This window comes from Anopheles moucheti, chromosome 2 (genome assembly GCF_943734755.1).
Source record: "Anopheles moucheti chromosome 2, idAnoMoucSN_F20_07, whole genome shotgun sequence".
Taxonomy (NCBI): Eukaryota; Metazoa; Arthropoda; class Insecta; order Diptera; family Culicidae; genus Anopheles; species Anopheles moucheti.
In genome coordinates, this window is record NC_069140.1 from 48,585,960 (window position 1) to 48,727,590 (window position 141,631).

General features: G+C 42.6%; 6 protein-coding genes across 7 annotated transcripts; 2 read left to right on the forward strand and 4 right to left on the reverse strand.

Annotated features, from left to right (window-relative positions):
* Positions 1-5,552: 5,552 nt before the first annotated feature.
* LOC128309406 (D(2) dopamine receptor A) lies at positions 5,553-28,916 on the forward strand. Of its 2 annotated transcripts, XM_053045781.1 has the most exons (8): positions 5,553-5,600; positions 15,834-17,183; positions 20,791-21,015; positions 21,134-21,332; positions 21,436-21,669; positions 25,419-25,707; positions 28,078-28,301; positions 28,372-28,916. In XM_053045781.1, the coding sequence occupies exons 2-8, from the start codon at positions 16,082-16,084 to the stop codon at positions 28,556-28,558; spliced, it is 2,460 nt and encodes an 819-aa protein (XP_052901741.1). In that variant the 5' UTR covers positions 5,553-5,600; positions 15,834-16,081; the 3' UTR covers positions 28,559-28,916. The 2 variants fall into 2 exon arrangements, with proteins under 2 accessions (XP_052901741.1, XP_052901742.1); XM_053045782.1 differs by lacking the exon at positions 5,553-5,600 and having other exon boundaries at positions 15,510-17,183.
* Positions 28,917-48,249: 19,333 nt separating this feature from the next.
* LOC128298075 (histone acetyltransferase KAT6B-like) lies at positions 48,250-50,961 on the reverse strand. The gene has a single exon (XM_053033807.1). It carries the CDS (start codon positions 50,959-50,961, stop codon positions 48,250-48,252), a length of 2,712 nt encoding a protein of 903 aa, XP_052889767.1.
* Positions 50,962-61,028: 10,067 nt separating this feature from the next.
* Positions 61,029-83,111, reverse strand: LOC128310398 (muscarinic acetylcholine receptor DM1). Its single transcript, XM_053047027.1, has 5 exons — positions 82,586-83,111; positions 68,908-69,140; positions 68,476-68,828; positions 68,092-68,259; positions 61,029-62,720 (listed from the first exon to the last, which is right to left on the reverse strand). Exons 1-5 carry the CDS (start codon positions 83,109-83,111, stop codon positions 61,331-61,333), a joined length of 2,670 nt encoding a protein of 889 aa, XP_052902987.1. The 3' UTR covers positions 61,029-61,330.
* Positions 83,112-90,921: 7,810 nt separating this feature from the next.
* On the reverse strand, positions 90,922-93,972 carry LOC128297845 (arrestin domain-containing protein 2-like). The gene is made up of 4 exons (XM_053033550.1): positions 93,517-93,972; positions 93,267-93,446; positions 91,546-91,731; positions 90,922-91,269 (listed from the first exon to the last, which is right to left on the reverse strand). Exons 1-4 carry the CDS (start codon positions 93,970-93,972, stop codon positions 91,093-91,095), a joined length of 999 nt encoding a protein of 332 aa, XP_052889510.1. The 3' UTR covers positions 90,922-91,092.
* Positions 93,973-95,729: 1,757 nt separating this feature from the next.
* On the forward strand, positions 95,730-97,564 carry LOC128299662 (pyridoxine-5'-phosphate oxidase-like). Its single transcript, XM_053035683.1, has 3 exons — positions 95,730-95,819; positions 95,889-96,045; positions 96,145-97,564. Exons 1-3 carry the CDS (start codon positions 95,774-95,776, stop codon positions 96,665-96,667), a joined length of 726 nt encoding a protein of 241 aa, XP_052891643.1. The 5' UTR covers positions 95,730-95,773; the 3' UTR covers positions 96,668-97,564.
* Positions 97,565-97,624: 60 nt separating this feature from the next.
* On the reverse strand, positions 97,625-119,622 carry LOC128299661 (diacylglycerol kinase eta). The gene is made up of 14 exons (XM_053035681.1): positions 119,542-119,622; positions 113,056-113,207; positions 112,796-112,991; positions 112,211-112,708; positions 108,300-108,445; positions 107,686-107,952; positions 107,482-107,607; positions 107,189-107,391; positions 106,295-107,127; positions 106,086-106,229; positions 104,785-106,024; positions 104,133-104,693; positions 103,622-104,055; positions 97,625-102,804 (listed from the first exon to the last, which is right to left on the reverse strand). Exons 2-14 carry the CDS (start codon positions 113,154-113,156, stop codon positions 102,274-102,276), a joined length of 5,280 nt encoding a protein of 1,759 aa, XP_052891641.1. The 5' UTR covers positions 113,157-113,207; positions 119,542-119,622; the 3' UTR covers positions 97,625-102,273.
* Positions 119,623-141,631: the final 22,009 nt, after the last annotated feature.

Here is a 141,631-nt window from a genome sequence, read left to right on the forward strand (position 1 = left end):
ATGCTCCTATTCCATGACATGCAAAAGAAAGCCTCTTCACCTTTAGCTTCGGCTTACACTCAATCATACGCGTTTGATTTGTAACGATTTCAAACGGATGCTGCGAGCTCGGTGAGGGTGGCGCCCGGGTCCTGGCGGTAAAATGCTATCACAGCGGAATCGTCCTTCGAACTTTAAGCCAACTTCCATTATCCTTATTCTTGTCCGCGTGCTGTTCCTGCTTTTAGAATGTATTCTTCTTCCTTTGCTCCTTTGCGTGCCCCGTTTCTCCTGCCAATAAGCTGCGTGCTAAGAGTAATGCGATTTTCTCACAGTCCCGGGGAAAACTTGCTCCGCAAAAGTCTTACGCCGAATGCACTGAAACGGTGGGTGGCACTTCGCTGTTGCTACAGCAAAAGCACGTTTAAGAGATTTGCGCCCGAGGGTGAACACATAAATCAAATGCCAACAATGGCCAGTCAGCCAGTGCGCGCGGCACAGCGACCATTTTGTGGATTTGGATAAACGGTTTCCAGTTCCACTGCCGTCGTGCTCGAGTTGAGGCGATTTTAGCCAACACAGCCGGGCGGGTTAGGCCGGCAAAACGCATTAAGCATTGGTTTAATTGAATTTCCGGCACGGATCAGGCCGAAAACGCGGGATAGCTGTGCTGGGGGAACGTCCGGGGGATTCCGGTCGCCACCCAACTTTGGCATGTTGGAACAAAACAATCGGCAAACTGCCAAAACCATCGATCGACACCAAATTTCTCATCAACTTTAGATGCTCGCTACAGTGTGGAATTTGTTATGGTAGCCATCTTTACGGTTCATGATGCTCCTTCATCTCCGGGCATCCGCTCAGCAGCATACTGGTAGTATATGCCGGTTTGCCGGATTTTGCAAGCGTCGCTCCCTGGTTGTAACACGACGGATTGCGGGGAAAACAGCAAGACTTTGGTTCACCGTAATGATTCGCTCGTTTGCTCTTACATTTCGCTACAGCAGCTCCCGGACCTCTCATTATGCGACCATGCGACCATTTGCAATAAGATATGGACGGAAGCATAATAACAAATAGCAGGCTCGGTTTGCAAAACTTAACGAGCCATTATCGATTGATAATCTCGACAACGGTTGAACGGGGATGAACAGACGGTAGGAAAATGATCTCGGCCTGAACTAGAGCCGGGGTGAATGCGTAGCAAATTCCTCATTAACTCGACTGAGTCATTAACACTATAGTGTTTACATTTACAACTACCACTGGCATATTGTGGTTGTGTTACACTACCTTTCCCAAACACCACAACACCCGAACATACTTGAAACTGTAATCAACGATCGTTTAATTAAATAGTCATAAAGATGAATCAAGGGTGTGAAATTGTAATGGTGATTGATAACAGCTGATTGATCAACCGATTACCACCTGCTATATTATGCTTGGGAAGTCAACAGAGCATATTAATTGAATGCAAATAATCATATCGTATCGCTTTTGTGGTTTTAGATCCAATTTTCCACGAGGATTCAGATCAAATGGTCAAGTACGCGAGTGAAAAAAGCGCTTTTAAAAAGCTTCCCCATTGTGATAGCGCCTCATCAATCATGCACGAGAGCACAACAAAATGTTTCATATCGATTCGGAAAATGTACTACCACACAGTGGACGAAACTAGCGCCCGGAATATGCAGCGCAATGTGCCCGGATCATCATTAAGCTGGTATGAAATAATGGTTATTTGAATCGGTGTAATGAATTATTTCATTTTGCACCAAAACCATTCCGTCACATTCGCGACCCCGTGTGCCGAAGCCAGCTGATAGATAGTGCAAATACCCATCCATACCCGACGTACCGACCGTGGCGGTAAGTCGACGTTACGGTGCCGGCGAGGGGAATACTTTGTACTAAATGATCCGACACCAGCGAAGCGGCAGCGTAAGCTGGATACATTTTAAAGCAATTAATCAACTCCGCGCGGCGAGGAACCGTTCGTGAGCCTTGCATGGTCGGTACGGCATCCCAGTACGGTGCAAAACTATCGACCCAGCGTTTAAGGGAAGTATAATTTTCTTTCTCTCCAATCTGCGCCGATAATGTCCACCCTGTGTCCCGGTTTCCGGCGATGCCTTTGGCCAAACCGTGCACTGAATATGCGAGTACCGATCGGAATGAATAATCACATATGTCATTGTAAATTACAACGAACGCCCCCTCCAATCGGAGGAATCTCGTGCTGCCCCGGGATTATTGGAAGCGGGTGGATGAAAAAGAAGACAACAAACACATACACACGTTTGAAGTCATCTGCCCATTTGCAATGGTTGCACACGCGGGTGGATTTTTCTTTGAATTCCAGCGCCGGTAGAAGCTGCGTGGAATGTGATCATCTTTTTCCGTGCATGCATACAACGGTGTGCGCGTGCGCTCTTTTCGCGCGAGGGCGAGATATGATGTGGTCGCAATCGAACGTTCTATGAACGCGATCACGAGCAGAAGACGAGACACAGTAAATGCATTGGTGCACGGTGGAAAAAGTAATCGGGCGTGCCGTGCCGTACGGCAATCGAACAACCGACCGGAATCGATTGAACTAAGCTAAACGAGAAAATGAAGACCACTGGCAAGATCGATACAAAACAAAAAAAGTCTTATATTCATTTTACACAAAAAGCCTCCTTCGACCCATTTATCTTTGTCAGCCGCGCGAAAAGCGCGCGCGTTTTTCGCCCATTCGCCTACCGCAAGCCGGTTTCACGGTTGTTCTGCTCAAATGGATCAGTACCATCATCATTGGGAAGCTTACGACCGGTTGGCAAGCGTTATCCCATGCTCCGTTGACCGGTCGCTTCGAGAAAAGCTACAAATCAAACGGCTAAGGCTTTACCGGCAAATAGCGCTCGTAGCGATGAAGAAAATGGCACAATGAGAATGAGAACAGACGAGCGGCTGGCACTCACATATGTTCCTCCACACGGTAGCAGCCAAAATTGATCTTGATTTAGGCACTGACCTAGACACAGCCTCCAACATATTGTAAGGGGTTTTTCTTCACTCGCAAGGGGTAGTTTTAATACGGGGCTATACGAGGCACTCTCCACAAAAACTTGGTCCACAAATCCGGCAGAAAAAAACCCCGACGATAAAACACCTTCGAAACAATAAATCGTAGTTTAAACTTTTATTACTACATACTGCTGCTGCCAGCAGACATCTGCTGTTCCGGTGGACCGTTCGTTCCGGCTTCCTGTGCAAAACTGCCCACCCCAATCGTGTGGGAAGTACTAAATCGATCAACCGAACCAAACGAATTAGTATCGTTCTTCGACGCGCTGTGGGGCATTGGATATGTGTCCCTTTCCGTCCCGACCCCCGTTACGATGCTAGACATTCGGAAGGATAATTAACTTCCAATGAGACTGCAAACACCACTCGTCTTGATTCAATTTGCCACCTGTATGGTGATTCACTCTCACTGGATTTGTAGTCCAATCCGATTGATTACTGCCGGACCGCTACTAGCACGGTCGAAAGGCAGCTCGATGACACTTCTGAACACACCGTGGTTTTTCTTCGTGCATGTGCACCATAGGACAAAGACGAAATAGAAATCGTTCGCCTGTGTTCGGGGTGGTCTAGGGATCGGATGAACGGATACGTAAACCGGCAATCAGTTCGAGTATGTTTACGATGCTGTTGACACCGCGCACTGTGCTCCTAGCGCATCTCGTGGTCCGTGCGTGTCCGAGTGCGTTGGGTGAATCAACAAAGTCCAACACCCCGTTGGGTTTTCGGGCGGATGTGTCGTTACCCTTCGCCACGTGAGAAGTCATTAGAAGTCATTACTGCACGAAGAGGCACAATCAAGGTTTTGATCGACGAGGAAGCTTATTTGGTCGAGTGGTGGTTTCTGGCGTTTTTTCTTCTTCTTCTTTTTCGTTCACCTTTTAAGATGCGTTCAGGTGTGTAAGTGTGTTTGTTCATTGCGTAGCACATTTTCTGATTTTCTTTTGGTGATTTTTTTCCCCCCTTCATGTTGATGTTGTCGGCGATGATTTAGAAGTGTGTGGTGTGTTTTTTTTATAATATTGTTTTGGTTTGTTTCTAACCAGTATACATTCGTTTTTTTTTTTGGCAACTACTTCTTTCTATGCTCATTACACGAACACGGACAGAATGGTTTTTTTTTTTGCGTAGAAAACAATCATCTTGCTGTGTTCTCCGGACCTACGGAACGATATGAAATGCGCTTTACCGCACGTATATTACCATTAGAATAGAATATTATTTTTTCCTAATTTGCCACAACAATTGTTGACGAGGATCTACAGCGCACTCACTACTAACGGACATGATTGGACATAATTTGATGGACACTTAGGAAGCCGGCTAAAAATTGTGACCAAACTCCGCTGCGTACGATCGCCATGTGGCAACGCCATTTTTGCTGCTTCTTTTTGGGTAATCGATAAGGGAATTACATTTGGGTGAACTTTTTCCTCTTGGCACGAAACTAACCCGCTGTTTGAATTTCAATTTCTTAAAAATAATTCCATAAACACCACCAAGCATAACAAATGTTATTAAAAATACACATAAAAGTCTTTTTGAACAGTTTAATGAATCGCATAGTTTGTTAAAAATAATACATGACGATGTCTTTTTCGTATCTCAAAATATTAAATATTTTAATCATAATTAATCGTAATTAATGCTCTTTTTGGAATAGTTACAATGTTTAATTTTAAATACTTAAAACCTTTATAATTTTGTTTTATACAGAAAAGGTCTGTTATTAATTAAAAATTAAAAATTAATAATTCATTTAATTAATTAGGTAAGTAGTAGTAATTAAAAATTAAGTTAGTAAGGTGGAGGAACATACATTTTGTGGAAATAAACCGCAGTTGCCGTCAGTTTCTAAATGGACGAGAACGTTTCGTACACATCAATCGCTCAAATTACCACCCGAACCGATTCTACCCGCTCGTGTGAGTTACCATGAGTGACTACTCACTGCTAGAGATGGGTGTTGTGGTTTAAAAATATTTTGTCTCGTTTTGAGTTAATTAAATTGTTATATTTCTTTCATGTTTTTGAATCATTGGTTGTAAATATGTTACACTTCTTTACACTTGTTTCAATTAATTATATGTTTCCAACAAACTTTAATGGAACAGATAAAGTAAGTATTGGATTTCATTGTGCGCGCTCATCATGAATAGGCTGCAACAATTTGCTACTCACGCAACATGATTTCCTCGAGGTTTTTTTTTTTTGCACATGAAGTCACCCATCGTATGCGCCACCCATTTTGACCATCTCTAGTGCAAAGGCAACCGCTCGGAAAGCGCCCCGACCGTGCGATGTGAGTGCGCAACACTCATTCCGACCGTGAACGCCGAACGGTTCGGTCGTGGCGTGCAGAGTTCAAGCGTAGATCGAATAGCGTATAGACCCGAAACCGCAAAACGTGCCGTGTCAGCTTCCCGTTTCACCGTGTGGTAACGACGCCGCGGTGTACCACTCTCGTCAAATTTTTTGTGCAACACAGCGAAAGAAGGCCAACGCACAAGTGCACAACGCGTCGGAGGACGCGAAAGGTGTTTGCCGAGGTAACAGCGCACCACGTGGTTTCATTGCCGCACGTTTGCCTCCTTCGGCTGCATACCAGTCCGCTTCCTGCATAGTTCCGCCGTTAACCGATGCAACCTAATGCAACGGTTCGTTAATGCAGATCTCGTCCCAACTAGTGGCGGTTGCTGTACTAGCATCAGCAGAGCATGTTTACCCGCTTTATCCGAAACATCCGGCCTGCCTATACCTATCGGTGGTGGATTTATCACACGTGTATGGTGTGTGTGTGTGTGTGTGTGTACGTGTGTGTGTGCATGGTCGTGTGCGTGTTTGTGTATGATTGCGAATCGTAAGAGAGTCGGTTTCGGTTTTTTTTTGCTCTACCGGGTGCAACCTTTCAATTTCGCAACATTCTCAAAAGTGCAGCTCTAGCATGATTCGTCACAACCGCCGGGAAGTCAGTGAATCGGAAACAGTGCTGCACTAGTGGAAACATCTTTTGCTTTTATACCACCCTGGGCGGGGGGGGGGGGGGGGGGGGGGTTTTGGAGGGTACGGCAAGGTGGTGGGCAAAGTCAAAAGGTGTCCCAAAAAAAAAAAAACCTGTCAGCACTGCTCTCAATCCTCCGGTGGTGGTTAATCCATTGAAGATGGTGATGCATGCTTAGGAGGGCATGTGAGTGTACGTACGTATATGATGCCAGTGCATAGCAATAAGGTTGCGCCGTACCGGAAGAAGCTGAAATGCAAAATCACTCAATGTCATTATTTGCACGGTGGTCCCGTTTTCTGCTGCGTACCGTCGTGTGAATAATCAGGTGCTTGCTGTGCGCTTCGCTACAGATTGAACCACTGCGCTCGGGGTGCATCCTGCACGTAGTGATCATCGTTACCGGTCGATGCAGTTTGCCACGTGGAGAGTGTAAATTGGTTTCACAAATTCTCAGGTTCAACGTAATCCGTTGAATAAGGGTCCACTCTATCGAGGCGAGAGCCATTACTAATAACACAGAACTGTGCATTACAGTGGCACCTCGTTGATTTACCTGCAGCTACGCCGAAGAAGTGCAGCTACCATCGAAAAGGTGCTTCCCGTGTCGACGAACATGTGGTTTGTTAGCTCTCAGCAGTGCGATTATCTGCTCTTGTTGAAGTGATTAATGGTGAAAGAGACGCTCCACACATTATGCTCCAGCGTATGCGAAAGTACACCTTGAAGGATACCAGAATGTGCCAGTGTCTACGTAACCTAACACCGGTAATAAATCGCATTAGAAGCATGTGAATGAATCCTAAAGAACGCCAGAGAAGTGTTTGTGTTTTCGGCCGTCAGTAATTGTGTAAGTGAATTTTACAGCATACGTGCCAGTGCATTTGCGCTGAAACCGGTGTTCGTTTTATTTTTCCGCTGTACTGAATTCACTCGTCAAAAAACGCAAGATGACACAAGTGCATCAACGCTGCAGTTGCACCCACAACAGCCAACCTGTCTCGTGCGTACCGTTCGTAGCTTATCGTCGATCGTATCAATACTGACACCGGTGGGGTTATTGTTTGCCGCATCCGACCGATTGTGGATTCAGCTTGTTTGTACGGGCAGTTGCCCAACCTAACGCTCGAGTGAGTCGATTAGCACCAGCTGTCGTGGAAAGTGTTGATTAATGCATCTGGAACACAGCGTGCGCCGGATATCTGTACACAGCTCCCTTTGCCGGGTTAAACGTGTGGTAGAGTTTTCGTATTGTACGCACCGAAGGGCACTTAAACTTCAAGTGCTTTGACATGTGGCGTACATGTTTTGGGTAGCGATGTTGATAAGCTGTGCTTCCCGATGATGTTTACATATCAATTTTCGTTAGTTAATTTCTTCCACTAAACCTTGCAGTGATGTATGGAACATGGAACGCTTGATTCTGCAAAAAATCAATGTTAGTTAACGCTTCTTGGTACATTATTTATATAAGAGGGAAGAAAAGGAACGTAAATCCTAGCTAGAAATTACAAAAACATAATTAAAACAAACAAAAACTGAAAAAAGGAAACAAAACCAAAGTTCTATGAACATTTAAGGACTTAAGCAATATCCAGAACGGTTTCGTTAACAAACAAAAGGAAGGGTTATGATTCGCTTAGTATTACTAATATTCATTTGTGCCGGTAAGCGGAGTGATTGGAAAGAAGGAACCAGGGCGCAGTCGATGTTTTGAAGAGGAGTACTCCATGGCGAAGATTTGTTGAAACACAAACCACATTTTGTATCCACCCGGGAGGATTCTGGTGCAAGTTAATGAGCCCCGATTCATCTTGGTATCCCGGTGATGATGAAAGCTTCGGTGAGCTGGATGTTGGTACGTTAGTTCAATGTTCAACCGAACCAATCGTCAGTTAAATGTCTGATATGCCTGTTCTAGGTTTGCGTTATGAAACCTCTCAACTAGTTGTTAATCGATTTTTTTTTTCCAGAATGTATGCTACCTTCATAACAACTTTTCTGTGGCATGGGTACGTCGTCGTAACAAAGCGAATGTTCGGGATTTCCAGCATACACGATATCTGCTGGCCTCGACTCATGGACAATATTTTTCGGCGACATACCTGCTAAGCAACAGTGCCTCTGTTGGGATAGCTGGCATTTGCGGATGAAATCCTCCATGCTGGCGGGGAAAGACTTGGTGACAGAGAGTATATCTTCAGATCCCTGCCAAAGGAATAGACCAAACGTCAGCGAGTCCTTTGCTGTACATATGGAGCATAGATGATATGGTTTTGGAGTGTGCTTTACGCTCTGGTGCCACATGCATAAACCACGTAAAAAACGTTCAGCCAAAGAGAACCATTCCAAAGGGCTCCCTTCTGCATGAGGTTGAGATCTCTGTCATTTGATGAAGACAGACCAGATGCCGGAATTGTTTGATAACGATATCCCATTTGTATCCCATCGCTTTGCGAGTATGATGGCCAATAATTTGCATCCTTTCCACGATTCTAAACCAAAGAATAGTGATGATATTGACTAGCGTGATATGTCCAACATTAACAGCTTCGATTTTATTTAGCGTTTGGTTTAGCACCATAGCATAATATGACTTGCTCTGATAATATGATCTGCTCCATTTTTTTTTGCAGGAAAGGTAACAATATTTACTAATTGTATCCAATTTGTTGCTAATATAGGAACAGTTGGAGGTAAATTTTTATGCAAATTAGCTATGGTAGAAGTATTAACAAAGCATGAAAAATTGATAATTTCACTGCTAATTGAAATTCCAATTGATGACAATCAATTTGATTTATGCATTTCAACTATGGATGACCGAACTTGATCGGTAATGAAACACGACTTCACTAATAAATTTTAACCTCACGCTTACCTTTTTCCCCAGGGGGTGTATGCTCTCTGTTTACCATCGTGTGGATCACCCAGTGGATACTATTACATACGTTGCGCCAAGGTTCGCTCTTACCCTTTTACATTCGCATTCACTTTTTGGCAGATGGGAAACCCTATTTTCTACGCAATTAACTCTGATTATTGCTCCCGATAATAGCCGACAATGATTTTTCTGTCTGCCGTCCCCGGGATGTCTCCCTGCGTTCGCATTGTTTCCTATCGATTTCCACCCATGCCTTGAGCCGTATGGTGTGTTTTCGGTAATACCCGCATAAGCTTAAATCACGGTGAATCCCTCTTGATCTTATCCTTGCCTGATAGTACCTTTTTGTAGGGCTGCCAGATACAGATATGAGCCAGATATGAGCGTGTTTGTGTGTCGGTGAGTGAGCTGCTGTTGTGGCTGTTTGTGCAGAAATGAGCAGAACCAATACGCTGCGAAACCTTGCCGAACACGTAAATAACATCTGGTCAAGGATCAGTTGCGGAACAGCAGGGCAAAGGGATGCTATGCCATCGCAAATGAACCACTAAAACACTCTGCCGAAACCCCTGGGCCCCTTTTGCAAAGCAATCTTGGCGAATTAATAAGATGTACTTGTTTCATCGCCTACCAAACAACCCCGATCGACCAGTTGGTGGCTAACGAGAGCTGGCAGTTTTTTAACGAAAAAGCCATCACAACCCTACCCATGTCGATGGATATTTTGTTATTGTTTGGTATTGGCGAATGTTCACCCCCGAAACTGCCCGACAGGGCTGCCCGTTGGGCTCTCCAGCGCTAAGAAGATGGTGTACTTTGATCGTTGCACCCGACCCACTTCTTGGCAAATCTTCGCCAAACTAATCGCCCCCTTTGCACGGTGCGTAGCTGTCTAACGGTTGACTTTGATCGGTGAAAACGGTGGCTGCCGTACTAGGCATGTTCTCGGAACACTCCTTCCGTAGCGAAGGGTTTGATGAGATTTTAATCAAGAGACAAGGGTTCTACTAACACCGGATACTGTCGGATGAAAAGTGTTTGCTCCCCGTCGAACATCGGAGGGTGGATACATTCCCGAGGAACTGATGTCTATTGCAAAACGTTTCCACTTTGGGCTGCGTGAAAGGAACGTGAGTCAAAGGGGGGAAGAAAATGTAATCCATTCAATCGATAGTAAGTTTCTGACATTGTATTGGATTTTTTGTTGTTGTGCAGAGTACGCTTAAAAATGACCAATTAAGTTTAGCGGTTTGATCTATTGGGAGGATAAAAACGTACGATACAAATTGTTTAGAATAAGATTGTAAATTCATAGAACGGTGAAATAGAGCTGATTAATTTAACTCATGTTGTTCATGTTGTTTAATGTTTATTTCTTCAATACGTCCACGAAGAACAGGTTAACGGTTGATAACATCAAAGGAATTCAGTGGTTTAGTTCTAACTTTTGTCGAAGCTTCGAAGTCGAAATGAAAAGAATTTTTAAATTGGAACACAAACCTCACGACATCGAACTGAGAGAAACATTGCCTGAATAGCCCAATTGTGGCTATGAGTTGGGCGTTAGTACCGCACAATGTGTTAGGTCGAGCTTCGGGCAAAGTTTTAACGGCCTCTAGTTGCTGTGCGTGGAACAGAAAAAGGGAATCTCCCAACTAGGGATGGATTATCGGTTGTTACAGGTAGTGTCCTTGCTAACAAAAATTATCTGGGCCCTGTTGCGCTTTTATTCTAACAATTTGAGACCCACACCACGTTGGTTATAGGTTACCGACATGAATTTGCATGCCCAACCTAACATTCTAATGTCGTATTGCGAAAACTTTTCCTGCATCTTTTTAGATTGGTATAGAGAAAAGAATGTATATTAAAATCAATAATTCAGAAATTTAGAATCCAGTCAAAGCAAAAATGTTCTCGGAACAATAAAATGCCAAAATTAAAGATTGCAATGACCCACTTCCGAGTATTCATAAAAATTGGGTAAAACTTTATCGTTCACCGCGTCTAACCATTATTGCACTGAATACTTTCACATTTGATGCTGTTGCTGTACCAATGAACCAGAATCGATATTTTCTCCCCTTTTCCATTCTCAAATCATCGCTTTGGTAAATTGCAATAACTCTAAGCAGTCACCATTGTGCCGTGATTGGCCGAACACTTTGTGGTCTGTATTTTTTGTTTCTTTTTTTTTATCAAAAAAATACTCCCCGATCCTTTTGGCAACAACCACGTCCTATTCTAAACAATTGCTCTGACAACAATGCGCACGGGAAGAATCTTCTCGAGCACTTTTGCGAAGAGTGCTTTTTTTTCATTTCCATTCCACGTTCCATGCTAAGAGCTTTCCAGCGAACCGATTGTGAGTGAATGAACCGTGTTATTTACAAAAATAGTAGTCCATCTCATACCTTAGTTCTTGCCCGAAGTTAGGTTTTTTGTCATCGAGATTTTTGAATGACAATAAAAAAAACTGCAAAGGAAGCAATTTATTCGATTCTCAAGGTCCCAAATCTAGGAAAGTCCGCTACCATTAGCCGTACTTTATCGGGACGACAATATCAAACAAATCCCTCACAGCTAGTTCGTTAGCATTCCTACACGTTTGGCAAATCAAACTACCCCGAGCGATATTGTCAATCAATATGCAACCGAGTGTTGTATTCGCCTAGAAGAGTTCTTCAGACATTTGTGCGGGGACTGCTTGCTTCATTCGGCAGTAGACATGTAGTTGGAGAAATTTAAATATTTTGAAAGGCAATACTCCAATTTGATGGCGGAAGTGCTTCTAGTGAATAGACGCTGCTTGATAAAACTGTGCACCGTTCTGAACTGTTGGCAGTGGCCAGAAAGTACGAACCATTACACCGTTTTACTAGATCCCTGATTTATTTTACCTCAGGCCAATGGTTTGTAAATATGTTCACATTATTTTACTACTTTCCAACATCGCCCCCTTTGGGCCACTCTACTGTGCAGTGGTCTTAAAGTTTGTACACATATTTGCATTTGTACAAACAGTTCCCTTGGCTAATGTTGTCGAACGGCTCATATTTCCCATCGTTCGTTAATGTTTGGCATCGTTTGGATAATGCTGCGTAGTACCTATTTATAGACTTCTCTCTCCTTAACGCTGAATCACGAGCAAAAATTATCGTTTCCTTTCTTTCCTTTATTTTCTATTTGGCCACAATGATCACATCGACCGTTCGGACCAATACCGGTGGCACGACACCTTTCCTAAAAGGGAACATTGCCGGAACGTAGCTTATTGAGTTTATTGCACTTCTAAAGCCTTCCATTTGCAGTTATGTCGTCTTCACTGGTAAGGGCTTAAGATTATACCGATACGGGGTACAGACAGCAAATATTGGTTCTCGTCAAGGGTACATTTCATTAAAACCAATACTAGAAACGTTAACTTTTACATCAAGAGACTCTCAAAGCAGCTCAAAGGTATAACTTTTTACAGAAATTTTTTTACTTTTACCTTGTGTTCAAGTTATTGTTCAACACAACAACTTCAAACATTCTGCACAACGAAGCGTTGAAATGGAAATTAAGTTTCAGGAAAGGATCGATATTAATTGTTGTTTACTTTGCTTTCAGATAATTATGATGCAATGTTTTGCATCATTTTAAGCTAGACTCGAGGCTTAAATATTTGAAATTTTTAGTGGATTTTTTTGTTTCCTAAAGTAAGCAATACTGTATTATAAATACAAGTTATATTTTCGCAACAGACATCGGTGTAATTTGAAAAGAGCTGTGTTTATGATTCTGCTTCGGGTTGTTTAGAGAACTAGTTGAATTATAATTAATGTTTGTACTTGAAATTCGCTTTGCAGTATTCACAATTATTTTTCGCTTATCATACCTAAACAAGGAGGTTGGATTGCATAGAAGTGAGGCTCATGAACGAACGTCATATACTCATGCAGTAAATGATGTCAATCGTTAAAAAAATTATAACATAAAATTCATTAAAACATGATTAAAGTTATACAGCAAACGGACACCGCTATAACAAGAAGTTGAAAAAAATATTATCAAAACAATAATTGTAATGAGTCAGGATGTTGACAAACGTACGAAAAGCTAATTGGAAATCTTTATTTTTTTCCAATAATTGGCTTTCACATACGGAAATGCATGTGTAAATCCCAATAATGTATGCTTTTGGTTACATACTAAGAGAAACAACCTGAAACATGAACATGGAACATGATTTGCCCCGCTGACACGTGTGGTACAATCACAAAGTGAACGTTTTCGAAAAATATTGCACAATTTTCCGTTGTATATACCTTCGGACACCTCGATTAATCGATAGATGTATCGACTTCGGGATGAAGCGCACGCTACGTACAAACGTATAACCTACGGAAAGCAACGCCAAACACCACGCAACGCGTACAGCAGACGACAGCGATAGATTTGTCGCGATGATGTACTGCATCGACCGTGAAGCTTTAGACCACAGCTTGAAATCTAAACGCCGCATTACACAACCCACAACGATAAACCTCACCGTTCGGGTCTATGGTCATGCGGGGCCCTACAACAAAACTGCAACTGGTTGAAAGCCACCCAGCGGTGTAATTGCCGATGCAGCCTGCCTGTCATCGCCAACACCGGTGCCACTCGCCACCACGGCAAGCCTTCCGTTACCCGAGCCTCGCGCTAATGTCAGTGTCGGAGATAATCTGCGGTTATGTTACCACTTTGTACTCGTTGAAAGTATAGATTTTAGGGCGAGCGCACACACGATCCTCGCACAATGCCGTTCGCCGTTTCGGCTTACATACTGGGCTAGCTCCCGGTGTAAGACGGAAAGGCAGCCTCGGTGGTAATGTTAACCAGCGGTTTTATTCCAGTCCATATAGAATGCACACCACAATCGACGCATGGTAGGAAGCCGAAAGTTCGGGCACCGAAGGATGCTCAAAACGGTACGGAACTGAGCGTTAATCATGGTGATTATGATCGGCACCACTAACATTCGCTACCGGTCGTTCGAAATTCGACCGGGAACCGAGGGACTGGGTGTATTTGTGTGAGTACACGGGAAAAGGTGTACGGTTTGTGGAATTTGCGTGTTACACAAACATTTGCACTTCTGTGGAGGTGTGAAGCTCTAAAAGATGAAAATCACATGTCATTATTTGATTGGCATCAGATCAAACAGAAGCTGTTAGAAATCAAATTTCAATGTGGAAAGTGTGATACGAATAGTGTGTCTAGTTATGAGTTATACACGAATTGTTTGGCCTAACACATAGATCGCGCTAGTACATTTAAATCCAACCCATTTTTAGTTACTACCAACCTTCAAACGAGTTCTGTGGAAATTTGACAGCACTTGGACAATAACCTAGTAGGCTAATCCATTTTGTGTGACGCAACTTTTGTGTTTTGAGTAATTTTGGAAAAGAAGGAATTTCGCGTGACACAGGGTATCCCGCAATTATTTGACAGTTTTCCATCAATTTTTGAATCCGTCCCGAGATTTTTTGACTGCGTCCCATCAATTTTTGAATTCGTTCCGAGGTTTTTTGACGGTTTCCCATATATTTTTGAATTCGATTTTCTCTAAACTTTTTTCACCACAAAGATGACATATGGAGGCCAATGGCCAACGGATTGCATCTGAAGCTGTGACCTTCTCTCCCTTATCTGTGGTGCATTACAATTGCAGGATACTGTGGTTAAGCAAAAGATATTTTATTTAAAGTAGCACTTAAAACTATTTGGCAAAACGTCAAAAATCTCTGAACGAATTCAAAAATATATGGGAATCTGTCAAAAAACCTCGAGACGAATTCAAAAATATGTGGGACGCAGTTAAAAAAATTGTAGGACGCATTCAAAAATTGATGGGACACAGTCAAAAATCTCGGGACGGATTTTAAAATACCGAAAAACTGCAAAAAAATTGTGGGATACCCTGTAATAAAGTATTGCATTTTAAAAGGGAACAAGAAAATCGAAGTCAAAAATATTTCATTTTCATATGGTTTGGAATCTTAATCTGCTAAAGTTAACCTGTAAACTTACTTTAAAATTATAGGCGCATCAGTGAAAATTACTTCCATTACACCAAAAATGTGTGAGCCTTGAAGGGTTGGATAAAAAAATCACCTTAAATTACAGTAATCAATGCACAATAAGCTTTATATGCTGTTGCAAAGCGAACGAAAATAACATTCAACGAATTTATAACCTCTACAAGTAAATTTACAGTTCATACTGATGAGATACTGGATTTTTCCCCCGGTTTAAAATTCCAAAACAATAACAGAGTTCTAAGGTTATTTAACTTTACGTAGTTTTTTATATTACATTTTTATAAAAACTTACATTGTATAATACTGTCCAATAGTTACACAAATCTTACAATTAGACAAGCTTGTGTATTTGGAAGAAATGTTTCAACGTTCTAGAAATGTTACTCATGTTTAATTCGAAAAATCAACAAAACGTTTCTATACCGCCACAACGACGTTACCCAACCGGGCACTTTTGAATATTTTAAGCGTGCTAAAAGGCCTACTTCTCGAAAAAAAAAACTAAAAGCTAAATCTACAAAGCACCCGTCAAACGAAATCCATCCAAAAGCATCTCGTCTCATCAACTTGGTCGACAGAAAGGACAGCGCTAAAATGGTGTACGATAGCGAACAGTGGTTCATCGGTGGTTTCACATAATGCTTGTAGATGTGGCGTAATTTCTTACCCAAACGTACTGCATAATACGGGTTGGGCTCGGATCCGTTACTCTCAAAACCATCTCCATGTGCAATTTCAATTTAAATATTTATTAGGCTTGTGCAGAGCTGGCGTGCTAATATGTATTATTTTCATCCTCCACTGCTCTCTCCCGCTCGGTACACAGGCATTTGACTTCATTGCATCGGTTCAGCTACTCCCCGGACACTTTCATAACTGTTTGACGAATGCGTTAGGATGGACCGTTGGCAGCATTGCAGCCGGGCTTTGGCAGTGATCAGTCACCGCACCGGTACGCGCACCACGCTGAGCTGAGCTCGTAGCGAGAGGAATTCTGTCTCGCGCGCGCTGAGAGTGTTTCTTCGTCTGTGTAACGCATTTAATCGAAGACGACAGTGTAGTGAAAATTCCACCATGGACGATGGAGACATCTTCGGTTGGTGGTGTGACAATTGGAAAGCGTGGCGTTACATGGTGTCCTGTGCCAGCTATAGCAACAGTTCGTCTTCGCTCCTTTGGGGCCCCGACGTGCTGTGCCGGTTTGACGACGGAAGTGTACGGACAAGCACAGCCACCGGCACCGGTGACGGTGCCGTCGAGCTACGGACAGGAAATAGTACGGCACCGATCAGCCTTTACCAGGCAGCTACACAGTGCTATCAATCGTTTAAGTGTGCCCTGCATTCCTTGCTTTCCGGCAGTGATCGACACACCGAGGAAGTGCGGTGGAACGATGCGCTGTACGAGTGTGCCCCCGAACCGGTATCGCCGGCCAGCTGGCAGCTACCGGGTACGGGCTGCAGTGTGGCCGCCTCACACAACATAACGCTGATCGTGCGCCAAGTGTTCCAGCCAGTGTCGGAACTGATCCTGAAGCTACCGAAGCTCTTACTCCAGCTGACCGAGGTCAGCTACGGTAGCTTAGAGCCGATCGATACCGATCGTATGATAGCTGGAGGTTGCTGGAACGCTTCGCAAGCTCTCTTTTACGGTGACTCTAGTCGGTTGCTACAGCAACCGGACCCTGTTCCACAATCATCGCAGCCATCGCGCCCCACCCCCACAGTGCAGTCCCATCGACTGGTCTGCGGCAATGCAACCGGTGCCGAGAGTTCGTTCTTCGAAAGTGATGCGTTCGAGCTGGTGAGTGTGTCGTTGCTCGAGCCGATCCAGTGCTGGATGAATATTGAACTGCAGAATGCACTGGTGAGCCACTCGTGGCTGAACGGTGTGGAGCATTCGGTAGCGGCGCTGGCGAGCTGGAACCAAACACAGTTCATCGATGAGATGCCAGTCGGTGGTGGTCATTCGTCCCAGGACCGTTACGAGTGGAGTTTCCTGTTTGTGATTTTGTTCATATTCGCCGGCGGACTGGGGAACATTCTCGTCTGCCTGGCAGTGGCGCTCGATCGCAAATTGCAGAATGTCACCAACTACTTTCTGCTGTCGCTTGCCATTGCGGATCTGCTCGTCAGCCTGTTTGTGATGCCACTCGGCGCCATTCCTGGATTTTTAGGTAAGTTGTGCAAGATAAAGTAATATGTAGAATTTACGTTTTTTAATTGTGCCACATTAATTGATCATTAGAACGGATCGGTTGCCAAAACATCGTTCTAACACTCGGGATGTAAACAGTTCCTTTTATTGCTTTTATCCTTCGCATTTCTACGGCAAAAAACCGGGGTTCAAACATTCTAGATTAGGGACCACCACGCAGCAAAGAACTGCCGGCGATAAAGCACTAAAACGCCAATATTATTACCGCCCGATACAGATACAAATCATCATTAGTGACGGTGCTTTGCCGTGCGCCGAGCAATTCGTACTCCATGTGGAGTTTGAGCGCCGGTAAATCATTGCCTCCTGCGGGTGCCTTAGACCCATTTGTCGGCATCATTTTCGGTCGGTCCGCAGCTAACCGTATCGATAGAGCGAGGGCTGTTGCCGAATTTCTATTCATGGACCATTTAGAGCGAATATCAATCAATCGTACCGTTCGCTATTCTCTCGAGATATCGCTACGAGACCGTCGCCCTTTACGAGGGTGTCGAACGTTCGTTATTCAAAGGGTGACAGTTCGCTTATAGCGTGTGTACCAGCGGTTCAATTTCGGCTTCTCCCACTGGATGGCGTACGCTTTTTGTAGCCAAAACCGCACTAGGGAGCGAACGGTTATCGCCCCAAAAACAAGCTAACGCCACATTTCCCACGGTTTGTTTTGCCAGTTGCCGGCGCTCATTCATTTTTGCATCTATTGGATGAAAGGAATTGTGCGCTTTTTGTTTGCTATCCCTCATGTGGTTTGGCAAGAAATGTTGCCGAATTGTTTTTTGTCATTTTCGTGGTCGGGATGGGCTTTGTACCGACACTAGCTGTTTGCAGCTCGGACCCCAGCTTTTCGGTGCCATTTTCGGGGCACTACGGGTGAGGGTGGGTTTACATTCGTTACAAAAACTATGTCCTACATTGCACGGTGGAATGCGCATCGTGAAAACGTGAAAACAAACCACTGAATCTGGACACAAGGCGGAGTAATGGCGAGATGGCAAAACATTGACACAATAACACAGTGAAGCGAGCTTTCTAGCGCAAAAAAGCAAACAACTCTTGCGCTGGGAATGTATGTGTGTGTGTTTTTCGGCATGTGACTATATAATGAGGAAAAAATGTGAATTGAATTGTAAATCCAACCATTCGGAATGTGGGTTCACGGTCGCCACGTCCACCGTTGCAAGCAAAGAAGCTGCTTGGTGGAGGCGCCTGGTACCGCACGTATAAGACGAAAGCGAAAGCTTCCATTTGTTGCGAACATCCAAAATGACGGTAACCGGAGCGCTAGCCGAGATCTTTTCCCAACATAGGCTTACGACTGCCGGCATCCGGATGATGGAGGTCGCGTGAGGCGTGAGTGGCAATCGTGGTCGCTACATCTGCGCACGAAAGATTTATGGCGACCAGTGGCATTTTCTCCTATGCGCCATTATTTATATCACGTTTTGTTGGGATTGTGGAATCCGCTCGCTTTCACTTGTACTCGTGGCTACACTGTTGCAACCGTAGCTGCAACCTCCGTGCTCTACATCCAGTCTAGCTCCGCTTCGGTTCGTTTGTGCCAAGCATATTTTGTTTTGCGCTTGGGATGGCACGCACCACAGCCCAACGGTGGCTTTTGAAAGAATTCATTCCAAACCCGGTAACACCGTTACTACTCACTTTCGGTAGTGTGTCGAATAAATCTGGCACTGGTTGTAACCGGTGATGTATGTGCTGGGTTGTGGGCAAATCATCTGCTGCTGAAAAGAGCAAACATGAAGCGAAACAGCCATTCGGTGCCATTATAGACTTTTTTTTAGTTTTTCCTCTTACGACCAACACCGCTAGATGGTTGCGTTAGGGCAACAGGACTGCTAACACAAACCAACCTGCTTTGGATGCGGGGTGTGCCAGAAGCTCATCTCCCGATGGTACAATTTACTATTTCAAAATTTCAACCCTATGCGTGTGACGAATCCAGTAGGTAATACGGTTTTGACAAACTAGTGAGAGAGAAAAAAAATATCAGGAAATGGCATGTATCATAAGGCACCAAACTCCCAGCTACAAGTTTACCATTCTCATTCTCATGCAACGTATGAGCAGGAGCTTGGTAGAAAGTTATGTCGTTGAAGCAGATTATGGGCCACATTAATCAACTTTCGCACGTTGCTGGGATGTGTGTGGGTTCGCACCATTGTTACGAGTTGCCGTACATACTATGGACGGTTGCTACAGCTGGGGACAATAGACAAAGTAGCACACCTGGTGTACTTGTAGATGCAGGAAGGAGTGTGTGATAAATTTGTGAATGTGCTCCAATCTGGCCCTTTCAAAGATTTGGCGGTATTTATGTGGGTCAGTGCATATAAATGAATCCGATCTGTCACACAAAACAGCAAGTTAAACGATAGATCTATGAACTGGCCAACGGTCAATTAAAAAACGAATAGCAAAGTCTTTTTTTGAGTAAAAATAGTGTACATTAACTCAGAAGTGTATGAATGCGAAGGAGCTGAAATTCGAATTGTTGGATTGCTGTCAACAGTAATAATATATTATTAATTACTCTTTTATACCTACAGGAAATATGTTATATGTATGACACTATACGTATATGTATATTATATGTATATGTTATATGGTTATATGTTATAATATGACGTGTGGCATAAAAAAACCATGACTGATTGTTTTAATTGTAGCTTAGTTACTCTCCCCAAAATCAGTTACACACCGCTCAAACAATTGAATACGCTTCATGTATCGTCAAACTCACAAGTGTTCCACTTGTGAATCCATCCACTTTGTCTCTCGCTCTATGGTGTACATAATTGATGCGTTCGAGTATAATATTATGGAATAACAAATGTTTTTAGTTCTAACCACGATATTACCGATACTTTCAACCAGAATAAACCAAATAAATGGCGATATCAATAGAAACCGTAAAGGTGTTATAAACCACATTGCAAAAAATGAATATGTGGCAGTAAGATTGCTTCACTACACTTATACATTTCAAATTTCGTTTATAACTTTTTCGTTGTTTTTTGTTTCTAATGAAAAACTTAAAGTTGTTGAAAAATTTGTAACCTATACTCTCCTTTACCAATGTGTCACTTCATACATATTGTAGGTGAAGTAGTCTATGATACCAGTTTATAATTATAATTAAAAAATGTGCAATCTTTAACTTGATGTAATTTACTTCAAAACTTTTTTTTGTCAACGAAAAAATTGTCTTAATTGTAGGTTGGGCTTTCAAAAATTTTGATAGCTTTCATTTAATGTTAGTTACAAATGGACAATGGTTTTAATGAGAATGACTAACCCAATTTCAAAAATTATGTAATCACGTTTCGAGAAAAAGAGTGGTTTATCTTCTTGAAGTCTTATGTTCATAAATAAGCACAAAAGGTTAATGAATGCTGAAAGCTGTAACTATTTTATACCGTTCAATTATGGATTCTGTTTTAAATGAAATAGTTCTTTTCTAGGATTTTGTTCTCAAACTCTGACGTATTTCACTGTCTTCACAACGGTTGTCTTCACTGTTTTTCAATAACCAACCAACACTTTTATTCCAGGTTATTGGCCATTCGGAGTCACGTGGTGCAACATCTACGTTACATGTGATGTGCTGGCCTGTTCGGCGAGCATCCTGCACATGTGCTTCATTAGTCTCGGCCGTTACCTGGGGATACGGAATCCGCTCGGCAGTCGCCATCATTCGACAAAGCGCTTGACGGGAATAAAGATTGCATTAGTATGGCTGTTGGCAATGCTAGTTTCCAGCTCCATAACCGTTCTAGGTGAGTCGTCTGCTAACGAAAATGGACGTTCATAATTTGTCTTTTCCACGCAACAATCGTACCTCCGCCATTAGCACCAATCAACACTGACGTTAGCATCCGTTGTTTTTACACGCAGGCATGATCAACCAAAACAACATCATGCCCGGCCCAAACGAATGTGTCATCAATAATCGAGCCTTCTTCGTGTTTGGCTCGCTGGTAGCATTTTACATCCCCATGGTGATGATGGTCGTAACGTACGCACTGACCGTGCAGCTCCTACGCAAAAAGGCGCGGTTTCTCGAACAGCATCCGGAGGGCGAACTATTCCGAAGGTAAATACACAAGGGGCCAACCATCTTCAAACTCATTTCCCCCCTACACCCCTTAACCCATTCGTGCACTCCGTTCCACCGCTTACTTTTCCATCGTTTCCAGACTGGGAGGACGCTTGGCATCTTCCAAACACTCCAATAACTCTCAAAGTGATGGCTCCTCCACTTCTAATAAAGCGGTCGAGATGAAGAAATTCACCGTCAATAACAATAAGCAGCCGGCATACTCGCAGCACGACTCGTCGCCACCGTCTTCGTTGCCGTCGGTGGCAGCCGCACATAGTGCGCTTCCTTGGCGATGGCATGGCGCCACCACCGGCACCAGTAAATTAGACAGGTACGTACAGTGAGTTATTTGAAGAAATTTTATTGTTGCAGGGCAAGAATTGAAAAACAAACAGATCATATTGTATCAACAGAAACAATCGTTAATTTTGTCGTCGGAAACATCACACAGATCAAACAACCACAGATCTAGCGATTCTACATTCAAATGATATGAAACTTTCTAGTCCTTCAAGAAATATCCCAATACTAGCGGTATAGCAAATCCTTCAAAAGGTTCCAATTGCATTCAAAATTTAATAGACACTTTGGGACAGTACGGCAGTAGGCAGTCCTTGATGCTATAAAACATTGTTAAAAGTTATACGAATAATGTCCTTCGTTTGTTACTCTTTGCTGCTCAGCAACTCAATAGTATCGAGTAAATTGAAATTTCGTAGTGCTTTCGAAGTGTTGTTGTGCTATTTCGTTATCAGAAGATAGTCTTCCTTTAGGTCGCATGATATGAAGTTATTCAAGCTAACCAGTGCATGAATACTCAATTTGTCAAACCCAACATTACTATACTGGAAGCGCAACCTCTACCACAGATGCAACTCGCCTGCACAAAACAGTTTTGTCCCATTCGTTTTATGAGACTTTGACAAAGTACGCACAGAGGGCAGAGCGTTCGGATGGTTCGATAATTTCACCGTATCCACCCGAGCTAGTGTGAAAGGTCGCAGATGGCAGACCGCGTCCACCACGTGGCGCCATCTCAAGGAGAACCATCATCCATCCCTTTGACACTTTCGCATCATCCTGCTACCGAAGTATAGTGGACATTCGTTTTTATTTTTTCAATGCGTTGTCCACCGCCAGAATGGTGGTAGCATTTCGTGCATCGCATGCTGAGACTGTACGGGTAGATCTTTCCATCGTCTGTCGCTTAACTATTTGATTTAACATTCTATCGGATGGATGGATTTCTGTTTCGTTCTTCCCATCTTACCGTGTGACTACTGTTGATTCTTGATTTTTCACATAAAAATACATACCTAAAAGACGGACAATGTAGACATCTAGCCATTTCCTTTATCCCGATCGTTTGTTTAAGAGTCTTATTTTCTTTGCCATAGGATGGAATCAAAATGGAATCGTACAAAATTCCCTTTCAATAGTATAATCGCGTTTTGGAGTAGCTGTGCTATTGGCAGCGGCAGATCAAACGGTAGGCGGAGTAGGCGGTCGCCTAGGGCCTCGCCGTGTTGGAGACCCCAACAAATTTGTGCCGATTGTGCGATTTTTTAAAATTTTACAGCAGAGTTAATTTATAGCAAAAAAATTAATTTAAAAGGTAAAAAATTGATGAAAAATATCTTGCTTGATTATACAAAACATTTGTTTCTATGTGATAAATTAAATGTAGAGAAGAATATCGACTTTGTGACTTTCAAGTATAAACGGAATTGAAGGATTTCCGAATGTATAGTACCAGGAGAGCATCCACGGAAGAGGTAGCACCTAGTACAGCAATTTTGGTCGAAAACCGCCGAAAGGTATGCAATATTTAAACACTAACGTTCCCGTTGGCGGAGAAAAATTTCTTCGAAAACTACCAGTTTCCGAATGTATAGTACCAGGAGAGCATCCACGGAAGAGGTAGCTCCTGGTATTGCGCCGTAAGGTATGCAATGTTTATACACTAACTTTGCAACCAACTTGCAATGCAATGCGCCTCAAGGTATACAATATTTAAACACTAACTTTGGCGCCAAACTTCGTATGCGATGTTGAGAAACACTGCATACAACAAACTTGCATGCAACAAATTTGCATTGCAAGTTGGGTGCAAAGTTAGTCCCAGTGGGCAAAATTGTATGCAATCCCATACAAAAACAACAGGGTCAATTAAGGGTCTACTTGGGGACAATTATAAGAGTTTTAAATGACCCACTTGCGTCCAAGCGCTGTCATAGTGTGCGTGTGTTGCGCCGCTGCTGCCGTGCTTCTCACTACTACATGCGCATTACCCTAGCCGTGCTTTCGGATGGATTGAAAAGTGACTCGTGGAAAAATATCGATTTAATGCGTAATTGATCACACATTTTATTGATTATTTTTGACATGATTGCTCTTAAAAATTTTAACTATTATTACCTTTAATAATGCTGCATGTTGCATAGGTGAATTGATCACCGGACCGTCGCAAACTGAAGATGAATGTTGTTCCCATACTGCTTCACAAGGAACTTTTCAATCCTCTCGTCTGGTTTGATGACAACGACCGATCCTTCCGCGCACTCGTTAACTTCATTACCGCTGTACACTTTAATAATGAACCGATGATACCGCTGCTCATTTCACTGATGGTGAATGATGACTGTTATCACCATCTTGCTTACACTATGAATTTACAATCTTCTCGGTTGTTGTGATGGCAAACAAAACTGCACAATTGGTGAATCATTCCAACGCCAGCGTTTACACGGTCCGATGATTTGCTGTTGAATTAAAAGATGAAGATTCCTTGAAACATATTTGCCCGAGATATATTTGCGGGAGTGAAACCAGGGGAAACGACGGGATCGCGTACAAGTTTGCCCACTGGGGTGTATAAACATTGCATACTTTTAGGCGCAATACCAGGAGCTACCTCTTCCGTGGATGCTCTCCTGGTACTATACATTCGAAAACTGGTAGTTTTCGAAGAAATTTTTCTCCACCAACGGAAACGTTTGTGTTTAAATATTGCATACCTTTCGACGGTTTTCGAGCAAAATTGCTGTACTAGGTGCTACCTCTTCCGTGGATGCTCTCCTGGTATCGGCAATCTGAAAACAGCTGGTTTTGTATGGAATTTAGTAGCAGCCGACGGGAAGTTTGAGCGAGATGAAGGATGCTTTCCGTTTCATCCATCGTCGTTACACTAGTGATCGCTCTCACGGGTTTGATAGTATGCAATGCAATAGTGATGGGCAAATTTATTCCACACTGCAGGTGTCACCTCTTGAAAAACATGTTTTCCTGGTATCGCAAATCTGTAAACAATTGTGTTGTTCATCGCCTAAAACATCAACATGAGCGAAACAGGTTTCTAAGAAATTTCTCTGGTTGTTACCGTAAAGTAAACCGATTGAAAACTGTACCTTAGGCGAAAAATCGTAGAAGGCGTTGGACTAATCAGGAATCGTAAATATACGTAAATCGTAAAAAATGTGATCCAAGTAGTGGCGTTATGGTTCTCCTTAGCGCATACAAACGTTCATATATAGACCAGCTTACTAAGCCCGTATACAGAACTCTCTGGTGTACGCAAGGAAGCTTTCTTTCCGAAATTTTTCTGGTTTTGTTAAATCATGTTTGAAGTACACCTCGCTAACACCGATAATGCCGTAGCAAAATTATAGACCCCCCTTTAAAAATTCCGCCTTAGGCCACCAAGGGGATTGATCCTCCACTGGCTATAGGTTCATCTGTTTGACAAAGTTGCAATTCGTTTAAATCCGTTCACTTACGGAAAAAGTTTTCGTTTGTAAAAAAATCCCATTCATTCCGCTCACTTCGTTCTGTTGTTTTATCGTAACACGTAAAAGGTAAAAACTTTTACCTCAAACACTGAAAATCTCATTTCTGGTTCATAAGTCTACCATTGCTGTCAGGAAGGACTTTACTGGCCCTTGTAAAATTTACGACCTTTTTCTTCCCATTTACCACCTTTTGTAGTCCGTTAATTACGTCAACTCTCACTCAATTATGCATTTTTCTTGCTCATTTTTCCGTTCTTGCTGTTTTCCATACTGGCTTCCGGTCTGCTGATAGAATGAGCTCAATCAAAGGCAGCATGTCGCATCCGCACCTTGGCTACAGTAACGGCGGAAACCGCACGATCATCGGCGGTGGCAAACGCTCCCGAACCGTCTGTGACCAGGGCACCCAAACGCCGGACAGCATCGAGCGTGAAACGAGGCGCCAAAAATTCTGCTCCTTCCGGATACACCTCAACAGCGTCCCGACGCCAGCGATAAATTTCAATTTGAAGTTTCTTGGCAGCAAAAAGCGCACCAACTTATCGGCGAACGCGGTCGCTACGGAGCAGAAGGCCACCAAGGTACGGTACGGTATGCGGCTGTGGGACGATGGAGTGGGCACGAAAGCACGGGAAGGTGGAGGGAGAGGTGGGACAGACCGTGGGAAACAAAACACCTTTGCATTAGTGCTTCCGCCGAGTAGGACGAACGATGTTCTAGGTGCTAAATGAATTTAACTCTACTGTGCATAGTTGGTTGATTGTAACTCGCTCGGGACGAACAGATTTTTATAAAGCAAAGTAAAGCGCACGGGCATCATTTTGGTCCTCCTTCTTGCCAATTTGGGAAAATTCCATTACAACTTCATGCACCACTGCTAAGTGATCATCATGGATTCAATCACGTACTTTTTTGATTCACTCTGCATTTTCCAACACGATCGTAGTTTGATCGATGTCATAAATGTTGCACGCTGCGCTGGACAAATTTGTACGAAGAATATTAAATTAGTTGTGGCCAAAGTAGGTAAGCGAGGAATCCTCTGTCAAAGCAACCAGTGCACAAAATGGTTTATTTATGTAGTGCTAGCGAGATTCCATTTTCACTGACATTTGAAACTGGAAACTGTGCCACTCATGGGATTGAATATTTAATGCATGCGACATTAACTCTGTGGCAAGTGTTCAGCAACGAATTATCTTTCCAAACATAGCCACAAGTTGCGAAGGAGCACGATCGTTGTGAGTCGTTTTCATTTGCTTATCCAGTGACTTCACGACAAGTCCTCGGGGCCAGTTGATACAAGGTGTGAAAAGAAAATGCCGAAGAAGAAAAGTAAGGAATCTCTCCCGCCGGACATTGGTGTCAACATTGGAAGGGCGAAGAAACACGTAATGAAAGTGGACAGTTGAGCGTCGACATTTACGCTTACTCGTAGAAAGTTCGAAATGGAAGAAGAAAATCGCTTCCCCTAATGCGCTGTACGCCTTCATTTCCGGTTCGCAGCGGTCAAATCTAGTTTGTGCCATAAATTTGAGCACTGGTAAACTTGTAATTTTCTTTATTTAGTTGCTAAATCGGCAATTGTAGGAAAATCAAAAAGATTTGATGTAGTCTTAAAAGTATATATATATATAATTTTTTATTTTCCGTAGCGTTAACCAAAAACCCGTGGAGATATTATAGTGCAGGGTGAATTTGAATCATTAATCTAAATCTCTATTCCAAAGATTCAGTAATTTCTATGGTTCAATGATTTTAGGAATACTTTATTATTTTTATTTATGAGATAAGAATTGTTACAAACATTAGATAATAATACAATTATTCATTAATTTTAAAAGTACTACAATTTTTTAATTTTGGGCCAGCAAGCATTAAGAAGCAAGCGAAAAGTCATCCATTTGCGATGGCACTGTTCCAAATACTTCCTGCCGGGCTAGGGAAAAATAATTTGATTTGCGACATTTGATATTCTGAACAGTATTTAGCGCTATGCACCAACGCAAAAGAAACTTTTCTCTGTGCCAATGAGACGGTGAGCGCATAACATTAGTCAAATGGGTAGTGGATTGTGTGTTTTATGCAACATCCAGCATTTGTACGTAGCGTATAGAGTATGGTACGATGCAAACAAAACTCATTCTAGCTTAGATGAGTCAAGTTTCGTAATTGTCAATATTTTGCTCTGTTGATGCAGCATGCCCAGCACGGCGAATGGCTTTGATCTTTACACTGTGACCCCTCTGAGGTTGGTACAATGATCCAAGTTTATTCCTGTACCTACACACTGTTCAAACAATTAACTCAACTGTGTAAGAATACCACGTATACGCTCGATCGCATCAAAATGGAAGGTTTTTTGCCCTTCGTTGAAATTTTCCTCCCTTGACAACACACGATATGACAGGGTGGAAAGCACCGGCAGCTCGTGTGAAAATTAGGAAGTAATTTAAAAGTTTCACATTACACACAAAGCGAACTCCAATCACGGGCTATGATTCGGTTGAGCTAAGTGAGGAAGTGAGATGCAGGGAAGTTTCCTAAAGAGCAATAAAAAGCGCGTTACAAAACTTCACGCTGCTAAAGTGGGGGAGGAAAACAAAGTCCTGCGGCGGATATATTATGCCAACCTTACGATGTCGTCGCTTATCTAGCACGATAAATTGCACACAATGGACTGTTGGGTTACATCATGGGGGTTGTACCATTCAGTTTAATACGACACCGATTTTAATGCCTTACGTTCCAATCGACGTAATGTGTGCCTAATTAACGACGTTTATTGCGACGTTTCTTTTCTAAGCTTAGAGTGGCAAAAGTATTATATTTGAAATTATATAAATTAACATTATTATCAATTCACTGTGTGATTTACACTTGGGTTGCTTTCGGAAATGCACATATAAAGCGGATCATTTGCACTAATTCATTTTCCTTTTCTGTTTCAGGTGTTGGGTTTAGTGTTTTTCACATTCGTGTTTTGTTGGGCCCCGTTCTTTATTCTAAACATTATATTTGCCGCGTGTCCGGAGGCAAAGGTTCCGGAGAGGATTGTCAGCATATGTCTCTGGTTAGGTTATGTTTCGTCGACGATAAATCCTATCATTTACACGATCTTCAACAAAACGTTCCGGGCCGCGTTCATTCGCCTGCTGCGCTGCAGATGCGAACGGTGCATATGGATGTCCATGACTGCGTGAATGGTGTTTAATTAACTTGGCATTTTTTGTTTTGTATTGCAGCTCTGGACGACCACCAAGATATCGATCGGTTACGGATAGCCGCGGTGCGATTAGTCTCTGCACACCGTCAGCCTTACCGTTAGCCATATCACTGCAAGGGTCATCACTACTCACGCCTTCCACTACGCAGGCCACTCCTCTAAGCGACTTTCGCGGAAGTTACGAAATCACGGACGACGATTGTTGAACAAGATCGAGTTGATCCGTAGGGTCCGTATTAAATTTGTTCCAAATGTTTGGAAGCAACGGCTTCCTGCTCGAACACATGTAGCCTGTAGTTCAGTATGTAACCGAATGTACAAACTACCACACCTGTCAGTCGGCAGTTTCACTCCTCCCTACCACCCCCTTCCATAAATACCCGTCCCAGAACGTACAAATAAGTTCACTGATCCTACCGATGGCAGTTGAATAGCAATCATTTTAAATACTTAAAAATGTACTAGCACATAACTGTTACGGAACTCCACCAAATAAGGCTTATAGGCAAGAGAAATAAGAAAATGACAGTATTTTGTAAGGCAATTAGCGTTGTTTGAACTGTGCACAACCCTAAATGTGATTTTATATATAAATGACGTAAACATTAGTTTAGCCGTTGGGTACCAACCTTTAATACAACGTATCCGAACATTAACGAAATAGACAAATAAAAAACTTCATCAGTCCGACATGATCAGAGCTTCCCATCGATGATGCTCATGGATATCTCACATGGAAGTTTCGGGCTAAAAAAAATTGAAGAGCCTTGATTCCTTATCGCGTTTGGGAAGAGGTACGAGCATGGAGCATATTCATATATTGGGGAAGTAAACTAGCGCAAGCCAGCTGTCAAATAGATTCGTGATCAGGTGAAGCACTCGATGCTTGTAGAGGATACTAACTATTCTATTAAACCTCAGGATTTTCAAATTTATTGCATGTCCGAGAGCATACCGGACGTTTACTGGTGCTTAACATCAGAATTCTCCGAACGATCAACAATAAAATGCGTTTTCTTCAAACGTGATAAGCCAGCACCTAGTATAGCCAAGTTAAATTTTCCTCGAATTATTTACCTAATGGCCACTAGCATTCATTTGAATACAACAATGATCAAGATTTGCCCAACTGTGATTTAAGAGAGGCCATTTTCAGCTTAAGTTCTTTTTTATCTGAGCTTCTGAGAATCTTTAAGAGTTCTTAATATAATATAACTTTCCGTGTGTTGGCAAAGGACTAAGAACTAAGATATTTTTTCAAATTGTTTTTAACCGAGCAGTTATTAGGCCATCCATTGTTTACATTTGATTATTTCTCCGTGATGATGTTGATGCATGCATTGAACATTGCACAATTGTTACAAGGGGTTACATTCCCTCGACAATTGATTGAGTGAACCAGACATGTCCTTGATACAAGGCATGTTGCCTTATCCCAAATTTGCTCAGTTATTGTTGGTGTATTACATACGTATCAACAAAAATTTATTTCTTTCAAATCGATTTTTATTCCCATCCTCTGTGCTCACTACTCCGCAGATCCAGCATCGGGTAAATAAATCAATTAGAAGCTAGTAATATATACATCTGTCATGTCGGACAATTTTGCAATTTAGTATTGATTTTCAGAAAACGAGGTAAGTTGTATTTTCTTTAGATGTATAATATATTTCATTTCACATTCATTCATTCAACACTCAAAAACAAGGCTTTGTTTGAGTACGGACTGTCCTCGCGAACTAATTTAAGCATTAGATAGTAAGAATTTAATATGTAGAATTGGGCTGAAGTCCGTTGAACAATACACAATAATAATAATATTCCTTTTCAACCTGAAATAAAATCTAAAATGGTACTAACTTAAGCATTTCTTGTGAAAACCCCGGCAAATTCCTAGCGCCATTGCTGACCAGCTTTCCCAGCAATGCGCAAGCTTTTACGCTTTCAGTGAAATATTTCACACGACTGTTTGAAAGCTTTCACTAACCACTAAGGCAGCGCGCTGCAAAGAGCCAAACAAACACGACAAACACGACACTGTTCGAGAGGTGCACTCTCAACAGTCGTGCCGAACTGTCACTCTACCAAACATACCACAGTGGGCGAAAACCGGGTTATTTTTTTTATTTTTTAAATATCCATACTCTCAGTATGTTTATGTCAAAGAGGATGATTTTACATGCAAGCTTGTAATGTTTGCACATTTTATACCGAAAATCAAAAAAGTAACAGGATCGAAGAACACGCCTGGAGGTAACATTTTAATAATTTTTCAAACCAACTTCAGTATGTTTATCACCCGTGATCGGACAATTCGATCGGACGAAAATTTTATCCCGAAAAACGAAAAAGTAACAGGGGCAAAGAACAAACAGTTGACAAACTGGTAATTTTTGGCGAGTTTTCTGTCTCAATAAACACGGAAAAAGCATCCTCCTGCGTTGGATGCTCTCCTGGTATCAGAGCTTGACAAACTGATCATTTTTGGCGAGTTTTCTGTCTCGATAAACACGGAAAAAGCATCGTCCTGCGTTGGATGCTCTCCTGGTATCAGGAGCTTGAAAAACTGGTAATTTTTGGCGAGTTTTTTGTCTCGATCGACGCGGAAAAAGCATCCTCCTGCGTTGGATGCCTTCCTGGTATTAGAGCTTGACAAACTGGTCATTTTTGGCGAGTTTTCTGTCGCAATCGACACGAATAATAATAATCAAACGTTTATATTAACGTTTGTATTAATTGTTATATGATTTAAAACCATTTTGCGAACCATTAAAGTTTAAGGACATTTATTTTTTTCCTGTTTTATTTATATTTTTTAGGGCTTCGCCCACTGTGCCTATTGCATGCGGATTGCCAAAGCATAGATAGTCTCAGGGTATGACAAAAACATCCCAGACAAAACCAAGCGGGTTTGTTTTCTGTCTTGTGTGTGTGGGATGTTCGATACAAGTTGACTGCGCACCTCCATATGATTACACGGGTTTGTTCTAGTCGTGTGGTCTGTTTTGTCTTGTTCGAGAACTGACAGCGCGCTGACTAACCACCACTCACCAGGCTGCTCCATTGTACTGGTTTATTCTGAACCGTATGGAAATGAACTGTTGTGTACATCGGTAAACGAAGTTAACACATCGGTGTTAAAATGAACGAAATGAACACCTACGAAATGAACACATCGGTCGTGACTTTGTACGAGGAATTGACGAAAAATACCGAAGCACGAGCGTGCGAACTTTTGCAGCACCCTGAATTTAAATTGCTGTACGAATTTTAAACCAGGAAACCATCAGCATTGCAAGGATTCAACCAATTTCCGCACATTTCTTCATTTACTTTACAGAGGGTGATGGTTGTTGTTGGTTGGTTTTGGATTTTATTTTGTTTCCTGATGAAACATTGCATAAACTGTGTTTAATGGGCGATTTATTGATTTCCTTTTTTGTTGCAACCGAATTGTTTACGTAAAATCCATTTTTTATTGAACAATATTCAACGTACAAAATCAACAGACCTGTTTTTATATCACAATACGACTTCTTGCAAAACTATGTTTTGTAAATAGAACTTCATTAAACCATTTCTTATAACCAAGTAATTTGTTAAGACTTAATACATGTCAATATCAAATGTCAATTGATAACTTATACTACTATCTGTATAAATGCTTCTTATAAATGCGGGTGAAACGAGCAAAACGTGACGTGTTTCATCTATTAACTCGTGACTATTTAAAATACTGGTAATACTGAAATAAAAATCTTCACCGTTGGGTCGATCTCTAAGCCAGTTGTATTCCTTTTGCAATGTAGATTTTTTTTCCATTCCTTTCTTATCAAATATTTATTTCTTTTCGTAGGTTGTTGAACCTACGATGTATTGACGCTGTTTAGCCTTAAAGTGCTGCACACTGTTTACTACCGCTCGCAGCCTGTCAATCAACAACAGCACTACATCAGCCAGCACTTTACCATCCATCACGTCCATGCAATAACCGTCTCACGTGAGTATAATGCAACATTACAGCCACTTAATGCTGCGTTAAAAAATAATTTTCCCTAAAACAAAAACGCAAAGCTCTCCCCCAGAGTGCGGTGCAATATGTGGCAAGGTGCGGTGTGGTTTTATTTTAGAAACGGCTTCCTCCCATAAACTGCCCGAACCGGTTGAAGTACATTTGGCAGCGCACCTGTATAAAAATATCACCACCCTTTTCTCGATACCATTTCGCAATGGTTCGTCCATGCTGTGCTCTGCTCTGCACCACGATCAAATGCTTCGTGAATGTTCAATGTGTTTGAGTAACGAGAATTTGGTATCCCTTTCGAGAAACAGATTCAAACGATACCTGATAAGAATATTAATTAAGACAGGTTCGTCCCTTTGCGTTCGTACGTGAACCACGTTCGGTTAGGATGGGGTTTCCATACCTAACCGACCCGTTAGATGTTAGCATTAACGACCGGAGACCTGTTGGATCGTTTTCGAAGGAAGCACGGTATCCAACTGCTCTTTTTTTTTGCTGCCATCCTTCGCACGCTACCCACGGTCTGTTATCGCCGTGCACCTCACCACCTTCGCAAACAACAGCCGTTTCGCTATTTTCTCCAGCAATCCCGAACCGCATCTTCTGCGCTGCTCGCAAATTATCTCATACGCATTCACCACACAAAGCGGATGGCCCGCTCGGGTTTCCGGTAAATCCCGCGCAGACCGCACGGTGTCGAGAGCGTCCCAAACTGGGCCATCCAACGGACGTGTTAGAGATAGTCCCGGCGGACAAGCATCGGCGCTGGGAGCTTCGAGATCCGTTCGGGTTTCGGCTTCGGTGTGCCGTTCGGGGCGGTGTGGCCATTTGGAAAGGGTACGGTGCTGCTCGATGCCCGCCCTATGTACGTCACGGATGAACACTTTCACTGCTGCAGCCTGAAACTGGGCCCCGAGTAGCGAATTGTTGCCCGCAGGTACGCGCTACTTTGACACTGACAGGATCCAACACTGGCGAGCGGCGCACGAAAGTTACGTTCGGCGAAAGTTTACGGTACGGAGATCGTAAAGTTTTCCACCAACACAAACACACATACACACACACGCACGCACCACTACTAACAAGGCAGTTGCCCACGGGACAGCTTCCGACACACGTTATCACACGATAACGCGCCTCCATCAAGGACCCTGGTGCCAACCGACAAACTTCTCATCATTTTGTTGTCTTCGCTTTTCGTTCATTCGTTGCCCACTTTGCCCACTCGGCCCTGCTCGGAGTCCTGCTAAACCTTTGCCCCACAGCTGCAATCAGTCTCGAAGGGATCAACCACGTCTGCACCATGCCGTCCACTCGGGCGGATTCTCCCAGAGCGAAGCCAAGCAACAGCTATCCGTTGGGGAAAACTTTTTCCTTCAATGTATTTCCCTACATGGCACCCTTCCTCCGCCCGGACTCTGGGACGGCGGAGACCGCCAGCACAGCGCAGATCAGTCATCAATTTTCCATTTCAAGTGGGACCGCATCGCCGTCAGGCAGCGGAAGATAGATATTGAATATCGAATGCGTCAAAATGACGTACTTGATAGTACCGCGGGCACGCGTCCCTCGACCACCCCGGGTACGAAACAGGGGAAGCATAAGGGTTAGAACACCGCCCCCTTGACACCGCCCCCGCGCTGTCGGTGCCTTGCGTTTTTGTGTGTTTTAGCCAAACGAGCGGAAAGCGATTGGCATGCTTGTTTGAAGTGTCCTCTCCATCGCTACCCAACCCGGCATCTGTTTGCGCAGCGAACGTGTGTTTGTGCCTCGTTTGTTTAAGGCAACACACATGGATCCGAGAACATCGTAAACCTCTGAGCATTGGCAAAATTGTTCGCTAAAGAGTACGGCCGTACCGGGCACACGGAAAACTGCGGTTTCAGCTGCTCACGCGCCTTCTATCCATTCGGGCAGAATAGTGCTTCGCTGATACCTGATACACACCAAAACCATCCCACCTCGAACCATCGCGAGACAAACTTCACCAGACACCGACGCTAAGCCTGGGCGGACTTCCTGGTCTCATTAATTATTGCACATATCGTTCGCTTTCGATGGATCGAGCAAATTTCGATCGGCAAACCGTATAAATTCAATCTATACCTCAACCGTAACCTCGTTTCCTGGCAGAGGAATCGGCATGCGTTTACTGCCGCGTCAGTTGACGCGAGCCGCTTAAATATTTGATATTACCAATTATTAAAATATTACCAATTATGACACTGCATTTGCTCACTTACTCACCGGGTCGGACAGCGGATTGTTCGATAGCGCTAGGTGTAGCGAAAGTAACATTATCTGCTGCAGCATCCGCAAGCATCATCCTGCCTATAGGAAGCCTATATTTTCCAATCACGGTGCAGTTTTGGTTGATTCTGTTTATTCGCATTCGAGTGATGGAACTGACATTTTATAAAACTGTATCGCAACGTTTGTTATTTGTTAGTTTATTTCTTAAATTAAATGGACCATTGTGGCCTCTTTGAAGCGTGCTTTTTTCTAATTAGCTTTACAATAGTACAAACAAAAAAAAAATAACAGGAAGCTGACCATACAGCATGGATACAATGTAAGAACGCGTAAAGCGACGTTTCAGGTTCGTAACGATCACAAACTGCAATCGCAATTCGCAACATATCATTATTAACGGACCAGAGAAACCAAAACGATTATGACTTTCCTTTACGTCAAACAAAAGTACAATTTAAATAACCGCTTGTCGTTTAAAGCATATTATTTGCTGGAGTAAGTTATTAATGTGACAATTGAAAAACAAAATGCATCATCATTGCATAACCATTCAAACAACATGATCCTTTGGAAATGTTGAAAATCTTCCTAATTTGTATAATCCGATCATACCTAATCACAGCGCACAAGAATTTAATTATCCGAATTTTAAACAAAATAAAAGCAATGGAGACGCCCAGTAGTTGAGAAAAGATCTGAATTAATTAAAATAAAAGCAATGGAGGCGCCCAGTAGTTGAGAAAAGGTATTAGCGACAAACTAAACGCAATATAGAAATTTCTAGTAAAACAAAATGTTCTCTTGACTTCTACGAATAGTTTAAAACACAAGCGGCCTAACAATGTGTTAAAATGGCTTGAACATTCGACTTTTTCAAACAGGCTGCCACTTTATGCCAAATTTCTTGAATTTTCAGTTTTCTTTTTCTATCTATCTTAGAAACTTATCTTTTTCTTAAGGCTATGGCTTGGCGGGAAAGTCAATAAAACCATGTGAAATCTTCACGAATATGTTTAAAAATTGATGTTGATGTTTGCAAAAAATTGCAGTCTTTGAGAGTCATTTCACAATTTCTTGTTGATTCTAGCCATAGTACCACTATAGGAACCAAAAACAGACTTCATTATTATTTATTTATTTATTTATTCATTTTTTTCGTATCGACTTATCTTACCACGTTGCCGGATAGTCAGCCCTTGCTACGGGGGATTAGTCGAGATGGGATTTGGAGTGATAATAGTGTTTTTATCTTCCATTAAATACACTATATTTAACGGTGATTATCGTTGTTTTTTAAGAGAGGAACGTATTGTCTATCAAATTTCGTTGAAAGCTCAAAATGTACTCCTTAGAAATACTTCAAACTAAGTTTAAATTGACCAATTGTACCACGATTAGTACACTTACCCTTAGGAACATAATTGTAAATGCGGATTCACAGATGTTCAAGTGCAGTTGATTCGCAGTATAAAACGATACACAAAATATACGGTATATTGCAAAACTGATTTCAATAAACGCGAAAATTTCAGCTACGCCAATCTCTGATGTGCGCATTTATAACGTGCCTGTGGGAAACACATGTATAGTTCGTTTATCGTTTAATTATTTTTTTATTGCTCCCGTAATGGACGCATACAATAAATGAGACATTTTTTAATGAGTTGTGGTATGAAATAGTGCGCTTAACCAAATATTTATGCAATGTGAGTTGAATTTTAGACGTTAGGGTCTACGAATTATCAACGTGCCTTTGCTGTTTGTGGGTGACTGTTCATCCTTAAACCTTGATTTTACGACATTCTTGAACAATTAGTTATTTAAAAAAATTCTCGTAAAAAACTACTCCGTACAAAAACGATTAAATATGATTGTAACTTGTGCTGCCATTTATTCAAAACATAGAACAATCAATCTTCCGGAAAATGTCTCTGGATATCGTGTATCATTGTATACATTATATCCATATATACAACCTAGCACACAAGCTATTGCGACAAAGTTTATAAATAAGAAAAACCACACTTGTTGTGTGCAACATTTGGGCATTATGTAGAAGTTATTCTACCATGCAAACAGCACGAGAACGCCGGCAGTAAACTTTTACCCATTGCCGAGTGCTATGCTGCTATGCTGTCTAGTTTTCCCGCAGCATAAATCAACAACGCCAGCTGTTCCACACCAACAATTTTCAATTTCATTCACCAATTATGGTTGTTTTTAAAACCCATTATTACCGGTGATCCATCAGAATTTTTCTTCCCGGCCGCCATTGCCAGTACGGCACGGTATGAAACAAAAAAGCTGCTGTTTCACGATGCAGCCCAGGAAAAAAAAACCTGCTTCAAGCTGCCCAGCGCGCACTCACTGCCGAAACGTTGCGTTTTGTAAAAATAAGGGTCAAAAGAAGATAAATAACATTTGCCAGCTTACGGTGGGCCAGCGCAAAACGGCAGCAAAAAACACCAACAAACACCGTTCACGAAACGAAACAGTTGAGTTCGCTCAACACACCACCTTGGCCACCGGGCCACTCGTCCCGGTTCAATCGAAACGATGCTTTCAATCCGGCACAAATACACCCAAACGCGCACACATTTTGTTTCCCTTGTGCTTTTGTCCGGAGTGCCCAGCATGCATCGTGAGGCCCCGCACCTGATGATAGAAGACTCCCTTCGCTGCGTCCGGTGTACGTCGATCAAGATAGTAAGTAATGGCGCTAGAAAACGGAGTCGTCAATCACAATATCTTTTTCCAGCTTAATTGAATCAAACTGCTGGAAAGCTGCTTCGCTCACTTTACTTTGCACAGGTTTCGAAACGGTGGCAACGCGGCCTCGCCGAAACGCCGAAAGCAAACAAAAACCAAACACGAACAATCACGACCGTTCGTGTCTCTCATTATCGGAAAGTGAAAATCAAATTTCAACGCACATAATAAAACGCATCAGGGCACCGAATGTAATGCCGTTTTGATTCTGCTACCAATCAGCGTCAGGGAATGCGAAGCCTGTCGTACCGGTACCGGTCCATTGTTTGGCAGGCATCACGAACCCTCAACACTCATCTTATGATTGACCGAGTTTTCCAATTCATTTCAGCGGACTTTCAATGAGCCACAAGTTAAGTGCTCGTTAACTCATGTAGGTTCGAGTTTGGTTGAAACGAGCTTCTTAAGGGTAAAGCGAACCGTTCATCGACATTTTATTTTTGTTGTTCTCGATTCACCGCATGCCTGAGGCATCTGGGCACACACGAACATACAACTTGCTGCTGTGTGAATCGTGAAGCAACCACATGCTAAGCAATTTGGAATGAAAACAATCACATGTGCACGCCTGAAGGGTGCCGAAGGGAGTAGTACCCTTCTCTGCATGTTTTAAAAACGTTTCGTTTTTGTTTAAACATTCCTTTGGAATATCCATTGCATCGTTCACTTATCGTACGGGATTGTTTGTGCAACACTTTGTCACAATGTTACAGGCTGTAAACCAAATTTATTTATTTTATTTATTTATTTGCGGAAAATAATTTGTACGCCCATAAGGCTTAACAAAGGTAATCTTATAGTCTAATATTAAATCTAATAACGCGTCAGTGGAGGAGGAGGAAACAAACTAAACATAGAGGATTACAAGGAGTCATTAATTAGTCGGGTCCGAAAAGTAGATACCGAGATGTTATAATCAAAATGATAAAGTTAAATAATTTCATAGCTCGCACTAAAGGATCATTTTGGCCTTAAGAGGTAAGGCGCGCCGGAATGAATAAAGGAGGACGGGAACGGAGACGACGGCAAGGAACATATAGGTTAAGCATGGATAGTAAGGATGAGGCATCAATATTGTTGAGGAAAATCTTAGCGATAAAAATAGCTTGCGTATGTGAGATGAATTATTTTAGATGTACAATTCCATTGCATTCTGCAACGGATGGAGTAGGGAGGAATCGGAACATTGGAGTGTCGAATCAATGATCCGATTGCAATTCTAGTAAACTTTTTTTCGATGTTAACTACTCCTTGAAGAGCGGTGACACCGGCCGGTGCCCAGATCTCAAAGGCATATACAATAGTGGATTTAATCCAGCAGCAATATAGCGCCTTTAGACAGAGAGGGTCACGAATATCAGTTGAAAGCCGACATGAAAGTCCCAGATCTTTGCGAGCTTTAGCCACAACACTGTCTATATGTACCTTAAACGACAATGACTCATCAAGCCATACGCCGAAGTCTTTTACAAGAGACACTCGTTGTATGGTAGAGTTGAGAAGTGAATAGTTTGTGACTGTTTTCCCAGCGTTGTGACGTCCAAAGGATATAGAATAGCATTTTTGCGCAAATCATGCAGCGTCGTCTCTGTCTATGTGGCCGATAGAGTTGTCCACTGCAAACCTTAACATTGCTCCTTTTCTACCCACCAAACCTCAGAAGAAGCTTATTGGCATACATTTAAAGTTATTTTCAAAATAAATTTTAAAACTAAACCCTTTTTATTAAAGTCCCCAGAGTACAATACGTCCTGAAACTTAAACGAAGTAAACGAATCCCGTACAATCCAATTCAAGCGAATCAAATTGAATCATAGCCGTCCGTCCATGATCGCTTCCGGTATGAAATGCAACAGCATGCAACTAATGTAACACAAATTACGGATTGCCGTTTACCTTCTCGCAAGGATTAACGACGACCGGACAGAGAACAACAAAGCCGAGAAAACTTAAGTATCAAAACCATACCGTACAGTAATCCTTACGTCCACTATCCGACCATCTTTGTGCTTCCATTTCCTCGAGCAGTCTCAGTTCGTATACAGTCACAGTCACAGTCACAGTATACAGTCAGTACGCTCACGCTATTAATGAAAACCTTGCACCTATACGAATTGTTTGAACAAGCGGGACAAGCTTCGGCCGGAATGCGGACGAAATGAAGCAGCGAAAGCCGAATTTTAATCCAGCTGCTGTACGTGCTGGCCTCCCAAAGACGCACATCCGGTGATCAAATTTCCGACCAGCAAGATCCGAATGGCCTTGTAATCCTTGGTGTTGCTATGGTTCTATGGTATGCAGCCCCCAATGCTGTGTACTGGGCATGATTGAATGATGCGAATAGAAAATCTTGGAAAGCACACAGTACAAAGTGGTCCGCCGGTCTCCAGCTGGAAGGGACAGACGCTCACGTAAGTGTGTTGTTCCGAATTAGCAGAATGTAATAAAGAGGAAAGGAACGTTTCGCTGTTGTTGGAATGTTGAATCAAATAAACTAAGCGAACGCTCACACGAGCACACCATCATGCCATCTCGCACGACCTTGTGCAGCATGTTTTTTTTTTTTGGTCCAACAAAAGCTCAACAACGATGTTCCAAATCCACCGTCGCTTCTAACGAAAACTGGTGTGTTATTGCATTCCTTGGCTTATGGTGCGGCATTCTTCATTCGGTGGGTGGGAAAATAAACCACTGAACGAATCTACGAGAAAGCATGCAGGAGAAGTGGAAATGTTGTTTTCTACTTCGTTCTGCAACATACCTACTTCACTCACCACAGTAAAGATGATCAGCATGAAGTTAAAATGCAGTAGGGCTTAGTTTGTATGTGGTTTACATCAAGTGATGCTTTTGATTTGTGGCAATGTTATTTTCGGCAAAACACTTACCATTTGTTATATGCTGTAAGACACGTGTTGGTTGAGTTAAGGGGTTGTACATTCAAGATTTACTTGCATGTGGTATTTTTCCATGTACTGGATCCATTTTTTCCATCTTATCTCCTTCCAGGTCTACTACTTTGTGGACATCATTCTGAAGCAATCTCGACAAAATTCATGCGAATAGTTCTCACTAAGCACTACAAATAGCTAGTAGGGACAGGAAGTAGTGACACTGTTATTTTAATGTATTAATATTTGTAAAACATTCACTAAACTAGTTATGACATGGATATTCTCTTCACCAGTAAAGGATCAATCCCCTCGGAGGCCCAGGGCGGAATTTTTAAAGGGGGGCCTATAATTTTGCTACGACATTATCGGTGTTAGCGAGGTGTACTTCAAACATGATTTAACAACACCAGCAAAGTCTCGGAAAGCAAGCTCCCTTGCGTACATCTCAGAGTTCTGTTGCGTAGCCCTGTAAACGGGTCTAGTAAGCTAGTCTCTATATAAACGTTTGTATGCGCTAAGGAGAACCATAACGCCACTACTTGGATCACATTTTCTACGATTTACGTGCATTTACGATTCCATATTAATCCAACGCCTTCTACGATTTCTACAGTTTTCAATCGGTTTACTTTTTCGGTAACAATCAAAGAAATTTCTTAGAAACTTGTTTCGCTCATGTTGATGTTTTTAGCGATGAACAAAAAAAAATGATTGATTTCTGTAGTGAGCTATTACTTACTGAACTCTTTCTACAATTGACCATGTTTTAAAGCATTCTTCGATCCATTAGGTGCAGGGCCACGAGAGTTGACAAAATGCTGACAAATTTGTCCAATGTCGAACTCCTATTGGACATAACGACCCAGTTGTGAGAGCGATGAGACGCTTCAATTCTGCTTCCCATTTGTTCGACTTCCACCTATCTCCCTCCTCCTTCAGACTCAGCCTTCGTAATTCTTTCCTTAACCCTGCCATCACAGAACCATTTCCCTCGCTCACTTTCCCTTATTTTAATCCCCACCCGCGCTAGCAGTGAATTACTTCATAAGACATTAAATTGTTTAACCTATAGGGCCAACAATAATGAATTTTAAATAAATAAATAAATAAATAAATGACCAAATCAGCTGGACAACTACGAAAACCACTATACCGTTGCCGCGTACACAATAGTTTTCAGATTTCCGATACCAGGAGAGCATGTTTTTAAAGAGGTGACACCTGAAGCGTGGAATACATTTGCCCATCACTATTGCATTGCATACTATCAAACCCGTGCATACTATCAACCCCCCTAGGTGTCACTTTTTAAAACATGCTCTCCTGGTATCGGAAATCTGAAATCAGCTGGATTGTATGGAAAGTTTTTTTTTTTTTGTTTCGTTAGAACGTCCTGGCCGTATCGACTTATTTTACCACGTAGCCAAGATAGTCAGTCCTTGCTTCGGGGGATTGGTCCGGATGGAATTTTGGTCCGGTCCGTTCGTGTGAAGACCGGCTCCGCTACCATCATGCCACCGGGCCGCTCCATTGTATGGAAAGTTGGTGTTTAAACATTGCATACCTTTAGGCGGGTTTCGAGCAAAATTGCTGTATTTGGTGCTACCTCTTCCGTGGATGCTCTCCTGGTACACTATACATTCGGAAACTGGTAGTTTTCGAAGAAATTTTTCTAGAAATGCTGTAACAATTTCTTATCTAGGGCAGTTCCTTATACAAGGGAAATAGTTCCTGTGACTAATTAATTACATTCATTGCACATATAACCGACTTAATGTACCTTTCCTGACATCTCGCTTTATTTCACGAATGCTTTTAGAAAAACCACGTTGTATTGCTATTATTATATTGTTGGTTAGTTTACATTAAAAATTTAATATAATCGATCGTAAAATTTCACATACTGTGCATGAACAAAAAGTCTGCATACTCTGTTTCGAAGCACCACGAACAAAAGAGTCTCAGTTCACCATAACACGTGCTGGTTCCAACGGACCGGTACGCTTTTTCATTTAACATTTATATTTCTTTCTTTTTCCTTCTATAACATAAACACTAAAATTATGCCCAACAATTAACACACACCCATTGTGCCCGGCCAACGATAAGCGTTCTTTGCAGTGTTTCGAAAATGTTTGTTTTTTTTTTCGCTTCCACTGGATGCAAATAACGGTTGAATCTACTCGCAAAAGTGTACCGTTGAATTATGTCAACATCGTACTGAAATAAATTATTAAAACTGACATTTCACGTAAACCAGGCCCCAGCTTGCACACGGACGTTAATGCTTCTGCCGTGTTCGTCCTTCATCTGAGTGTGTGTGTGTTGCTACGGCGCACCGGAGTTCCATCTTCCAACAGGAGAAGATTTGTAAATGCCAACACATACGCGCCCCCGGAATACGTGATGCTCGGCAGAACGTGTACAAATCAACAACCACAAGGAAAAGAGACATTAGTTCAGTTGTATCTAGTACTGGTGTGTAATGTTAGCCAACGCTTTTTTTTTTGTCTTGTTCGTGTTCCTTTATGTGTTGCATCCTGAACAAATATGCCATGAAAACGATACTAAAATTAATCATAAACCATCATCAGGTGAAAGGTTTGCCTGCTGTGGGCGTTGATAAACGCCCGGTTGTGCTTTTTTTCCAAACATGACACTAATAAATTGTAGCAAAGATGCGAAATACTCCGATGTCCGTCCGCATTCTCCTTTGCCCTACCCTACCGCACTACCGCTGAACGAAGGCGTATCTTTAAGAAAAAGCATCTGATAGCGCGTGAGAACATAAAGAGCATGTCGCTTAGAGCGAATGATAAATCAATTAAACCGTTTTTGATTACCTTTGTTCTGACTTTTTCAAGACAATTAGCCTTGCCCCGGTAGTCTACCGGTCGTGCAGGAAACCCATTTCGTGCCCTTTCTGGATTCCACGTGCCGGTATACTCCCAGAAGCCAAGAGCTACCAGCAAAAAAGGATACGAACTTGTTCGGGGACGTACAACGTTGCGGATCGGTAACGCACCGCATGGCACCGTCCTCCGCCGCGTCCACGTGCCATCCTCGTCCCGTCTGACATCGTTACGCAATTAGTCGCAAAAGCGTAAACGCTGCCGGTGGGAAATTGTGATTTCATGAGTTTCCAAATGGAACACCACCTCCGCGTACAGTAAGTGGAGAGCGATGGTGCCTTATCATTTCGTCGCCCGGGTATGCGCGTGGGTGGTGCGTAATGGTGGTAGGGTTCAATCGGAAATTTTAAGTCATTTTCTTCCGTCGTTTAGCTCTACCGCACTACTCTTCAGGCGGCAATCACGTAACGTCGCGCGGCCAACGCAACGTCTGTTTCAATTATTCCCTAAACGAGCGGCCAAAAGTTACTGGCGACCGTTTGCCGGATTTGGGATTTACAATTCGATCAGTCAGGAGAGTTGTCACTTTTTTAATTCTTCGCACCATTACGTTGTGTGGGTAATTTAAATGTTTAACATTTTCTATCGCTTTTGTTTAAGCGTTGGTTCATCACCCGGATTAGATAGTGCATTTGCGGTTTTTGATAACGAACGCACAACACTATAATCTGTTCTATGGTAAAAAAGATGAGGTAGATATTTTATTGGTGTACCTTTAGAACAGCCGACTTTTTTCCAACAAGTCTTTAAGACTCAATTGAGCTTGATGTTAATTAATAGTATTACATGTAAAACTTACACAAATTGTATTTTATTGTATTTTTGTATGTAATTGTATTTTATATTATTATCAACCATATTATTACACGAATTCCAGTCTTGGTGCCATCACAATTCCTTAACACTCTGTCCAAACAAATGTGTGACGATCACTTTCAGCCGCTCTCGACGTCAATCAACCAACGGCTTTGCGCTGGTTGGGTTAAACTTGCAGAGGAAACAGTGTGTCAAGGATTTAGGCGTCTTACTTGACACGGTCATCAATATGACTCGTGAATTTCAAGACCCTACATGCATCAAGGCGTTCTATTACTCACCAGTTCGATCGCTGCTGGAATATGCTAGCTTCGTATGGTGGCCTAACACAACATGGTCTCAAGCGCGGCTAGAGAGTTCAAACTCACGCGTTTTGCTCTTCGATGCTGAGGCCAATAGCTAGACTTTCATGCTGCTCCGTCTGCCTTCTTAAGGCGAGCAAATATCCCAAGCAAGGCTGTCGTTAATCGCGGGACTCCTTGATTATCGCATTGACTCCCCGAATCTCCTCTTGGAAGTTAATCTGTTCGTTCCAGCTGGGTCACTTCGTGCCCGTGCAATGCTAGTGGTCACCGAACGTCGGACAGTATTTGGCTCCTCTGATCCGTTTCTTGAGATGTGCCGTATTTTGAACGCTGTCAGCGATGTTTCCAAGCCGAGGATCTCTGCAAATAATTTCGTTCACACGTCTAATTCCGTCCCATAGTAAGAGTACATGTTTTTAATTGCCTTTATTTTTTTAACTATTGCAGAAGGAGAGTACAATTTTCTCAAGAGATTCCCTCCTTGTGTATTGTATTATCCCGAGCTTGGTCGCCGTGAAATAATATTTTAGTAACCACAATATTTCTATGAGTTGTGAACACGTATCATTCTGATCTAATTCCGATCTAGTGATTATGTTCCAATAAAACAAAATAGACGCGTGGCACCATCAGCGGTCCAGCTAAAAAATTCTAACTTACGCAGGGGTGATGTACAAATAAGTGAGAGCACTTTTTAAGTCGTACAAAACATCAACTGTCTTGGGTCAAAAGTCAGCATCGACATTAATGGTTGTTAAGATACGCGCTAAGGTGCTGGCTGCCAACCGGTCTATCTACAGTGTGAGGAAACTTCTCCACTCAAACACACCGTGACGAACGAAACTACGACTATATCGAGCTTATATAGTTCCAGTACTCACATACGCCTGTGAGGCAACTGAGTTCTCCAAAACTGATGAAACCCTCTTAGCCGCGTTCGAGAGGAAAATGCTCAGAAGGATTTTTTGGACCCGTACGCGTGGAAGGACAATGAAGGAGCCCTTACAATGATGAACTCTACGTGCTGTAAAACGTAACGGTCCGTCATTCAGCGGATTAGACTTGCCAAGCTCCGGAGGGATGGACTCGTCATGAGAATGACACCGGACGGCCCAATCCGTAAAGTCATTTTAGGTAGTCCACATGGACAGAGGAGACAGGCAAAACTTGAAATGGAGTCATGACGTGAATGGATTGGTTGATGCCGACGCTCGATCGAGAGCGAGTTACAGGACTCCTGCAGCAAGCCAAGGCCACGAAGCGGTTGCTGCTGTGTTGCAAAAGTAAAACTACGAAATGGTATTTAATTTAGCAAAATTACAATCTTACAAAGAATGAAATCTTCATCGAATTTATAAAATGATTACATTCAATGTCCTCGTGGAACTTAACATTAACAACTCATCATGAGTATCTGGAAGCACAAAACGTCCCATTGGCCAAAGTGATTAATTCTCAAATCGATATCCGGGTAAGAAGTGCTTTAAGGATCCCCTTCAACGGCTTAAACGGATTGTTTGCGAAGTTTCGTGTCCCTTATGCTTGAATATTTTGCACTTCTCATAGGTAAGATCGATTTTGGGAGTAATGGTCAGTCCTCCACAGGACTCACCTTGGACGTATTGTTTAGGATCAGCAATAGTTCACTGTATTGCCAATATGCAAATCGGTCCTGGTGTCAATTACTTGGTGGGACTCTCTAAAAATCCACACTTAATATCGCTTTTTAAATCCTACGTCAAAAAGATTCTCTTCGTAGAAATGTCTTGTCCCGTACATTTGATTTCTTCCTATGATTGCAAAGTCAGTTGGGCATCCGGTATGATGTTAAACTCAGAATGATCAGCTAGTTTTTGGGTGAATTACTGTAATTGTCGACAAAAGCCATGCCTCGCTTGCGATTATCTTGTCTACCCTAATTTACAGCACAAGGAGCATATCCAATCCTGAAACACAAATCCCAACATTTTCATTTCCTTTTCATGGACGTATACATTCTCTTCATTCTCTCGTTGCCAATGAATGAGCATATTTATTTTTAAGAACCGATAGTGAAAACTGACTACAAGTTCGTTAAAATTCTGAACTGTGTATCTTTCCCACCGTTTTAATGAATATCGAGACAGTTGATTATTTATACGAACACAAAACGCAACCTGCAAAGCTCGTTTTAATGTCGTTAGCGGTAATCGGTATGGTATGACCTGATGTGGAGATGTCAGTAACCAACATGGCACTAATTACATCCACACCAACATAACGGACGACTAGGTCAGTGAATCAGGAAAAACACTTTTCACCCTCACTAGAATTAATTGAAAAGAATTTCACCATGTTAGGAGCCGTGTTAGAATCAAGGCTGCACAGTTGCAAAAAGCTCCCGGCGCAGTGAAAGATGCCCAAAAATGTACCCAACTTCGTGTTCAACTTCAAGTGCGCAAAAAAAAAATGAAGTAACGCGGAAGCAAAAAATACCAATTCAAAAAAAAAACGGGAAAATATTATCATCCCTTGCAATTCCATCCTTTGCGTTACCCCACGTTGTCCCTTCGCGTGATAAAAAGAAGTTAAAATCGATATCCGCTATCCACGGTCCTTGAATTACACTGGTGTGCTCTTTTATAATAGCTGTTGGCGTTTCCGTTTTCTACACTTTTTCACACACACACACACTATGCCCTGAAACCGGCTGGTGAATTCCTTCCTTCGTGCCTCGTGCCAACGTTATGAGCGGTGTTTCCCTTACTTAAGCTATTCCACCCTCTCCAGCTGATGGTTTCATTTCGAAGGCAAAAGCGGGTCCTTATCTTTGGTCTTGCTTCGATCCAATTTTTCCCACCAAGTGGTTCGTCGCTAGCAACAAGAAGAAGACGCAAAAAAAAACAATATATCCAGGCGGGATGGCATCTTAATGCAATTAGACGGTCATTCCATTCCGACCCTGCGGAAGATTGAAACCACTTTGCTGGCCCGCGACGTTACTGCTCCTGGATTCCCGTCGGTAGAAAGTTTTTTTTTCAACACTAGCGTTCGTGAAAGGACAACTCCAAATACCGTCGCTCCTTTTGACCGTTTGGTATGATTTTTGTTTAGTAGTCCGTTTTTAAGATTATATGGAAAAATTAAACATTGACATTGAAACGTGAACATCGGATGATTGCACATGTTACGCCGAGTGACATTGAGCGATTGCAGTGCACGATAGGGAGAGAGATGAGGACAAAAAAAACAGCGTTAAGAGCATTGCTATCAGCGAACAAATTCTCAATAAAGCACACGGTTCGCTAGATTGCAAATCTAGATTTAAAAAAAAAACCCAGAGGTAGAGGAAGAGAAATTTTCGATTTTTCACCACCGCAGAGTCCATAAACTACTGCTGACACTTGCTGGCACACTGACAAACCAGAACAAATAGCGAATGTGCACGTGTGCGTGTGCATGTGTACACATTATCGTGTCCTGGAAGTATGTCCGTCCATTTATCTACCCTTGAAAAGGGCGCCATCACGACGGTTGCAATGTCTGCAGCTCCGGAAATGAATGGTGTGTGTGTGTGTGTATGTGTGTGTGTGTGCCCGCAGGTTGCCAACAACCTCACCGGTACCTACCGAGGGGCACTATATTCACGCACGGCAACATTCTAAAGCGAATCATGCGTTGCCAAGAAGCCCGATATGAAGAAGTCGGTGCCAATGAAAAATTGATCTCGGAAATGGCAACGCCCGTTGCAAACTGGAAGAAACTGGTGGAAACAGTCGTTGGTGAAGGGCACAAAATTTATTTGCAATACTCATGAGTGCGTTGTTTTTTACTTTTTTTTTTACAGGTATTTATTTTCCATCACAGTTGGCTGGAACGTCCACAAGCATATTCCACCAGCAGGTCCTGCACGCTGCATACAGGTAGAGCAAAATACAGCAAACACTAAATGGTGCTGGGTAATGATTTACCCAACAAGGTTAACATTATATTTGGCTCTGCACAGACCCCGTCTACACTTGCTGTGTTTCTACGCGTACATCGAACCGACTCTGGACATTTCACTCTTTCCTCATCCCACCGAAGAATGGGGATACCATCATGGGCCGCGTCCTTCTCGCACATGTCACCATCTGCTGATCTTCGCCCACGCTCGGCCGTGACGTCCAACCGCAGCCGTTTCGGTTCCGTTTCCTCAAAGCTGATGATTCTCTTGCGACATCTCGTCAAGTCGACCGTCCCGTTGCGCCCGCGGGTTGTTTTGGGTGTGCCAAATCGACCGCAACTATCACCGTTCGTATCCACCGGCGCCATTATTCGACTGCCACCGTCATCCTGGTGGCGGAACGGGGCGATCGGTGTAAAGCCGCTCCCCGCGTTCTTTTCGGGCGATGACTTATGCAGTTCACTTTTTGGCGTGCCCATAAACGCTTCCACACTGTCCAGCGAAATGTCCTCACCATCGCTCGGCAGCAACAACGATCGCTCGCCGGTTTCAACCTTCAACGGGACCAACACAATGAACGGTAACTTACACCCGGCAGCAGACGAATGCGTCAGCAGGTTGGTGTTTTTAACGGACGGCACTGTGCTGGGCAGTGGATGTGATCTTCGGTGTGTTTTCGGAGTTCCAGTCGTAAGTGAGAGAGACAAATCAAATACCGTGTCACTATACTTTCTCGATCGAAACCTTGTCCTGCCCGTGCTTGTTATCGTGTTATAGTGCTCCACGCTCGATTGCTCCGATTTTACCTCCAGCTGCGGTAATGTTCGAACATTTGCATTATCCTTACAATGTTGTACGACCCTTATTTCATCCTTTTTTGAGTGGTGTGATTCCTGTTCCACCGGAGCGGTGACCTCTTCTCGTCTATTGGACAACTCGTGCATAAACTGCTTCATTACATTGCTCAGGCGCAGATTGGGTATCCAGCGGAGACAAATTTCGCGCAACTCAATGCCTTTCCTTGAAGTCACACCACGCTGATGGTGTTGTTCCACCCGACGCCAGTCGATGCAGATGAAGGGACGATTGGTGCGTATGCAACCGGTACGCTCAACCCGGTACCGGATGAAACCAAGCTTCCGCAGTGCCGTTACAATGTCGCTAACGATCATACCCGTTTCCTGTGATGCTTTCGCTAACGTGAACGATTCGCCACGGTTGATATAAAAGTAGTCAAGCAACACCGAGCACCAGTACTGCTGGTACGAAACCCGCCCCAGATCGGACAGCGGCCGTTCGGGTGTACCGGGCTTACGTTCCACACGGCTCAACATGTAGCTGAAATCGATCAAAAGCCGCCCATAGCCCTGCCGTTGATACTGCGGCATCGTGAGAATGCAGGACACATTGTAGTTCTGCTGGTTGTACCTTTCCTTCGAGAAATACCCCACCAGATGGTGTCCGAGTCGGTCGCGCATCGTTAGGATGTAGAACAGAAACGGTTCCACGTCGAAGTAGAGCGTTTTGTGATCGAGGAACAGCTTCGCCAGCAGGCACAAACTTTGGCAGTACAGCTTCTGCTCGTTTCCATCCACCTCGAACACCGAAATAGCACCATCGCGATAGATCTCCCATCCGGGCGGATGTCGCAGCGAGCAGGTACGCTGATGATGATCGAGCTCATCGTTGGTCTTCAGGTACTTCAAGCAAAATTCGCACATGTACAGCACCTTCAGCTTGGCGTACTCCTGCGGAAATGGGCTCGAGTACCACGTTTCGATGACGTACCGGCCTAGCCGTATGGCTTCCGGGGTGCGCTTCAGATTATTCTCCTCCAGATTGGATCGCATGCGAAGCACCTCTCGGAACGCGTCCAAATCATCTTCCGTCACACGGTCACCCAGCTTAAGTCTCATTGCTTCGATGCGTCCGTCTATCAGCTCACCTTCGGTCGGTTGAGCGCGGATTAAACGTGTGCCAGTCTTCGTACGTTCCACGCCATCTTTTTGATCGGAAATGGTTGGATGGCACTGTTGGACTTTCTCAGCCGAGTCTTCGTAGCGTTCGTACTGGATACACTTCACACAGCACCAGCTTTCCCGAAGCATCCGTTCGCCACTTTGCACGGGTGGGTTCATGCATTGGAGGTGAAACTTGCGACTACATCCGCCACATTCGACAAGACACTGTGCCGCACGACTGATACTTTCGTCCATGGTGTTGCATCCATCACACGCTTTACATTCGGCACAGAACCACCGATTTCCAGACGATACCAGCTGGGAAAGCGACATCACAGCTTCCGAACCGCTCAGCCTGTTCGCACAACTATCATGCAGCGAGATCCCACAGCGATCACACGAACTCATCGGTTCCGGTTTGTACCCATTGGGGCCCTTTAAAGTCGGCTTTAAACACTCGATACAAAGTACGTTCGAAAGGGAGTTTAGTTGTTGTGCATGCGCGCCGGAACATTTTACTGCGCGGTAGATCGTTTTGCCGTGTCGCGCTATTGTCCTAACCGCACCACCCTCAATTGCTTCCGTCAGCCGGCCGGCAACGGTATCCTCGTGGAACATGTGCCGTTTTCGTATTGCACCACATATGCGCTTAAAAGTAGCAGCCTGCTTTTGTTGCTTTATCGAAGAAATTGCTTGCAGAATCCATTCCCGCCACACTTCCGCACTTATATGGTTCACTTTTTCGGGCATGGTTTGTCAACACGCGGCAAGGAAAGCTGAAAAACAGACTGAGCGTGTTAACAGCGTGGAACTGCCTTAAATATAGCTTAGCACATCTATACCTGTGTTATGAACTGAGGTATATTTGTCCATGGAAGGTAATATTTATTTAGCCATTAACGATTAGCATTTGTTCGAACGTGCAACAAACCCTCCCAGTTATCCGTTAACACATGTTCATATCTATAAGAGATGCTAGAAATACCCGGCTCAGTACGCGCTATGTGACCTAGAATCGGTTGGTCTAGAATGAGAGAAACATAGAATGTACTTCTAATTACCTAAGATATATCAAGGAATCTTACTAGAACCCTTTACCCGTTATCCAAAACATAAAATGGGTATAAAATTGGTTTTTCTCTAAACTTCTTGTTCCATTACCCGTCCGTGTCCCTAAAAACACCAATTCCCCCAAGTGTGTACATATAGACCGAGGAACTTACCATATGAATTTTTATTTTTTAACCATACACAAAATCCGTACGCGTTGTACCGAAATCAAAACTCAAACATTACTCGTATTAAGTGTGAAATTCTGAAGGAAAAAGTAAAATAGCTATTCTAAAATTACTCATTTCTCAATCCATTGCGTACCCGTTTTTTTTTCGTCCACTCTGGTTTTATTTCCTTCTGTCACTGAACTGTCAATTTTAGCTTGACTGACAGTTATGTTTCGTTTACGTTTATATGCTATGTTTGGTTGCTGGAGTTTAACCGCTACAAACTTTATTGCGTTAAGCAAATGATGAATTATTTCACCACGAACACACACACTCAAACATAATTGACCTTTGGAAGGAAAATGTGTTCAAGTGTCTTAACAAAACCAAACAAAAAAAAATCCCGATTTTTTTCTTTCCAATTACTTAAGCAGACCTGCAAAAACTTGTGAACTCAGGTTCATAGTTCGTACTATGCTAAACTTAATAAGCACGAGCGTAGTCTATTATCTGTATCGGTAAATGTAGCTACGATGTGATACAAAGTTTCTGTGGCAGATTGGCGTGACGTTTTAAAGACACCTAACCTAAATTGCAGATAGTTGCATGCGGGAAAGTTTTGAAATGTGTTGGACACTTACCGTAACCAGCGCTGCAGGGCACTTACGCTGCAGGGCATAGTGGAAAAGTTTACTGTAACTCACGTGATGTATTACTTTGATTCGAATATTCTATTCTTTTAAAATTCTATCAGAGTCGCATTTTATTGAACAGTGAATATTTACAGTAGCCGCTACTAAGGATTTCACCGGGTGAGGCAACTGCGTCGTAACAGATAACCATGTTTTAGAGAGACTATAGTCTCTCCCTTTGGGTCTATAATCCCTATAAGCAATCTCGTCATCATCATTATCATCATCGTCATCGTCATTACCATGTTTTGCTAATATTCTTTTTATTGAGATCCATTTCTTCAATCATATTTCATCTGCCAAGCTCAAAGTTCTTGACTCCCATGAATGCACATTTCATTTCCTGCTCAGTCTTCATTGCGGCACAACTCTCGCACAGTTCTTTCACCTGGCTTTGCCCTATCAGTGACAAAAAAATATTAATTAAAAAAATACTAACATATAATGCTGCTTCTAAACAGACGAACCACGTCTCAACGTCTTCGGAATCGAAATCCGGAAAGTTAATTTTTGTGTGCGTAACGGCGATCTGGGTTGCTTCCTCTTTCGGCTTGGTGTCGATCGTTGTCTCGGGCATTTTAGCAAAACTAAGAGTGCGGTAACCTACGCGTACACGGGGTGATAATTATCGCGGCACACTTAATAACGTGACGGTTCTATGAGACAAAAGGAATCTTTCGCGGTTTCGGTCGTTCACTACGCGGTATTCTCGTGCAGGAATTCACTTCTTCGGATGTTTGTTCAATCGAACGGTCGGGGTCACCAGTTTGGAGGATCGATGGTAGCGGAAAATGTGTCCTTCGGATGATGTGATATACGTACGTGCTATCGGTTCGCTGGTCAAGAAGCAAGAGAGCTAATTTTTATTCTATCACATAAATCTGTGACATCGCGAATCTGCGCATAACGCTAGGGTCACGCAGATAATTTATACTCGCGAGTTGAGTGTTCCTATTTACGCTTGCATGCAATATGCAGTGGGCTGCTACATACCTTACATTAAAATGGTCCACTGCAATATCAAACTAAAAATTGGGGTTTAAATGAACTATTCACTGGTGATATATAAAGTTAACTTTTAAAATTTAACTACTACCAATGAATAAAATCGGCCCAAGTCTGGTGCTAAGCTTCATTCAAACGTTCGACTATAATTTTTTATTTATTTTCTAATTCGATTTTAATGTTTTAACTGATTTAACTCGGTGCCAACATAGCCCGCACCCTTACTATAAAATTAAGTCTGGTCTGGTCTGGGTCTTAAAATTAATATTTCAATAGCAAAGCTTAGCATTAGGATAACTAACATATTTTAACTCCAAGCCGTGTACACTACTGTACTGTAATCTAAGAACAGTCAAGACAAACTTAAATTAGTAGTGCATCTTTTTAATTTAAAATTATATAAAAAAATGTTGAAGTGTTGGGAATTATTGAGTTTTTTAAATTAATTTTTACTTTAAAGCAGCGAAAATGCGAAATTGCTTGAGAATTACGAAAGCCATGGGGATTTTATATTTTAACTAGCGAGATTTTACTGTTTAATACATTAGATGAGCAGAACATGTTAATAAATATTGAACGTGATTGTTCAATGTTAACATAAATAAACGATCATTGATTATAATGAGAGCTTTGAAAGAACTTCTATAAAACTAAACATAGATTAAATGTATTGTAAGTTTGCCACAAAAACTGAATTAAAATAAAAAAAAACCCACCAACCCAGTCCTCAACGTGCATAGATGATCTTCATTTACTTTATTTATCCGTAGCTGAAGCCGTCGGTCCACCGTACGAGACATTGCTCGTCGTGGTATTTGGTAACGCTCTTGTTCTGCATAGTACCGACACCGCTACCAATTCACCAACAGTAATTATTAATTAGGTTTTAAGAATGCTTTCATTCAAAAACATTTCAAACATCACACAATACCGTCTACTGTACGGTGTTTCGATCACCTTAATCGGATATTCGTTCATTCATAAGAAAACAAAACTTCAACGCTCCACAATTACAAGGACCGTCTCCAGCCGCAAAGAAACCCCCAGAGGAAAAGCGGAATCGGCTACAGGAAGAAGACTAAAAAAAACCAAATCCAACCAATCGGAACGGATTTGAATATTGGATGAGAAAATAATTACTCTGTCGCAAGCGACCGTTTTCGTCCATTCATAATTGTATGCGGAACAAAAATGAATTGAAAGGCAACTGGCAGCCGTACCGGTTGGCTGGAAGCATGCGATTACGCTGCTGTACGATGTACCGCCAAGATGTACGTTTTGCCCAAGTTCCTTGGTGTTCGTTTGGAATGGTGTCTCGGCACTACCACGAGACAGCAAAATAGATACGGTAGAACGAAAAATACAATGACAAGCAACAATAATCCCTGTCAGTATAGCAGAACTGCCATCGGCTATCGCAGTAGTTTCACTTAGCGGAACTCCCTCCTGGGAACCATTCCCCCGGTACAAACGCCCGTTTATTCTTCCTCCGACGGTATGAAGATTCTTGTTCTGTTTCTTACTTTATTTGATATTATTTTTCTGCCTGCCTTACGGTGACGCTCTAGACGTACTTCAAGTGCCTGGCGAGCATATTTCATTTCTTCCCCGTCATGAATAATTGCAAAGCTGCTTTGCCTTTAATATGGCTGCAGGGAGATGACGTTGCTCCTACTGCGGCGATACATCGATCGCAACAGGAAGTCGAAGCAGTATGATGGAAAAGTTCAGTTTGAGCTTTCCACCGTTTGCGTATCGAAACCAATCAAGTGGAAACTTTTGGCGGTGCTTCGGACCCCCTTCACCGGTTTCAAACATTTCCCAACCGCGTGCAGGTAAGTAAAGAGCTCGGAAAATGGAGTAGAAATTGGCTGCCGGTATGCCGGTTGCACCCCAAAAACCACGATACTGCGATAAGGATATACAGGGTTGATACACCGGCCGGACAAGGACAGCGAAAAGCTCTTTAATGTCGTTACGGTTCGCATGCACTACTTTGGCTTTGTTGGCCTTTTCACGGTTCACTATTTCCTCGAAGTCAATGGTGCTAATACCGTGCCCATTAACGATCTGCCGAGCCCATGGACAGCAAGTAAAACGAAAAAAAAAACGCAAACCTCGTATCGGGTTACCAGCTAGCAAAGGGAATGGGCGTGGAAGCAACCGGCAACGATCCTGCAAATGAATCCTTAATAATTATCCGCGAAAGCTGATTGTATTTTAATTATTTCAACGCGATGTCGGGCTCTGATAGGCACAGCCGGGTATCCATTATCTTCCTCGGTGGCGATAACGAGCTTAATATACGCAAAAGAAAAACACAAACACAAACGCAAACAAGTAAGAAATTAAATTGTCACAATTTATTCTATAACGGCCCACCCACCTAGAGCCAAACCAGGCGGCTGTAACGAGCTAAAAAAAAAAACACTACCTAGAATCTCAATTAAATTGCGTATATACGCTGTAAAATGGCTGCTTGTTATTGTTCCACAGGCAAACCATGACAAACGTTGTGGTTGGATGCATGTGTTTTTGTGCCTGCTTGTATCGCATTTACAAGCGATAATTGAATTTATGGAGAAACCTCCAATGGACGCGTAGCACCTTTCAATTGGCCACCCGATTGGCGCTGTTTGCGAAGATATCGACCTGTTGCTTTCGAACGCGTAAAGCAAGCCCGCTGCACATTATGCCTCCGGCACGGTAACACAACCACAGCAGCGGGAGCACCGATGTGGCTGCCGGATGCGATGAAGTTGAATTGTTAAGGCCGATATTATCGGGTATTGCTTCCGTGTCGTACGGATGCGTACATGATGCGAGGAGATTAAATTTCTTAACTGAGTTTGTTGTCGCACCTAAGTGAATCGCCGCTGTATAACGCACGTGCCGTAATGGAAAGTGTAGCACGACGTTGCTGTGCTGCTCGCTGCACCAGGTTACAGGGCTGCTGACGGATGGTCGGAGCTGATGATCACCAAACCGAGCGACAGGCGATGGAATGATGGGTCCTCAGGACGGTTCGGGCAACGGCAAAAACGTGTAGTGAAATACACTTTATCTTAATCAAATTCAATTTCTACCGGTGCCATGCAGCGCTAATGTTATTTGCGATGTAACGGACGATAACTGCTCGTCTGTGCGAAAGTAACACACGAGGGGGCACTCAGTGGGAGCGGGAAAAGGGAAAAGGAATTTAAATCGTGCAGTTTTGCAGCTTAACCGGCAGGCGGCAGAGCACCATCACCGTTTGAAATGCTGTGGAAGTTTCACTAGTTGCATCCCTCCACCTAGCATCCAAGCACTGGAGACATCAGTGAGTTATGTGTGGTTCAAAAGTTTCCCCCTTTTTGCTGCTTGGTAAACTGTTGTAATTTTATTTTGTGATTACGTCATTCAAAGGTTTAACATATACAAGCAGGCAATATACCACTTTAAACAACTCCGGTAAACAATTACTTGAGGTAATGAAAGGTTTCTTATATGGCAGCATAACGCAAGCGACCGTGACAACAATCGCTGCACATGACATCGCAACGGTCAGACACAACAGGCACAACATAGGCAAAATGAAATGCAAGCACATGGTATCACTAGGGAAGCGCAGAATAACACACAAACTAGCAAAAAGCAGTACCAGCATAATATGATCCGGCGCGCATAAACGTGCCCTGGAATGGATTTCCATAATGGTTTGATACGTTCACTAACGTTTCTTCGGTAACAAAAAAGGAGCTTCGTATTATGATCTTCCATTCAATTACACCTGATGCGATTGTCGTGTATGGCGTTAGATGCGGTAGAGATATCAAGAGTTTTGCGATTGCTGCCATTGTCGCATGCGTAGCACTATCATAAAGCATTGTAACATAAAGCAGAAATGCTCTACTTGCAAGAAAAAACAAACGTTGAAAGCAGCAAAATCGATATGGCTGTTAATAAAGAATTCAATCCACCGGGACAACGCGGAATGGTGGTGCAAAACCGCACCGAACGAAAAGGACAATATCAATTTTTCATACAAACATCACAACCGTGCATGTTTCCGCTCGGGAAACTTTGTGTTGTGTGTAGATTTTTTGGGATTCTTGTCTGATGCGGTCAATAGTTGAATGTGCGTCCAGCGGCGGGTTTATCGGTAAGCAAACTAAGCAATTGCGGGGGGCCTCGAGCAGAGGGGGGGCCTCGAGCTGAGACAGGCCGAGAGTTGAGGATTTACCTTTTTCAGCAAGCGGGTTAAGCAAAAATTGGAGTAAGCATGCTACGGGTATGCAGGTAAAATCCAAGATAATTTTATAAGACAAAGTCTACTGATCTACTGTACTAAGAATGCCCCGATCTTGGGCTATACCATTCTTCGCACAGGAGGCGAGCACAGCAAATGTGTGCACATCTAAAAAAAAACGCCACCCTTAAGCAGTTTTTGTACCCTGCGCAAACCATTCCCTTAACCTTGTAGGCAATTTTGCTGCTCAAAACTGTGCTAGTGCCGTGAAATAGTTTATTTTCATTCAAAACTTATATACATGTCTCTCTTCTTCCACACACCGTTGGAACAAATAACAAATTATATAGTTTCTATATAAGTTATCGATGAATTCAGAAATGACTTTGAAACGGTTGTGAAGCAATCAACCGAACTTAGTGGATTGCTATTTGAAGCGATGGATACTGACGATGAGAGGAATCGATAAAGAACAAAACAATTAATGACGAATGATAACATGATGGAGGAATAAAAAATAACATAGAATGTGTTTATTTTAAATTTATCTTTTGCTGTAATTTGTGATCACATACTATTTTAGTATGTATGAATCTGTTTTAAAACCGTTCAGTGCATTATTTCATTGCAATATGAATATTCAACGCAGATCCCAGTCGTTGGAATCGTTAAAAAGAACATAAAATGATGATATTGATGTACAAATGGTAGGTGATGAATTAAAACATTACTTACATTTCATGAAAGATAAGGACACAATTTAAAGTTCAGAAGTAAACATTCAGGCAATTTTTATTTATTTATTTAATTTATATCATGACGGCAATGCCGTATTTTCAAACATTCAGGCAATGCATAAAATAACAAAACAAATGTCACGCACTTTCCTAAACAATGAGACATTATTGAAAATTTTCTTAACCATCCCAATGTCAAATGCTTCAGCGGAAAGATCGTTCTCCACTTTAAAACGTGCAAAATCATATTTGAGGAATACACTAGGAGCAGAAAAGCTAAACAATTTAGCACTTTTGTATGTAGAGCAAGATTTATTAAATCAACTAGATACAGAGACAATTATTCAGGAATTCGCCATTAGCAAAGTCAGGCGCAAAAATATTTAGCTCATATTTATAGAAAAGTATAATAATTGATACATAATTAAATACAGTTGCAAATGAACCCCAAAACAGACTAGAATCAAATTTTATTCTTTTTCTTTAAACGCAAATTTAAGCTTGAAAAAAATAAAATCAATAAGTTTAACCAAAATGGAATATTTGAATTAAATTAAAGAAAAAAATGAACTACAGGTATTTTCCATCTTTTTCTAATAAAACGTAAGCTATATGTAATAATGAAAGCATATTTATTAGGGGGTTAGCCCTAACCTAACCCTAACCCTAAAACTATTGTTGCTTAGGGCCTTCGCAGTCCTAAATACGCCACTGTATGCGTCTGTAGATTGGGTTTCCACCCAAATCACCCAAATTGATAGGCTTGAAAGAATATAAATCGCATGTTACCATAAGTCGGTTTCCGTGGATAAATCAATCGGAACTCCCACCTTATGGGTCTCGTTGTTTGCCGTATTATGCCAACGACACAATGTAACTGTGATCTGAAACGTTTAAAACCTGGTTTTATATCGTCGATGTGTCCATTAACCAGACCAATTTTGTTCGTAATTGAAGTGAGCTGTGCTTTGAAGAATGGAACAAGATAATTTGACAACTGTATGTAAACTACGGAAGCCGAATACCAAAAATAATAATAATAATAATAATAATAATAATAATAATAATAATAATAATAATAATAATAATAATAATAATAATAGGAAGAAGCAGAAGAAACCCACAACAGGGAGGATGCACAGTCGCACAGCTCTTTTTGCACTCGTAGCTCGTATTGATTTAATGCGAATGCCGTATGAAAGGATTCGGTTGCTTTTCCCCACATGCGGTGGTGAACGTACCAGCTGGAAATGCACACCAGTTGCTTCGTTAGTAGACGACACGGTTCCACCAACTGAAGAAAGGTTGTTTTCGTCTGTGCGCTTATTGAAATTGGAATAAAGCAAAATGGCTACTCGTGGCTAACGGAAGGGGAGTGGTTGATTGATCCGGGTGGAAATCAAGTTTTCTGTTTCTGGAGAAAGAAAAAAAAAGCACGGTAGAATTGGTGGACGCCTGGTCGGGCGGAGCGGAAACACATTCGATGGGAAATGTCGCAAGTCAGTGGTAAACGATGAAAAGTTGTTTTGAACGATGCATGCTCATACCATACCAGGATCGTTATCCTTTGCCGTGTGTGAATCGTAGCCATGGCCGTACCTATGGCGATAGATGCTGGGTAGATACAAACGTTCCTTCTCAAAAGCACAGCAATCATACGACAACAATCGTAAGTTAACGGTAGACACTTTCGAAACTAGTTGTTGCAAGTTCAGAACGACACATGCAACTTTGGCCGATTCAATAATAACCACTAGAGTTTGGTAGTATGGCAGTAGGTTTCCAGTTCCATCATGATGCTTTGGTACGGAAATAGTTCTTCGTTTCTATTTAGCGATATGAAGTATGAATATTTGCTGCAAGCAAACAAAAACGGAGCAAAATTCATTTCGCAAATCTAACTATGCAAACGAAACATCTAATAATACTTTACATATAATTTACTTTTATACCGGAGTGAGCTATATAATCACAACGTTGAGTTTCATTAAAAAGTTTTCCGGATTCGCATTCAACGCACAACGATCTGTCAAAGAACTGTAAACTTTTAGTGATGCTTCAGACAGAGGTTCATTTATGTCTATGTCAAAAAGAGAACTAAAAGAAGCAGTAGGCCTATCAGCTCTGCCTAAGGAACAAGGATGTAGAGGAGTTAAAAGAACCAGCAAACAAATGATTAAATCCACCATTCATAACATATACTCCACAATTACTTCATTGCATGAAAACTATAAGAATTAAATAATTCAATACCCTAATACTAAATTTTAAACCCCAGTTCTACTGTGATAGTATATATATAGTTGAAAAAGCACTCAACAATTTAATGGCGAAGAATGGCGAAGTAATCCAAACGAAAACGTTAAATATAGGTGTTAACAAACAGGAAACGAAACTCAGAAACTGCTAAAACAAATATAAACATGCACTACATAATTACTGCATGCGAATGTTTATAAAACATGTAATATAACGTAAAAGACTGAGCTGCAAGGGATAAACGAATAAATAAAGGTTACGAATTCTACAAAATATTTTAAGAATAACAAACTTAAATGCCAACATTGAACAATCGCATTACCCCCGGCAGTTTGAATTACTATTTACGAATTACTGATACAGCTGATAGTTTTACACCACCATTGTAATGAAAGAATTGACATTGCTTATTTCACATTCTATTGGGTTGTGGTGTAATATGAGTATATAAATGATTTATATTCGCCAATTACAAATAGCCCATACTGTTGAAGCAGTGCAATGGTGCAAGCTGCAATAAACAGGTAATTTATTTTAATGTGTTTGTTTAAAGTCCGCTTTCGTTCGAATTATGGTCATCATGGTTGCAATTGAAATCCCATTAAAAATCATCGCCCCAAAAGAAACACAGAGCAAAAATCGTTGAAACTCGACAAACAATTTACTACGAAGAGGATATAAAACATTTATTGCTAAGTAACACCACATACACCGTTCATTACATACTACCGTCGTCACGTCATTCTCGCCTGTCACGGCCCTGTGCTGCCCTCGGAGGTCGTGTAAACAACGACAGCATCGAGTCCCTGTGTATTTCGATACATACGCGTCACCACAGACCGAAACCGTTCACAGGATGGGGGAGACTGGTGCTGGTGAGGAAGAAGATGGCTAATTATCAGCCAGCGGACATAAAAGTGTCTGTTGCCATGCCTATACCGGCTCACTCTGATCCAAACGTCCGGAGACCGCGGCGTACTAGCTGTTCGGTTGCCAGTGGCGTGCCTTCAGCCCGTACCGGCACAGCAACACCTTGCGGAACGCGTCCCGGAACGCTTTGTTGAAAATGGTGTAGAAAATTGGATTGACCAGACTGCTGGCGTACCCGAGCCAGGTCACAAACTCGAACACCCACTGGTCGATGTTGTCCTCACAGTGCTTGCAAACGCTCGGCAGCAGATTGAGCACGAAAAAGGGCGCCCACAGGATCACGAAGGTGAAAAACACCACGCCGAGCACCTTGGTGGCTTTCTGCTCCAGTCGTATGATGCGCCCGTGCCGTGAGGAATTGCGCGATATCATGCTCGAGTTGCGCGAATGGTGCGACCGGACGGTCATCGTTGTCGTGGCCATAGTCGGCACTGTCGAGGTGGCCGCGGCAACCGCCATCATCGCTACCGCAGTGCCACCGCCACCCGTCTGGTGCTGCATCAGACACGGTGAGGAGCTGTTCTTTTTGGGCGCACCACGGAACATCGTTTCGCCACTGCCGGCCACACTGCAGGAACCACCCTCGAGCGTGGAATGGCGCAGGTTGATCGATCGCCGCAAGGACACACTGGACGGGCTCGCCTTCGTTGGTGTCAGCAGTAGCGATGTTCTCGCCCCACCAAAGCTAGATCCGCGCCGTTGATGGCGCCGCTGATCCCAGGTCACCACGGATATGCCCTTCGCTGCACTGCATTTCCGGCTCGGGGACGCTAGTGCCGAGGCAGGCAGTGTCGAGAGGCTGCTCGAAATGGACCGCGTTTGCTGTGAGGTCACGTTGGAGCTGGACGAAATGGAGATCGTGCTGTACACGAGACTATCACCGGTACCCGTTATAGAGCTGAAATCGGAACTCGTCTTCACGATCTTAATCTCTGCCGGACGCAGGTACTGCTGCCGACTGGACGCACCTTCGCCGAAAAACGGACACTTGCACGGTGGTGGCAGCTTCAGACTCTGTCCCGCATGGCTTTGCGATAGCGGATGGGAACTAGCACTCGATCCTTCACCTCCGGTGCAACCATCCTCACCATCCGGATGGCGGTTGTTAGCTGCAGTGGAAGGCACACCTTCCTCCGCCAGCTGTGAGGCCCCTTTACGCGAAGGATCGACCGTCGTCTTGTCCTCCCTTTCGCGTAATTCCAGCAGCACGTCCTGCATAAACTGTTCGTCCACCTCAATTTCGTCCGATTCCGAGGGAGGGATAGCATGCGGCAAACTCTTGAAACGCTTTCGAACTAACCGAACCGGCGGTGGCGTTCCAGAGTTTCTTCGATTGATCCAAGTGGACGTGGAACTGCGTCGTTTTTTCACCGGTACTGGTGATCGTATAGTGGCCATCGTCAACGTTCCTGCTGTTGTTTTCGTGCTCGGTTTTTTCCTGTGGATTAAAACCCGCATGCAAACATTGGACATAAAAAAAGGCATTTGAAACATCATCGAACCGCAGTATTATCGCGGGTTAAAATATCGTTTAAATAAATATCCATATGGAGGATTAAAGGGTGTCCCAGAAAGTATAAGCACGATTTAAAAGTTAGATAAAAAAAACCTGTTCCAGAAACTTAATTTTTATTTGATAAATAGAATTTGTGGAGTGTTCTGTACTATTAAAAATAAAAAATTATAAAAAAGTATGTTAATGATCGCACTTTTGATCGGACGCCTTCCACCAGGTTCAGCACAGACTTGTCCCGAACGATTTTCGACACTTTCTTCCAGTCTTTTTGAAAACTGTCGATGTCCTCCGCAGCTTTTAACTGCTTTCTCAATTGTGCCATGGTTTGCGCCCCAAAATAACTCAATCGGTCTGGCTTCAGGGCAGTTCGGGGGATTCATTTCTTTCGGCACGTACCGTACCTCATGTTCTTCATACCATGCGATCGTGTCTTTGGCATAGTGGACAGAGGCCAAATCTGGCCAAAACAACACTGGACCAGCATGTTTTCGTATTATGGGCAACAAACGTCGATTCAAACACTCTCGGCTGTCGGGATCGGTCCTCATCGTCTCCGTTGTCGCTAAATGGTTCGGACATCATCCCGCATTCGCAAATGGTTTGCCACACCATCGCCTTTTTTCCGAATTTTTCGTGAAATATAGATTTGTCGGCTTCTTCGATGTCCTGGCTTTCAGGCACGGTGTAATATTGACTCCCCGGAAGAGTTTTGTAGTCAAAATTTACGTACGACTCATCATCCATCACGATGCATGAGGATTGGCGACACCGCAGCTTGTCGTACAGCTTCCGAGCCCGATATTTAACGCATGTTACTTTTTGATGTACCCAGTTTTTGAGCCACATCGCGAATGGAACTTTCCTTTCTTTGCTCGAACGCTTTTGCCACGTCCCGGTCCAACCGCTGATCGACAGGACCAGGAATTCGGCCACTTTTCGGCGCATCCTCGAAGCTGGACTCCTCCCGAAACTTTTGGATGGCGGTTCGTACGGTACGATACTCATACCTTCCGATTTCGCTAATTGACTTAGCGAAATGTTAACACTCGAGCACCATTTGTGCAGAATGCTTTTGCGCTTTTCGACGGAAATGCCTCGCATTTCAACAGACGCTATTGAAAATAATAGTTTTAATGCACTAGCCAGTAGCTCTGAATGTAAACAATCAAGCATATCAAGAATTAGCTGTTTTACGTCATTTAGGAATCGTGCTTATACTTTCGGAGACACCCTTTATTTAACAAACAATGTGAGAACCCTACATGCAAATGTTATCTAAGCCGTTTAATTTCCTCTCATGATCCGGCCTGGTCCGGGTAGACTGGATGGGAAATAAAATTATCATGAGCATTACTGCATCTCCTTAAATGGAATTAATAAAAAGAACATTAGGACCAAAAAAACACCTCCCGCCAACGATCGGCAGTGTGTCTTCAATGAAGCGAGCACAAAAAATAGTAGATGGGAAAAATATTATTCCTTTCAAAACATGATTACATCGGCACCCGCAAGCGTCTTATCTTCCACACCATTCAGTGCGTATAAAGACGCAGTAGCAACGTAAAACATGAAACCCCTACGACTACAGCAACATGTTACCGACGTCGACGAATTGAATTTATCGCGATACGATAACTGTAATGTAATACACTTCATCACCTAACAGCCTACCCCAGCCCGGAAGACGCAAAGACGATGACGAATAGGCTTTACGAATCCCGATGTCCCACATTCCGCGGCGGAAAGGCAAATTTATCATGTTAAGGATGATGTAATGAATTTATCATCGCCTCATGCGGAACGATAAAGAGCACCAGCGCCAAACGATCTCGGTGTCACATGTTTGGCGCTGCTGAAAGTGTTGGATTAACGATTGCAGTACACGCTGAACGGGAGCAATCCGATCGTTGCATCAAGTCGTTACTTCGCAGAATTATTAGCTTTTTCAATCGAAATCGGGTATTTTTAGGAATAATTCCGATGTAACGTGATACAAGGTGACTGAAACAGCTTTAAAGAGTACTGGCAAATATTGACCTTCCGAACAACCAATACACAGCTCGGCCGAACGTTCTACTGCTATGGATACAAAGACGGCCGAACGTTCTACTGCTATGAAAAGCTAAACACTATCAGAGCGGAACTAGCGCTACGAAACAGCGCCTCACGCCTAGAGAAGACGTTGATTTTATACTCTTTCCACTAGAATGGTCAATCAGTGCTGCTGCAGCAGCTGTCGTATGGCCCACACGTCGCGAAGCCATTCAATCCCGTCCCACGCTCGTGGGGGGGACGAAGTGATGACATACGTAAAAGATTGCTGAAAATTCCTCAACTCAGCATTAATCTTACGCCATCAGTCAACGTTCGGGGGAAAAAAAAGGACACCGGGAATGGGCGATTTGTGTTTGTGTGCGAGCGATAAGCTTTTGTGGGTCGCGTGGCATCGCCATTCGCTATAAACGCTGCCATAAAAGAAAGCAACAGCAACGGCAACCGGTATGGGTGGGGGGGGGGGGGGGGAAGAAAAACACAAAAAATTCCAGGACACATGAAACGGAACTCCTGCTCGTCATCGTCGAATCAAGCGCCGCGCTCTTGCCAAATATCAGACGACCATGTATGTGTTGCGTGTAGTCATTCCTGCTACCACTACACTTGACTCGGATTTATCAATCCATCAAGGATATCGTATACATAAGCCCTGGCTAGTCGTTCGCCAAACTCTTTTTTCCTCACCGAGCGTGTGTGAGTTTCACGCTAGAAAGATGCATGTTATACGGATGTGTGATATTCTTTTCTGCCATTCGATTGCTTAAGTCCACCTTCATCCAACTTTGATTTGTGTCCAAAGTTGTTCTGACAAAAGCGAAAAGAATATCCTTTCATGGCTTTGGTTTTGAGTGTTTTACAAATTCCTTCAAACACTTTATCGTTGCATTAGGTTTCCGATTAAAGTTTAAGAGGGATTACCTCACTTACCTTCGTTTACTAACAGGTCGGCTGACAATTGTTTGGCCTAACACATATATCGCGCTAAACGATTTATATCCATATCATATTTCGTTTGTTCCAACCTTCAAACGAGTTCTGTCAAAATTTGACAGCTCTCGGACAATAACCTAGTAGGCTAGAGCATTTTGTGTGACGCAACTTTTGTGTTTTGAGTAATCGTGGAAAAGAAGGAATTTCGCGTAGTGATAAAGTGTTGCTTTTTGAAGGGTAAAAATTCAGTTGAAGTCAAAAATTGCCTTTATAAAGAGTTTTTGGACAATTCTCCACAAAAATCGACCATAAAATATTGGTATGATAAATTTAAAAGGGGTGAAATGAGCACTGAAGATGGTGAACACAGTGGACGCCCAAAAGAGGTGGTTACTGACGAAAACATAAAAAAAAATCACAAAATTATAAAAAGCAATCGAAATGTGAAGCAACCCTAAAGATGTCTAAGAAACATGTTGGACATATCGTTCACGAGTATTTGGATATGAGATAGCTCTGTACAAAATGGCTGCCGCTTGAGCTCACATTTGACCAAAAACAACAACGAGTTGATGATTTGGAGCAGTGTTTGGAGCTGTTTGAGCGAAATAAATCCGAGTTTTTGCGTCTGTATGTTACCATAGATGAGTATTGGCTTCTTCACTTCATTCCAAAGTCCAATAGACAGTCATCTGAGTGGACTGGACGCGATGAACTGATGCTCCAAAGCGGGGGAAAACGCAACAATCAGCTGGCAAGGCTATGGCGACAGATTTTTGGGAATCGCAAGTAATAATCATCATCGACTATCTTGAGAAACGAACGACCATTAATTGCGACTACTATATCAAGTTATTGAAGCGTTTGAAGGACGAAATCGCCAAAAAACGGCCACACTTGAAGAAAAAAAATGTGTTTCATCAAGACAACGCACCGTGCCACAAATCAGTGAAAACAATGGCAAAAATTCATGAATTAGGCCACGAAATGTTTCGCCACCCACCGTATTTCGTAGATGTGGCTCCCAGTGACTAATTCCATTTCTCACATCCCAAAGGGATGTCCTCTGAGAAGAAATTTTTGTCGGATAAAGAGGTGTTCGCCGAAACTGAAAACTTTTTTGACGCAAAGGACAAATACTACTACAAAAAGGGTATCGAAAATTTTAAAGACCGCTAAAATCGGTGTGTCGCCCTTGAAGGGACGTATGTTGAATACAAACAAATAATTTGGACAAAAAAAAGTGTTTTACTGTCATAGGCCAAACAATTATCAGCCCACCTGTTACGCTAACGCGCAACGTTCTAACTTCGAACTTGCTAACAAACAAAGTTGTAGCGAGTAGCCAATTGTTTAAGTTACAATCTATCAGAATATAGTTTTTGTTCGAGGGTACCTTTCCAACAATTTGCAAACTTTATCTGAAAAAATAAATTTAGCTTATTCTTAAATAAAGTGTAACAGGGGGAATCAATATTTGATTCCATCTTATCACTTTCATCTTTAGTATTAGGAAACACTCAAACCACAATGACATGAGGTATGAAATGGTAACATTTACCACATCATCGTCTAGTGAAACGATTCCTAGTTGATCAATAAAAAAAAATTCCCAGTTCTATAAAATCGTCTTTAAGTCAATCCAAATCCACATGTTGACTACACTCATCATCATTGATTTACGGCTCTCCTACGCAGCAGCTGCTAACCAAGCACCTCGGGTTGGAGATTAACGAAGCAAAAACCAAATTGATGGTGGGACCACCAACGGCCCTGCTATCAAATTTTGGCTTACGCAGGACGTGGTGACCGCACATTTGAAGGCGTCAAAAATTTATCTATTTATCTATCTATTTATTTACCTATCGTTTGTCCTAGGGGTTTTTTTTTAACAGCGGGCTGCTTTACTCAAGACCACTTATTTAGAAAAGACCCTCGTCCTTGGTCCTTAGCTTCTGAACCGTGGGAGGTCTTAAGGAAGGACCTTTCTTGTTTTATCCCATTTTATACATGTGCAACCATAGTACTGAGTACATATCTGACAGCCAATTAACACATGACGCTTCGCAGCATATTGCTTCTCCTACAAACTATTCATGCTCAGTACTCGTGTCTAGTGCTCAGAGTTTTCGGCCTCGGTTGCTGCAGCCAGTTCTGCCGCATTGAGACCGTCCCATTTAGTACAGAGACCCATCCCCATTCGCGGGGATAACGGAGCATGTAACCCATCCTGACTATCCTCGCGGATACGTACCGTGGAAGTATAACGTTTATAATACGTTCTCGAATGCTTTACAGTTACACTTACCGAAAGGATTCAACTTCGCGGTTACGCTCGGGGGATCGTGAAGTGCCACTTGAACCCAGGCGTCGATCGCTGTGTTGCGCCACAGATTCCAACCCTTGAGAAAGTTTCAGCATCTCTTCGCCAAACCGCTGCATGGCAGTCATCGTAATGGAGCTGGGTTCTGGAATGCTGAAACAAAGTTATGTAATTAATATGGTACTTAGGATGGTATATATATAGTAATAACATTCATGTATTCAAAAGATGAAGTTTTTGAATGGAGTGTGTCGTTTAAAATTGTAATCGTTACCGTTTATGAACTAAACTAACAATTAACGAAAGCGCGCTTTGCATCTCGGAGTGAAGTGCAGTGGAGTTGCGTACTGTCCTATAGAATTGACTTACCTGGACTCTAGCAACCAAAGATCATGATTATCCAGCGTGGAAAGTTCCGTGTCGGTCGAGGCAGCGGAATGTGCATGAGGGTTCTGAGCGGTGGGTAGGCTGAGCTTAATGATCCGTTTCCATGTATTCCGCCGATCAAAGGCCGGCGCCTGGCCCAACCACCCGCTCGACCACCCACCCCCACTGCCGACACCGCCCAGATTTTCGCTTTGTTGCGCCAGCAGACGTACGGTCAGCGTGTAGGTTATCAACATAACGCAGAGCGGTATATAAAAGCAGACGATGGATCCGACCAGCTTGTACACGGGGTCCGGTATTTGGCACGTTCCATTCACTAGCACCGATGCATGGTTCTGGAAGAAAAAGGTACGTTCCGTTTCACGCGGAAATTATGCTCCACGCCGCCAATGTTACAACTGCGGTTGCACTTACCTTAGAATACATTAAACTTAACGGCAGACTCATCGCAATGGAAAGCAACCACACAAAGCTTATTTTCAACACGACACGTCGCCGCGTTTTGTTTCGCCCGAATTTCATGGGATAGCGGAGCGAAAGATACCGGTCGACTGATATGGTGCACAGGTGCATTATGCTAGCGGTGCAAAACAAGACATCCAAACAGATCCATGCCAGACAGTACTCGGAATCGAGCGGAAAGTGTCCTGGAAATGGAGGAAAAGGATAACGTTGAGTAACGAAACCGTACATTCCATTCCGTATTTGTTGCCCATATTTTGATGCATTTTTATATTCTCGATTGCTGTAGCATTTATCTAGATGACTGATTTATCAGTACGTATTGCTAGAAACCAATTAGTTTAATTGTTCATTCATAGATGTACATCACTCAGCACCTCACTGTTCCCTGTTAACCTGTCTGTCTGTTAATTTCTGGCTCAATCACTTCGCTTGATCGATCGTGAAGGTTCCTCGCAGCACAGTTCTTTGATCGTGGAACGCTTGATTTCATTAGCAGATAATTAATTAAGTTGAGTAATACCTGCAAACCAGGTATTGAGAGGAAGGTAAAATAAGGATACTTTACAGGACAGCAGACTGGATGGATAATTGATTAATCGCACCTTTTCCACAAATTAAACGACGCATTCGCCTTTGGGTTGGGTTTAAAAAAATCTTTTTTTTTCATATCTCACACGTTACTAATTATACTTAAAACGTTATTATGTCACCTGCGCACAAAATGCATTTAATTTTGTTTCGACTAGCTAATCGGCCCGGTTACAGGGCTATGCAACAGAATTTTGTTGTGTACGCAAACTCAAAGATGTTTTAAAAAGAGGTTTTCTTCCCAATTGGAGGAAGTTGTTAATTTTACTTTATTCAGTTTAAAAAACTATCAAATTTCTCACCTCGGGCCCCTTTGGCTCTCATAAAAAACTATTTGGGAAAGCATATTCCAAGTCACTTTGAGCTTTTGTTGTTGTTATTGGTTTTAACAGACCTTGAGCCTTGATGACTTCGTTCTTCTTTTAGTCTGATATAGCCATTCCTCTGATCTGGACATCTAGCGTCGTGTTTTAGATATTTGATCTTTGTGGTTGATAAATCCCGAACCTTGGTCATTTATCACGAATGAAATGTATCGTAAAAATAGACGTCACGTCGTGTTTGCGTGCAGCTCCCATCTGGATCATATGCAACATATCATTTTAACATGAGTATTCTAAATTACAATGAAGCACTTCTTAATATTTTTGTGTCAGATCCCCAGTTGCTTGCTATGCATTTATGCTTTTCGTAGGCATCGCACATAATTTCGTCGAAAGTCGACGTCTTTCACAATCAGATAAAAGCAACTGATTGGATATATCTAAGGTTAAGTAGCCATCCACATTCAGGTACCACAGATTTCCCATGTTTTTTTTCTAACTTTTTCCTCACAGACAGTATATTTGAGTCATGTCTTTCCAGTAACAGACACACACATGTTTAAATTTCATAAGGTGCCGGTTAAATTTCACTTCATAAGATGTAGCAGCGCCAGTCTCCTTTAGACAGGACCGGTACAAAATTACAACCCAACCAATCCCTCGTTCCCAGGAACAACTATCCAGGTTGCGGGTAAATAAAGTTAAAAGGCCCAGAATTTGCTGGCCAATATCTCTTGATGTTGTGCTTGTGTCATGGGTTATTGAAATACAGAAAATTTGAAAAAAAAATTGACCCTACTAAAAATCTTCTCAGTTACCTGTTTTGATAAAAATTTCTCTATTTAAACTGAGAAGTAAACAACATAGCACAACAACAGCAATTACTCCTGAAACAATCTCGCATTTCTTTTAGTGAAAAATAAAACATGAAAAATTGCAGCGAATCAAGCAGTAAACTTTAACTTTTAAAATATTTATAAGCTACTGTAAAGCATGGTATTGTTTTAGAAAATAATGCTGCTATTTTCGTGGATTCAATGACCATTTCTGGTCTTCCTTGATTTGTATTCATCAGGATAGTGAGTCGCTCACTTGGCACTTGGAAGCGTTGGAGCGGCCCGGTGGTTTGATGGTAGCGACCCTAGCGATCTTCACACGATGGTAGCGATCTTCGGACCTGACAAAAATCCCATTCGGATCAATCACCCGTACTCAGGGCTGACTATCCAGCTTCGGGTAAATAAAGATACAGAAAGCCAGAAATGGCAGGTTCAGACCTCTTAGAAGAAGTGAGTGCTGCGTACGGGGGTACGGCTCGAATAGGTCGTTTAAGAAACCGTTCACCGTTCTGTATCACCGACCAAAATTAAAATCTTTTGGAAAATCTTGTAAAGGATCCGACTGAAAATGCAAGAAAACGCGCGAATACCCAAGGACAACACATAAACACATTCACAAATTGCGCGTCTGTGGACGTCGATCCGTGTAAAAATTGGTCCATTTGGTAAAATCATAGTATGCATGGAAAAATAAATTATTGGCGAGAGAATCATAGAAGGCGTTGAAAGATAGCAGTTTAAAGAAGAGCTGGGAAATCAAAACGCTCCACTTAAAAAATGATCCAAGGGTGTTGGAAATAATGTTACCATGGAAACGTTATGCGAATAAGATTGGTAGCCTCAATCAATAATATGAACAACTACGGTTACATGTGTGATATTACCGACCGTAGATCACTTTAAATGCTTCCCCAATCGCACATGTACTTCCATTCATCAATCAATCGAGTTTGATTAAAATTGGACTGGCTTCTGGATGATTTTTCCTTAGCTTCCTTAACCTGAGATATGTTTACCAAACGTTGAAGAAGAAAACTCTAATGTAGCATTTATGCGTAATCTTGTAACAAGGAACACATCACAAAATTTCCACCCACATTATGTTAGCTATGCTGTTTACACGCACTCAAAGAACAGACGGTGTATTTTATTCAGTTTTTTGTTGGTTATAAATTCGATTATAAAAAATTTTATGTCGTTATTATTTGCACCAATAAAGCAAATTAATAGAGTGTGTTTGTTGCCTCAAAGTAACAACAACCGGAGGACTGCATCGCGCTGCAGTCACGTTAGACTTTTAGAAAGTTTATAAAATTGCATTGCCCCACCAGTGGTCGTTGATTTAACGTGTCTGAGCGCATAGTGTCTGGTAGAATTTGGACAAATGAGAATAAAAGTTAAAACATCTCGCCTCTCATATGGCCAAGTGCAGAAACTAACATGATTGCGGGTTTTCTCACTTGAAGGATTTGTTAAAATGTGAGTTACCTTTTTGAGATAAATATACACGGTCTCATGAACAGCACTCCCATCGATCTGTTGTTAACTATAAACCAACATTACAACCAACAAATAAGCTTATCCCTAGCTTAATCCGCCGGAAAATCTCTCACACAGGGTGAAGAAATACGAGAAAATGATGAACACAATGCGTATTAACGATGATTATAATGCCCCAAAGAATGTTGATTAATCTCGTTTGATAAATAGTTCTGCCAATACTCGTAAACCCGAGCGGCGATCGGAGAAGTTTCCACTCGCATCCGCACTCATTTTTCCCGCCTTTGCCGGTTCATAAACAAAAGTTTTGTTTTTTTCCGCTCACGAAAACTTTTTCCCCGGCCAAGGGGAACAGCAGCACGGTGTACGGTTCGCTTAACAGCACGACGTACGTTTAATGTTATTAAGTCGGTTATTTATGTCCCCTTTTGTTCTTTCTTTATTTTTGTTCCTACTTATTTTGATAGACACAAAACTTGATCTGATCGGATCGATTATCATCTCGCCGAGATGTATAAAATTTCAATCGCTTATGAAACCACTCGTCATAAATAATGGATGAAGAACATTATCAGCGATATAATGCCAGTATAATGCTAAGCCTAGCCTAGTTACCCTATGGACAATTTATATGGCATTAGTATCACGCACACAATCGTATAAATTGACTCAATTATGGCTGCACATCCTACCGGTTTCCATGGCGACCCGAACGAAAGCGGGATTGAAGTATAGCATTTTAGCTAAATTCTATGAAAAGATCAAAAGCTCGATTGACATCCGAGTCCACGCTTAGCTAATGAAGCTGTTGGAAGCTGTAGCTAACGTTGGAAAACTTTTCCTGGGTTTGGTTCTTTTTTTTTTGTTTTTTGGGGTGGCGGAGAGAGGTATTGTCCGGCCATCCAGCCAGACAAACGGTCTGTACCGGTATGTATGGACGCATTGGTAAACATCATTAATTAGTCGGTGGCAAACGAAAACAATTGTTTGCGTGAATGATTTCAGCTGTTTCCAGCACACCCGTTCGGTAAACTATTGCAGAAACGCTCTGAAACGGAAGTGTACTCCAAACCGTCTATTTCCCACAGCCCCTTTTCTTTCCTAGCCAGCAGCGTGAACAAAGCGTGAACACATTGCTGTGTGAGAAAACGTTGCTCTATGCGCAGAGGCGTCAGTGCCCTTTTTTTTCCTCTTCCATCGGTTAACTTCCGGGCATGAGCTTCCGATGGTAGTCGGTACAACCGTTCCGAGTGAAACCATTTTTCATCCATGCTCCTATTCGCCGATGGGCTTCGCACGCGGTTCCAGGCGATGGCCCTCAAGAAATATTTTCCAAAAGGCAGGAGGGCAGGTGGTAAAAACGGAAGAATAACACCATGCTCGACACCCGACAATCCTGTGGCACTTCGTCCACCTTCAAACGACAGGATCGTACATCGAAATCGTCGGAAGGGCCACGTCGATGATAAACAACGCTTACGGACGGGTGCGAAGCAAGATTTGCCTGCTTCTGTCAGTCAGGCATTTGACAGGAACCTATCCGGACCGGAAATGTGTGGCTGTGTGTGTGTGTTTTCGTGTGGATGTTTTTTTTTATTTTCGTTTCTTATCCAATGTTTTACGGTTGTTATCCTGCGGTGCCGCGGTCATGGAAGGCATTCGACTGCGCCGACTGTGTGTGACTGCTTGGTGGGACTTGGTTTGTTTCTTCGAAGTGGCAAACCGGCCACCCAGGGCCCAGGGTGTTTGACTTCGTTCTCTCGCCTATTGACTGGCGGTGAATTGCCGCGCGCATGTGGACAAAGCAAAAGGACCACCGCTCCGCCGGGCTTGGAAAAACATTGGCAGGTGGCGAGGCGAACCGGTGTGGAACCGGTGTATAAATATTTCATGATTCGAATTTACATAATATTATTCGTAATGCTTTCTCCATCCCCGGCGGATTTACAGTGCCGGAACAACAACATTGACGGTGGGCGACGGTACCCCGAACGAGATCATCTCACGTCGAACGAACGAGCAGTGTCCCATCCTTCTTATGGCTCCATTGTGCCCACGCTTCTACCAAGTGTGAAAAGATTTTAAACAACATACTGACAATTGTTTAACACCTCTGTCTGCATGGGATGTCCCGCTACAGGCCGCGTCTTTCCTTCGAAGGGAAGCAAACGCGCACGGTGGAGCAGGCTCATCGGCAATAAACATCGGTGGAATGGTTTGCCTGCTTATTTTGTTTGTGGCAAAAAAAAACCTGTGTGTTTATCGCAAAAGCTCTGTTGGCATTTGCTTGGTAATATTGTTGAAATTCTTCCAAAACCAATCAACCCGCAAGGGGTCGAAAGCATCCATGCAGAGATAGACTTTAGACACAGTTTGCACGAAAGTTCACATTATTCATTTTTTATTCACAATATGCTTTATAAGTGAATAAACTTAACTTAAGCAATCTTTGGCACTCCCCTCTAACATGCGATGCGGGTCAAAGCATCGCTTTTCGAGTCCTTTACTATCACAATTCGCATACTCTTTCCTGTGTCACAGCATTCCTCGGCAGGGCCCTCGCCCGACGTTGCCCTAGGCGACCAGCTACTTCGCTCACCGTTACATCCACCACTAGTGGTATTTTTCATCATTTTTACGAACATTTTCAATGCACAGTCTTGTTTCCATACCAACGTTTTGACACTTCAATCCTTCACTTGTCCGTTTCGACGAATGAATTGGATTTGCATATGCGCCGGTTTAACATTCGTGGCACTCGCACTTGGAACACTGAACACAAAACAAAGTCTGATCGCCGCAAAAAAAAGAGACGATGGCTCCGTTAATGCGTTAAAAAAGTTTGCACAAGGCAAAAGTTTTGCGCCAAGAAAACGGTCAAACGATGGCAATGGTATGGTATGGTATTTCATTAGCCTAATATTGTTAGCTTCATAGCGGCATGGAGTTAGCATGAGATTGCAGCCCAACATCGATCAATAACTGGAAGGGAAATGTAGGAAAGAATAAACTTTTGTTGCTGAACGTGCGTCGTACAAAATAAACCGTCTGGGTATTCCCTTTTTTTGTGTACTAGTTGCCGCCCGTTTAGGGGACTCGATTTAATTTTGTTGATGCGTTCAATAGCCTGATCATCCCATTTCTGTTTGTTCATCAGGGTAGTTGTTTTCTCCGTGTTCATGTTTTTTTTTCTTTCATTACAATGTGCTTGTGTTTGTAAGGCAAAATGTTTTGGGCTTAACCGTTTGGGCACACAAAAAAGGAACCGACAACGCATTGAACCGACGACAACAGTAAGCTACGCCGGGGCAGCTTCAAATCACATTCCGTCATCGCGCGGACTGTGCGCCTGGATGGTAGTATTACAGAAAGCCAACACGACAAACCCGAGTTCCGCAAGGGCTTTTTTGCAACACGTGATCCCACACCGGGAGGGGGGAGAACCTTTTGTACGACGGTCAGACAAAGCTAAGCCTTCGCGGGCGCATAGCGTCCTATGAAAACACGTCCACCGGAAGAGTGGGAGCAAACACTTTCGCACTAAACACAGACACATGGAAATATACCCTAGTCATTGCCCATAAAGGTCACCACTAATAAGGCCCACCTCAGGAGCAATGGTGCTTTTTTCGTTTCGGGCACAGCGACGAGGGAGATTGCAAAGTTGTATTTTGATCGTAGTATCACACCTAAACCAATGAAAGCACTTTCCCATAGAAAAAGGTTCTCCCCAACGAACGACGGAGAAATTGTATATGAATGCAATTAACTAAGGGTCGCACACTCCCCCCTTGCCAGGTCAGTGTGTTGCTGCTTTTTCTTTTACCGCTGAAGACAATTTCCCATCGTGACAAATTACATTACAAACGGGGTTACCTTGCTGGGCAATCGAAAAAAAAAATATGGCAGACATACATAAAAATGCCAAAAGTTCGATCGAATGTGCCCGGTAGCGTCCGGTGCGGTTCGTATATTATTGACTTCTACGTTGTGCTAAACTTGTAGGGAAAATACTCGTTTTTCGTCCATCAACTCAATCGTTCCGGGAATTTCCGGTAAAAGGTAGCACCGTTGCTAACGTTGCAAAACAAACTGCAGCAAGCAATTAGCCTAATTGATGGTTGGACGAGAACGCCCAAGGTAAGCGACTATTGGCATACAGTCCAATCGACAACCCAATTTTCAACCCCAATTAGGGCAAGCCGTTCGAAATCATTTTCAGTATCGTTCACTTTGTTCTACTTTGACCATTGTTTGACTTACGCTTCAATTGTCAATACAACACTTTGGAGTTTATGCATTTTCCTGCTAATGGATGCTGCAGCATGTGCATAGAAGTTGAAAGCTGTTATTATTAACTACCATTAACTTCATAGATGGAAGGCACTCTGTGGTGTTACGCTTATTTAAAATTTTGTGTACATGTAAGAACACCAGAGCACAGAGTGTAAATTGGCAAAATAAACCGATAGTGGTTCCACCAGCGGCCATGTCGTACCGGTAGGTGACCGCACCTACGAAGTCGTCAAAAATTTCCACCAACCCTTGGCGAGAGGTCAGCACCGACAACGGTATTGATGTTGATCGTTGTTGCAGGAGGTTCTATTAGGTTCCTTTTTCAACCGCGCCATTATTCAAAATAAATAGGAATTTGGGCTCGTATGGTCATAAAACTTCTCCATTTTTGTGTTTTCCCAGAGGAGTGGCAAGTGGCCAAATCTTAGGCACCAGTCAACCACCGACCCGATTTGTAAAAATGCGGTGGCATCACATCGCCTTCCGAGGATACACATCCTAAAACCATCACCGTTTTTAAGGGGAAAACTGGTCTGTAAGCACTTTTCTTTTTGCTGCGCTCTCGTAATCACTATGGAAAGTTTCCAGTTCATTCCTTACGGGGTTTTACCATATTCTGCGAGAATTGGGCAGCACTCATTTTCCAATATTCTATATATATTTATTTTTTAATTCGTTAGAACGGCCTGGCCGTATCGACTTATTTTTACCACGTAGCCAAGATAGTCAGTCCTTGCTACGGGGGATTGGTCCGGATGGGATTTTGGTCCGGGCCGTTCGTGTGAAGACCGGCTCCGCTACCATCATGCCACCGGGCCGCCCCTGAATATTCTATATATTATTCATATATTTACAGAAATTTTTAAAAAAATTTCTTCAGGAAAGCGGGAAGGGGAAGATAAACACACGAACGTAAAATTTTGCCCAAACACCCTGTATATTCGCTGTATAATGCTGCGTTTGCATTGATGTTGTAAACCAGTTGACGAATATGGGAGATATTCGTTTCGATTATATGAGAGAATAGAAAGCATGATAGTTAGGGCCCCTTATAGGTGATCTGGTATGATCAAATTTAAGAAATTGCTGACGATGAAAGGGCGAGTGGCGGGGGTAGTATCGAGGCCCCCTAACGAGACGAAGCAAAAAGCGTACTTGGAGGGGATGGAGCGCTTTGAACAGGATGAAAACCCCCTGCTGTAGGAGTTCTCTAAACCGCTCACGATCAAGCACCGTCGTCTGGCAATACATTCTGCGGGCCATTCTGGCGGACCAATCAACGTCATCACTTCATCTTAAGTTGGGTCTACCATGCCTCCACAGTCAGTGTTTTCAACCTAAAACGAAACGGATTTTACTGGGTCGTCCGGTATCATTCTCATGACGTCCAGAGCCTGGCAAGTCTATATGACAGTAAGTTCGCCGTACAGCTCATAGAGCTCGTTATTATAGTGGCTCTTCCATTGTCCTTTCACACATAAGGGACCATACATACTTATAAGTATTTTCTTTTCAAACGCAGTTAAGAGAGTTTCGTCAATTTTGCACAAAGCGCATGTCTCAGCGACGTATGTGAGTACTGGAACTATATTGGCCCAGCTTCTTTTCGTTTCGCTGAACTTTAATAGAGCGATCACCTATATGTACGTCATCCCTGCGTAAGTTATTATTTGTTAGCTGTTAACTTGGTGTTTGCCTCGTTAATCGCCAACCCGAAGTTTTCCGTCGCTTACTCTGGTCCGTCGCTCCTTTGGTTCGCATCCGCTATGTACGACAGCTGTTAACAAATGATGTATATGCCAACCAATGATGTATATGTATGATGCCAGGATCTGGATTGACATGGTGGTAGCAAAGGACCCTGAGAGTTTTCCATCCTAACATATGACGTTGGTCTTGTAATTTCGACCGGGATTCCAAAGGAATTTCGTCATAAAGTTTTACCCTGGCTGTCGTATACGGCCTAGAAATTGATGAAAAGATAGCAGGAGCGTAGCTGCTGCTCCGCCACCTTGTCCAAAACCTGCCACATGGTGAAGATCAAAGATCCTGATCCTGATAAGAGAAGGAGAAGAAAGGGGCGACCAAACAGCACTAGCATACTCTATTACTGGAGTTATTTAAAATAACAAGACTGCAGTTTTGGGCCTTCAATCATAACGGGTGTGAAATATCAGAGGCATAGCGGCGAAGAGGATACCGGGAACTGTAAGATTTGTTAATAACTTTATCAATAACTTTAACTTTTATAACTTATAATTCAACTGATGATCAAAAGGGACGCCACCGACACAATAAACAATAGCAACACTTTGACCACCTCCCAACACGGCAACCACAAGCACCGATCATGATGCCGCTCGTTCAAGTTGTCAAAAGTTGATCGTGATGTACCGTGAATGTGCGTCTGATCACTAATTGATATTGAAGAATGAACAGATATATGATTGCATGAAGTTCTTTGTGATAGTGGAAAACTTGGATGCATCATTCTGAGACTGTTTAGAATTCTTCAAGCTTGTTGTAAGTTTTATGAGTCAACGATCTTATGGGTTCTTATGTGTTAATGGATGCAAACTGGATCCACTACTACACACCGGAATTCAATTCCACACACCCCCCCCCCCCCCCTCCCACCACCACACTCCACCAAGTAAGTGAGTAAACTCTGTATTTTATGTGTTATTATCTTGTTTGGTATAACAAAGTGTTGCATATATATAACAAAGTATTGCACAAAATTAAATGTCGTTTTTTATTATTTTTTACCTAATTATTTATTTTAGGCATTTAGGCATCGTACATATTTGCGGCATCGCTTACATTTTTAACTGATTTTTAATATCAAAATAATATATTAACATAAGATGTATGACGAATGCATTACAATTTACACACGAAATCGATAATTCAATATGCGTACATTATTTTTCTATAATTTTTAAAGCAATTTCTTTTATTTTCGTTTATTACGTTAAAGCAATGAGGTTCGAGAATGAGAAACACTTTTTGGTATCTCTTTTTTCGACAAGACAACAAACACATCGACGAATTTGAAAGCTTGATCAACGAACGATGAACTGTTCGAACGATCCTGTACTATAATTAAATTATTTCCATAATTATGAAACGCGTACGATTCCGCAAAAATTCATGCATTGTAACACTTTCCAAAAATTTAATACATTCGTAGACGTTCATCTACATTCATGACAATGTTAGTCTATCCGTCAACGTCTAACTATCCGAGTTTATCATCGAACTATCATCATAAAACAAACCTAAGCAGATCCTGTAATTGTGGCATTAATCCAGTCGAAATAAGAAGCAACACGGGCGTATAATCCGGGCAAAGATGAACCACAACCAACGCCAGACGTTATGACACCTACCAAAAATACATCATTGCTCTGCTTCACTTGCAATGGTCCGCCAGAATCTCCTTGGCACGCGTCGCCATATTCATTAGCAGATTCTACCAAAGATCCCACCGCACAGTACTGTTCATTGATTAATCTGGCACCCTCAATGCCTAAATTATCCGCTAACACCTTATAAGTGTCTCGGCATTTGTTAATCGATACCGTCCGCACAGTCGCATACATCAAACGATTCGGATTCATATAATCTAGAACACACAACACGTAATCATGAAGATCATGCACACAATTATATAAATGCAAAACAATTTCTATGAAAACATACACTCGATACCTACTTTCGTTTTTGCCCCATCCAGCAATAGTCATATCTTCCGTGTCCGGTATGTCGTTCTTGTTGGCATACGGACAGATTGGCAGGACGAAATTTGTAAACTTTATATATTTATCTAGCTTCACTACAGCAATGTCGTGATGCTTTGTTGTTGATGTGTACTTTGAATATGGAATGAAGTTCTGTAACAAATACCATATCATCAGTGCCACGCTTGCCGTTTAACAGTACATCTACAACTGGTTTACCTTTACAGTAATTTGTTGATCACATGCCACGGCCCCAGTACAACCAACGCCCGCTATGGCCGCCACTAGTTTACAATGAGCGGCCGTTAGTAGAAATTGCACCGATATTATATTTGCACTGCACCTCCATTCCATCTGTCCGACATCATTTTCATATCCCAACCGTGCAAGGTGAGGAAACGATCCCGGTTCCGCTTCAGTGCCGTGCGTAATTTGAGATTTTATCCGATGTTTACAGAAATCCATAAAAGGTTGACAGCAATACACTTTATAGAGACCATTCTCTTCGCACACGGGCGAATGATCCTCATAGGGCAACGAGTACATAAAAGCTGGATCACATTGGGTTTTCTTCATGCACTTGCCATCGTCCAAGGTGTGCGTATGACAAGCTTTTCCCTCCTTAAACTTAGTTTCGGCGCATGTTGATCCACTGAAAGTGTTGCAAAGCAACACAATTTGCATTACTCCAAGCACGCTCACTTGAACCATGGTTACTCAAAAGCTATCGCACTACTGTGGCAACACCGAACCCCAATAGCCGTTCAATGGTTTTATTTTATTGATTACCCGAGCAATATGTGTTATCAGTAAACGGCCACCACGCGCGCTTGATTCATGATCACAGTTCTAAGAAAAGGTTGTATCTTGACAGCTGTTTACGCACTTTACGGTATACAAACGATTTTTTAAAAACGATTAAATCGAGTTATGTGCTGGTTTAGATTAAAAAACGAGGCTACGGTCGATCGCGGCATCGATTCAACAATCAGTCAATAGGTCAGTCAATAAAAATAATAAGTCAATGTTATTCTGATGGACGCTGAATATGAGAAGCAGTGGTGGAGGCCCAGGGCGGAATGATAGTTGGGGGTCTCTTATTCTAAACTGGTCGAACGGGAGAAAGGGAGGGGCTGGTTGACATGATTGAACTTCAGAAATTACTTACGAACTTGTGTACATATTTCAAAATTTTTTGGCCAGGTAGGATCGCAGTAATTTCTCCACAAGCCTATAGTGGTACACTTTTGGGGTCCCCGGAGAGGGCGTTAAAGCGTCACTTTTCGTGTCCTTTCCTGGCATAAATCATACTCTTTTTATTACTAAACAGCTTTTTTTCGAGCTCCTCGACATGGCGAGCCCCTACTCCCCACCGTTGGAGTGGAGATCCGCCACTATGTCTGGAGCACAGTGCAGTTCAGCTAGAACTGCCCCCAGCGTATCATCAACGGAATTCATCACAAACTGTTTGATTTTTAAACAGGTTTAGCTCGAGACGATATTTGAGACTTGCTTATGGAGACTTAAGCTCCTAACCCAAACCCAACTAAGTGTCATATCGGCATTGTTCGATCCCGATTAATCAGACGTTTGGGCAAGCGTCTGACGTGAGAAAGTTAATTGGGTCATGAGCGAACGTGACATTGGAAGTGTACAGTGAGATCCCCAAAAGCACATGGAAATAAAAATGAGATCCTCGCCAGAGGATATAAAACGAGCCCAATTTTGTGGCTCAACTCGCTCTCTTTGTTCTTACAACTCTTGGTCTGCAGACAAGACAAGTAACCCCATTTGTGAACCCCAACGGCTCTTATCAGAGACAAGAATATTTTAAAAGATACAAAGTTTGACAAACTTCAAAAAACGTAGGACATCCCCTGGACGGAACAGGCATAAAGAGGACAAATTGTAACAACAACTAGCATACCACTATAGTACAGCGTAGTTGCTAGCGTACTATTAAACAGAATTGAGTGGAACAACAAGTAGAGCCCACCGCAACCGCATTACCATTTTCAAATTACTGGTTCTTCTACACGTCATTTGTGACAAAACCAAGTTCGCTCCATAGAATCACCTTTGTTCTATTGAATCTATTTTATTCTGTTTGATCCAAGTTGAGGTATCGTTAGTAAAATAGGAAGGATGAAAGCAATTGTATCCTGCGATCTTGCTTAAACGGAAGAACTATGATCTGTCGCACCGTACGTTGTTCATCTTCATCATGCATGCTAATGTACTAGCATCCACCTGGGGGGCACTACCTTCTTAGAACATAGTGGTTAGGCACACAATAAAAATCACATCACAGATAAATGAAACACTCAAACAAGTTTACCTTTGACCAGCGTCAGTATTCCTAGCGGCATCACAGACAGAGCAACCATCAGATCCGTAATCGCCAGTGACATCAGAAAATAGTTTGTGACGTTCTGTAACCGACGCTCCCAGACGATGGCGAGACAGACGAGAATGTTCCCGGCGGCCGTACCGAACACGAGTATAATTGCGAGCAGGGCCCAGTAGTTGTGCAGCGCCAGTGAGCCATCGTCGTCCTCATCGTCGGCAGCAATCTGATCCCCAATATCGGCGTTCACGTTCGCACCGGACCGGTCGTCGATAGACTCGAGGTTTGCAGTGAAATTAAATCGCTTCATGTAGCTAACGTAGCCAGTGTAACCAGCTGGACGATTTAAACTGCCGGCCGAACTATGGCCACCCGCGCCAACACTCGCACTAGCCAGCGTTACCGTACCCGGAAACCAATCCGTCAAAGTAACAGTCGATAGCCGAACGACGTGTATGGGTTTTGTAGACGACCATAGCCACATTTCCACCGGATCATCGTAGTACGGGCGTCCCATGTTCTTCGGCAATAGAACAAACGTAAAGCGTATCCCAGCAGCAGCAATCCCACCCAGCCAGCGTCCTTCCGTTTGCTGGTGGTAATAGTGAAACCCGTTCGTGGTACAGGCACTTCTAGCTTCAGCACACGACACGAATTGTAACCCTTCCGGTCTATGGTATCCTAATGAAAAGGGAAGCAGAAACGAAATTTAATCGTTATTCGATTCAGTTTGAAACGCTCATCTATTCACAGCAAAACACGGCACAAGTTGTCAATTGGGATAGTTTTAATAGCTGTAACATTCAAATCAAGCACACTACAGGAGTGCGAAGAAATTGTAAAAGTGTTTTTTTTTTGTTTAACGAGCTTAAACAACATTTGGGAAGTGCAAAGCCCTTTAATAATCATCTATATCGAAATGAATCACAGAACCTGCAACTTATTTGCACCCTTTCATCTTTGACTTTATTTACACGTAGATGGACATTGGTGTGGGTCGATGGTGTATTCACACGACAGGGCCGGTTCAAAATTCTATCCGGACCAACTAACCGAAAACTAAAGTCAAAGAAATTCAAAAATGACAGGCCTACACCTCCGGAGGTTATTTAATCCTGTGTACATAAGATTGGTACTAGTGCGATTTTGGGTCAGTCCTGTTGTGTAAAAAACCGGTGCCGCTACAAATACCCGACGGTGTATAGAATGCACCTTTTGAATAGAATAATTCCTAATATGTGTAAATACATATTTTTATTATTTGCTTTAACAATTGGTCGATATATTTTGCTGCCGAGAGAATCCAAAACGTACATTGAGAGAAGCGTATAGTACACATTCGCTTTACCTACCCAAATGCAACATTTTACTTTCATTATTATTTTAGAGCTTTTTCCTGAAAGTAATGAAACAATAGCTTATTTTGTTCAAATGAGCGTCTGCCATTAGTTCTGGTTCATACGAGTATGCAAGGGAAGGACAATTCTTTTATAAACGCAACGTATATCCTTGATGGGAGTAAGTATCGACTAATTAAATCGATAAGCTAACATCACCCATCATTCATACACCTATTGATACAGACCACGGTTACAAATAATGTTATCAATCAGAGCAGGTTCTACAACGCATAAAAGAAAGAATTTATTTCGAATGGTGATGTAATAATCCTATTAAACTTAACTAACTACAATAAACTTTACTAGAAATATATATATATATATTTATTAAGTTTCCTCAAAAAATACGTCGAACAACCGGAATTGAAGCTAGAGTATCTTAAAACATACTCGTTGGCGTTTGGTTCAACCTTTACGTGGACATGGATATTAAATGCTCTTTCGATTTGACCTCAAAAAACATTGATGTTTTGTTTGAGCCAGACTAGATCAGTCAGAGGGGTGGATCATCCACTACGGAAACTATGTAGCTGCGGAGGTCTCGAGTAGCAAGAGGCCTCTAGTGCCAATAAGGACTTACTCCAACTGTCAAGCCCTAAGCTAGGGCCCTAACTGCCTTCCTCCATCAAGGATTTGTTACACTACTGATAAAAAAATGCATACTCTTTCATGTTTGACTTACTTGTGAAATCAACAAGTTCAGAAGGACATTCGGCATGAAAGAACATTTTTCTTATCGCTGATCATAATACCACACAAGATCCTTCGGTGGGCATAAAGTGTGGAAGTCGTCAACGCGTATCTTCTTGGCTGAAAACGTTAAGGACACGACAATGTTCGTTCAATTGCCATTCAGAGTAAAATATGTCCATCCATCCTGACATGATGGGAACATTTTTAATCACCAATTTCAGCTGGTCTTTCTGCATTAGATACGAATGGCCACTAAAAAATGTCCATCTTTTGCATAACAATGACCACCTTAATATCGGCCTTTCCGGGGTTCAACGATGAGATCACTTGTCTTTGATTTTTTCTTTTAAATCTTGCTGCACTTTATGCTCACCGTTATACGACCGGAATGAGCAGCTCATTCCTTCTCTTCGACAGAAGGGAGCAGATATTATAAATACCGGACAAAGGGGGACACGTAGCGTCAAACTTCTTCGTTATGGTATAACGTATGGTATGAAGTTTGAGAAAGGTTAGTTAATACTATATATTCTTATACAGTTTTAATTAAAGCTAGAGTATTACGGAAAAAATGCTCAAAATGAATGTAGTAGTCCAGTTCGACTTAAACTACTGTGAACCATTTCAAGATCCATTTTGTCAGGTTTTGACGAAGCAGAAGAAGAAAAAAATACGATACTCCTGGTAATGGGTCTATACAAATCTACCTGTAAGGTCTTGGAATGGCGAAGCTTGGAATTATATCCAACAGATGGTTGATTCCTCTTGAGGTTGAGGTAGTAGTGCCGATAAAGAAAAGAAACAAGATGGGCTTAATGATTGTTACGTGATAAGCGAACTGTTCACTTTTATGAAATTGCAATACAACGCAATCAAGAATTGAAAGCATTCAGCGTGGGCAGTGGCCCACGAAAGCATCATAATTTTATTGTAAGTTAAATTTATCATTATTCTCTTGCGTACACTATTCACTATTCGCTTTATTAACACAACGTCACACTGTACACTGTGAGTTACAAATGCTTCACACAAAATCTTGCCTGAACTTTCAATGAGCTATGCAGAGGACGACCAGACACGTGCAAAGAATTTGTTCATAAACTATTTCTGCACAAACTAACCCAAAACCAAAAAACGGTATCACTATCTACTGACAGTCAGTGTTGTTTCGAGATTCCATTTTCACCCTGCATGCATCATTAAACTTTTCGTGGTGGAAAATCGATGGCCCGCCTGTTCGTTGCCGTGTAGTAGCGTGGAACCAGGGTAAAGCATCAAAACCACCGCACCGGCAGTGAGAATTTCGAATCACATAATCACACAGCACTTCGTGCTGATGTCAACTGACAAATCCTACCCGTCGCGCCAGCCTAACTGATCAGTATCGCTTGCACCTTTACGACGCGTTTGATCATCTTCCGACAGCACACTCCCGACTCTCCCCCATATCTGTTTGCGGGGCGTTTTCCAAAATGACACCATTACCCCGTGGCGCGTCCCATCCCGTAAACCGCAAACAATCTACGAGCGCTATTAGCGATTAATTTGATGTTTCATTCACCCATTTCCGCCTGGGCACCCTTCATCGTCCAAAAACGCCACATGAAAGCTCGCATGAAATACAGCACCTGCCGGATGGGACCGGAAAAAGGGTCGTCTGCAGATTATTGGATAGCCGTTTATGGGACGGCCACACCCCGGCAGTAATGTCACCCTCCGCATGTTTTGTTTCTCGTGCGATGCGACCACGACCCCACCGGCAAAAACCTTCGCATTAGCAAGCTGATGCTCCGCCGTAGAAAATGCATCATTACTCGTCGAGCAACGAATTTCCGCACGTTCGAAGTGGGTCGTTGCCGAATGATTTGCCGGGAAACAGGGCGAAGAAGGACCCGGACCGAAAAACCGTACTCCCTCGAAGCGGTGCTTTATTTGAGTGAAAGCGGTTTATTTTCGCTTCGGGTACGATTGTCACGGATTGCCCGTCAGCTGTTTCGGACGTTGAACTCCATTACGAGGATGAATGGGTTATTTACGCATCCATTAGCAGGTACGAATGATGCGAATTCAACGTTCCGGACCGGATTGTGATGAGTGTGTGGCACTGTGTTTTCCTACGTTTTATTTTTTACAAACCAAAATACATTAAAGTAAATGCAAACTAGTGGCACGTGGTGCTTTAGGGAAGGGATACATGGGACAAACATGCCCCCCTCATACATATCACAATCCTAAACGTTATTAACGATCTCCCGGTTCATCTCTCGTTCGGTTGTAATTTACTTACCGGAGTACTCTCTTCTGGAATGCTGGAGTAGGAGTGTTTTTTTTTTACTTCGGTTTAAATTGTATACACATCATTATTTTTTTAAATCCAGTTTTCCTACCGCGGTCCGTTATGTAGCGGGTACACTGAGCATAAGTTAACCGAAACCATGGCTTCCGAGGTTTGTATGCACGGTATGAAGTGTTATTATACGCCGTAATTATACGCACTTCACAATCACTGCGCGTAAAGCGTTTTACATGAATAACCGAAAAACTCACTGGCAAACGAAGAGCTCGCCATCAAAACGCTTCTGTTGCACTAACGATGCTGTTAGCGCTAACGCTTGAACCTACGCCTGTAAACGCAGGTTGGATGGTTTAACGTCAAGACATACATCCGGCGAAAGGATCACGCGCGCGTTACGTCATGTGATCGTTCTCTTTTCCATCCAACCACTAACTCGCGTCACCCCGCTCGCACTCAAAGCATCTGTTTTTGAATAAACGTAACCGATAAACAACAGAACAGAAAGGTAACGTACAAATTAAGGCATATCACCATAACAAACCCAGCGAACAGCAAACAGCTATTCCAAATGTTACCACAGCAAAAATATTAGGAATCACCTTGGATTCTAAATTATCATTTAATGCTCATTTAAAAGCTCTCAAATCATCTACTACATCCTATATAAACGTGTTAAGAATGTTGGGATCCTACAAAGCGTGAGCATCTCGTTCTATTATGTTACGTTTAGTCAACGGCTGGTTGGTATCTAAAAGTTTTATATGGGTTAGAATTGTTGTGTTTAGATTTTGATAAATTAGATAAAATCCTCTCCCCACTATACCATGCGGCTATAAGAAGCGCCACGGGGAACCATCGCTACTAGCCCTCTAAAGTCACTGCTTTGTAAAAGTGGCATGCTTCCATTTTTACATATCATCACTTGCCGTTTGATAGGTACTGCTCTACGCCCCCTTTAGAAAAAGAAATGGAGTGTGCTTCTCTTATCTGAAGAGCTAAAGATGTTTACAAAAACGTTACCAATTGTACATTGCCGGACATTATCAACCATTCCCGTACATTTGTTCGCCTTTGATTTATAAACTCTCCCAAAATAGCATGGACTATTTATAATATGAACAGATTAAACAGCACACAAACACATCAATTGACTGTAGCCCATATACACCAACAATTTTCCAAATCATAAATCAATTTTACATCGATGGTTTTATTTCTGCAAACTATGCAGGATGTGGCATATACTCTTCAAATTAAAATTTTCCAATAAAACTCCACTATGAAGCACACACTATGACACTATGAAGCAGGTAAAAACATAATATTCTTTCATCTTGGCCAGAGAAGCTGACAAAAAGATCAATCAGATTTGTTAAGATCCATTAAAATCAACCCTGGAAGGACCTTAACAATAACAAGGACCAACAGGTTTTATCAAGATTGGTCACACTCTCGTTACGCGTAGTTACCTACTCTCCAAATACCCCCCTCCATTCTGCCAATTTTGCGGTAATCAAATCACGGTCCGGCATCTTCTTCCCGAATGCTACGTGTACGAAATGCATACAGATCATTGCGATCTGTATATTATCCTGGACACAGTTCTGTCGCCTCACCCGACAGAATAGGGGAAATTGTATAAACAAATATAACACCACATTCACAGTTATATCTAGTAATATTATTTTACTTAATTTCAGAGAGAAATAATGAAAAACATTGGGCGAATTCGACTATACCACCAGCCTGTCGGCTCTTAAATGGCAAAAGTTTAGGGTTGCCTTAACAACTCTGTTTTTCCCAAGGTGTAGATTCTATTATTTTTATATAGTATGCCACATCGTACGTAAAAAGGTGATTCTCGTACCTCGCACCACAAAATCTCAAACACTCCCCCTCTCACATCCTTTCCTTCTTCCTTTTCCCACTACTTTTTTCCCTCTTTTACCGCCAGAGGTGAACGAGATCCAGGAGGTCCAAAACCTATGTAAAAATTTCCAACAACAACTTCACTTCTATATGCATCAATGAAATAAACAACTTTAACTTTAATAACCGTACACTACAGTAAGGAACAAACATAAAAATGCAATGCTGCCACGTAGTATCGCCCCTGCACTCTCTCCCACACACACTCACAATCCTACACATATGCACTCAAACACACACACTAACACACACAAACGCATACACTCTGCAATGGTGTTGTTGCTGTCACCCGTTTCCTATTTCTCTCTCTCACTCTCTCTCTCTCGTTCTCTCTCCCTCACACCAAGCTCAGTGTCACAAGTGGCTATAGCAAGCATTCCCGGGAAATGATCCGGGAGAGCTGGAATCAACGCGTGCACGTCCGAATGTGTATACGAAGCGGGAATGCATCCGCGCTGCAATTGGGACAAAAGTGAGAGTGCGCCATCGCTCGGCTGTGTTGGTGAGCACATGATTCAACCCCTTTTGGTGTGCGGTAGGATCCTTTGTGCCTGTTGTGTCGTCCCGAATGTGCAACGATCTCCAACGGTGATGCACCCGTGGCACCGGTCGACCCGTGGCGACTGGGGCTGGGGCCTCCAGCAAGGGCACGGTGCCAACCCGCCCGGCAGTAACGTTCGATCCCGGAGAATTGCATTCACACGTTAGCCTTTCCGCGGGGTAGAGTGCCCCATTTGCTGCATTACACCGAGTCTGCACTCATCAGCCCGGATGCGTGCAGGTGGGGGAAAATCGGAGAAAACTATTATACTATTGCAGCTCAGTTGAGGATGCGTTCGGGCTGCACTGTTACTACTGCTACCCGATAGTCACGAAACAATGGTACGGACGGAACCGATCACATGCGGTCGTTTGTATCCTTTTCTTATCAGTTTATGCATCATCAACACACACACACAAACACACAATTTTATACACCAACCACTCGCTTCGTTCGCTTCCACAACCCTTTTGTTGAACGTACAACAAATCGGTCATTTCCACTGATGCCTACATGCCTCTTTCACTGGTGAATAATTCACCAGTAAAGCAATTGCTTTAAAAGGGCACAATGCTCATCGCTCACGGTACGCATCAAATGAACTATTTAATAACAAAACACACCACTGAATGAAACCGTTACGGAAGAAACGGGAACCAGCCAAGCGCACTGTCCTCACGAGGACAATCATGCTCAGCGCCTCGAACACAACTGACCGTACGGTGTCGGGATGGTGCGAAGCTTCGGCCAATCCATGTTCCACGCACGAACCCAAGCCGAAGCGAGTGAACCATTTCCCAGAACCGAATGGAGGCGCGTGGTGTTTCGTACCCAGCTGTTCGTACGTGCACGATCTCATCGCTTGGGTATCGCTTGGAAATGATACTGAGCTGGAAGTGCTTCAACCAGTGAGTTTAATTAGCGTACCAAGTGCATTATTCCCGTGTGGTCCCACTGCGTGTAACGGAAACCAGCACCCGGTACGGTGGTTTACAGACGGATAGATTTTTAGTACGCGAGTACTATCGGCTTCTTGCTAACGACTTGCCAAATGCGTGTGTAGTTTCGTTTTGTTTTGCAACTTTTCAACTCTCGTATTTTCTGGCACTGGCTGTCGGGTTGCGTGGAGAACATCGTAGTAAGTAAAGGAAGCCTGGAAAATCTGCCACTGACAGGGTCGCTTGATTACACACGGCATACCGGGAAGTTCACCGGGACACGAACAAAAAAACCTCGTCGTTATCTTCGTAGCTCCCATCTTAAATCGTTTCACATCGCAGTAGTAATCATATTCATCGCATTTTTTTTTAAAGAAGACATAGAATGCAGAAGTTCTATTATAATTTCTGAACTTCTGAAGCCTTACGCCAAGTGCAGCCATCACCCTGTCAGAGTCGTTTCTCTAGCTACTCCGTTCGAAACTGCAGGTTTTAATACAATTCATGTTTTTTTTTCGGTTTTAAAACATTTTTATTGTATTCAAATATATATTAGTAATGTATAACACTCTTTCCAAAACTGTCGTATTTCTTGCTCGTATGTCTCTGACCATTGTTGCACCGGGAGCGTATCTCGCACATCGATCAGCAGTGTTAATCTCGAGTGACAGTCTCATATCCTGCGAACGGGGCAGCAATGCCTAGTGCAGCACTTCAAACGGTGTGCCGCGTGAGACGGGCAGCGCTGCGGGATACTGCACGTAGTTGTCAACCCACTCCTGGAGATTTTCATCGTCGCGCCGAAACGGGTACGTACCGAGCGTGATCGGAATTCGGATGGCTTCCTGGCGCTCCATCAGGTTCGGTTCAATCAGCACCTGGATTAATGGTAAATACAATCGAACCATGTATTACTGTTGTGCACCCTTTCCTACCATTGTTTGGTGGTGAATCGCGTAGTGGGTTGGCCTTTGAATCATTCGCTTTGATGTGCGGAACACCGTAGTTGCAGAATGTTTGCTTCACGCCAATAATGTGCACTCAGCGTAATCTGAGTTGTGAAACATATGTCCCTGCTCCCATGGTACGCTGCCGGTGACGAATGCTACAACCCACCCCCTGGATGGTAATGCAACGGCTCATCAGATACTCACACAAACACTGTACTGCACCTTGATCAGATGGCATCCGAGCAGGTTGGTGGGCGGTAACGGCGGTACAGTTAGATGTCCATTCTGCAACACATCTCTACCGCCGGACTTTATCTTATCACGCACAATCGCATCCAGCTCACGTCGCTCCTGGTGCACGAGCTTTCCATGCACAAAGTATTTCACCGTCTGGTGGCAATTTGACGGGGGGGGTGGGAGGGGAGAATGAAAAAAAGGAAAAAAATTGACCACTTTACTAACCATTAGCTGCTACAACCGCCCTATTGGGAAGTGTTTTGCACATAAAATTCATTAACTCATGAGCCGCTGAATAATGCCCGAAGATGGAACCCCACAAACGGTCTAACGCTGAAGCTGGCTTAAAGCTTGCTTATTGGAAATTCGATCAGCATTTGAGAAATGTGCTACAAAGCTGTTAAGCTTTAACTTTGAAATGTCTATTATTCGTGTCTAATTTCTTTTTTCCAACCATCGGTGGTATGTATGCCTGCATACTGTAGACCAAATTTCAAATGTTTGGGTCACCGTGTACATATGAATAAGGAATATTCATATTACCCCCAAATATGTGGATATGGTACACATTTCCATTTTAAACTGTTTTAAAAGCAGTTCGATATGAGGGTTTTAATTGAAGTATTTTAACAATAATCAACAGATTTACTTTTGTACTGGAAACTAAAAAGGATAAATGCCTCCAAGGCCTTTAAAAGGCAGTTCAATTCTGATGGAGTTTTGTTTAAAACAATCAACTCTTCAAAACAGAGTTGCAGATAGGGATGACTTGAACCACACTCATATCAGTGTACGCAACGATCGTTTCCAATTGGTTGGGAATTCATCAATAAACTATTTATCAATCAATCGTAAAACAGTAACATCGGCCGAATACATCTAGGATAAGTTGCCCTTCCACTGTTCGGAGAAGGAAAATTAATGTGAGTTTTACCATAAATTAAGTTACCATAGCTATAAGCATTATGATTTGATTATCCTTCTTGAAAAAAAGAAACGTATAACTTTTACCTTTTGTTCATTAAAATCAACGATATACTCTTCCTTGCCCACTTGACGTAACGAGCTACTAGATCATGTCTATCGTACCTGCTGTGGATGCCCACCCCGTAGTGGAACACTTTCAATTGATTCATAGGAATTCGGGGTTTTATATGAGCACCACGTATTTTTGCCACCATTCCAAATTAACTAATTAGATATTCCTTTCTGAGTGGTGATGAGTACAACTAACTTAGGACAACCAGGTAAAGGTGTCTCAGTCTGGTCTGGATTGGACTTTGCACTAGTCTTATATTGTCAGTGATCTTCAAGACTAGTTTGAAAAAAAACGAGGAGAATTAAAGCTTTGATATTGAATTTTAAGACGGATTTTTTGAATACTAGTCACATTACTTAGAACAATACAAGGAAAACACAGGAAGGATGACCACTAAATAATATTATATCTAATTGCTTATTTAACAAACACACTTATTTAACGTTAATCTGACAGGTAGCAATATTCTTCGTCCAACACGAAATAAAATGGGTTCTAATGTCGTGGAAACCATTCGTAAAATGTGAGTTACAATGTTTGGATCTTTTTTTGACCATATGTAGAGCGTGCATCTTACGCGCACGATGACGCTTCGCTGGTTTGTACACAACAGCAAAAAGTTGTCCCCGCGTGGGTCGAACGCGCTTACCTCGATGAGCGCATACTTGAGCAGCTTCACGGCCACATTCGTGCGGTTGTGAACCTCGCCAGTGAGCAGAATGCTCTCGCCCGGCACGTACGCCCGTTTGTCCAGTCCCACGTTGCAGCGCACCACGCCACCAATGTAGCCGACGCCTACGCGATGATCGACGTTTGCCTCGAGCGGTCGCTGTGGAATAATGCTCCGAAATAAGCAACACCGCTTGGCGGAAGAATAATGCATGGTACACGCAACTTACGCTCATGATCGGCACTTCCAGGTTCAAATCGATGGGATTTAGCACGATAAACACCTGCTGGTTCTTGTGCGTTATTCCAGACGTTTCCTGCAGGCTTGTCTTGCAGTAGTACTGCACCCAACCGTGTCGGCCAAGGAAGGTGGACGGCAGCGATACGGGTAGTCCCAGCTTGAACGGAAAGCAGTGTATGCCGGGTGATAGCAGGATAGGTTTGTTGTCGAAGTCATCCAACAGCTTCATGCGGAAATCAATGTAATTTTCCTTATCGTACGATTTGTCCCGGCGTCCCTTCGGCACATGCACGGTACACTCGCCCAGCACGTGGAAGTGCAACCCGAGCACGGCCGTGTCGGCTTGCGTTTCCAGCAGCACCCGCCCGGACAACACCTGTCCGGGAAGATACAGCAAGGCGCCACGGTCGAGGATGATTTGAAATTTGGTCAACTTTTTCGACATCGCACAGCGCACACCAGATCCAAACGGATTGACAAATGTTCTCAAGTACGCGTCACAATGGAACTGATACACCGTGCCTATTGTGGCGTGTGTGTCGCGAACGAATCTGAATCCACACTGATTCGACCGGTGACGGTGCTTGCGGCGTGACGCTGAGATGAGAGTTCTGGGCAGTGGGCGTTCGAAGCACTGACTGGCCCTCCTACCGTCGGTCGGATTCCACCAAATAGGCACCGATGGAACGAGTGCCGTCGGCTGGAATAATCTAAATGAGAAAATAGCAATAGACGAGTGGAGAGTTAAATTCAACCGTTGCGTTCACGTCCTCGAACGGTAGCTTGGCGCGGTTAATAAGGTGTAGTAATTAAAAAGCTACTGCTGGCTAATCACATCAGATGGATTTTATTTCTACTTCAAGATTCCATTTCCACTTCTATTCTGTGAACGCTATACGAGTTCTACCAACAACAGGCAATATTTCCAGTTTAATGAAAGTGCAATTAACAGTATCGCATCCATAACGAGTATCATGAACTTTTTATTTTCATATTTCACTAACAGTGATAGTAGATACACATCATCCCATGAATCTTTGTTGTTCCTACTTAATGTGGAAATAGATGAGTTCTAAAACAAATCACATCAGCACACACTACAAATGGGTGTGTATAACCAATTCATTTTTTGTGGGCGACGTACTTGAAGTACTTTGTAAATAGAAAAATTCATTCCATGCTTTTAATGTAATTAACAGTCAACAGTGAAAGTAAACAAGAATCATTATTGATCGTTCATCTGATGTCTCGAAGTAAAGCTAATTCAGATTGATAAATACTTTTTTTTAATCAGACGATACATTAATCGCGATAGATTTAACATTACACAGTACTGATGTGTAAGCTCATTTAATTATTTGCTGAGATTGACCGACACGAATGACACGGAATGCTCTACGGAAATCGCCTTGAACGAAACTACAGCTTTCTAATCTTCTCCTCGAAGTTTAACTATCTCAGTATTAGGAATTTTGCATATATGGATTGGATTGTTTAATCTGACGATCTGAATATGAATGCACTCCCGAAAATTTTTATTTTTAAATTTAATTTTTATTTGATTTATATGTTGAACATTTTCTTAAATCTTATTCTAATCGGAAACTCAGCAGTTTCACGACCTGACGCGTCTCCATTTGATCACGTTTCGGCATTTGAGCGTCTTCACCTTCAGTTGAAGTTGCCAAGTGTCTGTAAAGTATCTGTGATCTGCTGAGCTGCCTCGCTTCCTCAGAAGATCTTACTTCCGTATGAGTTCCATAGCAATTAATTTAGTTCACATGTGACATCCCCTGTTTTCTTCAAAACGATTCAAAATACGCAAATCGCATTCTAAAGAACTATTTCTCAAACCAGATCCAATTAAAAAATCACAATTTGATACCTCGCAATATTTTCAATCGTACGAATAACAAGCGTAAACTATTTACTTTCGGTAGGATACGATTTAAATAAAAATTTTCACTTAGTTAGAATTTTGACAATGTTCAATTTTAATTTAAAATAAAATCCGGTCCCTGTAGGATTTAACTGTTACTAGTTCCATGCTCCTTAGCACTATCCAATCATTGCGGGGTTCTAACGACATTTTCAAATGTGTTATTTGGGTTGTTTACGTCAAACTGGCAATCAGCTGGAGTACTGTCACGATTCCAAATAAACAAACGTCATTTGTATTAAAAAAAAGATTGTGATACCAAATAAACTGTAACCACCAACTTTGCATTGTTGTTTGTCCTCTCTCTATGAGATTAACATTGTTCAGAAGAATGTCGTTCGTAGATCTTGCATGTAAGTAACTCTATTTCAGCCATACCCATTCTTCAAAACTCTAAAACATCCTGTTTTTTTGCATACTAGCACTCAGAATCAAGTACAAATCGGAGAAGGAGATCTTTCTAGAGTCCAGCATTGAGCGAAAGGAACCGATAAGCCTATTTCGCAAGTGGTTGCAAGATGCCTGTGAAACCCCAGAGATCATCGAACCGAACGCCATGTGCTTGGCAACAGCAACAAAGTACGTAAACCATTAAATTGACTCGTATTTACTTATCTCGCCGGTTGCGGTCACAATCTCGTACTGATAGCGATATCATCACATTCCACCAATATGTAGAGATGCTGTACCATCGGCTAGGTTTGTACTGTTGAAAGACGTAACCGAAGATGGATTTACATTCTTTACCAACTACGAGAGCCGTAAAGCGGATGAGCTGGCAGAAAATTCCTGCGTGGCGCTGGCGTTCTATTGGCTACCGTTAAGACGCTCGGTCCGAATCGAAGGTATGGCCGAGCGCATATCACGCGAGGCTTCGGAAACATATTTTCATCAGCGTCCACGCGCAAGCCAAATCGGTGCCCTGGCAAGCCCACAAAGCAAACCGATACCGAACAGAGAGTTTCTAGACCGAAAAGAAAAAGCAATCAAAGAAGAACTCGGACCGGACGGTGTAGTACCGCTGCCAAACTGGGGTGGCTATCTTGTCCGCCCAAAAGCGATTGAATTTTGGCAAGGACAAACTAACCGTCTGCACGATCGCATCCGCTTCCGTAAAGAGCTCGGTACGAATGAAGCCATTGACGGTACATTGCTTCATCGGGGAGAAGAAGGATGGGTGTACGAACGATTAGCGCCATAAACTGACGACCACTTGTATCGGTCAATTTAAACCCCGTCTTCCAGCTAGGTAACACACCCGTGTGGCTGTGTCGAATGGAAAAGTGTAGTTCTAATGTTCGGATGTTAAAAGTAAGCCACAACAATTAATTTTTGGTTTCCGGATCGATTGTTCAACCGGACTTTCGTTTTTTTAATAAGGATTCTGCTGGTGGATCATAGGAGGAAACAAACCTGTGTTTGATATCGTTTATTTATATTACAATAATAAAATTTGTGGTACGCAAACCTGGAATGCATAATATGCTGTGCGCGGTGGTACTAGTGTTAAATCTTAGGAATATTATTCCATTCAATAGAATAGAACGAACCAGCAATTCAGAATGCGCAGGTATCGGGCAAAGAAAATGTTTGAGTTTATAACCTTCCGCTCATGCTCATAATCCTTATCTAGCTTTAGTGTCTATTGCAACGTATTAACTTGAACGGACACGCAATTTAAATGATTTCAAAATGCTAATAATAAATTATAGTCTACCTCAAATACAGACGGTTTCGGGTAAACTTAAACATATTGTTAATAAACTGCTATTACATATCGTGCTGGCACACGTATCAAACATTTCTTGTTATAGTTTCCAAACGTTCTGGGCAGCTTTAGAATTTGTAGATATTTTGTTACCAATCCGCATTTGTTTGAAGGTATATTTATGTATAGTTAAAGAATGCAAAATATCACAGATTTAATTCGTGAAACGTGGTTTTGTGCCGTATAACGATAATAATGAACTTAGCTAAAGTAGAAAGCGCGCAAGTTATACAGCTCACAAACGCAGTACAAACCAATCTATAGGCTGTATAAATGTAGCAAAATAAAGCTTCAATATTTATCTGAACTGTTTGTTGCTACTGGAGGATGTATATCAAAGGGGTGACAATTACAACAGTTGCTTATGCTTACATTAATGCTGTAACTTTTATGTATTATAAACTGTACGCATCTAATATCTAATGCTGCATCATACAGCGGGACTATGTAGAAGTAAACGTCTGCTGGAAGAATTGTTTAAAGTAACCAACTGCCGGGGGTGAAAGCATAAAGTTCAAAACATCACTTACGATTTCAATAATAATTACAGTAAACAAATAACCGTAGTAAAACAATCCAAAACTCAAAACTATTTCCCATCGCTCGGAAGCGCTCGCAGGTTTCCTACACTTCGATGTCCATTTCATAGCTTAAATGCAATTATAAAATAATGAATTGAATCGTCGTATCTATTCGATAGCTGGTACCGGTTTATCGTCTCTCAGTTTCAATGCCGTAAGGTTTAGCTGTGAAATGCGTACACTTTTTGTATTTGTTAATACCCGTAGTACTCGACTGCGTTATGTTGCGTTGTACAATCAGACGAAACGTAATTACGATGTGAATTGTTCTTAACATGTTCATAACCATTGCGCAATGGCGTTCTGTAAACTGTTGCACTGGTTTTGGCTTGAGCTCATTTCTGCAAAGAACTGCTATGGATAGGATAGCTTTTACGTACCGCAATTGAGCGTTAGTCTAGATGCACTAGTGACTAGCTTGGTCAATTGGGCGGGTATGAAGCGCAGACAGGCTCTATTTTAGTTACGTTTGTTTGTATCCTGGTTGCTGGTTTGATTTGGATTGGTCCGTTGTGCGTGGTGCGCTTTAAAGAAATTGCGTGGCCAGGTATTACAGGTGGTCAGAAATTGTGTTTCTGCTGAACAGGAAAACATGCCTCCTCCACGCCTCACTCTGCAGCACATGCCACCGTTTGCATTTAGTTGGTCTATGTTTGGTAAGATTATTTCACCAGCTGTGATTGACCCACTGATCGCAGCATGTGTGACTTTGCTTACTCGTTTTATGGCCCATTCTGTTCGCATGCACCTTCCCCTAACGTATTATATGCTGCAGCCTAGAACAAGTAGCTAAACACAAAACATTAACTAATGCACCCAACAGGTAAGCTAAGCTTAATCGATATAAACTGCATTATTCAATACGTGACTGACTTCTCAACTAGACGTATCTAGACGCGGTGCTTAAACAAAGAATCGACACCAAACAGATAGGGTTGGGTTGTTGATACGTTTCAAGTTCGCCACCGTCCGCATGCTAACCTTCCATCATTTGCTTACAGTTACAACTACAATGATACAATTAATGCCTCCAGGGCAAGGTTACAAGGTTTGTGGGTTATTCTAATTAAGCCATGCGTAGCCATATTGCATCTCAATCATCAATTGCAGAGAAATTTCATCTTATTGCGTACGGCACTATCGCCCGCCCGCGTTCACGATAGCTGAAGCAACATTCAAACATTACCGCGCGCGTTTGGCGTTGGGAAAATTGTATTCCATTCCAACGAATCAACGGAACTGCAAGTAAAGTATTGCCGACTGCACTGAAATGATCGATATTGCTCATTAATGATTTACTTTTTCCCTTCCTTTAAGTCATGCGTCACGAAAGCAACTCATGCGCTGTGTGCTATGCTAATGGTAAATTGTTGGCCTCGTTCGTTGCTGCTGCTGCTGCACAAAAGTGTGCTAAACTAAATTACTATTTTGACAGCGTTTCTTATTGCAGTAGTGTGTGCCCAATCGAGAGGCCACTATTGCTGTGCGGGTAAGGGACATGTTAAATGGAAAGCATTCCAACAAAATGAGCGAAACGTTCTTACAGCACACCTTCGATGATTGTTCTTGCTGGGTTTTGTTTTGTTTTGTTTTTCCATCCCGGAACACTTACACTATCATCCGATGAAACTTAGCAAGTTCTAAACAACTGTTTTTTTTTTTAATGGAAATTTACGGTGGTTGTAATCCGGATGCATGGTCTTATGTCCACCGCATATTATAGGCAGGCTCGATGATGATTAAATGATTTCGTTTTGTTTTGCGTAACCTATCCATATCACTACTAGAGATACTACCAACATCTATCGCGAAACAGTCAATGATCAACATCCATCTGTTTCGCTACTAACAAATTGCCAATATCGATAAGAAGTTGCTACAGCTTATATTTGCTCAGTGTTTAGTTTAATTGTTAAATGTTCCTTTATGGTTCAGTAAACTTTTTTCATAATTGAAACGTCCTGCATCCGTAGGCATCCGTTTTAATATCGCTTCTCCCGATTCTAGGCATCGACGTGATACATTCTACCGCATCATGCTCCATTCGTCCATTAGCTCCTGCACAGTATTTTCCTCCTGTGCTCTTTTATTTATCCTCCATACCCCAGCAATAATTAATGCTTAACGTAAAGACAGTTAGGTTTCCACAGTGGAAGTCTTGTAAATCTCTTGCTTGAGATCGATGATAAAAGTCTAGAAAAAAAGGCGTCCAATAGCATTGTTTTGTTTTCTTCTCTTCAGCCTTTTAGGCTACATTCACACAAACACACACACACACACACAAACACACACATACATGTTGAAACACAACAGAAACTCCAAATAGAAGATCATATTACATAACTGTCGCGCCCATCGCGGATAAACACTTGCTTTAAGAACTACTCACCAATTACAGGTAACAGTACATCATTTCTACGTTTAATCGCTTAATAACCGCGCTACTACTCTATAAAGGTATTAATTTTGGTTTTAATTTGCCCGTAAAACTTTTTTTTTAAAGTGTGTACGAAGGTTGTGTGATGTTGTGATTTTGTTATTTTACGTTTCTTATCAACTTTTAATTCAACTTTCAACTACACATACTACGATTGTCTTTCGAATGGAAAACATCCCGATTGCGGAAAGCGTATTTTTGTTTCAATTGAGATCTATACTTGATAGCTTTATCGTCTGTTATCTTCTTTACTGTTAATGTTTATCCTTTTATGTTGTTTTTCTCCCACTCTCTCTCTCTCTCTATCTCTCTCTCTCTCTCTTTCTTTTTTTTGTTTAGATAACTCTTTTTAATATAAACACAAACGATTGATTTATGATAACTATGATGCTACAATGTCTACTGAAAATTGAATCGCTTTTATGTTCATATTCTCTCCAGAAACTCTCTCTCTCCGGAACGGCCTCGATCAAATGCTTCTCGATCGTTCTGATTAAAATCTGGTCTTATTCGGTCACATTGATAAATTGATTGGAAATGTAATCTTTAGTAGTTGGGACCGTTAGTGTTTTTAGACATTAGTTGTTTTATTATACGATTTAATTGCATAGGTTTAACTCTTCTGTTTTTAATGCATCCAGGATCGATTGTTTGTTTTTTTTTGTTTTGGTTTGTTTGTTTGCTTTTTGGTTTTGTCTGAAGATTACCGACATCATACAATTTACATGATCGGTTCACTTATTCTGCGGTGATTGCGCATTTGTTTACGCATAGATAGGGTTACAATCTAATTGTATATGTATATTCTATTATTTGTATAAGACTTAGTATATCCTTACGTTCTGTATATTTAATCATGTAAAGTGTATAAGTAGCTTGCTTTGATCTGTTTTGTTTATATTCGATGAGATAACATTTACCCTTTTCTTTGGGCTGACTGGTTCCAATGGTTAGTGGTTGTGCTCGGTTAACTAAAGTCCACTCGACTATTAATGTAGATTACGCTATTACGATATTTCTACTCAATAATATTCACTTATCACAACTAACACGCGTCTTGCTCCATCCAATATACCTAATCCGTACATAGTAAACATTCAACAGTACTAAACAGGAACACAAAAAGGATGACGACCGCTCGTGTACCGACCGCACTGTTTGTTACTGTTCGACAGAAGTGTTTGCTCACCGCGAACGACACGAGTTTAGCGTTTTGTTTTTGAGATTTTAGTCATACACAGCATGACTCGTCATGCACAATGGACGAATCGATCCATCGAGCCGAAGTTGTGAAAGCGTATCCGAATCTGGGAACAGATTTTCCTCTGCGTTCTTTACGATCTATACAATCGTATTCCGGGACCACGGCCAAGCAACGATCAAAGGGAAGAAACTAAATTACACACAATCAACAGCTCATCATATTTACGATTAACCTATGCGACGTGTAAGATGTTACGCATAACGACATCTTGTAGTCGGAATATGTTATACAATAAGTGATTTGCTTACGTCGTCACGACCTTGTATCGTGTGTTTTGCTTTACCTCTTCACAGCGATAATGCATCCTTTTTTCTTGCTTCGGGTTGTACCATCGCAATAGTTGCTGGCAGAGATGTCTATGGCCGTTGAAGAAAGGGATGGAAAAAAGGCCGCAACTATGTTTACTGCCATTGCTAAATCAGTTGGGAAGGGTACAAAAATTCTGAATCAGCCGGTCAGCAGCATTTCCTTATCAATCTACTCTTATGCTGGTATATACCCCTTATGGTAGATTACGTTGCGTTCGCTACTAAATACGACAGATACCAAAGTCTTTTAGTTGCTTTTATCGAAGTTTTAAGTTATGTCTCTTACATTCCTGTTAGATATACTGTCCATCGTTCGCCGAGGCTGAGATCTTATCTGCGCCGAAATCACATCCAATGGTGGATTTTTCGTTCGTTTCGTTTCATAGCGTGATGATTCGTTATGTGTATGCATCGATCGTTAGCGAAGCATCATCGCTGTTGTCGCACATCTACCCAGTTCCTAGGTCTTTGATTGCTTGCAGAATACGCTTCACGTGCCCGACTTTGGTTACGCCTAGGTCCTTCAAATCACGGCGCGCCAGTGTGAGCAGCTCCTTTCCGCGTATGTCATTCTTGATGAAGCTGTCCACGTACTCCGACAACTGCATCGCTTCCAACCATGTAACTACCTCGCCCACACCCCAGTTACTGACCGTCTCACGTGATGTTGTTGCTGCCTTCGATACAGTTCCCGTTGCTGCCGGACCGTGATGGGAGCTGTGCCCGCTGCGGAACCGCAACCAGAACGGCTTTTGTTTTTTGCGATGATCGATTTCTTCGTTCGGTGCCAACACGTTCAGATACACCCTTGTCTCACCGGTCTCGGACGATTGCTGCAGCGTGCACTTACCAAGTTCCATTTCCATGTTTGCCAGCGAAACACTTAGCTTCGTCTCCAGATCTTCGCGGAGTATCAGACTATGGCTGCGCTCTCTCAACAGTTCACACGTATCCTCGTACAGCTGTCTAGCGCATCGAACCTGCAAAAGGGCAAATTGTAAGGGACCATATACAATCTTCTCTTTAGCGTGTATAACGACCCCCTTTTAGGTCAAAAATGACCAACGTCTAATTAAGGGGGTCGTTATACAAGCGTAGTAACTTTTCCGTTCTAGCTTTATGGATTAAAGGTCGTTTTGTTGAAATAAAAGGATGGATGGATAAGACAAGGATGAGTATGTGGTTTAATAATGTTTGGAACAAGAGACCTGGAGCTCCTATGAAAAATCATCAATGCTAGTACTGTATGCTTTTAGAGGTCATCTACCAGCAGAAGTTAAACAAATTGTTCCTCTAAGCAAAACGTTTCTGGAAGTCATTCCTGGAGGTCTAACCAGTCAACTGCAACCACACCCGTTTCAGGGTATGATAAGTAAAGAATAATGGAGTAAGTGCATAAAAGGGGCTGATTCGAATCTGACTCCTTCAGGAAGAATAAGAATAACCCGCCATTCCAGCGATCTGACAATGGTACGATCATACTGTATAGTCAGGAGTCAGCGAAGCGATTGTCGTCAAATCCTTTCCAAAATGCGAAATCAGTAACAATCTTGATGGGACTGAGGATCATGCAATTTTTGAAGATAGTGCTGACGGGGATGATGACAATGAAAATGTGTTTGAAAACGCCAGTGAGGACGATATGAAAGAGTATTATGAATTGTGATGTTCAAAATTAAATGTAACAATAAAATTGTTCCAATTGTTTTAGAAACAATTATTGTTTCTGATATTGACCAAGAAATAAATACATCTAGGGGGTCGTTATACACGCTAAAATACGGTACATCAACCTACCAACTGTGTTAGCTGCCGGCGAAGATTTGGTCCCTCGATGATTTTGCCACCCGGATGGATGGACTCCAGCGCATCCGCTGTCTTTGAGGCCACAACGTAAAGGTTCGGCTGCAGCGATGGGTGTGATATGATAAGAAACTTCACCCACTTTACCAGCGTGCTGACACATTCGATGAAGTTCAGCAGCAGATACGTTTCACGCTCCGAAAACATATCCTCGGAAGGAGCGACGTGATGCTCGGACGCGGTTGATGGTTGTTCCCGTGCGATGCTGATACTATGCTGACGTTGCTTCTCCTGCCAGCTCTTCAGCGACACCTCAAGGCTACGATTGCGGCACAGCATTTGCACGCGATTCTTGTGTATGATCCGGATCATGCCTGGCGGTTGCAACCAGGCCTCTCCGTCCACCTGTATCGGAACGCATTCTTCACCTACAAAAAAGTAACAGCATATGGTAGTGACTAATTCTATCATCCTACGAAACACACGCTTCTTCGTCGGCCCCTACCGAGAATATTAATCTGAACGCTCTGACACTGAGCTATCCGGTGATGCTGTAGGTTGATAAGCCGTGACGCAGCCATCTGCACGGATCCGAACACTGCCACTACCTCCAGTATGCGATCGTCGAAACTCTGTGCCAGGAAGCAGTCGTCCTCCTTCTTACTGCCCCAGAAGTTTGTACCGCCCATAAAGCTGGGAATGTTCAGCACTACGATGCCCTGCAGCGAAGGCAGCGGAATGCGCTGTCCGTCACACTCGAGCTGTACCTTCTGTTCCAGGTTTTTGTACGTTTTTTGCAACCATTGTTTCGACCCAAGCACACCGTACCACATGTAGTTCTTGGCACGCGATCGGCACTTCTCCGGATGCTCCTCCCGCTTGTTGTGGAAATCGAGCGAAATCTTCGCATCAATGCCAATGCCAAAGTAGTTGTTCATTACCGCCTTCTCGTAATATCCTTCGAGCAGGGTCTCGTCCGGATCCATCAGTGGACTTACGGCAGCGCACAAGGTGTCGGCATTAGCGAGCAAACACTTCGATATGAAACCGGTTCCAGTGCTTACATCTGGAAGTGTTTGGAACAAAAAAAAACGTTGATTAAGTCATGAACGAATCTTCAATCTACTTGCACTTCTAACACCCTGTACTATACTTACTTGGCCAGGACGGCAATCGGACGAGAGGGTTGATGATGGGTAGCTTCTTCACTCGCTCTTCCTTTTCCTCCTTCTTCCTGTCCTCCCTGCCATCAGAGTCCTTGTCCAGATTAAACAGTCCCAGGTTGGAGCTGAAGATGTTACTCTTGGAGCTACCCAGACCCTCCGGTTTAAACAGCAAGCTGCCACTGCTAATGCGCCGCGATGCAGCTGGGGAGCAGTTTAGGAAGCGAATGTGTTCCGAATCGAAACCCAACAGATTTGGATTGTTGTTCGAGTGCCGGCGATTGATGTCGATTTCGCGCGGCGCCAGCAGATTCGGCGTGTGCTCCGAGTGGCGCCGTATCTCCGGCACCCGTAGCGATCGCAATTCATCGCTAATGGCAGGAGACGGTGGCTCCACTACCACGTTGATCGTTGGGATGCACGGTAACCGGAAGCTTTTCTCGCTTCGATCATCCTTCTCGTGCTCATCGTGATCAACCTGTTTGTCTTCACCGTCATCATCCTCATCCGCACGCCCATCCTCTTCATCATCTTCCTTTTCTTCCTCCTCCTCGTCATCATCATCATCTTCCGCCGCGTGTGCATGACCCTGCGGTTCGTCATTGTCGGTAGATGATCGCTCGCCTAAATCATCATCTGGCAGACTTTCATCTTCATCTTCCGGATTGGCCGCAGACACCAGCTTCTTATACTCGAAGCCAGACGAGCGCACCGTATCCGTTTCCGACACAGACATATCCGATGGTGAGCCGTGTATCGGTAGCAAGTTGCGCGCAAATGTTTTAATGTTTTCGTACTCATTCTCGCCGACCGACAGCCGGTTGGTGAATCCTGTCCCGAGGCTACGCGTCATGCCCCGGTGCGGTCGTTTGAAGCTCTTGCGCGCTATATCGTTCCCTTCCACGAACTTGGCCAAGCTGCAAAATCGGGGTTCCTTCACTTTCTGATCATCGCACCGGTTGTCGATATCGAACACACGGTTCTCGAACCCGCACTGCTCAAGCTCGACGGCGTCGTTGCGCTGCTGCTTTGCCTTGAAGCTTCTGCGCTTCGTGTGATCCAGCGTGCACAGGGTGGTGGTGTCTTCCGTGATCGTATTATCCTGTAACGCTCCAAGCAAATCCTGTCCCAGCACTGAGCTTATGTCATCCATCAGGCTTTCGCCGTGTAACGCTTCCGTTGTGTCGCTTGTTTCCGGCGAATCGATATGGCTGAAGCGGTCGTTGTCCAAGTCCTGCCGTGATTGAATGGATTAGTGAGCGATTATAATTTTGATACAAACAAAGCCAACTAACCTGTATAATATCTCCTACATGCACCTGCGAGTTGTTATCTGATTGTCTGTCGAGTATCTCCGACGTAACGCTACATTCTTCGTTGCTTATTGCTGATAGGATATCACTGCCATCGCCGGGTACCTCATCCGAAGACGATCGTTCCTGTCGAGAGCAAACAATAAATACCGCACCGTGTCTACTACCGCCCTCGCAGCAAATCCACTTACCGGCATGTCCGTATCGATGATAGTAATGTTTTCACTAAAATAGATGTTCTCCGGTGGTTTTTCAAGACTCGGAATGCAAATAGTGGGCACCTGCAGCATATTGCACGACGAGCCAGGTTTCGATGACGTCGGTTCCGAACCAGCCAGACCAACCTTGCACGTACCGGTGGCGCTCAAGCGTTGCGCTTGGGTGCGATAATAATTACGCTCGTACACTTCAATAGGTTGAAACTGCATGTAGCCACCTTCGCTACGGTGATGCCCATTGCCCAACCCAGCCATCTGCTGCTGGTGATGCTGTTCGATCGTTTTCTTAAACGGTTTAAACCCTAACCGCTCGAACGCGCTGTTCGGGTCAAGATCAAACTTAACCGTCTTCGTGTCCGACTCGAAAGAAAAGTCGTACGGTGCGGTCGTGGACTGTGAATCGGACGTCGTGGTGGTCGTGGATTTTTGGTTCAACGTATCATCCTGATCCCTGGCCTGATTGTCGGTCGCCAGTTCAGACTCACCCTCCAGCGGTGGTTCGAGGATGGGTTCCGCCATTTTTGGCTCCGTGTGAATGCTGTTCTCTTCCAGCTCCTCGATGCTGGAGATGCGATACGACTCCGGTACGCCCGAGCTTCGGCGACTGCCACCGTCGGCAAACTGTTTCGGAACCGGTAGATTGAGGGTGCTGAAAAAGTGTTCATCCATCGAATCGCGCCGCATATCTGGCAGGGGTGAAATGCAGGTCAATCGTGATGTAGACACCGAGGGCGATATCATGCCGGGAGGTGGTGGCAACGTTGCCGGCGATGTGTTGGCGGAATTGTCCGATGAGGAAGCGGTGGCTGTAAGGCGTATTGGTTAGATGCGTTTAAAAAAACCCTCTGAAACCCCCAATCCACTAACCTCTAAGTGTGTTCATAGGCACGGAAAGGCGCTTCTGTGGTGCGTACGGTATTACTTTTTCGCTCATCTCCACCACTTCATGTATTGCTCGCTTGAGGCTGTTGGCCCGGCATAAAAGTGCTTCCTTTTCCGAACGACGGTCTATTCTACTGATGCGCTCTTTGGAATTCAGTTTATCTTTCTCGTTTTTCTCTATTGTTTTTCTGTGAAAAGGCAAAATCAATCAATTCAACCGGTTCGGCCATACCGGGATCGTTTCGAAAATTCGCAAAGCTGCTACTGGCGCTACTTACGTATCTATTGGTCTTTCTGAGGCACTTTTTTGAGCAATTTCTTTCAGTGTTCTAAATAATTCGTCGTCACCGTGAAGACCAGCTTCCTCATCCTTCAGAGTATCTAATAACATTCCTAACTTTTGTCTAGAAAAAAACAACACGTATGCAACAAACAGGTGAGCGATTTAATTAAACTTTTCGGGAGGGAAGTAAAAGTCGTACCTTAAAATATCACATTTGACGCTTAATTGCTCTTCGTCGGAGCTGGTTTCCCTTACTCTAGCGATAAAGTCGTTGACCGTTTCGCATAGGATTCTCGTCGATTGTATCATCATTTGCGTGTCTTCGTTGTACACAATTGACTGCAGATGCCACAGTGCGCTGTCCTCGTACTGTGATAGCAGCGGATCGGCGTAGTGCGAGATCGACATCTTCGGGGTCCGCGTTGTTGCGATGCCAATATCGCGCTCAAATACCATTACACTCCATCTGTGGGGGGGAAGAAAAAATTTAAGCGGAAATGGTTCAGCGTGCTGTAACGTGGGAATATTAAACGACCGACTTTGTTTTCTCGACACGTGTCCACTCTATTTATCACGGAATATATTCTGAATAATTAAAACCCAAAGCTCAAACAAACCTCACAAGAAACGTGACCCAAAAACCAACAATATTTGCGATAATTTGCGCTTGTCTTCCATATGTTTAGCACACGGCAGTCGATGTGTATTTCCACTGGGTCAGAGTGTCGATTGGATGGAAACATCGTGCCACAAAATCTTCACGCGCCCACACTCTTATCGCATGCCCCCCTTTCCAACTCCTTCTACACTTACCTGTCAAGCATCTTAGTGCTGGCCTTCTCGTACCGTTCCAGAAGCTGCGGCAGGTGTGCGTCATCATCGCAGGAGCTTCCCCAGCCAAGGACTCGTGCCAGATCGTTTCCCGTTCCCAGCGGAAGGACTGCTATTTGGCATTGTTTCTGCAACGAGTAAAAGTCAGTAAACACTCTCAACAACAACTTTCACCTTGATCGAATTTACAAAATCGAGAAAGTTTAATTCGTTACCATTACCGGAGCGGTACATCGCGACATTCTACAGCGGGAAGTATCGTTTTGCGGGGGGGGGTTGTAAGAAGTGACGTGTGGAGTGCGTTGTTATTCGAATGCCAACCATCAATTTATGGAAAATGTGTTTCGCAAAAAAAAAAACACACACACCTTTCGTGCGCTACGCTTTATGTCGACTTTCCGTACTGATTACACAAAAGTTAGAATGAAAAAAAAATCGCTCACAAAGGCCAAGCTGCGAACTTTAATCAATTCTCGGAAGCGCAAATAAAAACGACAAAAAATGCATTAAACTTTTGTCATTTGGTACGCTACACACCCAAGCCTGAGGGGAATATGTTTTCTAACCAGGCACACCTGTATGTGAACCAACACCGCATGTGAACGGTTAATTTAGAAAAATAATTTTGAAAGAAAACAAAAACAGCTCATATATTTTTTTAAATGTTAGCTACAACAGCTATGGCTTTACCTTATGTTATTTATGGGACCCACAGTCATTTATATCCCATACGAGACTGAATTTATTTAAACGCCTCTATCTCTGTATCGGTAAAACTCATGTGCCCGATGCCGATTCAGCTTACTTCCAAAAACAAAGAAAACTATCAACATTAAACCAAGCCACTACCTCCAATTTCGAAACAATGCTCGGCCGTTGTTAGTCTCGAATATGAACAGTTTGAACATTAATTGAATACAAATACAAACCATCATATACGAACGAACGAATTTAAGCCAGTCGTTCGTCTAATGTAATCAAATTGATCAGTGGTTTCCAACTTAATGGCTTTCAGTTGTACGAGGAAGAAATTGTTTGACCATAGTCACTAAAGGCACTTAGCCTTTAATGCCAACCGAGTTTGCTTGGTGGATTTATTATCAGTCTTGTTCTACAGAACAAATGAGCGTAAACTATTTAGACACTTTCAGCATTCTTTTGCCATGTTTAATTGCTCTAACTAGTGACGGAGCAGCAGCTGCACTCCTTTCGTCTCTTCGTCGATTTTAAAACCGCATACGACAGCATAGCCAGAACTGAACTCTTTTCGAATCCCAGCCAAACTTACCAGACTAGTAAGAATGATAATGCCCAACGTCACATGCCAGGTGATGGAGGATGGAAAACTTTCAGTGCTTTTTGCTATCACCCTTCAAGCTAGCGACCGCGACCCGAAGGTGGACACTTCGGCGGTCATCTTCTACAACTCATCCCTGATCCTGGCATACGCTGATCACATAGACATCATTGGTTTACGACTCTTCCTACGTATCGTTGGGCGGAACGTATCGGTTGGAGATTAACGAAGCAAAAATCAAATTGATGGTGACACTGTCCACGGCCCTGCTAGAACGTAAGGATAGGTGACCGCACCTTTGAAGTCGACAAAAATTTCACTTATCTTGGATCCAAGATCAACACCGACAACAGCATTGATATTAAGATACGGCGCACTTACTCTCGTACAGCGGAGTAGACTCGCCAGGCTCCGCTGGGCTGGTCACGTCATGAGAATGACACCGGACGACCCTACTAGTAAAATTCTTTTAGTTTGTCCACATGGACAGAGGAGGCGTGATAGGCCCAATTTGCGATGGAGTGATGGCGTTGATGGGTCCGCCAGAAAGGCAGGGAAAATCTATTTGCTGATGACGACGCTGAACCGTGAGTGGTTTAGAGGACTCCTCCAGCAGGAAAAGACCACGAAGCGGTTGTAGCGCTTGATAAGTAAGCGAGTAATAAAGAAAGGAATTGCTCCTACTCAAATTGGGATAAAAGTTTTAACTTTTCCGTTTATTAAACTCTCGCTATGAGTGACCGACCAGCCGCCTTAACTGCTCAGCTTCAGGAGGTAGTATGGATGTGAAGGTCGCGGAACAGTGGAATAATGTATCTTGCGATGCATTGAGAAATGCTGCCATAGCCGGCACATGTGAGCCACTGGTAAAATGGTCCCCGGTTCGGGAGCGCTGTCCTACAGTCGCGAACATAGAGGCTTAACATTTTAGGGAATATATCTATGCTTTCTTGAAACACGTTCAATCGTTTTTTCCCTTTTTCGTAGTACAATATTATTTTCCTCACCCATCGTACATGGCCAACGGCATACGAAGCCGTTATCATTCGCCCAAAACACATACAAACATAACATCAAACAAAAACTTGGATTTGTGCCTTAATCATCAAACAGGACATTACCTTTTCCTTCCGCCCTTCGTGATACCCAGGCTCCCGCATTGCCGGTGATCCGGTGATCAGGCGGGCCTGTAAACATCCACACCGCTTCCTCATCAACGTGATCATAACCGTTGCTCGGTTACATCCGTCTAGCCCTTCGCAAGGGTTCCGTTCTTCTCATTAGATATTAATCCTGCCCTTCTTCCGATGGGTAGAGTTCCGTTTAGATGCTTCATGCTGATACTGGGTGCGAGCTTTGTGCGTTTTTCTCTTTCTTGCATCCTTGCTGTTCACCATTCCTGGCCGACCCCAAACCACCCGCCCCCCCCGCAATACACAATTCGTATAACTCATTTCCTGCGGGCGGGAGTGGTTTCTTATCCAACCGTGGAACGGTTGGTCATGTCAGTACGTTAGTCGGACATATTTCAAGCGCCCATAGCGCTTCGTGGCCCCCGGGAACTTTCATATCCGTCTTTCGAACGAGCTGTCTACGATCTGTACTTTGAAAGAAGCTCAAAGTAAAAAGAAAAAGCATACAGGTTAACAGCGTTGTGTACCTTGGCGGACACAATAATGGGATATTGGAACGCTAGAACAAATATTTATTGGGAAAACATTGCTCCAAAATTCCATGTACAATTATTTGGAAAACAAACATTAGGAGCAAAGGTATAACTTTTACAGCAAACTTCCTATCTTGGGTACATTTTCCAGTTTCACAACGACGTAATCTTTTGCTTAAATCGGAAATGAGCACTAAAGCTTAGCGAAAAGCCTTGCGAAAAGGAGTAATCATAATAACCGATCATAAAATCGCCATGCTATGGTTATACCATTGCTTAACCACTTTAGTCGTAACGCGTGGTTGGTATAGCTGCAGCTTTAGTAGTGAGTTTCCAGTGAGACACTTGGCAGGAATCGCTTTATACCGCAACGTGCCATAATTCGTACCCTTGACATTTAACTGCAGACCTTCAGTTTACAACTGAAGTGGAACATCCCATCCAGACCTTCCTGGCGAAATCTGCGTCACAATTGGTACCCGACACCCGGATTGGTCATGGTCGGAATAAGTCTGTCCTTCATACAACTTCCACCGTCTATGACAGACAGGACGCATCGTATTATATGGGAATTCGTCGTAGCATTTCCGTTTGGGTGGCGTCCAGACGAAAGCTGGGAGGTTGCAATTGTACCAGCTGGTGCGTCCGGTCGAATGTTTTGCGTGTAGCCGACAACCCAAAACGAACGAAGAAACTAAGCGCACAGTTCTGCGGCACAGACACCACGGCAAACCATCTTATTAGCATACCATTTTCAGGACGGTTCCTAATGAGATGAGCTTTTTTTGTTGCTGTAGTTGCTTCGAACAAAGTGCCTCGTTGGGAGTGAAGCAGAACGTGTGCGCGTCTAATTTGCCCGACATTTTCGACCAACTGAACAAACCGTACGAACCCGGAAAGAGTACCCGGTGTAAGAGCCCGTGTACTTACTTGCATGTTTAGATGGTCTATCTCGCTAAGCACCCAGCCGACGGATCCGTCGCCCGAGCAGATCAGTATGCGAAACGGATCGAAATGACGAAACAGACGCAGCCCGAGGCCAGGACCGCTCGAGATGAGATCAAATACTTGGGCCGGATTGAGGAGCTGCTTGAAGCGGCGCAGAAACTTCACCCCCTGGTTGTCTCCCGACTTCGAGTTCACGAACACGAGCAGTGGCGAGAAGCTGCCGTGCGGCTTGCAGACGTCCCACGCCTCGTCCAGCCCGATCGAATGCAGTGATGTCGGTGGGACCATGGATACGCGCGCGGGACCTAGTGGGCACGAATTCGGTGCCTGGGGCCGGCAGGCGGTGTGCACCGTTGAGCGACACCAGAGACATCGCCAGTCTTGCAGACGCATCACGGAACCGCACGTCTTGTCGCACACCAAACATTTGGACGAAACGGGGAGATTGCCCTCCATCCACTGGTGGGGCATCACGATGTTCTGTTCACCCAAAAAGAGAGAGAGAGAGAGAGAGAAGAGCAATAAGTGAGCACTCACGGTGCAAGTACGTACTGGGTCCTTGCTTACCCCATCGTTATCCTCGATGATATCCTTGCCGACGCTGGCGAGCGTTGTCCATTTGCAGTTTGATATTGCCTTTGCAGCGCACCGTTTATGCACCTTGCATTTGCACACCTCACAGGACAGCCCGTGGGAAGTAACGCCAGACAGTGCCTCCCGGCAGACGTTGCAGTACGTAGGCCGTGCATGAGACGTTGCGTACCTAGTTGGAATTGGATGAAATTTTGCTTAACATTTCGCCCCAAGCACATTGAATCTCAACGTACCAATGATGGTGACCGGAGAGGAAATCATGTTGATCCGGTGGGCCTGGTTCGAAAAATTCGCGTGCCGAAGCAGCCTTCAGGGCCTGCAGCCAGTCCTCCATTTCTCGGCGTGATTCCGCACACAGCACTAGCGATCTGGTAGGTGTAATTAACTGGAAGCAAGAAGCACTCAATATTAGCTATCCGAATTTATATGTTTTTCCTTTACCATTTCCACAAGAACAGTTTTGTTTTTAAAATGATTTGCATAACTCAAAAAGATAATTCCTTTTACAACGCGATTAGGGCTCATTTAATTAATACGTAACGCTGATGGGGGGGGGGGGGGGGGGGGGGTTACTGTTTGTTACGTAACATACAAAAAGATTATAATTAAATTCCCACTTCCTAGTCTATGTATGAAAAACTTATTTTAGGGATTTTTATACAATTTCCATGTTATCTATCTACTTGTTGATCGTTTAAAGGTCAAATTTCTTGATATCTTCTGATACCAACTTAATGATACTGATGTCTATTCGGATGGTGCTTTTGAATTCCAGTGTCCAGTAGTGAATCAACCATCGTCGACTCATAACACATCAATTGAACATGAAGAGCTCTAAACAGTCTCAGAATGATGCATCCTAGTTATCTACTATCTCATAGAACTTCATACAACACATCAATCATTAATCATATATCAGTTCATTATTCTATATCATTTAGTGCTTGTACGCTAATTCACTCTTCAACGATCACCTTTTGACAACTAGAATGTACGGCATCATGATCGGCGCTTGTATGGCCATGTTTGAAGTTGGATAGGTTCTGCATACCAGCTAAAATAGTTGGTCCTAATGGTGCTGAATTTTACGACGCTTATCAATTCAATTTAATCGTTTTTTTTTTTTCAACAAAATGCAATTTTTTATTGACATTCTAAATTTCTGGTGTTCCATTGGGTGTTAAATGATAAAAATGATTTTTATCCGGCGCTTCGCGGTCTTGACTTGCTTGACAGAAGTCTTCTAAATCGCCTACAGTCGAGCGCCATCGTCTGTCAATACATATTCACGACCTTTATTGCGATGATGCGTTCATCAACGGCATCCCTCTATCTTAATTTGGGCCTACCAAGCCTCCTCTGTCCATGAGGACGACCTAAAACGGCTTTTTAGACAGGGTCGTCCGGTGTCATTCTCATGACGTGAGCAGCCCACCGGGGCCTAGGCTGGTCTAATTCTCTGTACGACAATGGGTTCGCCGTACAGCTCATAGAGCTTATCATTGTAGCGGCTCCATTGTGCTTTCACACATAAGGGGCCAAAAAACCTTCTGAGCATCTTCCTCTTGAACGCGGCTAAGAGGGTTTCGTTTTAGACAAAGTCCATGTCTCACAAGCGTATGAAAGTACTTGAGCTATATAAGGTCTATATACTCCCAGCTTCGTTCAACTGAAAATTATTCACTAAATCTACTTTACCGACAAATGTATGCATACTTTCGCCATTTAATTAGATATTTTAAAACAGTGTTGTACAAAAAAAAGTTAGTCAAAAAGGTGAATGACAATTAACAGAAGATAACTATGCAAAAGAAATGTTGCTAGATAAATAAAAAAGGAATAGTATTGATAAATAATTTACGCACGAATTCTTTTTCTTAATAGATTATATCGATTCGCCATACGATACTTCATTACTATGTAATGTAACTCTCAAACGAGCTTCTTAAGCTTTTTAAATAGGCGATTAGTAAATGAATAATAATCCTTCGTTTGGGATCTGTGGTGTTGAAGACTGGTATACGAAGCGTCTTCCGGAAATTGATATCTTCATCGAGAACCTGGACATGGTTTAGTTAACTTGGTATATGCCAATGATACCAATTATATTGATGAAAGACACGGACAGCCCGAAAACAAATATGGTTAATGAAGTATCGTACGCAGAAACGTAGCTGTATAGATCGAAGTAGGTTCAAATTATTAGCAAATTATTAGGTTCAATTCAAATATTGAGTAGTAAATTTATTAGGCAGTATGATTGTTTCCTTTTTGCGTTAGTCGAAATACGATGGCATTACTAGATTACTTAAAAAAATTTCAATTTTTTTTAAACAAGGGGGGGAGTTCAACTAAATTTTACGTAATTAATGGAGCGGGGTTGCGTCCAGTGTTACGTTTTGTTACAACAGCGAGGGGAGGATTTTTGTGTAACGTAATAATTGAATGAGCCCGTACGACGTAGCTGTCCTTTTTCCCCCCGGCACATTTCCCACTATCACTGACTCGTTCAACCAGGAAACGATTCGAACAATCATCGTCATGCGTCATTACATCGATTACTAGAAGGTAACGCCAATGAAGCTGACATGCCATCCCAATCAACAACGCCATCATTGTCCACTTACGCTCATCACCGAAATCACAAAAAAAATCACAATCCTGGCAATGGCAATTAGATGGTAACGTAACACAGGACCACTGTTCATTAGTGCAAATGCGGACAGCTAGCGCTCATGTGTGTGTATTTGTGCTCGCAAACACTTGTCCACTGGGCCAAAAAACCCCCACTCAAGTGCGTACTATTTTCCTTCCGGTCGGTTCTTCGAACAGTTAGGTGAATACAACACCGGGCAATTAATGAAGAATGGCCAGCGATGGCAAAACCCTTCTGGTTCAAACAACAACTGCGCTTCACCGTAAGTGATGAAATATCACGCAACACATCACCAGACCTCCCCACACCGGGTGGCCCACTACGGAGCCTTTTCCAATTAGCAAAGCACATCCTCATCGGATCATCGTTCTTGTGTGCCTTCTGGTAGGTGGTTCCAGCCTTGTATCTTTTCTCTTCCCCTTTCGCGCGTACGAATCCGTACAGTGAGCGCTGAGACGTGAGAGCAGTGAAAGACACTGGTGGAAAATGCTATTTTATCTCGCGTTAGAACCGAACAAACAAAACGACGTATAATAGAGGCCGCTGAGGTTTCTTCGCCATTTATAATGCCAGCATATACCCCGGACCCTAGCGCCATCCTGCCGGTCTGCTGTTTTCGCCAACAAACCGCATCACACCGTCACATCCGAGAGCACCATATGTAAATAGCATCCCATCCCAAAGCGTTCCCCGGACTCGTAGCACCACCAGGTATTGAGCCGGTTTTGTCCAACGCTTTTCCACCACGGGTTATACTGCGGGTTGTCTCTTCTGTTATTTTGCTCTTTTTTTTTTGTTCTTTTAATATTCCACCTTCTTTCGCAACACATTTCCCGCTGCTCTCGCGTCGCCGTCTTGCTTTTGCTCGTTTGCTTTGTGCGGAACACGTCCCTGCAAAAGTGAAAGCTTTGCCGAGCAAACAGTTCTTGCCGGTGGTTTTGGCTGAAACCGTACTTCGCCGGATCCGTTTTGCTCTTTGTTTTTGCGTCAATTTTCCTACCTGCTTAGTATACAACAGTGCACGAACCCCGGGTCACATGTAGCGTACATACTGCAGGGCAGGGCTTTGCAAAGGGACACACAATCCATGTGATGAGCGTCACACAGCTCGATTCCCGCGTCAGGACAAATGCAAACGCACCGATGCGTGGTTTCACATTTAAATTTGTTCGGTTTAGGGGGGTTTTCTTTTTTTCTTTTATTTTGCACTGCTCTATTTGCTAATAGAGTTTTTGTCCTCCAACCTGAAAGGTGTTATCTTCATTCAGTTCAGCTTTACCTCACCATACACACACACACACACACACATAGCAATCATGGTGGCTGGAAAATTTTTCCTATTTTCTGCACAAACAATACTGAAATCGGTGCGCCACAACCGAACCAGCGCAAGGCAACGGCAACGACGTAGAACCAGTCAGACAGCATGGGTTTCGGAAACAACACCCCGGAAAAAAGCTCCACAGCGGTAAATTACAAACAACAACAGCACAACGCGGCAACAAACTAGGCCACAACGTGAATCCTTCCGTTTGCGATGAATGTTTAATCTTACCGTTCGCGTTAACTGACTCGGCCTTGCCTTTGCGCTGTCTGCCCGCGAAGGTTCCGAGCAAAGTACGTACCGGAGGCCCATCGTGATGTGCAGTGGTTACATGTTTGCCATATTTGTTTTTCCAGCCTATTCATGATTTTTTTCTGTTTTTTGTTTTTTTGTTTTCTTTTTGAAACATATGTAAGGTTCGCCTTGTGGTTTTGCTCTTTTCCTGCTGGTTTTTTTTTTTTTTTTTGCTTCGCGGTTCGGCTCGCGCACATAGCGCGAACATTCACTGTCTAGATGACAGATACAGCAACCCCCACAGCGCACAATGCGTACCCGTGCGTACTGACATTGCCATTTTACGGTGTTTGGAGATTTCAAAAGTAGCTTTGTGGTTTGCTGTTACAAATAACACGCAATCAACGTACGGTATTGTGTCAGTGAACCACAAGAACATTGATGTACAGTGATTGCAAACCACTGTCTGCTGTTTCGCAAAGCAGTACTGTGTCGCGCTTGCAGCAATGTCTGCATTTGAAAAAAAACCCGTTTGAATGTGGAACTTTCCAGCGTTATGAATGGATTGGAAGCGAAAAGTGCCCATTGTCTGTCAAAATCAAACTGTAGACACGTTATTATAAACCTACCGCTTGATCCCTGCTGTAAAGCAAAGGGAAAATCATTTTCCACAGCACTATCGGAGCTCGGGGATGGATTATAAAATGAATCTAAGCCAAGGATTGAGGTAGGATGGAGGTCGAGTAATAGCCAAGATACAGGTTCGCCATTTTGGATTTCATTTGACGTTTGGTCGCCCGTGTAAGATTCCTTGCGCCTAGCCTACTTTGTTTACTATATCGCAAAGTTTCACAATTAGCTTGGTCGTTAAAGTTTTCCTTCGTTTTGAATGCCTTTAGTTAAAATAGCAAACTGTTAAAAGTGGTGTGTGGTCATCACCTCTTAGTGTTCTGAAGCAAGGGCAGTTCACACGGTACCGGACTTTCACGTCGTACTGTGAACCGGGAGATATGATGAGCCTCACCTACTCGTTGTCAAATGATCGCTTTACAAAATCCGATTCCGTGCCTTTTCACCTGCCTTGAACACCAATCGCCAATAAGATCAGCAGATATTATTCCGGACTAAAATCGAAAAACAGCGTCACAAATCTCCAACCAAATCTAAAACAATAAAAATCTTGTTGCTATGACCGGCCCGATTAATCAACACAACTACACACAAAACATTTGAATGGAAAAGGGCGTCCAAACGTCAAATCACGTGTAACGAACTTTTGGCTACTTGTCAAATTGCTCTATATTACGCGACCTCTATCCTACACAGACCTTGGGGAAAATCATTTTCCACCGCACTATCGGAGCTCGGGCATGGATTACAAAATGAATCTAAGCACACAATGGAGCATTCGTTTCGTTAATGTCCCGTGTGGACCGTCACCAGCAGTATCAAAACTCGCACAAACGCGTACTAAAACCACTATTAACACCCCGAGATTACAGTGGTCGAAGTGCGAAAAATTATTGACCTAGCCGATGCGTCGTTAATCGGGCAGTACCGAATGGAACGGAAAAACCTTCCATGGCAACATACCTTGCATCAAAAATGTACCGCTCGTTGCAATAAAGGGTTTATTGGTGACGACTTTACGCTTCCCAAGTACGTGATGTTAATGATTCAAAGCAAGGGAGGGAACGAAAAAAAAAACGAACCACACGGTGTACTGGCGTGCTGGAAGGACACGAAATAATAAAACCCGGCAACCATTTTCGGTCGCTGCAATTCCTAGAGATCAACATCCGAAACAAAAACCCACCGCTAATGGCGACCGGGAGTTTGCTCTGTGTTTTTGTTCTGCTCTCCAGGACGAATAACAAAAAAAAAACACACGCGACAACGAACGATGGCGACATTGAGAGGCATTTGATGGTTTCGTAATGAACTCTTCAGCGAGATGCTAGACGAAAGACAATGTCAAGTGCAGTGCTTTTTATTGCTTCTGCCTCTGACGTCGGTGCGTTGCCGTTCCGTGCTGGCAGCCCGAGAAGGGACACCGTTCTTCGTTAGGGTTGATCGCGAACATGTAAAGAATTTACATTTTACGTTCAATCACGGATGGAGGGCGCATTGAATTGATGTTACTTTTTTGTTTTTTTTTTTATTGCTTCACCTTCATTAGTTGGATGGATGCAAGAGCAACAACAACAGCAACCGAAATGTTCGCCCGTTAAGGCGAAATTAAACTGAGCAACCTAATCAACTGTGTAATTAATATTTAAGTAGCCTTTAGTCGTAACAAACCAAAAACCCTTCTATGAACTGATCCGTGCTAAGCTTTTTTGGTATCTACAATCAAACCAATGCACGGGGTGGGTTTGTGTGTACATTTTTTTGCAAAATAATCCTTTACACAGTAAATAATACAATTTAAATGCAACGTAACAGTTGTATAAAGAATGATTATATTATGGTATAAAGCTTTATAGGAAAATTGCTTACACTTACCTGGAAGCTATGGTTTGCATTCTTCGTACTGCACTCCGCAAAGCACAAATTGGAGAGATCGATTTCATCGAACAGATCGCTCTGGAAAAAAAAACCACAACAATGCAAAGCAAAACAAAACCATCAAACAACATGAAGACAAAGTTTTTTTGTTTTTCCAAAACAAATTATACTGTCAATTAAGATTCAATCGCTGTTCGCTGCACAGTTCGCTGCCGGCATGAACGATGAGCAGATGTGCTGTTATGCTATTTTTTTTTTCTTTTTGGAAGTGCTTGCACAGAATTAAAATCAGTGTTTCATTTATGATTTACCAAGATATATTCATTGGCCGCCGTAAAAGCTTTCTAAAGGAGTGAAAGGGGAGATGGGGAAGCAGGCAGGGTTAAATGGAGACGCGATCTCGATGGAAAGTGTTCGATACTGGCGGTCGTAAATTACGATAAATAAACCCCTCGCTCTGGCGAAAAACACATAAAATGTCAATTTACGGTTTGTTAATTAGATTTTCTGAACGCTCGTAAAGAATAAAGTTTACTCGGTACCCACTCGGAGCTGGTACAGGAAGTGGTGACTTGGGTGTCGCCGCGATGAGACGCACCGTAAATGGCCGGCACCCGATGATCGATTTATTCGGCAGTGGAGCGCTTAACGCTGCTCCACTGCTAGCCACTTCTAAATCCTAAGCTTTGGTCCTTGCTGGAGCTTTGCAACTTCCAAAGCGACTCGGGCTCGGTACTAGTTTGCATGGGGCTAACGAGCCCCGCCAGTGTTAGAACGCTCGGAACGGTGTGGATGTGGTGCGTCTTTAGTTCGTTATTTCGCAGCACTTGCTCGCCCAAAAACCATTTTGGTTAGACGAGATTGGCTGGGTTCGGGAGCACGGGACACTTCAACGGTCTAAGCGCGATAAACAAACCAACCGAACGAGGCACAAGCCAACAGCAAAACTGGATAGAAAAAGAGATAAGTTTTAATTAGCGTTCCTTATCTGATTGCCTTTGAATGAATAATCTCGCTGGACTCTCGGTTATTTACTCTGCCCGCCATTATGCTGTAGCTTTTTCTTCTTTTTTTCGGTTCGGTGTATGTTTCGCCACCCGCGCACCCGGTGGAACGGGGATCACTTTCAACCGAAACACCAGTAAATAAAGATCAACGAGCTGGTCGACGCGAGGATGCTGTTTTAAGCTTGAAAGGAAACGCTAACACACAGCGAAACCCCCGACCGGCACACGGGGCCGCAACGGTAGAAAGGACAGCTTTTAATGATGCGCATGGAAAACGGCGTAGCCGCTGTGTTGTATCTTACCGATCCTTGTCGAATGGCCATTCGTGCCTAAACTTCCGAGACGGATAGTAACCGCGACACGCTGGCCACGTTATAGTCGTTCATTATGTAAATATGTGCTTTTTATGCGATTTACCACGCCAAATCGGCACCATTAGCACGATTATTAGCTGCGTATCCTTGAGCCATACTTCAAAACAAACACTTTTAGGATTAGCTGGATTGCAAAAGCGGGACTTTCGAGCACCGAACCCGGACAGTGTCGGGGTCGGGGTTTCGCTCTTCAAGTTCAAGCAGAGTTAAGGTTAGGCGTGTGCAGTGCTTTCTGTTTGGAAAAGCGAGCTAAAGATAAGGATGCCGTACGCTTCAATATGCCATTTGTTCGTCATTATCATGCGAAGAAAGCAATAACTTAACGTACCATGTGAACAGGCATTTATGAGCCCATTGCTACAGTGCTGTACAAGATTACCAATTTACCAAACAGCATGTGGTGCACGCCGCATCCCAAGCGGAATGTCTTTATTATGTGTTATTGATGCTTATCAACACCTGGCGCACAACTCGTACGGATGCCAAAAGAAGCTTCCTTGGTCAAGTCTGTCTGACACGGTCGTTCTAGGGCGACCGGAGTGGCAGACAGAGCATGAAAGCATTTTTTTTTTGTTGCCATGACAATCAAAAGGTCCCACATTTGTAATGGCCGTAGGCCGGTTGTTGTTGATTGCCTTTTTTAAATAGAAATAGACCTTTTTTTCATCGCGAAAGCGAATCTGCTGAAAGATGGTCATAAAATATTGAGTTATGTCCTAAACGGAACTAACACCATATAAAAAATTTTAATAAAATATGTATCAAAAAATAATAAAGTATTCGTATCTAGTGACACTTTGCAGTTGATTAACTAACCTTTACAGGTGTTTTTGTTTTAATATCTAACTACTAGGTCCGCAAATAAATAACGGCCGTTTTTGGCCTACTGTGGACTTTGGCGCGATTTTGACGTTTGACAAACGTCATAAATCAAGTTCGGGAATGACATAATCAAACTGAGTAAACAGATTAGTGATTATTTCGTGCGAGTATAAGTTCCTAGTTCTTGAAAATGGAAAATGGAGGTGTTGCTGTTTTTGTTTCGAACGAAGAAAACGGCAGCCGAAGCGCATCGAGAGCTTTCGAGTGTTTACGGCGATGCTGCTCTAAGTGAAACAAAGTGTCGGGATTGGTTCCGACGCTTTTGAAGCGGTGATTTCACCGTGGAGAATGCTCTACGTGAAGGAAGGCTCGAAACGTTCGCCGACGAAGAATTAACGGTTTTACTGGAGGAAAATCACTGCCAAACGCAAGAAGAGCTTGCAGCCATGCTTGGTGTAACTCGTCAGGCCATATCATCACGGCTGAATGCGTTAGGCATGATACAGAAGGAGGGCAAATGGATACCACACGAGTTGAAGCCGCGGGACATTGAACGCAGACTTTGCATGTGTGAATTGCTGGTCCAGCGGCACAACAGAAAGGGGTCCCTGCACAGAATCGTGACAGGAGACGAGAAGTGGATTTTGTTCAGCAATCCTAAGCGCAAAAATTCATGGGGATCCCCCGGTCATACCCCAACATCATCAGCTCGACCGAACAACCATAGCTCGAAAGTTATGCTGAGTATTTGGTGGGATCAACTCGGCGTCATCTACTACGAACTTCTGAAACCGGGAGTAACAATCACCCGTGAACGCTACCGGAAACGATTGATGAGTTTAACTGCGTGAAAAACGGCCAGAATACTCATCACGCCACGACAAAGTTATTCTGCTGCATGACAATGCTCGGCCATATGTTGCCCAACCTGTGAAAAACTACCTTGATACCCTCAAATGGGATGTTTTACCGCACCCGTCATATTCACCGGATCTGGCACCATCAGATTTTCATCTGTTCCGTTCCATGGCACATGGAATGGCTGACCAGCAGTTCTCCTCCTATGAACAGATGCAGAATTGGTTGGATACCTGGATTGCGTCGAAAAACGTATCATTTTTCCGAAAAGGAATCCGCGATTTACCCGAAAGGTGGAAGCAAGTAATAAATAATAATGGCCAATACTTTGATTGACCCAATTTCTGCAAACAAAAATGACAAGAGTAAAAATAAAGTTATGAAAAAACGGCCGTTATTTATTTGCGCATTTTATTGCGCACCACATACGTACATTTACCGAAAAACTAGGCAACATCTACATCCATTAACCATGTATAAAACTTTCCACGGTACGGTATGTTTGCTTTCACTAGCCAGCGGGCGGAAATCGTTGACTTAAAGCGCTACCCCAAAATTGACGCTACTAAGTAATTAAATTATTCGTCACGTCAGGGCAACGCCTGCGGGGCCGCTGAACGAACGCTGTTTGTTGCAAATTAATTTGCCATTTTCAAATTTCCCATCGTTTCACGCAGTAACGCGACGAAAGCACCATCGAAACGAGATGTTCGGTGTTCCGTATTGCTGGATCCGAGTTGTAGTCTACCCTTCGGATCGTTAGAGTTACGAATCGTACCCGCGTGAAAGCAATACCATGTTACCAGTCGTTCGCTTTTGCTTCATTACCAATTTATTTATATAAAATAATAATTCGTACCACAATTACTGCGCGCTCACCGGTTCGATACAGCTCGATCCGGTGCGCACTAAATCGTGATTACGATTGGCTTTGGCGTTTTTCGCGTAACTTTCATACTTTGCAACGCGCTCGCCGTTCGGCTTGGATTTGAAATCCATCTGGCCGGGAAGCTCCTGACATTTGGGTGTGATTCCTTCTTTTTTTTCACCAATAAACATATATCTGTGCAAAGATCCTTTTTCTACCGGGACTCGGGCTCAAACACCGCTCTACAGCATAAGGTAAAGAATGCCGGAAAAAAAGCTCGTCGTCCATCGGCTTTGCTCTTCACGGTCGGCAGCCGTCTTGAGCAGCAATAGCAATGGAGAGGAAAATCACAAACATAAGTGAAGACTTACACACCTAGCGCGGAAGGTGCACGTTTCATGGGAATTCGAACGCAATGAGACACACCGTTTCAGGGACGGTGCTGCTACGTGCAGGGCGTACCAGGGCGAAGGGGAAAATATGCTCCCATCAGGATGACTTGTAATTCAATTTTCGACTCCCTATATTACATTTCACTAATGGTGGCATCAACTTTCAGGATTGTGTGCAGTACGAAGAAACGAAGAATACAAACGAAAAAAAACTCTCATTGGCCTGATGCTTAGTTCAGTGAAGCCCCCGGTTGGCCTGACGATTGTTCCGTGTAAATATACCTTTTCTTTACTTTCTCTACTTAAATCTCTATTGTAAAAGTAATCTCACAAGAACTGCAGAACAAAGAGGGGGGAAATCCCATAAAATCCGTTCGCCGTGCAAAGTTACAATCGTTCTTTGGAAATAATTTGATCCGAATAGTTTTGTTGTGAACGCTGCACCAGCGCCGTACGAAGAATGTCTGTTGATACTAATGATTGCCATAACCTCGTGTCTTGCAAGGTGTTTGCCGTCGGGATCAAGGATAAGAAGCTGCAAACTTTCTATTAACACTTTCACGAGAAAGAACTTACCGGCGCCTTTTTTTGTACAAACTATGTTGAGTTATAAATTTTTAACGAGAAATTTATTCTTCACTGGCAAAACACACTCCTAGCAACGCTACCGAAATATTAATTACAAGCAACTGGATCAGCAACGTAATTCTGTATTTCCCGAACTAAAAATTTTAGCAACGAAAATGGACAACATACAATTATTTTCCCAAAGTCAACCGACCTTTATGGATGTACGCTCGAGAAAAAAAAGCAGATTGCTTGATGTTACAGCTTAAGCTTTGCTTTTCTTCAATCTCTCACAAAACAATAGCTTCCCCCAGAGACGTAGCCTTACTCTGTGGAGCTTTTATTTATTTTTTGCCTCAAAGTTTATCCTGCGCACCACGAGCCTCTTGGCAATGTTGTTTTTCTTCTGTCTGGGGAAAACGATATTCGACCTAATTTCCCACCAGCTCGACAGACATTCACTTGACAGCCGAGTTGTCATCTTTCCGTGCTTTAGGGTGGAAAACTTCTACTTTTATAACTAAATCACTCTCTTGCACGCATAGTTTGTGTAACTCACAACACAAAACAACCGTGTGAATTTATCACAAAACCTAGAGCCACGATGTTCATTTGTGTAGTGTTGGGTAGATGTGAACCCTTTAAGTAGTTGTTGCTTGCTATGTTGGAGTGTACTAGTGAAACAAGCAATTACTATTCTTTTAAAAAGTTGCTATGTGGTTTATGTTTATTGCAATACTCTATTTTAATATTTTGGTGCGACTATTTTCTATTACCTAGGTGTACCTAGGTGATCCATTAAATAAACAATTTACTAAAAGTGTTGTTCTCAAATGTCGATTGTAATTGTTCTCAGTAAAAGAACAACTCTATTAAAGGTATTGAATAGGACTAGTATGACCAAATATCCAGTGCACCATTTGGACCAAACACATAAGAGCGTGTATAGGAAGTGGTAGGATGTATATAACAAATATAGCAATATTCAAAGGCATAAAATATAACTGCTATCATTACATAGAAATCATATATCATTAACAATTAACAATTAAAACAAAATGAATGTTGGTTATATTATACAAGTGCTTTAACATGTTAAACTATCTCTTATTGTTAGGAAAAAGTACGAAAATACATAAACAATGTGCAAGAATCTAAGCTCTTATATACCAAGCCAAACACATGCACACACATGTATCACATTTTTTCTTTATCTTCCACGTTTGACCAACGGTATGTTTGCACATTCTTTCGTCCCAAACAATTCACAAACAATCATCGCTCTTATGCTGTTGTAATTAAAAAAGCTACGCTATCAAAATTCCTCCGTGGCTTATACATCATATAACATGACAGTAACGAGGAGATCTTCAAAGGTGGTGTAACGATATACAGCGGGCGAGAATGCGAAGATTTTCCTTGGTGTGTACTCATATTAGGTAATTCGCCGTAAGCCGCACGTACTTCTATGTAGCCGGTAAAGCTTCCCGCTAAACTTGTTTGACGTCATCAGTGTAAATGCTGTGAGCAATGGTTTACCATGCACGGGATTGTTTGAATCCATAAGCTAAAGTACCAACAGTTAAGTATTGCGAGAGATTATACTGATGTGGAACAGAACCAAGACATCCAGTGCTAGCCAAACATCAAACCGTTAGTAATTATTTGAAACCCTATCAAGAATTGGTGACAAAATTGGAGAACGAACCAGACAAAGCCAGATTCAACATAAGTAAGTCAAAGCCAGGTTTCGTATGTAATAAGAGGTGCTCGTTTGGTAAATATAAGTTTTGTGCCTAAACAGCTTTTATAGCAAACTATTTTACATCCGAACCAATTACATTAATACTCATGTTCTACATAAGCTGACCCATACAAACAGATTGCAGCCCATTTCCTGTCAACCCCATTTCATCGCCTTTCTTCTGTACCTACTGGAACTGGAAACAAACATTTTCCCCCCGAGAGCCTGTCTTCTTATCGTGTGCGCCGTGCGGGAAAGCGGAATCCTATCCGGAAGCTGGCTTTTCATCGGAAAGGCAATGGTCCCACATGTGCAACGTATCGAAATAGCATCGGTAACAATGAAAAAGATCGGACCGTTCAAAAATGGTTTCCAGAAAGATGCAAAAGCATTTAAAATATAATCTCTTGGGACAAAATGGTACCCCCAGAAGATCGATAACAACTTAAGATGCGGGAGAAACAAAACAAATCTCCATAGCAACGTCAACAACACCGCCTGTTGATTTGGATGATAAATTATGGGTGACGAAACGTGATGAAGAAATGGGAAGTAGAGAGAGTTATTTACGAAAGCATGAATATAAATATTCACTCGGCGCATTCGTCCTCTATAACTTTTACATTCAGATGGTTCTATTGAGCGAACAAAAAATCCTCGATGTCCTCCTGTCCGCTCGTTGGGATCGTTTATCAAGAGTATCGATCGGGCTAAATTGTCAAATCATAACGAAACCCACCGCACCGGTCAGTCGAGTTCTTTTTTGCTATTGCCACGCTACATTGGATTTTTTTTCTTCTTCATCGTAGGGTAATTTTCCAGCAAACCCCTAACCGACTGTTCTAGCGATAGAAGTTAATTTAAAGCAAACACTCAACTGTTTGCTTTACGTGCCCCACAGCAAAGACTTAGTACAGGAGGAAGGCAATGTTTCGATTTCAATGATGATTCCGCAAACTCAGTGCGCAATCATCAGCATACAAATCATTGGATGCTTTCAAGCCGTTTTCTTTGCTTCGTGCTACCAGGGGTTTATTTAAGCTTACAGTATTATGTTTTGTTAACCACCTAAATAGGAAGCAACTAACGCATAAGATCCATATAACCGTGTCTATAGCCAGGTATTTAATATCCATTAGAATTCTAAATAGCGACTGCCGGCAATTCAAAAGTATAATCCGCTTTCCAGTTGTGGAGAACGTGGAGCTTTACCTTCTCAGCGAAATTAACATAATGCATCACTCCAGGGATGCAGAAACAAAAACCTTTCAACATCTTCCCGCTGTAGAACCTCGGGAGGTATCAAAGCTCATTTATTCGTCGCCCTGATTAATCTTCGGCAGTGCTACATACAGCCTTTTATCTATCCTAGGAGAAACCTTTTCCAGCAGCTGAAACCAAATTGCATTAATAATTTTAAAAGCTTTCCGTCGTGAACACACACCACGTGGACTAATGAGAGCACAAGTTATTCCCAAAATTTACAATAACACAATATTCATCAACGTCCTTCATCCGCTTAGCATCCGGGGCTGTTGTAAAGGTTGATAGCATCTTCCTTTCAACTGCGGGTAGAATTAATAAGACGTACTGCTAGAACACGTTGAACGCTTTCGGGCGCAGAAGGTTATGCCATTAATGTGTACCAAGCAGTAGTGAAGTAGAGACAACGGGATTGTGCAAAGAGGAACGAAGAACGAGCGCACGACACCAAGGATTGAAAATTTCTTTCCATGCCAAAATGCGCTGCTATGTTCACACCACAGTCACAGTCCTGTAACGGCCCGTCTCTCTCGATGTTGTGGAGCAAATGGCTCAAAATAAAAGCTGCGGTTCCGTAAGCCACACCACTTCGGAAGCTTCCACAAATTCTTCACTTACAATATCATCTTCATACACACACACAGAAAGTTAAACTTTCTCACCCCGAATGTAAGCAAATGTGGTCGAGCTTTCGAGCGTTTGCATTTAATAAGTGTGCTACCACCGTAACCATGTTCCGGAATGCTCTTAAAGACTTCTTGATGCTGTTGATCCGTTTGTTCTCGCAGAAAAATTCTGTTATGAAGCTTTAGAAGACAGATCTCATACAGCTAGGACGGAACCCAAAATATTCGTATGCTGTCTTTACATCTTTTTACCTTCCTGAAAAACTGTTACCCAACTTGCCGTGCACGGGTTCGGATTTTTGTTAAACCGTAAAGGGGTAGCTGAGCATCAAAGAAAACATTTTTTCAGACATATTCTCCAAGTATGCTCGGCAGGCACCAATTTGGGTGCCTAAACATATAAAAAAAAATATTTTATCTTTCTACTCTCCCGAGCTCTTTCCCGAGCGGGGCAAAGCAATGGGGACTTTCGAAACTAAGAAACCTTCCCTTGTCATAGTTTGCCGTTGTGCAATGTAAAAGGTTACAAACGGTTGGTATGACCTTGTGGTTGGGAATACCAATTTCCAACAAGATGGCCGTACGTTTAGCTTACGAAAAATCTCGATTACATTGTTTGCTGAATTTCACACATATTTAATGGGACACTCCTAAACTCAAAGATAAAACATGTATAATTAAAATAAACTCGGTATTACAGACATTCCTTCCTTCCTTCCTTTATCAGATTACAACTTCAAGAGGTCTTGGCCAGTCGTTTTTGGTTTTCTTTGACTTTATTTATCAATTGCCGTAGATAGTCAGTTCTGCGTACGAAGGATTGGTCCGGATGGGATTTTGAACCGCTCCTGTCGTGTGAAGACTGGCGCCACTACACCACCGGACCGCCCCCAAAAGCAGACGTTGGTGTAGATATTTCAAGCTTATGCGTAAGTCAAGTTTTATTACTTCATTGAAATTACTCATTATTTATTTCATATCGTTAATGTGTCAAACTTGGTTTGTATTTAATTCCCCGGGCATATTATTTACGTAGCGAAAGTTTTTGCTGTTCCACAGACCGACTGAACGTGCTGTTAAAAAAAAATTGAAAATCTACAATATCCTTTACAGATATCACGTCAAACAAATTGTTGCTTCTCACTCTTCTGCTTACAATATAATCGTATTTTTTTTCCAACGTCCTTTTTGCTATCGGTGTAAATTTAATTTCCTGTTTACGCAAAAAAAGTCATCGTCTCATCCCAAGCTACAACGTATTGGAAGAATGGAAATCGATCGATTTATGGTACTTTGGTTCATGGTAGACAAAAAACTGTACCCAAATTGGTACAGCTTTCTGGACAGTTTACTTTTTTACTAAATTGCCTCTTGTACGCGCTTTTGAAACAAATTATGTAGAAAACATTTTTGAGCTTTTGTCCTTTAGTCTGTTTAAAATCACAGATGAAATTTTAAGATACATAACATTGCAGTATATACAAAACATATTTTTAAAACAAATCAACTACTTATTCACTTAGTTTTACACTGAAGATAAGCAAGAAATGTCTTGTGAACATTCTACTTCAACTAAAATGGGCGGTCCGGTGGCATGATGGTAGCGTAGCCGGTCTTCACACGAACGAACCGGACCAAAATCCCATCCAGACCAATCCCCCGTAGCAAGAACTAACTATTCCAAGCTGAAGAAACAATCTATCCGGCTACGTGGTAAAATAAATCAATACGGCCAGGCTACGGCGAAAAGTCGTGGTACTAAAATAAAACAATAAATACATAATAGCAACTAATAACACTCTATCTGCGCTAAATGTAGTCCACATGCTCACTGAACATGGGAAACGGCAATAACTTACCTTTACTATAAATCATGAAGTGTAATTACGCTTTCCAGACTGACACATACATTGATGTGTGTAAACCATCTTTACATCGATTATCACCCCGTTAAGCTTAACATCGATATGCTGATAAGACCAGGTTCGTTACACGGTTCCGTCCCTGGTAGAACGAAATGGAATATTATTTCTCTTAAACCATTTACTATGGCAAGCGTTCTAAGTACGCGAGAACTACTCCACGAGGTGTACACTAACTTTAGGTGTACATTTTAAACTAAAGCTAAAACGCAGATAGATTGATTACTTTTATTCTCATCTGATTTCTGTTAGGCTCTACATAGGCAGTCTCGTTTTCGATCAATAAAACTTAACTGCCCAAGAGATGCGTCTTGCCTGCGAGGTCACCATCATCACAAGAAGGGGGTGTTTCACTGCCTAAAGTTTGGTAAGGGATTTAAATTCAACAAACAATCTAACGAACGATCGATACTACCGCTATCATTTCCACCCCATTTCTGCTGAGTGAAGTATGAATGAAGCTTAAATGAGGCAGCCTATATGCAACAAAACTGATAATGGTAATGATAACAAGCGTTTATGGAAACGGGCGTGCTAACTACCATTTAACGTCTTTCGAAGCAGACCTGGTACAAAATTACTGTTGCCATAAGATGCTTCCTAGCTAGCTAGTAATTTGGTGCAGTGTGCAATGAGAACATAACAAACGTTCATTTGATAGAAGATAGAATTTGCTTATCAAACTACTAAACGTTAATCCATAAACCTAATCCTACACATAGCAAACGACATTCCGCGCTTGTTTCGGTACGAATTTCTTCTTCGAATGATTCATAGATTGTTCACCGAACTTTATGGCAGTTTATTCTCCTACCACAACTGAAAATAAATATCAACCTTGTCATCCCAATTTATGAAACGAAACTGTAATCAAGCAACGTTCGAACTACTCGCCCTTATGCAGCAACCCCGAACAACCCTTGTGGAATATATTTAGGAACCCGGGTGATAGCAACACCTCGAACAAGGCTCATCGTCGTACCTTACCGTAGTCCCACCATCCCAATTACGGGGCATCATGAAAAAGTATACAAGGAAACTACAACCTGCGACCAGTCACTGGCAACAGGATAACTTTTGCTCATCGCAACATTGTCGGATGACGCACAGAGAGACATTTACGACTGTGTACTGCTGGAACATGCTGCTTCACGCTGAAGATGCTGCATGATTTCATATTACAAAACAAAAAAACACACAGAAAAAGTAGAATATAATAGAGAACTTTCTAATATTACATTACCAACATTTTCTCATCCCTGGACCTGGTGGTGAACCATCCATTTGAGGAACTTCAACTACCCCATAACACATCCCCAAAGTTGGCAAAGGCCAAGGGCCAAGCAAATAGGAAAACAAATTTCTAGGAAACTGACGCCATTATTGACATTTGCCTGGTGCATGACTAGTGACTACCACACCTGGCGACGAGAACCACACCTGGGTTCTCGTTAGCGATTGGTTTCAGTATGGGATGTACTTGTACCTTTGTATAGTATGATTTATCATTGATCTCGACATTCAAATATGCCTGAATTTCCTGACATTTTTAATCTACTTGAAATGATGCAACCAATCTTTAAGGTACGTTTATTAATATTAACTGATTTTACTGCGCCCTCTAAAATCCTTCTACTGCAATTCGCTGCAATAAGTTCCAGACATTGCTTTGTGTCCGGACATGCATTAATTTCCATTTCTCGAAGTTGTTATATTTATTCCACTCTATATTTCACACTTTCTTCGTGTCGTACGACACTGATACAATAAACTGGAAAGGATAAAAATAGATTTCCTTTTTAAGCGTACATCTATAGTTGGTTAGATCAAACACAGAATCCAATTGCCAAAACCAGTACGTGGAATCGAATGTAGAAAGCTGTTTTTGGTACGCCCTAAGCTGACCAACCAGCTGGCATATGCTTGTTGTGACGAATGTTTGCACGAGAGGGGAAAAAAAGTACGAAATACGTACGAAAAGCGCACGCATCGGAAAAATGTTTGAAGTTCAATGCTTTTGGCTGGAAATTTCATACAAAGTCAATTACGCCCGATCAAAGCGTTTGGTGACGTCGGCTTCGACGATAACGAAAACACGGTTGATAAACCACCAGTAGAGGTTAGGGGTAGTTTTTATCTCTTGTCGCGTGATTCATTTTTCCCATGGTGAATCCATCACAACCGTCACAACGAGAAAAGCAATTTTTGTTGTGTGTCTGTAACGAGTTTATGTACCACCGGTAAATATACTTTCCTACCATTGTTTGTTTGAAATTCTTTGAATCATTCCATCATATTGCTATTCAAATTCTAGAGCTAGTTTTCAAAGTTATGCGCACACTTGAAATACCAACTATCCGTATACGTTCTTACGGCTATGTTATGTGTAATTGAAGCTACATACCATTTCATTGGTATTCCGTAGAGCAATTTCGAATTTCTTTAAAATATCGATCGTCAATTGTTTAAATACAATTACACTCACATCGGTATACAAAAAAACAATAATTACAATACACGCAAAATTAGCGAAAAATGAAGATTAGTATTGTATTAGTTAAAATCAAACGATCTACGTGTGTTCCACTATTTATGACGCCCTTGTTGGTTTAATGATTAGGCTGATTACGTTCATCCCCTAATTTAATTTCGCCGTTCTCTATGTGGCGTTTGTGTGTAATGGAAAAGCTTTCTATAGGAAAAAAATGGTTTTGGAAACATTCGAAAATATGTCCGGAAGATACAGTGCATCATTAACATCAGGAACTGCGCGTCATACCATACAAAAACTTATCACAATAGCTCGTATTGTTCTACTGGACAGATGTTATTAATAGGCGATCCGGGAGGAATTACGTATTGATAACTGTAGCTTAGGCTCTTAACGACCAACGAAATGGTCTCATACACGCTTCAGTTATTGCGTGTGTGTGTGTGTGTGTGGGGAGCAATTTCGGAAGCAGTAAATAAATCATCATTTGTAACATGTAACGAAATTGCTCTTGTACAACAAGTATGAAGCTACGTATCCGAACATTTCATTAGCCAAGATTACCCATCTTCCTGCATTGCTCTTGTACGGACCTTCCATCTTTACTACATGGGCAAACAAAATCGATTTAACCTTTATTACGTTTATTTTTTAATTGTGTGCTAGTATTGGCCAATAGAAATATTATCCCACACCGTTCATATCAAGATCCTTTGACGTGTTAACTGAAGTGTGGGTCCGATTTTTCCAAATTCCGATAGTTTCAATAAATGATTGAAAACAAAATGAAAGACGAAAGCATCAAAATGTATATAAGGCGATTGATTGATTGGTAACGCGCCCGATGACGCACCACTACAGTAGTGGTGTTGCGACGTCAGGCAATTAGATCATCTTCGGGCTAATACACCATGTAATGGTCCATCGCATCTTATCACGACACAGCATGGTGAAAGGCGAAGCGCACGAACAAACGGGAAATACGTGCGGGCGTAGAGCGTACGAGGCACGGACAATGTGAGTGAGATAAATATCCTGTCCTTCCAGAGACATTCGTCGTCGGCAATTGAGGTCACACGGTTGTTATTTAGGTCATTCATGTGGCCACCTGCGGACAGGACCGACAGCGGTTGGTGTTTTTTCGGTGTTTCAACGATTTATCCAGACAAAATGCAAGGTTATTGTTAGATGTGGTTTTATGGAACGTTTTTTTTGGATGGTCCACCTACTCGCACGATGGCAGAGATCATTTTATGGCACGTGTTTTCTACTGCCCCTTGAAACAAATATTGTTATTAACAATGATAATGAAGATAAACGCCCCTTTTTCGCTGTTGTTCGGTAGTTTTGTTTTTTCTTTTTTTCAGGTCTTTGTTATTATTAAGCTATTTGTTATTATTTTTTGTGCAGATTAGATTCAACACCCAATGCCGCAGTACTTACGTACCGACACACCGACACACACAGTGGATCGGATGTCTGGGGAATGTTTTTCCATAAATTTTCATTACCTCGCGCTCAACGCCATTAACCCTCATTGTGCTCAACGTGTGTCCTGCGTTGCAACGATTATAGCATCTCAGCGTACACACTTTGCTGCATTGCCGTGTGTGGATGTGTGCGGATGGAGATTCGGCCAAGAGCGACTGTCATTTGGACTGTTTACATTGGCTACGAATTCTCTCACGTGCCGTTCAGTATGTTGCTGTAAACATATACTGCAAGCGAGTTACTTACACAGCCTGCACTATACACCTGTAGGTGCGGTACAACCGCTACAGCAATCTCATACCTTCCCTACGATGCATCGCGCTCCGTATGGGCAGTAGATTGGAATCGTACACCTTCGTATCCATCCTGAATTTGTTTCATTTGCAACTGGAGCAAGCATGAATCAATATTCATTCAATATGCATAAACATTGATGTTTTGTTTATGTGCTATTCTTTTCAGTCGGCTGATTGCCTCCTTGCGGGGACACACATTTCCACTGCGTAGCGTTCGGGAACCCCCAAAAACTGTCAGTCTGTCAGCAGCGGGATGGTATGTACACTTGTCCCCGTCCCCATCACAGTATCTTCTTGATAAATTCATGAGTAATCACGGTCGAACAATTTCTCCACCGTCGGTCATCCCTTGCAGCACATACTAACGTTAGCGATCCGCACAGAATAGATCACAATAGCTACCGTTGAGGGGTAGATCACTTAGGTACAACATGAATAGTCTTTAAATATTCATCTGATACAGTTACATGAAGGGCATCATCGTTTCTACGAAAGTGGTGAATAATGTTTACAGCGTTGCGCATGATAAACCATAAAAAATAACGTTCGCTGAAATCAAATACGCTTCCAAATTGTCTCAAACGTTTTGTATTATCGTTTGATGGAAAAATATTTACTTTGCGATAAAAACACACGCAAATCGGCGCAATCCCTCTTTACACGACAGAACCGAGGAAAAATCTCATCCTGACCAAAAAAACCCCGCAGAGCCGGGATGGACTATCCGTCTACGTGGTAAAAATAAGTCGATACTGCCCAGCACGTTACTCAGGCATCACTGGCATAGTGAGAACATTTTTATAGCAACTAGAATTTTTATAGCAAATACTATTATTAGTTATTGATGCAGCGATATGTTTAAACTTTATGTTTCATGTTCAACAATTTATGCTCAATAAATCATCAGTTTCAATAAGCATGTCAAAATGCAACTAATTTAATATGGCGAACCTGAAAGATGCTCAACCTGCCACCGTTTTGTAGTGCTATAATAACACCCAACATCGAGGTATCTCGGGTTACTCGGATTGATGCGGGAACGGATCATTTTCTGACCAGAACAGAACAGAACTGCTCCCCATGAAAAGGGTCAATGAAACGGTGTGCTTGAAACCGTTCCATTTACGCACTGCTGGTGCTGGTGTTTGGGGGCTATTCCGCAGTATTATCTTTTGCACACGAGTAAGCACAACCTCCCCAAGAAATAACCCTCGTTTCGTTATGTTTTATCCATCGGGCAGCATCGGTTTAACCGTAAGCGCTTATAAGAATCAATAGTAATATCCAATTATTTCAACGTACCGACGGTTTACGCATTGATAATCTTCAATCCGGACAACCGGCGCTACGGGAAGGGATATCCGGCAAAGGTAAAGGGGAGAATTACTACGCTCGCTCGTCCGACCCTTTTTCTGGTCGAATCAACCGATGGTGAGCATCATGGTTTACGGGGCCTGAAATACCTGAAAGTATTAATCGGAAATCGAAAACCTTTCTGCAAAACTAGCACCACCGGTTCGGTTCGGTGAAAAATAAAATTATACGCCAGGGAAATTCATCCAGCTGTACACTAACCGATGCACACGGATGAAAGTTTTTAATGCCTAGCGGTGGATGGAACACAATCAATGATGCGAAAAAATATTCTACCTTCATTCGGCTTCATTTGTAAAACAGGGAAAGTTGAACTCATAAATATACCCATCCGTGCTGTTGGCTCACACATCCCAGCACAGCATGCATTAAATTTTATAATGTACCAACCGAATGAGCAAATAACATACCAACAAAGAATTACCTTAAAATATTCCCTGCATAACTTCTGGAAGATGTTTAATTGAGCGCAAGTAATACACAGTTATGCGTTATGCGTTGCGTTATGTAACGTGTCCAAAACAGTTTGTTAAACAGCGTTTTTGCTGTCGGCTTTCTAAACTCCGCAACTAAATCGCTCAAAGCCCCCGCAAAGTTATTTACCATTTAGTCAAGCTTTGAACTCACCTTCAATGTATTCCGCTAGCTTTTACGTTTACGGCGATTATAAAGTTCTATTCGGTGATATAATGTTACTCTGCATGTGCATAATCGTTCAAACTAACACGCCACTTACTACTTGTTCCGTTACATCATGTTAACAAAACTACCATTAAACACCGAGATGGAATGGAACATACGCAACTACAGCCTTATGCAATTACACACTGCTTGCTATTCGTTCGCTATTCCTCTACGATCCGGATTGTTTCACGTTCGATTGATTGCTCATCCGTATTGTGTGTGTTACTCATAGACAGTCTTTAGTGGTCTTTAGTTTGGAGTGTAAAATACGCTTTCTAAAGAACAGTGTAGAGCTGGGATGATTGATTTGCATCTCTCACCACACGTTCGGTGCTTGATGTGTGGAGTAAGCTTACAACATTATTGCTTATATCATACATTGAAAGGTCACTACTAGTGGGTACTACTAGACTTGAGAATCACAAAAGTTCAATCACTTTGACAGGGAATAACAACTTCTTAACGGCTACTTGTAATAACTAGAACTGTTGTTTCATTTGGAGGCGTTTTGTTGAGAAAGGCATTCACTGTTTGGTATGGCGATAGAAAGGTGGTACTTGGTGATAGTAACTACATATTATACTGACTGACTGTAACTAGAGTCTTGCTGATATTGCTTGTAGAAAAGTATTTTTTTATGTTTGTTCTTATCCTTAACATTTATTGATGCGATGCTGTACCGCTTTTCCAACTCATCTTCACACACATCTTCACCACTAGAGTTCACAAGTTGCTCACATTTTTTGGGCTCTATTTCCAGTTCAATCTGCTAAAGTAAACCGTCGGCCAATCGAACAATCTTCAGCACATTTTTTAAACTGGTCCACTGGATTGCACAATGCTCAGTTCGGACAACGGTACACACTTGAATGGCACCAGTATACGTAAAACCCGCGAGTCCTACTGATTGTCCTGCTTAACAAACTATCGACACGTGTCGCGGTTGCAATTTCATCCGTCTCAGTTAAACACCCGCCCGGTCAGACGGTGAACTGGCTGAAGCAAATGTTTCCACTGCTGAAACCGCTGTGTCGTCACAAACGGTGTGGTGGCCGGACCGTCCTAATGCCAACCGTACTCGCTAGAACCTAGTTGCTGTACTGACTGTTCACCAGGGTGAGCGTTCTAGTTTTGATTCTTTCCGGTGTACTGCGGTACCATCGCATCCGGCTACGCGATGGAGCAATTCGAGACTCTCTCCTCTTAACAAGCATGTATCGCGCGCACTAACGCGAAAAGAGAGGCAACCAGCAAGAGACTACACACTCGTTCGGAGATATACTACGGCTTTTCACCGAATTAAATATTGGGTACGAACGGAAAACAGGATCGCATTTGTTTGCTGTGCGAGTAAAAGAGCTACCATGACCACGAGAACACTGGTCGACCCTTTCCAGCTGCAATCGCTCACTAAATGTCTCTCACGCTCTTTGCTCGGGTTATGCTAAAGCAAAATGGTACAAACGTTAGTCGCAATCTGCAGATGAGTTTTGCCCAAATTTCTCCAAAAGGTGTGGATAGAATATTGGGATCGGTAGTCACGGCGCTCGCCGTGAGCATTTGTTAATTTCGCGCCCAAAAATATGTACCGATACGGAGACTAACTTTCCCACGAATCCGAACTGATTAAACCCCAAATATAAAGTATCTCAGATTACGGTAAGATTCACGGCGAACCTAACCTCGACAGGACCCAACTAAAAGCCCGCCGAAAATTATGATTTCCTGCTGGTAGTAATAGCACCCTGCTGGCAGCTCTTTCCCGAGACTGCACCATTATAAGGTCAATATTTCTTAGGATGTGTGTATTTTTTATATTGATACACAGTACTGTGCAAGAAAATATCGTGAAATTTACCAAACGGGCAAACGACTAATTATCAATAAGCGCTAAAGCAAGATAAGCTTGCCGGGAAAACTTTTCCCAACCTTTCGCCATTTCGTCACATCGTCAGCTGCCACCTGCAGACCTAAATTATGCCTTTGTCCAAATGAGTTGGCAAGAAGAGATTTTCATGTTGCCAATTTACTGAAACACCAACTTTCTCCATCGCTATCTTCTATTCGAACGAGAAATTACACAACCACACGAAGAAACATGGTACCAATACGTGCCATGTTCAAAAATGGCCCCCAGACATTACAGGGCCACAGCTGTAATGTGTTTCCTCTTTACAGAGTAAAGTCGTCTCGTCCGTCTTACATCGTGCATTAAAACTACACCAAATGACACGGTGTATCATGAATAGTTAGACGCAGAGCATTATTTATCAAACCAGCTCTGCTTGCGCACCGTTTCTGGGTGCATCATTTATGCAATGCAAACTACGCAACAAAACGATCCATCAAGCACGCCGTCGGACAACGTGCAAGTCGCGCGCGATTCGCTACACACATTATGGCAACTCGGTGCTCTACTAAGATTCTACTACTAACTGGCCTAATGTTCGCAAATTTGAATAATTTATTGGGCCATTTTGCTTCGGTACGTCCACCTTTCTCCTCCCCCTCGAGCAACCGGGACGTCCATTTGAGAGATATGCCTTTTGTCATCCATATTTGAACAGCTGGATGAAGTTACACCATCCGAAATCCTAAGGAAATCCATGAACGGCAAATAGCCGGCAGTGTTATGTAGAAAATTTGTATTTTTACAGTATAATTTTTATGCAATAACGACTGGATTTGATGATGTCCCGAGCTCTTCTTCTTGAGCCTATCCGAAAGCATAAAACATAATTTAAATTACCACCAAACTTTAAAGTGTCGCTTGGCTAGTTAATTGGTTTGTATCATAAAAAATCATATTCATCATAAATATTCCCAAATTCTGAGGCACCTGCATTAAAAGTTTATGTAATAAATTTGTTCAAAAAAAGATCTGAAATGTTCACGGGTCTGTTTTTATCGAAACAGAAACATTAATTTTCCAATACATTTAACTTCATTTAATTCTTTTTTGAAATTTAAGGAACCTTGCGCTGTTAACCTTTACTTTAAAAAAAATACTTTTGGTACACTATAGAAGCACCGAATCTTACTTGTTAAACTGTCATCGGAAGCAGTTTCCTAAAGTGTTTGTCCCTTCGTGCGACTTTGATTAAATTGAATTTCTCCGTAAGCTAATGCTCAACGTGTTGTACGCTAACGATCAGTTGTCTATATCTCTTCACTTATTTTAACATCTCTCAAATAGAAATCTCATTTCCTCACTTTTTTCTCTCTCTCTCTCTCTCTCTCTCGCTTTCTCCCTCTCTATTTTGCTCTCTACCTATCTCTCTCTCCCGTATTTTGTTAACTTCTCTGGGGTCAAACAGTGGCCGGATACCCCTTGCGAGGTAACGGCGAGCAGATGCGGCAAAAGACCACTAACCTAATCGATACCGCCCTTCCACGCTGGCCCAGCTGCTTCCCCTCACCATCCCTGTCCCATCCCATCGTTGGTTTTTACGATGCGCAACACATGATTACGATTATTCTCCTCCTGCAGCCGCGTGCGACGTTGTCTCATGTTGCCTGTTTGCATCGCGGTCCGATCTGCACGGTTCGTTCCACACGGTCACGAGACTTGCTCATTCTCCGCACACTCGACTTCGCACCACTTTGGCAATCGTTTCCATTTTTGCACTCATTTTCCAGCTTCGAGCGACCATCGTACACTCCCGCACCCCAAATGGCACGCGTTTTTTTTTTTGTCTCTCTCCCTGCCCGATCTCGCTGCCAATCTCACAGCAAGCCACTTTTACATAGCGTAGCCCTTTTCCCTTTCTTCGCCCTTTTTGCGGGGCCGCCACCGAATATCGCGCCAGTGACGTTTCGCTTCCCGTCATCAAATCGACTGTCTCGATGCTGCATGGTGCGTTTACTCACGTGCTGAAGATTTTCTTACGTTATCCATACTCCAGCGCACGCAGAAGGTCTTTGCCTTTTTGGTACTAGCAAAACAAAGTAGTTTTACCCATCTTTTCCATCGTATCGTAATGTGGGTTGTCGTAAGCGGATACGACCTACGTTCACACATACCGTTCCACAACTCCATTACTCCAAATTTCATCCACGTGGATGCTACGATCGGTAGTATTTCTTCTACATTTCTTCCGGGAGCTACCGGGTGCAGTATTCGCACCTCACCGATGGAGACGCATGGTCGTTGACTTCAGGTTACATGTTTTATGTTTTTTTTTTAGTTATGGAATTACAGCTTTATTTAATTATGCACTTGCAAATGTTACACAGTTTAACGAAGATAGCTGTCAAATTAATAAGAAAAAAATTTCGCAACATTCGAAATTGAAAACTAAGAAATTAGGAATTACAGTGCTGCACTATTGTCATTATAAACAACTACAACACATTGGAGACTATTATACGTTAAAAGTATTTTAAAAGTTTAACTATTGTTAAACGATATTTAATATACTCGTTAAATACTGGCTCACACACGCGCTCGAAAGACATACCGTACAACAATTTCTGTCATACGTAACTGAAATAAAGTCATTATTAAAATTGGATATTTCATATCTATTTTTAGACTGCAATTCAATACAAAAAAATATTTTCCACTTTACAGCAGCAATTAGTCTCAAACCTTTAATGACAATTCCATTTTTAATTTTTCTGATAAGTGCCTTTGTGAATAATATGTGACCTCTGCTGATTACTTTGAAGTTCCATTTCAACTAACAGTACATATGACGTACAGCCTGCGCATCCACTGCAAAATGTAGACCATACGCACGTGAAGTTATTCTGTGCCTTGTTAAAATACGCAATGATTGTAATTATTATTCTTTCATCTCATCCTGTTTGCTCTCGAATGGTGCAGCGAATGTTACTCATTAGTTACCCACCAATTCATTCATTTCATTTCATTGTCTCTCGTACAAAAACAAGACATAGTGAAGATAGTTTTGATATTGCTAATGATTGCGCTTGCACAACTAACACTGTTATCTGTCTAAACCACACCCTGCTGATTCTAAAATCGTCCCAATGCGCGGAAGTTGTGGTGTTGTCTCAAAATACCAACCTTATTTAAGATGCTCATTAGCCTTTAGTTAACCTCGTCTCTCTTACGTTCTATTAATAGGCATTCTTTGAACTGACACACAACCATGCCAGCGCTCTGGATAACTAGCGCCCGCAGTCGCGTTGCATTACCGCCGTGTGCATGACGCACTTGCTGCATTTCCACTCGACTGCACATATGCTGTGAAACGTTTCGTACTGCTAGCGTATTGATTCACTCGACACTTCACTGATGGGAGCTGGTTTTCTGATTATATTAGCAGCAATGAAATTGAAC

What these genes read in the sequence shown, in the direction of transcription:
- LOC128309406 (XM_053045781.1), top strand. Translation starts at nt 16,082, where the DNA reads ATGGACGATGGAGACATCTTCGGTTGGTGGTGTGACAATTGGAAAGCG. An exon ending in CGCCATTCCTGGATTTTTAG is followed by an intron (nt 17,184 to 20,790) that starts GTAAGTTGTGCA and finishes CTTTTATTCCAG; the next exon opens with GTTATTGGCCATTCGGAGTC. An exon ending in GAGGGCGAACTATTCCGAAG is followed by an intron (nt 21,333 to 21,435) that starts GTAAATACACAA and finishes CATCGTTTCCAG; the next exon opens with ACTGGGAGGACGCTTGGCAT.
- LOC128298075 (XM_053033807.1), bottom strand. Translation starts at nt 50,961, where the DNA reads ATGCCCGAAAAAGTGAACCATATAAGTGCGGAAGTGTGGCGGGAATGG.
- LOC128310398 (XM_053047027.1), bottom strand. Translation starts at nt 83,111, where the DNA reads ATGGGACGCCCGTACTACGATGATCCGGTGGAAATGTGGCTATGGTCG. An exon ending in AATACTGACGCTGGTCAAAG is followed by an intron (nt 69,141 to 82,585) that starts GTAAACTTGTTT and finishes CTCCATTTCCAG; the next exon opens with GACACTTTCCGCTCGATTCC. An exon ending in CGCGAAGTTGAATCCTTTCG is followed by an intron (nt 62,721 to 68,091) that starts GTAAGTGTAACT and finishes TTTAATCCACAG; the next exon opens with GAAAAAACCGAGCACGAAAA.
- LOC128297845 (XM_053033550.1), bottom strand. Translation starts at nt 93,972, where the DNA reads ATGTCGAAAAAGTTGACCAAATTTCAAATCATCCTCGACCGTGGCGCC. An exon ending in TGGAAGTGCCGATCATGAGC is followed by an intron (nt 93,447 to 93,516) that starts GTAAGTTGCGTG and finishes ATTATTCCACAG; the next exon opens with CGACCGCTCGAGGCAAACGT. An exon ending in TCAAGTATGCGCTCATCGAG is followed by an intron (nt 91,732 to 93,266) that starts GTAAGCGCGTTC and finishes AATTGCCACCAG; the next exon opens with ACGGTGAAATACTTTGTGCA.
- LOC128299662 (XM_053035683.1), top strand. Translation starts at nt 95,774, where the DNA reads ATGAGATTAACATTGTTCAGAAGAATGTCGTTCGTAGATCTTGCAT. An exon ending in GTCGTTCGTAGATCTTGCAT is followed by an intron (nt 95,820 to 95,888) that starts GTAAGTAACTCT and finishes TTTGCATACTAG; the next exon opens with CACTCAGAATCAAGTACAAA. An exon ending in TGCTTGGCAACAGCAACAAA is followed by an intron (nt 96,046 to 96,144) that starts GTACGTAAACCA and finishes ACCAATATGTAG; the next exon opens with AGATGCTGTACCATCGGCTA.
- LOC128299661 (XM_053035681.1), bottom strand. Translation starts at nt 113,156, where the DNA reads ATGGAGGACTGGCTGCAGGCCCTGAAGGCTGCTTCGGCACGCGAATTT. An exon ending in CTCTCCGGTCACCATCATTG is followed by an intron (nt 112,992 to 113,055) that starts GTACGTTGAGAT and finishes AATTCCAACTAG; the next exon opens with GTACGCAACGTCTCATGCAC. An exon ending in CGTTCAGATTAATATTCTCG is followed by an intron (nt 104,056 to 104,132) that starts GTAGGGGCCGAC and finishes ACTTTTTTGTAG; the next exon opens with GTGAAGAATGCGTTCCGATA.